This window comes from Hemibagrus wyckioides, linkage group LG15 (assembly GCF_019097595.1).
Source record: "Hemibagrus wyckioides isolate EC202008001 linkage group LG15, SWU_Hwy_1.0, whole genome shotgun sequence".
Classification (NCBI taxonomy): Eukaryota; Metazoa; Chordata; class Actinopteri; order Siluriformes; family Bagridae; genus Hemibagrus; species Hemibagrus wyckioides.
The window spans coordinates 5158795-5266088 of record NC_080724.1 but is presented as its reverse complement, the minus strand read 5'-3'; the positions used below and the strand labels follow the sequence as shown (position 1 = coordinate 5266088).

Below are 107294 nucleotides of genomic sequence, written 5' to 3'. Positions count from 1 at the left end.
GTACAGTCAGATCAAAAATCTAGACACTGACAAATAGCTGTCTACCACAGTATATTTTATTTTCAGTGAAAGTAAACAATGAATATGAGCTTAAGCTGCAGAATATAGCAGCTAGTGGTGACCTGTGGTGTCCATATAAACCAGGGGTGTAAAACTCAAATTCTGTATTGCAAGAAAAACATAAAATAAATCTTAACATAAAGTAGATTTTAGCCAAGAATAAACAGGGCAAAAGTCATATATCCAGAAGCCAAACAGATTGAAGAGGTATTTGCATTTTTTTAGGTTTAGTGCCACCTATGGGCCAATTATTATGAAATTTGAAGGGTGGTCCCAGAGTATTCTACTGAAAATGTTTTGTAAAATTTGGAAATTCAAACAGTTTTGTTAATTAAAACCTCCACTAGCAGATTAGCATATAGGTGCAATATACCAAGTTTCAGTACAATCGGACAAAAAGACCTGAGGATTCAGTAGCAAAAAGGAATAATTGGCAAAAAGAATTTTGTTTGTAGGATTTAGTTTTCATGAGATATGGACCAGAACACTTGCATTCTAGTGCAAATACTGGGCCGATCATGCTTGCCTAAATAGTAAGAATATTATCTTTTGAACAAGATATGTGTCTCAACTTACACTCTGGTCTGCAGAATTCTAAGGGAAAACAACAACAACAATAATAATAATAAAAACAATGAACACAGTCGCAAGCAGTCATGACACCCCCAGTTGCCAGTCCTTGCCAATGTCAATGCCATATAACGAGATATGCACATATGAAGTTTCGTGAAATACCTGAATGTTTTAAAAACCCAGGTATAGATTATCACACTGGTGCAGCAAACTAAAATTCTGAACAATCAGACTTTGGTTTCATAAATAGCCATTTGAGTTTAACTCCATTTTCAGTGTTTGTACTCTAAACTTTGCATCAACTCAGGTTCCTTTGCTATACTCAGATTCCTTCGCTATACTTTGCTATATGCATTTCAGGTGTATAATTCAGTGCAGGCATTGATGAAGTACTTCTGTTTAAATAAAGCAGCTCCACTCCATTTGGGTTGATTGCAATTGGGTGGTGGCTATATTGTTTACATGTTAACAAGTTTCAACATGTTTAGACAAGTTCCACACTTTCTTGAATATTTTGGCACCAAATATGTGAAAAATAACCCATAGGACTAGCTTTTTATATATATATATATATATATATATATATATATATATATATATATATATATATATATATATATATATACAGCTGTGCAATGGCTTTTTCATCAGTGGCGGTGGTAGTTAGTGGTTATCAAGTGGTTAAGGCTGTGGGTTGTTGATCAGAGTTCAAGCCCCAGTGCCAAGCTGCCACTGCTAGGCCCTTGAACAAGGCCCCCAACCTCCCCCTGCTCCAGGGGCACTGCAACATGGCTGGCCCTGTAATCTGACCCCAACCCCCAAGAATGGGATATGTGAAGGAAAAACTCCCTACACATAAACAGAGGTAAATAACCCACTCCCAAAGAAAATGGCAGCTACACCCCCTACAGCCAGTGAACAAGTAAACAGACTATACAGTGAACAACATATACAGTGAACACACACAGCTAACAAGACCAAAGAAAGCCAAGCTCAGAGTCAGGGGAAGTCTGAAAACCAGGAACTCAACACAATAATCACTAATACAACCACTCTACTAACCCTCCAAACACACCACTACCACTACAAACACCCTTCCCCTTGCTTCCCTTCTTCTTCATTAAATAGAAGCACCAGTGATGATGTCATCGAGGTGGAGGCAGAATAATTTTGGGCAAGGGCAGGCCAGGCCAGAATCTCGGAATTGGACCTGCACACAAAGATTGTACAAAGAACACATAGAAAACTCACACACACACACACACACACATAAAAATAAGTTTAAAAACAGACAATTTGATAATTGTCACTGTATGTATCTACTAACCCTTTGGAGGACTACAATATTACAATATTATCAGATCATCAGAATTAGCTACAATAGCTACAATTTCACCTAAAGATGAATAACAGCCTCCACTTTATCTTCAAAATACCAGAAAAGCGTGTAGAAAAGTAGATAGAGCTTAGACCTACATAGGAATAACATTCTTGAAATGTCAGGATTTAGACCTCATTATAGCACAAAGAGAGCACAGGTTAAAGTAGTAAATAATCTACTGGCCTCTGATCAAGGTTGTTTCTCCTTGCTTCTGTTGCTTGACCTTAGTGCAGCTTTTGAGTTCACTGACCACATATTCTCCTTAATAGACTGGGACATGTGTACATCTGGCTCAGGTCTAATTTGACTGATGTTTATCAGTTTGTAGATTTAATTTTTGTGTGGTCTTCTGTATACTCCCTTTGCCCCGAAGGTTAAAAATGGCCCGCCTTCACTTAACCTCTAAAGTAAAGCAGCTTTATTTAATTTAATATTTAATTTAAATTCTCAAATCTATTTTGCATGAAGAAACAACCTCATTATTCACCTCAAACTCTGTGAATGTCTAGGTTTTCTCTCCTCAGTGTGTAGTATTTTATCAATATTTAATCAGTGCCCACCATTAGTTTTTACTAAAGTACATGTTTACTTTTTCTACTGCTAAAGGTACCTGCATGGGTGTAAAAGGCTTTTAGCAAGACAGTATTCATAAAGGGAAAGCAGCAGAAAGGATTTCTGAATGTATTTTATTGAAGGGAAACAAGCAGGCAAACAGTAACTATAATAACAACAGCCTGACTATAAATACAAAATCTACAACACATCTGACCTAATTAGATGTGAGACAGTAGCACAGTGTGTGAGCATGGACTTTGCAGATATATTTTTAACACATCGAGCACATAGTGTTTGTTTATAGTCCTTTGGGGGGGGGCAATATTGGTATCTCCTCTTCTTGCCTACCCCAACTGCAGCATCACCTAAAACAGAAGAAGATTCAGAGTCCAACACATTTCACACTGTGTGAAGGGGACACTCTATTCTTTGAATTTTGGGGGTTACAAGTAACTTTCCCAGTTGCTCTAGGAACACCGTCCTCTTGTTCCGCTTGTCAGGCATCCAGGCAGGGTTGACCTGGCTCCAAATCATAAAGGCATTGTATGAGGATACATCAATGATGTTATAGATGATGACCAAGGGCCAGTGCGCAGTCATCATCCTGCAGCTGTAAGTTTCAATCACTTTGCCCCTGTTGTCCACGTCTCCTTTGTTGTGGTTTTAGTCCATAATGATAGCTGGCTTCTTGTCCTCATGATCACTGATCTCTGATGTTTTGTGCAGTGTGCTCAGGATGACCACGTTCTTGTTCTTCTTTGGAAGGTAAGAAACTAGAGTGGTTGTGGTGGTGAAGGCAAACTTTGAGGAGAAGGCTTCTGTTGCAAGTAGTGGAGGGTGCAGCTCAGGTTCTTTCTCACTGTGTCAACCATGATGATCTCTTCAGCAGCTGTTGGCCAAGTTCTGAAGATGTGAAAAAATTGTCACACATGACATTGTGACCTCTCAGTCCGTCTGTCACATCAAGTACAACCAGCATCCCCTGATTCTTCTCTGGGCCTCCACTGGTCAGCTTCCCTGTGTACACTTGCATCTTCCAAGCTGGGTTGTGCATCACAGGCCACCCATCTCTTGATGCCATACTTTGCTGTGTCCACAGTTTTCCACTGGTCTCCATATTTCTAGAAACCATATAGATTGGTCATTTCCAGGATGATGTTTTTGATGGTGTAATGAACATGTATCCTGGGCTTGGGAAACAACATCTTGTTGACCCTTCTTCATGACATTTCATGCTGCCGTCCTGCCCTGGTTGCCATATAAAATTTCTTGGCTGTTCTTTGATAAAAAGTTTCTTTGTCAGTTTGGGGGATTTCTTCTTCATATGAAGATGAGGAATCAGTCTCTGGATTGTACTCTTCCCCATCTTCTTCTTCAGATACCTCCTCCTCTTCTAAATCAGTGTTCAGATCTGCAACTTGCTGGGCACTGAAACAAGCATGTTTCAAGTTGCAGATACGAACAAGCAAAAAGACAACTAGGGTACTCCAATCTACAGCACCTACATATAAGCATTCCCTATTAGTAAAGAATGCTTTCAAGATATGTTTATTTTATTTTTATTTTGTCTGAGCTTGAGCCATGTTATTTTATGAAAAGTCATCAAATTTCAAGTTGAAAAAAACATCATTTAGGGTTTTTTCTGCTGTTAAAATGGTCACGGGTCATTTTTAACCCTTAAGCCAAAGAATTAAATATTGACTTCCTATGCATACCAAGGTGATGTTTGATTTTTTTGCAAGGTTTTTCTGTTTTAAGCTCTCTCTGTTTTTCAGTTCAGTTCAGTTTTATTTGTATTGTGATTTTAACAATGGACATTGTCTTAAAGCAGCTTTACAGACAAAAAATTAGAATAAAAATTACAAAGTTTAAAATTATATTCATATTTATCCCTAATGAGCATGTATGTGGCAACAGTGGCAAGGAAAAACTCCCTGAGATGATATGAGAAACAAATCTTGAGATCCAGAACTGGACTCAACAGTAAACTTATCTTCACTTGTGACACTGGAGAGAGTGATTATAAATAAATGTCCTTTATACAACTGTATATAGTCAAATGGTTATAAAGTTATAAATCAGCATAATTTCTGATTATAAATTCATTATAGATTTAACACTAACCTGACAAAGCCATCAAAGGTTCAATAATGGAGACCTGAGCACAAAACCGACTGCCATAACAAATAACACCAGTTGAAGGCCAGCACCATAATCTCCAGCCCCATGTATCCCTAGGCTGTTCATCCAAAGTCATCCCCAGCAGCAGTGAGAACCACCAAGTGACAAGACTCCAACTAAAAGTAGGGCATCAGGATGGATCAGGCAATTCTGGAGTGAAGAAGCAGTCACACTGGGAACTCGGAATACTGGGAGCTCGGGAGTAGCAAGTGTGCAGCTCGACAGAGAGAGAGAGATAAAAGTATTCTTGTGATCATATAATGGTTAAAGACAATATACATTGCGTGTAAAGTCCAGACAGGGACTCCTGCAAGATTAACTAACACAGCATAATTTAAAGGGAAAGCCAGAAGGTGACTCAAACATGAAGGCATAAAGCATCCAGCTGCTCTACTGTCAGCAAACCTGAGGGACATGTGAGAGTGGAGGGGCGACCGCATCTAAACCTCTCAGTTCACCAAACACTCTTTTTCAATGTCTAGGCTGATAAATTTGCCTATCAGAGCTTTTTGTGAAATATTTTTTCAGGTAAAAGAGCAGGGCTGGAGGGTCCATGGGCAACTGGTGAACTGGGATTAATTAATTAATTTTGCTTGAAATGTATGCATATTTATTCAAGTCCATTGGGGCATGGCAGGATGATAAGGTTGGTGAGTACTTCAAGGCCTTCAGCACATGGCATGAAGTCCCATTAAGTTATGTGAACATCTTTTTAACTCAAATTGTCAGGACAAGATTTGGATACTGAACTAAAGTTTCCAAATAATCCACTGTCTGACTGCTTGTTAGTTGAAATACAGGTTTGCTTCAAGCTAAGCCTTTAAGTTAAGTCTAACATTTTTTAAGATTGCAAGTGAACTTTTATTTAAATTTAACCATCTAGAAATATTTATACATCAATACTGCTTAATGTAATGTACATATGTAGCTGAGCCAATGATTTCACTCTGGTTAGTTCTAATTAAATGTAATCACAAAGACACAATTATTTTTACTGTCCTGCTCTCTTCTCCATGCCTCTAGACTTCTTCTCTAGATCTTGAAAATAAATTCTATATCTAATGTTGCTGTAAGTTTTTCTTCAGTCTTATAGATTTATAAATTTAGAATAAATTTTACTTGTGATTAGATTTTAATATTTTGTCTCTACATTGATGGGTCTCTACATTCAGAGAGGTAACTCCACACCCTTGTTTAGATTTCCAAGGTGAGAATCCAACTCAGTCTCAGCTCAATAAAAAGGTAAAAGATTTATTATCCAAAAAGACAACCAAAAAAAAGTCCAAAAATTCAGATAAGGAAAAATACTAAAGGGAAAAAAAATCTAAAACCACATGGAAAGAATATTAAAAAAAATATATAAATCACAACAAGGGCATAAAATCCAAATAAAGAACAAAGAAGTAACATTGATGAACATAGACACACAACTGGGAACACAGTCAAAAACCAAGCAAAGCACAGAGACAACAGGATAACTTAACTATGCCCAATAATGGACAACAGGTGAGCTCTAATCAGAATGTGCCTAACAATTCCGTGACTTTACGTGATTAACCAAAGAATTGGGAAAACAAGGAAAGAATCTATCATGAGGACCTCTACTGGCCAAAAACAAGGTAAGCTACTGACAGATTTTGCTTGCCTCAATATGTTTGACATCAGACTGGTATCAAACTTTCAAATACTCCTACACTGGCCAGATTTCTACTTACATTCTACACATATTATAATTACATATTTGCATTCTCTACCCTATAACCACCACAACACCACACCACACCACAAATAGTTGATACATTGAAATTGTGGTTTCCTGTATCCTTTGGTAACTAACTTAAAGAATGTCTTGAGATTTATGTTGAGTTTATTAGTGGATAATAAGTTGAAAGTACTAATAGTACTAAATATATTTATATATTTATCTTACATATGCACACTGTACATACTGTATTCATTTGCTACACCATTTCAAAGTTGACCTTTTTATCTACATATATGCATATACTGCACCTTCTATATATTATAGAGTCTACACATATATATTTATTCATATTGTTCTATTTTTCACATATACTATATATATACTATATTGTACTGTATTATATTAGTGTATTATATTTTTGTTTTTATATTAGTTTTTTTATATTTAGTTTTTATTATTATTATTTTATTTTATTTTTCATTATTTATAATATTTACTGCTATATTGATACTATATATATACATACATAGACATATATTTCCATATGCATATCTGACACTTGACTTTCAAGTTATTTTTGTTTGATTTCTACCATTTAATTTTTCCTACTTTTCCCTATATATTCTTAACTATATCCCCTATTTTTCATGTCCACACTTTAAATTTTTCTTTTTTACTATTTCTTTTTTATGTAAGACAGTCGTAAAAAGCATTTCACTACATGTTGTACTGTGTATGATTTTGTATGTGACCAATAAAATTTGAATTTTAATTTGATATCACATTGCTTTGCCTACTGTTCTGAAAATTTTATTTTAGGTTCTATGTTAACATAAATTAACATGCATGAGCATGAACATGAGAGTATATGAGGCAATGCTCTCACCCACGCTGTCTCTTTTTCCCCTGTTAAATACACAAGGACAGTAAGATAACATTTACACTTGTACTATTTGCTCATGAAAATTATAAACATATAATGACACCTCCAGTTCAAGACTATGTAACATGAGACTGTGTGTGATTGCAGCATAATATAATGATGGATATTGGAGTGTATGTAGCATCAGATTAAGGTTGTTGATGATCTTTCGGCTGCTCCCTACATGTGTGAGGGGTCGCCACAGCAGACCAACTGGTCCGCACAACAACTTGGCACAGGTTTTACGCTGGATGCACTTCCTGACACAACCCTCCCATTTTATCCAGGCTTGGGACTAGCACTGCATCCAGTGGCTGGGGTTTGGGCATTGGCTGGGAATAAAACCCAGGCCTTCTGAATGGTAGGTGAGAAACCTACAACTGAGCCACCAGTGCCCAATGTGGCTTTAGATTAATGATTGATGTTTAAAAAAGCCTAAAGAGGTTCTTAGACTGTATAGAGTTATGATTAACATCTTCATCTATCTGGTATCCCAAATCCACCATCTGACAGGTGCTGTAACTAAATTCTTTAATATTATTAGCACTCCCATCAGTTTGTCATGCTGCTGTGATTTATGTCTAGTTTATGAAAAGGTATTGGAGGATTAGAATATAAAATTACATTTTTTTAGTACACTTCTTTCTTGCGACCAAGGAAGGAAATAGGGAAAGCCAAAGGTTAAACAAACATTTTACTTTTATGATTTAAACACCTGACTCCAGTTTATAATAACTGTTAATTATCTAATGTCCATAACATTTTTAGTCATCGCTGGAAGCGAATATCTCAGCTTTCCAATTGTATTTAATCTAAAACTGCTTCATGCTAAGCTTTCATTATGAAATGATATTCCCTCGAAACTTGTATATTATATATTAAACAATTATTTTGTTAGTGCAGTTTTTTTTATCAAGCCTAGGCCTTTCCTATTTACTTGTCAGTATATAGGAAACTTATTTAGTTTTATTAGTTTTATTTTCTTAGCTTGTCAGAGGCCACTTTCAAACACTTTCAAAACTTTAGCAAGCATGTTATTTCTAAAAAAAAACGTATAAATCATATACGATTACCCTTTTTGTGTAATGTATGTTTAACATAAGGAGAACTGGGCATTTGTAGATAAATTAATGATTGGGTTTTTGTGTACAAAACACAAATGGATGATATACAGAGAATAGAAAAGAAAAGAACTTACAGTGGACAGTGGACAGAGCTGCAGACATGGGAGGCGTGATGGTAAAAGCATCTCTCTGATGGTAAAGTCCCTTATGTGTTGTACATTTGTTGTAAAGCCTCCCATGCAGACCAAGGGGTCCCCGTATCTATATATGTGGGTGTAATTCAACATATACTGTAAATGTTGTTTCATAAACTTGTATGATGCTTATGATGTCACATTACTAATTAGATTGATCCCAAATATACACTACGGCTCAAAAGTTTGGGATCACTTGCATATTTCAACATGATTTCAGCTACGGAGGAAGACTCCATCAGCCCATCCATCTTGTGGGAGATACTCCAGGAAGCATGGATTAGGACAAGAGTGGGTTTAAGAGTCAAAAAATGATCTATAAAGGTTCTTTATGTTTTTTTGTTTGTTTGTTTTTTAGATAATTATGTTTAGATAATGTTTAGTACCCGGTGGAGCTTAAGAGCTCTTACAAAACTTTGATTTCCATTTTTTTTAAGTGTACTGTGTTTTACTTCAGCCCCTGTCTCTACGTCCTTCAGTTTGGGCTATTGGGCTAGAATAAGGTTCAGTTTTTGGAGTCTTCACAAGCACAAAACTTATATAAAATGACTTTCTCAGTGGTTCTGTGAAAAATTAATGGAACTCATATAATTTTTTTTTAAATGGAAACCCTCTGCGTAGGGTTCCACATAATGTAGAACATTTACGGGCTCCTGGGACAAACTAATGAACAATTTAGTGTGCTATATGATCCTGTACACTGACTCCAGCTTCCCAGCAATGTATGTGATGAATCCCAGTACTTGGCGTGGAAACCTATTCTGAGCATATGATTCTCATACATCTGATACAGTTCATGAATGTTTTGACGATTAGCTGTGTATTACGCCATCTGAAATTAACAAGACTCCTCCAGGGCTGTGGGGTGTAGTTGAAGTTTGAAGCACTGGGAGGCGCTGGTTGGGCGTCTTCTCATTCGAGGAAATGCCCTGATGCTCTTTGCTCACTTTGGAGATTGACTGCAACCTCTGTATAGGAGGTGCCGCGCGAGCACTTAACGCCTGATGGATTTACATAACGTGTGATGACAGGAAGACCTCACAAATCTGAAACAGACTTTTTTTTGCACATTTATTGCAGAGGCATAAAGGTTTTTGTGGTAGCGGAATACTCGGAAGAAGAGGTGGTTAACATGAAGATCTCAGAGGTGCTGACGTCTCTGAAGCGCGCGGTGAGATTACACATTATAATCCAACTGTTTTACTAACGGCATGGCAGGTTATTAAATGTCAAACGCGTTCCCATTATAACTAATCCGTTACATCCTTATTAGAAAACAAGTGTTTTGAATTCTCGAAACTTCAGGTAAATAAAAAAGCTTTGAATGGGTTATATTAGGCGTTATAGGCAATTTTGTTATGCGTAAAATTATTTTGTGTAAAATTGCAGTCTGCACATTCTATGCCATGAGTGTGCTCTAGTGTCCTTTATGTTTTATGTATATCATATTGGTTTTATTTGTGTCAACATAATTGGTCCCAGTGGCGCAGTGGGAAGTGTTGCAGCCCAGTTTCAGGGTTTGATACCGAGCTCGGGTCTGGGTAGAGTTTTTGTGCGTGTTAGAGTGAGTTTCCTCCGGACTCTATGGTTTTCTCCCCCCTCCCAAAAACGTGCACGCTTGTGCACTACATGGTGAACAGCAAGGTCACTTTTGAATTTAGATTCTTTACATTCTTAGATTCTAGTAAGATTCTAGTCCACTAAAATAATGATCTTCCATTCACTGATATAAACGCATACTGATATGCAATGCTTTTTTATAAGGTTTGTACCATACTGTATATTACATCCAGAGAAAGCAAGTGATGTTATTTTACTGAACTTGAATTTGATGCGATTCACTGTACGTCCAAAAGTATGTTGATACCTGCCTGGGTCACACCCAGATGTGCTTTTTAGTCTGCGAACGGATTAAACAATTTCAGTGAAATACTTGTGTGTACACACTCATGAGAGTATGAGATTTGAGTTAGTTAATGATGAATACTGAATTACACACACACATACACACACATACACTTCAAACTGCTTGTAATAGGGATACATACTTGACTACACAGCTGGATATATATTTTTTTTTAACTTTAAGTCTTTCCACTTTAATCTGCCTTTCTTTATGCAGACATATACTATTATATTTTTTCCATATCTTTAAAATTGCCTTATTGCGTTCTTTTATTATTTAACATTAAATAATTGATTCCTCACTTGTGTTAACATGTCTCAAACTTTCATGAAACTCTCATTTAAGTAAACAGAACAATACGATTGCCTTGCTCAAATAGAATAGATGCTGCCTTTAAATTTGACCAAATTTTTTTGGGCCAAATTTTAATTGCTTTGAACATTGTAATATGTTTTAGAACTAATTGTCCAAACCTGACCAGGTGCATTTTGTGGATGATGTACATTTATTAGTTTCTGTGAACTACAGTGTGATGAGTGATCTGAGCCCAGCGAGCATTCAGCAGACCAGAACCAATGCCTGATTCAACCTCGCGAATGAATTAACACTATGCTGGGTAAAAAGGAGGGAGGCAGAGGCAGTAGTGGAGAGGTTTGCCAGATTGCATAACCAAACTGGTGCAATATGTGGGCCTGAGATTACAGTATTAAGATTATGAATATAAAACATGAAAAACACTAGGTATAAAATTTGTCAGATAAAATGAATTCTACGAAAGATGTAAGAAACGATTTCATTTTACAGACAAAAAGTTTCAGTTTTTTTTTGTCATGCTGCTTTTCAGGAGTGTGCGGTAAATACACACCTTAAATCATTCAGTGAATTTTGGTACATTATATATGAGTGGATGATCTGCAGCAGTGCTGTTCATCTGAATGAATGTAAGTGTTTATTTAAGTGTGACTGAAGGATGAGGTCTCTTATCCTTCCCTCTTTACCATCCCTCTTAGCCTTCTGTCTGTCCTTTCTCTCTCATCCCCCTCTCAGCACAACAGATGACAGAAAGTACATTGCTGTCACATTTAGGCAGACATGAGGCTTGTCTTGCTCTGTTTTCCTATCCCATCCCATCCCCACTCTCTCTCTCTCTCTCTCTCTCTCTCTCTCTCACTTTGTGTCTCTCTGATGATTACATGGTCAGGGTGAGGTAAGAGTTGAGTGCATCAAAGTCAAAACCATGAAGGAGTATCTCAGGCTCTATTGCATACACATTAGACTGACAGCTTCATCCATATCGCACAATACTGTGTCTGTCTCTCAGAGCGGAAGAGCTGTACTCTTCTTCCATATTGATCACCCTTACAGCATTAGTTAGCTTTAACATTGACCACTGGCATGTTTTATGTGACTTTGTTTTGAAACATGCTGGGAAAAACATTTTGTGACGGTAGCCATAACACTGACCTCACTGACCTGTAATATAAATGACATTAATTTATCTCGTTACAAAAGCACCTGTCAAGGGGTGGGATATGTTAGGCAACAAGTGCTGACCACTGCCTTGAAATTGCCTACAATGCGCACATGTGGATCATAACTAGAGCATGGAGCAATGGAAGAATCATGACATCATGACAGGTGTATGTGTCGCTTAAGGTGCCTTGCAAAAGTATTCATTCCCCTTGAACTTTTGAACAGGGTATGTCTCTACCAGCTTTGCACATCTATAGAGTGAAATTCTTGCCCATTCTTGTTTGCAAAATTGCTGAAGCTCAGTCAGATTGGATACGTCTGTGAAACAGCAATTTGCAATTCTTGCCACTAATTCTCACTTGGATTTAGGTCTGGACTTTGATGTAAACCATCCCATTGTAGCTCTGGCTGTATGTTTAGGGTTATTGTCCTGCTGAAAGGTGAACCTCCGCCCCAGTCTTATGTCTTTTGCAGACTCTAACAGCTTTTCTTCTAAGATTGCCCTGTGTTTGGCTCCATCCATCTATCTATCAACTCTGACCAGCTTCCCTGTCCCTGCTGAAGAAAAGAATCCCAACACGATGCTGCCACAACCGTGTGTTCAGAGTGATGTGGAGTGTTAGTTTTCCATCACACAAAGTGTTTTGGATTTAGGCCAAAAATCTGACAAGAGCACCTTCTTCCACGTTTGCTGTGTTCCCCACATGGCTTGTCGCAAACTGCGAACGGGACTTCGTATGGCTTTCTTTCAACAATGACTTTCTTCTTGCCACTCTTCCATAAAGGCCAGATTTGGGTACCACTAATAGTTGTCCTGTGGACAGATTCTCCCACCTGAGCTATGGATCTCTGCAGCTCCTCCAGAGTCACCATAGGCCATTCGGCTATTAATCTGATTAATGCTTTCCTTGCCCAGACTGTCAGTTTAGGTGGACAGCCATGTCTTGGTAGGTTTGCAGTTGTGCCATATGCTTTCCATTTTCGGATGATGGATTGAACAGTGCTCCATGAGATGTTCAAAGCTTGAGATATTTTTTTTATACCCTAACCCTTCTTTAAACTTATTCACAACTTTATCCTTGACTTCTCTGTTGTGTTCCTTGGGCTTCATGATGCTGTTTGTTCACTAATGTTCTCTAACAAACCTCTAAGGGCTTCACAGAACAGCTGTATTTGTACTGAGATTACACACAGACTCTAGTTTTACTAATTAGACTCTAATGAGATTAGGGCTGAATACAAATGCATGCCACACTTTTCAGATTTTTATTTGTAAAAAAAAAATGTAAAAAGCATTTTCCATTTTTGTTTCACTTCAGAATTATGTGCCACTTTGTGTTGGTCTATCTCATAAAATCCCAATAAAATACATTTAGGTTCATGGTTGTAACATGACAGTATGTGGAAAAGCTCAAGTACCTTTTGCAAGCCACTGTACCAGGGGAAGAGATGACACCAAGATGCATTTTTGGCCAATGACAGTTCAGAAATGTTTTGGAAGCACAAGGAAGACCTACCTAATATTTGACAGGTGGTTTAATGTTATAGCCGATTAGTGTATATTTTTACAAATAAAAGTAAACATCTACTTGCTTGATTTTCTTATCTGAGTTAGTTGAATTATTATTAAACATTTACTTGTACTGGTAAAAGATTTAATTAAGATTTTAATTAAGTTATTATGAGGTCACAATATTCAATTCAATTCAATTTATTTTGTATAGCGCCTTTTACAATGAACATTGTCTCAAAGCAGCTTTACAAAAGAAGAGAAACGGAGAAAGGGAAGGGGAAAAAATGAAAATAAAAAATAGTTAAAAAATAACTAAATACCTAGAAATAAGAATATATTATTAAATTAAATTATTAAACGATTTTATTTTATCCCTAATGAGCAAGCCTGTGGCGACGGTGGCAAGGAAAAACTCCCTGGGATGATATGAGGAAGAAACCTTGAGAGGAACCAGGCTCAGAAGGAAACCCATCCTCATTTGGGTGACACTAAACAGTAAATAACATAACTGTAGCAGATTAATGTCCTTTCTACAACAGCAATCAATGGCCCATGAGCAACTATTAGGTCAGTGTAATTTCTGAGGTTATTATAGACATTAGTTCTTTGCTGTCAGAAGCTGACAGATGAAATGGCAGATCTGTGATGGTGTGAAAGTCCCCAAGTGGCTCTGTCCATGGCTGTCTCCTGGTCCACACAGATCCATCCACAGCATCAGTGGGCACCACCAAGCGACGAGACTCCGACCAGGGGTAGGGCAGTGGTCACAATGAAAACTGGCAAACAGTAGGAGCTCAGGAGTGGGGTGTGTAGCTTGACAGAGAAAGACAGAGAGAGAAGGAGAAAGATATTAAGTATGATTCTGATCATGTGATGTATAAAGACAATGTAGATTATGTGTAAAGTGCAGGCATGACTAGCTATGACAGCATAACTAAAAGGGAGAGCCAGAAGGTGACAGACATGAAGGCTTTCTGGGACATAAAGCGTCCAACCACTTCACAGTCAGCAAACCTGAGCGACTTGCGAGGGTGGTAAGGCGACAGCATCCAAATATCCCAGTACATCAAACACTCTATGCCCATGGACCTTCCAGATATGCTCCTTTACCTAAGAAAACTATATATTAAAAGCTTGACTAAACAAATGTTTCTTCAGCCTAGACTTAAACATTGAGACTGTGTCTGAATCCCGAACACTTAATTGGAAGGCTGTTCCATAACTGTGGGGCTTTGAAAGAAAAAGCTCTGCCCCCTGCTGTAGCCTTTGCTACTTGAGGTACTACCAAATAACCTGCACCCTTTGATTGGAGTAGGCATGGTGGATCATAAAAGACTAAAAGATCGCTCAAGTACTGCGGCACGAGACCATTTAGTGCTTTATAGGTCAGTAACAGTATTTTATAATCAATGCGAAATTTGACTTGGAGCCAATGTAGTGTGGCTAAAATAGGAGTGATGTGTTCATATCTTCTGGTTCTAGTAAAGACTCTAGCTGCTGCGTTCTGGACTAACTGGAGCTTGTTCATGCTCCTACTGGAACATCCAGACAGTAAGGCATTACAATAATCCATACTAGAGGTAACAAAAGCATGAACTAGTTTCTCTGCATCATGAAGTGACAACATATTTCTTATCTTGGCAGTATTTCTGAGATGAAAGAAGGCTACCCTAGTGATATTATCTACATGAGCTTCAAACAAGTCAATAATCACACCAAGATCTTTTACTGCTGGACAAGATGAAACTGAAAGACCATCCACCGTTATTTTTTAATCAGAAAGCTTACTTCTAGCTGCATGTGGTCCTAGTACAAGCACTTGACTTGTCCGAGTTAAGCAGGAGGAAGTTAGTGGCCATCCATTGTCTAATGTCCTTTACACATTCTTCTATCTTAATAAGCTGGTGTCTCTTGTCTGACTTAGCTGAAACATATAGCTGTGTGTCGTCAACGTAACAGTGGAAGCTAATACAATGTTTACGAATAATTACACCAAGGGGTAGCATATATAGGGAGAAAAGCAGTGGGCCTAAGACAAAACCTTGTGGAACACCAAACATAACCTTGGTATGCATGGAGAAGTCACCATCTAGATCTACAAACAGATAACGGTCAGTCAAATAAGACCTGAGCCAGGAGAGGGCTGTTCCTTTAACACCAACAACATGTTCTAGCCTATGAAGTAGAATAGTGTGGTCAATGGTGTCAAAAGCTGCACTAAGATCCAGTAGCACCAGTAAGGGGACACAACCCTGATCAGAAGCCAATAACAGGTCATTTAGCACTTTAACCAGTGCTGTCTCTGTGCTATGATGCGGTCTAAATCCTGACTGATACTTTTCATAAATGTTATTTCTATGTAAGTATGAACATAACTGCTGTGCTACAGCCTTTTCTAGGATCTTGGAGATAAAGGGCAGGTTTGATATTGGTCTATAGTTAGACAGCTGACAGGGGTTGAGGTCCAGTTTTTTAATCAAGGGACATAGCCAGTGCTTAGGGAAGAATTTACGATTTTTAGAAGGGGTTCGGTAGCTACTGGTAATATCTGTGTAAGGACGCACTCGAGGCAGGTGTAGTAGAATCCATATGCAGATCTTTATTCACAAAAACGGCAGGCAAGAATCGGAATCGATATGGCTAAGCGAAAGGGTCAAAAACCGGAAAATCAATAACTAGCGAACATAAACCAAAACCGCAAAACCGAGACTCGTAGAAAAACAGTAACAGGCCAAGATCATACACGTAGCAGGCAATCAGGAACAATAAACAAGGCTTGGTACGTAATCCACTAGAGAGAACAATACTTCGCAGGGAACAATAGGCAGCGTGCTGCTTAAATAACCGAGTAAGACAGGAAGTGAGTTCGCAAATGTCAATATTCGGGTGATGGCTCCCTCTGGCGCTCCTTCTGCAAGCATCGTTACAGAACCCCCCCCCCTAGGAACACCTCCAGGTGTTCGTCGACGCGGGCGCCCCCGTGGACGAGGAGCAGGTCGATTCGGGAAGCTCAGATGGAATTCCTCAGTGAGCGAGGGGTCGAGAATGTCCTGTGCATTAACCCAACAACGTTCCTCTGGGCCATAACCCTCCCAATCCACCAGATACTGAAGGCGGCCACCTCGACGACGGGAATTCAGAATGGTGCGCACCTGGTAGGCAAGGGAGCCATCAATGTCCAGTGGTGGGGGTGGTTCAGTGATAACGGGGCCGGTGGTCTGAGGCTCGTGGAAGGGCTTGAGTAAAGACACATGGAAGGTAGGCGAGATACGATACGATGCTGGAAGCTCAAGGCAGAAAGAAACTGGATTAACTTGGTGTAGAATTTTAAATGGGCCAACAAACTTGGGGCTTAACTTATGACAAGGAAGTTTCAGTTTTATATTCCTAGTAGAAAGCCACACCTTTTGACCCACTTGGTAAGCTGGGTGGGGACGCCGACGCCGGTTAGCTTGGATCTCTTGTCGTCGGATCGCCCTCTGGAGACGAACATGGGCTCTTTCCCAGACCTCCTGACTACGTCTTGACCAGTCCTCAACTGTAGGCACATCCGAGGGTTCCCCGGACCAAGGAAAGAGCAGAGGTTGATAGCCCAATACACATTGGAAGGGAGTTAAGCGGGTCGAGGAGGGGCGCAACGAGTTTTGGGCATACTCAGCCCAGGGGAGAAACTCACTCCAACGGTGTTGCTCACGGCTGCAGTATGTTCTTAGGAACCTCCCAATTTCTTGATTAAGCCACTCCACTTGGCCATTTGACTGGGGGTGATACCCAGAGCTGAGGCTGACATTGATCCCGAGTTGTTTGCAAAACTCCGACCACACACGAGATGTGAACTGTGGGCCGCGATCAGAAACAATGTCCTCGGGTAAGCCATAGTGACGGAAGATGTTTTGGAAAAAGGCTGTGGCTGTTTCCATGGCAGTAGGCAGACCTTTCATGGGGATTAACTTGCAGGACTTGGAAAATCGGTCGATTACAACCATGACTATGGTGAAACCTTGAGAGACAGGGAGGTCTGTGAGAAAGTCTACTGAGATGTGAGACCAGGGTCGGCGTGGAACTGGCAGTGGTTGAAGTAGACCTTCTGGTAGCTGACGGCTCGTTTGGGATTGTGCGCAGACCGAGCAGGAACGGATAAACTCCTCGACATCATGGTTGAGCGATGGCCACCAGAATCTTTGTCGTACCAGCTGAATGGTTCTACGGGTGCCGGGGTGTCCTGAACTCAGGCTCTCATGGGTCCATCGTAATACTTGTTGGCGGAAACCTGTGGGTACATAAACTTTGGTCGGTGGACATGTTGGGGGAGGAGCCTCTGTCGATTGAGCCCGTTTGATTTCACTCATCAGGTCCCACTGCACAGGAGCTACTTGGACAGATGGCGGAAGGATAGGCTCTGGGCTGGATGGTTGCTCCAGGGTTTCATGGATTCGAGACAGGGCATCTGCTTTCCCATTCTTAGACCTGGGGCGGTAGGAGACTGAAAACTTGAATCGTGTAAAGAATAGAGCCCACCTAGCTTGCCGTGGGTTGAGACGCTTGGCTTCCCGAAGATAGGCCAGATTTCTGTGATCGGTAAGGACCAGGAACGGGTGGCGGGCCCCTTCGAGCCAGTGCCTCCATTCTTCCAGGGCAGCCTTTATCGATAGTAGTTCCTGGTTCCCTACGTCATAGTTAATTTCGGCCGGTGTGAGCTTTCGGGAGAAAAAAGCACAAGGATGCAGTTTTCTGGACTCAGGTTGACGTTGAGAAAGCACAGCCCCTATCCCACAGCTCGAAGCGTCCACCTCCACTACGAACGGCAGCTCAGGGTTAGGATCGGAGCGGAAGAAAAACTTTTCTTAAGTTTCTGAAAAGCAGCTCTGGCATGATCGGTCCACTTTAATTTCTTGGGCTTGTCTTTCAGCAGTGAAGTCATTGGGCTAGCAATGGTACTGTAGTTCCTGATGAATCTCCTGTAAAAGTTCGCAAATCCGAGGAAGCGTTGCAAACCCTTGATGGAGGTAGGTTCAGGCCAGGATGTAATGGCAGACACTTTTGATTGATCCATTTCCACTCCTTCATGCGAGATTACATATCCTAGAAATGTTACTGTGGAACGATGAAACTCACATTTCTCCAGTTTCACATAGAGATTGTGGTTGGTGAGGCGTTGGAGGACAGCACGAACATGAGAAACGTGTTGATCTAGGCTGGCGGAATATATGAGGATGTCATCTATGTAAGCAATGACGAATTTGTTTAGCATATCCCTGAACACTTCATTGATAAGTGACTGGAAGACGGCGGGGGCGTTCGTAAGTCCATATGGCATGACCAGATACTCGTAATGTCCATGTGTTGTGTGAAAAGCCGTCTTCCATTCGTCGCCTTCCTTTATCCGGATGAGATTGTAGGCGCTGCGCAGGTCAAGCATGGTGAAGATTTTGGCTCCTTGTAACTGTTTGAGGGCTGCGGGAACCAGGGGAAGAGGGTAAGGATACGGGACTGTGATTGCGTTCAGGCCTCGGAAGTCAATGCAGGGTCGAAGGCCGCCGTCCTTCTTTTCTACGAAGAAGAACCCTGCTGCCGCTGGTGAGGTAGACGGGTGGATGTATCCAGCTGCAAGGGCTGCCTCAATATATTCCTCCATAGCAAGCTTTTCAGGAAGTAACAGGGGGTAAATGCGATTCTTAGGTGGCATGGTGTTCGGAAGAAGGTCAATGGCACAGTCCCAGGGTTGATGTGTGGGTAATCTGGCGGCCTTTTCTTTACTGAAGACCTCTTAGAAATCTTGGTATTCTTTAGGGAGTGTGACTTGGAGCAATGATTCGGGGCTTTCGATAGACGTGGAAAGGCATGGACGGGTTATCCGGTTGCAAAAACAGTTCTCTAGGCAAAAGGTAGACCACCTTTTTAATTCCCCCTCCTTCCATGAAATGTCCGGGTCATGAAGCTGAAGCCAGGGAAGGCCTAGGACGACAGGGTTTGATGGTGAGGAAATAACGAAAAATCTCAGTCTTTCTCTGTGGAATAATCTACCTTTTGCCTAGAGAACTGTTTTTGCAACCGGATAACCCGTCCATGCCTTTCCACGTCTATCGAAAGCCCCGAATCATTGCTCCAAGTCACACTCCCTAAAGAATACCAAGATTTCCAAGAGGTCTGAACCTCCATGAGAGGTGTGTGGTGAGTAAGAAGGCCCTCCCCAATGGGCTGATCATTTATGGCAGTGACTTTTAACAGCGGAGTGCATGGGATAGTAGATAGGCCGAGCTCACGGACCAGGTTGCTGTCTATCAGGTTCACTGCTGATCCGGAGTCAACCAGCGCTGTGACGAAAAAACGAGGCAGGAAGAGAAACCTTAGAAACCAGCTTCACGACTCCTCTCTGGGATGTGGCAGGCTTCCCTGGGCATTGGAAGACTCTGTGACCTGGTTGTCCACAGTAGAAGCACAGCTGCAACTGCACACGGCGTTCGCGCTCCACCTCAGAAACACGAGACCTCCCCAGTTGCATAGGCTCGGTGACTTCCTCCTTCTGGCTGTGGTATTCCATAGTGCAACGTGGTGAGGAACGAGGTGTGGGGGTGCGAGTACGATGCTGGCGCCACAGGTTGTCAAGGCGAATAGCAGTGGATATGTACTGGGAGAGTGTAACATCAGTGTCTCTGCACGCCATTTCCGCCTTCAGCTCTCTAGTAAGTCCTTCCCGAAACACCACTATTAATGCCGCCTCATTCCAGCCTGACTGAGCAGCGAGCGTGCGGAACTTAATAGCAAAATCAGCAGCTGTATCAGTCCCTTGGCGTAATTCCAGTAATAGAACAGAAATGTCTTTTCCTCCTGCTGGATACTCAAACACTTCCCTGATCAGATTCGCGAAGTAATCAGCTGAGGTCTGGACCTGAGGATCCGAATCCCACACAGCCGAAGCCCAATCTAGCGCTTTGCCCGTCACCAGAGATAAAAGGAATGCGCATCTGACGCTATTGCTGCAGTATACCTCCGGCTGTTGAGCGAAAAAGTTGTCACACTGGCGCAGGAAACCCCGGCATCGATCCGCGGCACCATCAAACTTTTCTGGCAGCGCGAAGCGTGGAAATTCACTGCGTGGAGGCAGAACTGGAGCTGCGGCGGGAGATTGTTGTTGTCGTAGCAGCGCGTTGGTGGCTTTTAACGCCTCCACCTGGTCCTGGTAGAACCGGATCATATGTCTTTGGCGAACTAAGGTTGCACGAGGATCCGCTGGATTCTTTGATGGTGAAGTATTCTGTAAGGACGCACTCGAGGCAGGCGTAGTAGAATCCATATGCAGATCTTTATTCACAAAAACGGCAGGCAAGAATCGGAATCGATATGGCTAAGCGAAAGGGTCAAAAACCGGAAAATCAATAACTAGCGAACATAAACCAAAACTGCAAAACCGAGACTCGTAGAAAAACAGTAACAGGCAAAGATCATACACGTAGCAGGCAATCAGGAACAATAAACAAGGCTTGGTACGTAATCCACTAGAGAGAACAATACTTCGCAGGGAACAATAGGCAACGTGCTGCTTAAATAACCGAGTAAGACAGGAAATGAGTTCGCAAATGTCAATATTCGGGTGATGGCTCCCTCTGGCGCTCTGGTTCTGCAAGCATCGTTAGAATCTGTTTATCTGTTTAAGGAAAGATGTGGGTAAAGGATCTAGGATGCAGGTTGAAAGTTTTGAAGAAGAAATTAGTGAAATTAGATCAGGCTCTTGAAGTGGAGTGAAGCATTCAAAGCTCTGATCAGAAATAGTTATATTATCTAAAGGATTGTCTATCAAATAATTTGGTTTTAAATTAATAGTCTGCATTTTCTGCCTGATATTGTCAATTTTTTCGTTGAAAAAATTCATGAAGTCATTGCTGCTTCATATAGATGGTGTGTGCTTTTCTATAGTGGTTTTACTCCTAGTTAGTTTTGCTACAGTACTAAATAAAAAATTAGGATTGTTTTTGTTATCTTCAATTAGGGTAGAGAGATAAGCTGATCCAGCAGCACTAAGAGAATTTTTGTATCTCAGAAGGCTTTCCTTACACGCTAACTGAAATACTGGCAATTTTGTTTGACTCCATTTACGTTCTAGTTTCCTAGCTGATTGTTTTAAAGCTCGTGTGTGGTCATTGATTTTTGCTGAAAAGTCTGGGTAAATTCCAGAGACTGTTGTTTGTGTGTGTGTGAAATTCCCAGCAGAATCAGATCAGCAGAAATACTTAAACCAACTCATCTGGTACCAACAACTATCTGATCAAAGTCACAGAGATAACCATTTTTTGACTTGTATCTGCATGAGTTTTTGCATTGTGACACATGATTGGCTGAGTGTGTGTGTGTGTGTGTGTGTGTGTGTATCTGTGCGTTTGTGTGAGATAGACGCCTACGGAAAAACACTTCACACTTGATGCAGAAATATGAAGGAAAGAGAAGGTTTGTGGTAGGAAATCAGTCATCTTCCTGCACATAGACACACGACTATGCACGCACAGACACACACACACACACACACAGAACTCTTGCTGTGTGTCTCAACATCATTAGGTGTGCACTAGGGATGAGCTATTTTTAAGAGGCTATGAGTTTCAAGAGAAATTGCACCAGGTTTGTAATACTGTGTTATTTTACATCATGGTTGTATTCTTGTTATTCTCCAGCTACATGACAGAGACAGAGGTGGATGAACTGTTAAACTGTTAAAGGTACTGTACTTAAGTGCTTTCAAATCAATGAGTTTGATAGATATTAACCTGAATCTTTGCACTTCATGTTCCCATTGCCCCTTTTTGAATGAGCACCTGTTTGTAATGACATTGATCACTCATTAGTGTTACACAATTTTACAGTTTGTAAACAGCAGCAGTTGATCAGTCATGTGTAAATGATTATTATTATAACTAAAACGTTTTTTAAAAATGAGATTTTGAAGAGAGTTGCTGGAATAACACACCCAGATATCTTGGGTGTATCAGAGAAACTGGCACATTGCTATTTATATTTTACTCATGCAGTTATGATGTAAGCCAGGCAGGGGAGGCTAATGTCGTTTACAATCTAGAAGACGTTGTGACAACACTGGCACATCTTGCACAAGAGACATCTGTCTGGCTTTGGCCTTTCATGGAAGAAATTTGATATGAATCATGAAAGACATACTATTGTGTGGGTTTTCATGTTTCTTGTCAGGGTAGAGAAACAACTTGCACTGTTGCACTTGCAGTGAAAGATGGTGATTCACCCTAAATACATACACTGGAGGTGGATGTAGGCAGATCAGAAGAAGTGCCTCTGCACCACGCTTGCAGAATAACTGACATCCACATACATGCATGCAAACACTCTTTGTGGGTAGATCCAGTGACTTTTGTCTTAATGTAGCTAAATAAAGCCATATCTACACATACACTCTTAAATATCTTTAGAGGTTCTTTAAAGTGATAACGAGCCATAGAAGAAAGTTTTCAGAAGAGCTGTTTCTGTTTTATGTTTGGACCACTAACCCTAAGGATTTCATTGATTTTTAGTTTCAATTAAAAGCTGCATTTTCTGCAAAATTTGGAAATTTTGGAACATGAATATAACCTTTATATGTAACATGAACATTTCTAAAGTATAGTATATTGCCACAAAAGATTTTGCAGAGACTGATGCAGAAAATACAGGACAACAGTAAACAGGGACTATGATCAAATTAGGAAATCAAAACAGAGAACAAGGGCTTGGTATTATCAGACACATAGTGGAAACTGAACGAATATTTTGCACCACTGATGGAAGATTTCAAATTTGCCTTTTATTACTTATATTATGTATTATAAAATATCTTTACTGCCATAGTAGTGAAAAGTTCAAATAAATTCCACATCTGTATTTCAGGCTTTACCCGATTCAATGGTTTTGTGTACATAACTGCCTGTGCACTTGAACTTGTGTGGAGTTTACATGTCAATCAGCTGTGCCGTGGAAATGTATAGCTGTTTGGCAATCATCAACATGCACACACAGGCATGAAGAAAATCAGCGCTTTCAAAATTTTGTAAAATCTGGCAGAAATTATTTTGTTCACTTTGGTTTACATATAGGTTTATACATAATAATTTATAATAATTTATACATTAGATGGATAAAGCAGGCCCACTACTACTAAGTGTAGAAGATGAGACTTGTAATTGTTTATGTTGCACTGAAGAATTTACACTATGAAACTGAAAATCTCTGCCATTGGCTTTAATTTTTCTAAGGTACTATAGGGCAAGATGGAAGATGCTGGCAGTCACTTGGAGGATGCTGGCAGTCGCTTGTCTTCTCTCGGGAATTTTGAGTGCAGCATAGCAGGCATGAATTATTGATTTGCCAATGTTTGACCATAAATATAAACATTCCCTTAGAAATGTGAAAATTCTGCCTTTCAATGGACACAGAGAGCGTACCTTGGGTGTTTAATTATACACAGGAAATATATTGTGGTTGACTGAAGAGGTTGTTCAAAGTGCTTCCTGTTATTAAACCTTAAGTGATCCAGTGAGTAGCTTCTCAGTTCTTAAACAACTATGTCAGATCATGGTAATGTTACTCTGATTCAGAAGGGTCAAATTATTGTACCTGCTTCAAGCAAATAAAACAACTGAGGAGATTGCTGAAACTACTAAAATTGGGTTAAGAAATGAAATGGCCTTTATTTGTCACATATACATTACAGCACAGTGAAATTCTTTCTTCGCATATCCCATCCTTGGAGGTTGGGGTCAGAGCGCAGGGTCAGCCATGATACGGCGCCCCTGGAGCAGAGAGGGTTAAGGGCCTTGCTCAAGGGCCCAACAGTGGCAACTTGGCAGTGCTGGGGCTTGAACCCCTCATCTTCCGGTCAACGACCCAGAGCCTTAACCACTTGAGCCACCACTGCCACCATGTTAGAACGGTCTAACATGGTCTAACTTGGAAGGATAGTGGTGAATCATCATCTTCAAAGAAGAAATGTGGTTGGAAAAAATCTTGAATGATTATGATCAGAGATCACTTAAACATGATGTTATGATCTGGGGTTGCTTTAGTTGGTCAACATTATGTGCCCAAAAATGAGGTCAGCTAACTACCTGAATGAGGTTTTTCCATCAATTGATTTTTTTCTTCCCTAATGGCATGAACATATCCCAAGATGAAAATACTGGAATTCAACAGGCTCAAATTGTGAAAGACTGGTGTAGGGAGCATGAGGCATCAATTTCACACATGGATTGGCCACCAGACCTTAACCCCATTGGGATGTGCTGGTGAAGACTTTACACAGCAGTCTCCCATCATCAATACAACATTATGACAAGAAATTAATGCAACTGTGGACGGCAGTAAATGTTGTGACCTCACATAAGTTTATCGAAATTATGCTATGCCGAGTATGTGCCGTAATCAAAGCAAAAGGTGGTCAAACAAAATATTATAGTGTGTGACTTTTTTGTCCAGACACTGTTGGTTATTTATACATCCTCAAACACTTGCAGGATAATTTTTATATATTATAGCTTTAAATACATTCCTTTGTTTGTCTCATGTATCATGGATGTATCCATTTCTGAACTTTTCACCTTTCACCCCAGAGGTGACAAAATAATGTAGAATTACATTTTTCTACAGTTTAGTTGTTTAGCTTGTCTTTCTGGAGGAACATGTAAAAGTTGAGCCCAAAAACACAGCAACCGATTCTAAGGAGAAAAGAATTCCTGGTGACTCACAGCTACAGGCTCTGTGTTTCGAACCCGTGCTCCAGGTTACTGTCTGTGTGGAGTTATGCTTGCTTTCTCTGCCTGTGAATGGGTTTTCTCGGGGTACTACAGTCTCCTCTCACCTCACATAACCTGCTTGTAGTTGGATTGTCTACTCTATATTGCCCCAGAGATATCATCATGTTATCCAGAGTCACTTGCCAAAATAATATTATTGCTGTTTATAAAAAAGGAAAAAAAAGTTTCATTACATTGCATTGCATGTCATTATCGTGTGGTTGTGGGGTGGGAAGAGAGAGAAAAATTGCTGTCTTTATGCTGAACCTATAAACCTAATTTATAGCGACAGAGAGCTCGGTGGATAAAGATAATGCATGCTTATGTCGGTTCTGCTCAGCCCCCAAAGGTTCTTTTGTGTGTAATAACAGGAACAAAAAGAGTTTGTATTTATTTAGAGTTTATGAATATGACATAATTGTGACATATCAGTAAAATGATTTTAATACAACACGTCTCACGTCACAGATGACATTAAGATCGCTATGCTTGCACAATCCTGAAAACGATGCTCTGGTGTTTGTGGTAGTTCAGGGAAAATGTCTGCACTTTGCAGCTTTTATTGTTTCCTTTGTGCAAAGGCACATTTCCAGTACCATTTTTCGTGCATGTTATTTTAAATTGATATGAATTTGTTTTAACCGTAAATGATGTGTTTTGTTTCTATGCGAGCCATATGCATGTACCCTTAGTTTTCCTCACATTTGTTTTGCGGGTATGTTTAAAGTGTGTGTGTGTGTGTGTGTATGTCTAACATGCATGCATATGTGCTTTTCATAGTGGTACTACACATTTATAACTTATTTAAATGTGCCCCCATAAAGCTTCTCACCTGTTTTTAATGGCACTGGCATGACATTAAAGAGCAAACATTCTGAAATGTTAAATGTACTTGTCCTAGTTATTATAAAAAATATTACAGTCCTGAACTATTTGTCTGTATAAAAAGAAATGTCAGCTTAGAAATGAAAAATAGAAAACATTTTGTTAATATAAAATATTACTAATATTGACGTAATATTGAATTCAATAAACTAATATTGAATTAGTATAAAAAAAATGCTGCATTGTGATTCAAAAGGAGATGTGTGGACTTTTCTCTTTTACACCTGTCTCTGGAAGTTTAAAAAAAAACCCTGTTTAATGAATTTCGGCTCATCATGGAGTGAAGGAAAATCAGAAAACATCCTTTATCATTTTGTATTTTTAGTCTGCATGTGTGTGGTTTGGACCTGACCTATGTATGCACAGTGTTCACCACTGCTGCTATGGTTAGGGGTTGTTTTTAGAGACTGATGAGACTCTGATGAGTCTGATTAGAGACTGATGTTGCTATGATGAGGTCTCTCTGGATATTTTTAAAGCATACTCCCATGTGAGCAACTTCCACTAAAGACAAATTTCAGACACCTGTATATAACACCCATAAAAGGTCAATCGGGATCATCTTTCTCTGCTAATCTGCTCCGTTATTTTGGCAACTGTTCTTTATTTCCTGTCTTTCAGCTGCAGATATTGGTGTTTTTTAACTCGAGCCCACACCGGAAAAGGATGTCCATAATTTACAACAAAATAATACTAACACTGACTAATCCAGTTATTTTTACTGGAGCAATTTGCAAACCTAAATGCAATTTTGTTGCATAAAATGTGTTCTATTTTGAAAAGTTATAGGAAAATACCATCATGTAATAGGCAATAACAGAGATGCAACAAGATGGTAAAAAAGGGCCTCAACAATGAGATATGCCTGCGATCAGATCAATTTATTTCCTCAGTGGATTTCCATGTACCCTCCTCGATCACTTTGGTTGCTCTGAAGACCTGATGAAAGAATTCTTGTTGCAGAGCCAAGTTTATTTTGACAGCCTGCAACCCCAAGCCCAGCTTAGCTCAGTTCAGGTTCACCAGTCAAGCCCGCTTTTGGTTGCCATGGGAACCACGGGCCTAGAAAAAGTATATCACAAGAAATCACATGTTTCATGAGAGCAGTCTACAGGAAGATGGACTTTGATTTAGGTCATTTTATAGGGAGGACCTGCCTGTCAGCCAAACCCACTCAACCATTCATGATTTACTATGATAAGAGGAAGGCTGGAAATGAAGAGAATGTGAAGCCTCCAGCAGCATTCTAGCCTGAAGCTGACATTGTGACATTCACTTCAGAGCTCCCTCCAGAGGCAGATGGCGAGAATGTCCTAATCAAAGCTAATAATTCTGTGAGATTGATAAAACTTTATCAGGTGATGTGAATATACTTTTGACGCGGTAGCACAGAATGGTGCGTATATTATGACTAAGACACATTTTAAATGAGGCAATGAACAGAGACTGGAAATGTAACTGTATTTTCTATATGTAAGAACCCTGCATTAGGTCATGTCATGAAGCATGTATAACTCATCTGTCCTTTTGTGTGAAGTGACATAAAACATAATTAAGAGTGTAATAAATTTCAACACGATCATAACCCATATAGTTCAGGTAATATCAGTAAAATGTTCATATACAACCATTCAGGATCCAGCATGTACTGTTGAAATTGCATATGACCCACATACAGAAGTGGGCCAATATGATGTGCAGTATTGACTGCCTTGCAAATCTTACAAAGCCTTGTCCAAACCAGAAGAGAAATAAAGAGAACAAATCTAGGGCTATCAACACTTGAATTACGCAAACAGTAGTGTCGTTTTTTATACTCTACTTTTTTAGTGTTTTTTCACAGGTAACGCTCTTTTTTCCACCATTTCCTTTGCATTTCATAGCCACTGAATTTGTGCCCTTTTCTGTTTTCAGAACAGCATATACATTCACCACACACACACACACACACAAACAAAATGTTTGTGAGATATGTGAGCTGCTGGGAGAAAAAGTGAAGATGTAGTTAGTTTGTAACTTTTCTGTTGTCTTTAAATAGATTAAGCTAGCAGGAGTGCAACCACCGGCACTCCCTCGTTCTTAGTCATCATCTTTTTCATTATGTTCACTTCTGTTTAATTATTTTATTCTGTTCTTCAGTCACCCTGTTGTGTAGTATATTTTGGTCCCTGCATTTTGCCTAAAGTCTTTTGGATTGTTCCTAATATTGTGAACTGATTCTATTCACTATCCACTCTCCAAGTGTTTGTGACAATGATAGTACATTATATGTACTATATATACAGTCTAAAACTGTATATAGATAGTAATAATCTGAGAGCATTCCAACTTGTGTTAGTTTGGATGGCTAAAGTCCTTCACTGTCTACATGGTCTTGGTTCAGCATCGCTTGCTGTAAATAGACTACAGGTCAGGGAGCGTAGATCGGATGGTACATTGGTAACTCAGTGCACCACCCTCTGGAGTGCTCGTCTTATGTGCTTGGTACCGTTCCCAACTAGTGATGCTTTCTGTCAGAAGGGTCTCAATGGTGTGGGTGTTCTTTAGCAATGGCTGTAACTCCTAGATGATTAATGTAATATTTTTGCTAATCTCCTGAAACCAAAGCTGAAAATCTACACTTCAGTCACATATTAATTACTTCATTTCATATCTATTGTAGTGGTATACAAAAGCAAAATTACAAAAAATATATTACTGGCCAAATACCTATGGACCCTACTGTATATCATTCTTGGCAGCTCGAACCAATCTGGTCATTTTCTTTTGACCTCTCCTATCAACAGGGTGTTCCCACCAACAGAACTGTTGCTCACTTATTGCTTTTTTTTGCACCATTCTCCATCATGTAAACCCTATTTTGGACCACAGCACAAACAGCACAAGTGACCATAAAAAATGTTGTATGCTCTGTATGTATATATGCTGTATTCTTTTACCTGCTATCATTGTACATTGTGTGAAACATCAAACTTAAATATGCTAAACAACTACAGGTTAGCAGGATACAATGGCATTTGTGAAGAACAACACTATACATATATAGACTTTGGAGAAGTATCAAGTTGAAGTTTTCACTGGGTAGTAATTTACTCTTAGATTTACACCACAGGGTTACAGCCCCAATGATGCTGTATTGGGATGCCACCCTCAGCTTTCTGACACATTTGGATATGGAGAAATGATTTTACTGTATTCTACTGTGTATGTACAGTATATGACTATAAAAGTTCCATTTAAATTAATATAACTACTATTTGCTATACTTATTCATGGATTGTAGTTTTGAGAAACAATGCCTTTTATTTCAGCCTCATTTTTGTTTTCTCAGGTTCACAAGACTGTGTGGAGTGTGTAGAAGTTGTGTATGTTCCTCAAAGAATTGGTCCTCCATGGATTTTTTGGCCCTCCCTTATGGTAAAATGCTGGTTCTGGGGGCCATCTCTGCTGCCTCAGCCTTTGTTGTCACCATCCTCATTGTGCTGGTGTGTGTGGGATGTCACACGTAAGTAAAGACCATTTCAACATTAACAGAAAACACTGAATTATTCAAATTTTGGTAGCACACATAAAACTCAGGGGTATAAGCTATTACTGTACAATGAGAATAATGGCTAAGGTTACTTACATGATTGCAAGTGAAATGATAGTTCCAACATGTACACTATATGGCCAAAAGTACATTCCACTCTAAAAGCAATGGAACAGCAAGGTCTTTTTTATGCAATACGTTGATCAACCATAACATGATAGGTGTAGTGAATAACATTGATCATCTTGCTAAAATATCAATATGCAGTGATTGGTACCTACCAAAAGAAAGGTTTAAAAAAAATGACAACCAGGGACAGGGCTCATCGATGTATGCGGGAGCATATATATTAGAATGGGATTTTTTCCTTCCCCTTTACTTACTGACTCTCTACAGAAATACAATTAAATTAATGATTTAGATATCCAGAGAATTGTTTAAAATAAAAAATCTAAATAATCGATTTATAATTAAATAACTGAAGTCTTCAACTTTATTTTATTTAATAGTCTAAATAAGGTTTACGTTTTTTTAGTGTGAAGTGTCAGGATGAAGTTGATGGTGAAAGATATGGTAGTTAGCAAAGCTTTAAACCGTCCTAGGAGCCTAATTATGACAAACATGGTGACACAATAATGCCACGACTCAGACTCTACCAAGATCTTTCTAAAATGTATTGTTTCCTAAAATAGAAGATCCTGTACAGACATGAGCTCTTCTTTCCTAAATTCAATTTATTATACTCAGTATGGTCATTCCATAAAAAACATAACCAAGCAACCAAGAGGTAGTAAAGCAATCCTACTTTATACCAGCTTACATAGGTCTGCACAGAACTTTATACCAACATATACCAAGCATAACAAATAAGAGATGTGCAAAGCTGCCAGCAATTCTCTACTTCTCACTCACAAATGAACATTAAATGCACTAAACAAAAGACTTATCATAGAAGGTCAGCAGGTGGCACAAGACATTGTTTTCAGCAGAGTTATCAGTAATGTTGTCAATGTAATATCTCCCTCTCTTAGCACCTGGACAGTGCAATTGTAGATAATTAGTTTTCCTATAACTGTACACCTTATAGTCAAATACAATTGTGTAACCAGGATTTCTTACGCAACTTATGAATACGAGCATCATCATAATTTCTGAATTTATTATAGTGAAGTTCAATGATGGAGACTTGAGGGTAAATTAACCCTCCAGATCTGCTCCTTTACCTATGGAAAAAACTATTCACATAAGGCTTGCCTAAACAAATTCAGACATGTTTTCAGATTTAAACACTGACTGTGTCTGAGTCCTGAACACTAATTGGAAGGCTGCTCTATAACTGCAGGACTCTGGAGGAGAAATCTCTGCCCCCTTTGCTACTTGAGGTACCACTTAATAGCCTGAACCCTTGATCAAAGTAGACGTTTGGGAATTAAAAATTCCAAGGTAGTGTGGCACAAGACCATCCAGTGCTTTATAGGTCAGTAGTAATATTTTGTAATCAATGCAAAATTTGACGGAGAGCCAATTCAGTGTGGCTTGGATAAGGATCATGTGTTCATATCATTTATTTAGGATTCTTAGCTGCTGCATTTTGGACAAACTGGAGATTGTTTATGGCCAAAACAGAATCATGTGGAACATCAAACTAGCTTGGTATGCGTAGAAAAGTATGATCAGCAGTATGCTGTCAAAAACTGTGCTAAGGTCAGGCAACACCAGCAAGGAGACACAACTCTGATCAGAGGCCAGTAATAGGTCATTTGCCACTTTAACGCTAACTAGTCCTGTCTATGTGCTAAGATGACTAAGTTCTGACTGATACATTTCATGAATGTTATTTCAATATAAGTATGAACTGATGACTCTTATGACTCTTATGTGTTCATGTGATGACTAGATGACTGGGTCAGAGCACCTCTAAAACAAGTGGTCTGTGGTGTTTCCAGTATGAAATGATTAGTAACTACTAAAAGTGGTTAAAGAAAGGAAAACCAATGACTGGGTTCATGGGCACCCAACGTTTATTGATGCATTTATTAGTATGGGGAGGATGCAGTTTATCTCCACCCTAGACCTCACCAAGGCCTACTGGCAAGAGGCCCTGGCCCTGTATGCCAAACCTAATAATCCCTTAATTCAGCACTGCCACCAGTCAAAGTCAATACTATGTACTCCCCTTCAGGCTCCACAAAGTGCCCATGGCATTCCTGTGCCTGATGGACATTGTCCTTCACCCTCACCAATGACCAAAATGTAGTATGTGGGGTACCACTGGCTTGAGGTGGCTGAAACTACAGGAGGAGAAAATCGAAAAATGAAATAATACCCTATTCAAACAAAGAGGTATGTGCCTTCCTGGGGTTAGCGGGGTACTATCAGAGACTTGTGTGTAACGTCTCCTCTTTAGCCTCCCCCCACTCATATCTGACCAGGAAAGGCCAACCAGACTAGGTGTGTTGGTTTGGTGACAAGATTTCTCCATGTGTCAACCAGAGAGACAGTACTGGTAAAGCAAGTTCCAGGGCAGATCAGTACACAAATGTAGCACACAAGACTAGGACTGTGCCTAGCTCAACCCCCTGAAGTACAGGACAGGGACAAGGGAGTATAAAGGCAGTGGTCACAAACAAATCTGAAGGTTAAAGGGAAAATGTTTGTGGAGGTGCTGTAAAAGGGGAAACAAAACACTCTGTCTTTGTTTGCCATGTATGGCTGGGGCTTAGGCCTATTGTGAAGAGACTGTTTTGATGCTTTAGGTACATCAGTGGAAGGAGTCAATGCTAAGTGCATATGAGGAGGTCTTCCAAGACAGTTGGGCCAGGCCAACCAGTTTCCACTGATGTCTAGCAGCTGCCGAGTTCCAGTGTTCAGTCAGTTTTGCTTTCTGCCTGACACTTGATGAAGAGCTGGACAAACCTGTGGCTTAAACTATACTGCTTTCTAGCCTATAAGGCCACTGGAAAGGTTCTGGAAAGTCTACTGTACTTCCTTGACCAATCTGCTACATAGCAGTGGAAACCATGCACAAAAATCTTATGCTTGGGCAAAACAGTTGTTATAAACTGATTTAGTGTTAGTGATAAACTAGTGAAAAATTATTATAAGAAACCCCTAGCAATGGTCTATGTTTCCTTGTCCTTCTGTTCCACATTGAGTGTGATGGCCGGAAAAGGCCCTTCTTTTTTACTTCGAGAACAATGTTTTCCACTGAACGAATTTATGCCCAGATTGACAAGGAGGCATTGGTGATCGTCTTTACTATTAAAAATTGCAATGTCTCTTTGGTTGCAATTTTTGGATTTTCACTGATGATAAACCCTTGCTGGGCCTACTGCACTATTCTCAACTAATGTATTATGTCTGTCAAGTGCAGGTGCCTCCACAGAAACAGAATCCAGACCCAAATGCAGGGATAAAAGGTGGACAGGGGTTTTATCAACAAAATAGCAAAACAAAAAGACAGGAAAACACTAGACCTAAAACTAAGGCAAAAAAAAATACAGAAATGCCTCTGGTGTTCTGGCAGAGAACTGTCCAAGCCATTCATGACAATGTCAGCACATTATGCTGGATTGTGATTTTAAGATATACAACGATAACGTGTGTTACAGACCTGGAAAGCATATGTACAAATGCTGATGCTTAGAGCTGCTTGTTACTGCCTGTACAGTTGAACCACCACCCTGTGAAGGTCTGCTGCTAGAAATGCTGCCAGACACCCCTATGCATGCTGCAAGAAATGTCGTCCCACTGAAACACCTTGTCCTGTCACAACTTTATTTTTCTTCATTGACTAAATTGTATTTTTTTTATTACCAACAAAAAACCCTGTGCACTAAAGCTTTAAATTGTTGTATCTTTCTTTGTATCTGTATAAATGGCTGTTCTACAATCTTTTCTACAATAGGGAACAGGGTAAATTGAATATGTTGTCAATTTTGTGATTTAAAACAGAATTAGCAGACACAGATTCTAATCGTTCAGTAATGATGATAACAGTAAGCCTTCTATACACTTCAGAGCACAGATTACCAATGTAATAATACAAGCATCAACATGTAAGCATTGTCAGAGATACACAAAGATGAAGAACAATGGAATGAGAGTGGGATCGAACAGAGGGAAGTGTGAAGTAACTGAAAAACAATTAGGGGGTGTGAAAACTAGCATGAGAAAGGCAAAAGCTTTTAAAACAGAGAGATAAAAAGGGAGAAGAAAAGAGGGGCATGTTTCTCCCTACTTGAATTTCTCTAGCTTTGATGGGCATGTTTATCCCTACTCTGATTTCTATATCATTTGCTGTTGTAGGAAAAGGAAAAGGAAACACAGCCATGCCAGTGTTGGGAGTCAAAGGAGGGACATGGTGAGTTGTTGATTTAGGGTGATAACAGGCACACATTAAAGCATGACACACATGTACATTCACACAGTAAGTATGCCTTTTTTTTTTTGTTTTTTAGGGTGTTCTTCATCAGTCCAAGCTAAACTCCATGAGTAAATCAGACACACGTCTGCATGAGATGCATCGAATGCCTTACAGGGCAAATGGTGAGTGCAAAATATGTGCACATTTGTATGTGTCTATGTGCATCTGAAATAAGGCCGTCTTCTTCTTCTTCTTCTTCTTCTTCTTTTTTCAGCTTTTCCCAGTGAATCATCTCTCTCCACCTATCCCTATCTTCTGCATCCTCAACACTTGCACCCACTAGCTTTTACTAGATTTATTACATCCATATACCTCCTCTTTGGCCTTCCTCTTTGCCTCCTGCCTGGCAGCTCCATGTCCAACATTCTCCTACCAATATACTCACTCTCCCTCCTCTGAACATGTCCAAACCATCTTAATCTTAACTTTGTCCCCCAAACGTCCAACATGAGCTGTCCCTCTGATGTACTCATTCCTAATTCTGTTCAACCGCGTCCCTCCCAAAGAGAACCTCAACATCTTCATCTCTGCCACCTCCAGCTCTGACTCCTGTCTCTTCCTCAGTGACACTGCCTCTAAACAATACAGCATGGCCGGTCTCACCACTGTCTTGTACACCTTCCCCTTGATTCTCACCGATATTTTTCTGTCACACAGAACTCCCGACACCTTTCTCCACCCATTCCAACCTCCCTGCACTTGCTTCTTTACCTCTTTCCCACACTCTCCATTACTCTGGACTGTTGACCTCAAAGTACTTAAACTCCTGTACCTTCTTCACCTCTTCACCCTGTAATCTTACTGTTCCACTTCCCTCCCTTTCATTCACAATCTGAAATAGGGGTATATTGTGATAAAATTCTAAAAATGTGAAAAAGGTGTAGGGGGCTGCTGGGAATGGTTTTTTAATGTATTTAATTTTTTTTGTTTTACATGTTTTAATAATAACTGTTCATAATTTGACATTTAATAATTATTCTTAATTATTGTTTTCATTCACAAACAACGAATAGCAGTTTGAAGAACATCACTTTATTCTGCTCTTGAACTTATACAGTTACTCAGTTACTTGAGTTCATTACTGGCCTCAACCAGATGCCTTGTGAATCTTTCTGATAAGCTCTGTATCAAACATGCCTGAGTAGGCTAGGAAACTATCTTTAAAACAAGAGCCAGTCTCATTTATCAAAGCTGTTATTTACAGGCATTTACATATGAAAGGCTTGTCATGTTGGAAAAAACCTTTGTCTCCTACACAATACTCATGAGTGAGTGTAAATTTAGGAATAGAAAGACCAAAACAGACTGGCTTTCATATAATATGATATTAGTGCACTTTAAAGATGCAGATTATGTTTAAATAGCTTATTTATTTACACACAATATAATATATTTTTAGAGACCAGTTTTTTTCAGAGGATGAAAGCTGTCTTACATGTTGGTTCTATTTGCCACATTTCCAGTGGATATTTTTAGCTCAGTTTGGCTTACACAGTCATGTACACTAAGCTTTACTAATAGACTGATAAATGAGGCCCACTGTCTCTGACAATAATAGCCACCTGAAATATTTGATCAGATTTACTTCAGTTCTCTGGGTTTTTGCATTCCAGAAAGAGCAGAAAACTGATAAACACAGTCTGAGTCTACACTGAGACTGGAAATCAGTGCTGCTTTGTGACAGGCTGGGGTCTTTTAATTACCATTTAATTTTGATGACCATAGGATGTTTTGGGAAGATTTCCTTTTTTACTACATTGGAGAAGGACCAAAAGAATGAATAAAAGCAGACAGATATACTGTATAAACATTATGTTAATAATTATATAATCAGTGTTAATAATGAATGTTGATAATTATCATAATAAACAATACCAAATGATTTCAAATGTTTTTGGAGACCCAGTGATGCTGCTTTGTGTACAGTGTGCGAACTGCACCAGCTATGTAGTGGTGTCCTATTAGTAAATAAAAGCATATTTCTTTTGTGAATTTTGGGTCAGTTTATACAGAAATATGGTCAAACTGTGGTTTTATTTAGTAGTAATGCTGTATTTAGAGCACACATTTAGATGCACCTCCAATTTTGCAAATAAATGGGTCTTTTCTTTTTCCACCTCTGTCATTTTAATCCATTATAGTCCTGTTGCACAACTGTAATCTCTACCAGATGCTATATTAACCTTTTCCAGAAAAGCTTTCTTAAAACAAACAAAGAAAATCTAACTAAGATTAAGCAGTTGCTTAAAGAAACTTCAGGGTTTGTATTTAAACATCACACATGCTAAATAATTACATAATCAACAATGCACAGTAGGAGCAAAAAAAAATGCACTGTAAATGCATTGTATGCAAAATATCAGTTATGCCAAAATTAGAATGTTGCAGTCAAAGTATGTGCTCCTTTTTGGACAACACAGAATTTCTTTGGTTTCTTTTCAAATGCAAAAATCCAAAAATCTAGATGACCAAACAAGGCATGGTTTTACTTGACAGAAAAAACAATGTTCTACACACACTCTACACAGAGTGTATAGGAGAGACTAATGTTAGCTCTTCAATGTCTTCCCTCTCAGAAAGAAAAGCGTTGGATGGTCATGAAAATGCCATTACTGTAGTATGAAGAAGTGTATAATGAGCAAGAACATTTACTACTTTTTGTGAATTGTATTGTTGATAGGTGCTTCTAGGAATCGGCCAGCCAGCATGGATCTATTGTTGCTACACAGTCATCACTCAGCCTCTGACCACCACCCTCCAGTCTCTGGCTGCCAGCTAACCCGCATTCCCAATCGCCCTGAAAATGTGGAGTGTGACCATCTCTGCCCAGAGGATGAAGGATTATATGAAAGGGTTGGTGTTTGGCGAGCTCCTCCCCCAGCTCCACTCCTGAATTCAGTACAAAGCCAAACAATTACTGAAAACAGACAAGGAGCAGGAGAAGGAGGAGCGGAGAGTAGAGAACAAAATGAGGCAGGCCATGCAGAGGTGATGGCAGAGTATGCCTCTGTGAAGAAGGTGAGGAAGCTGGAGAGAGGGAGGAAGCAGGAAGGATCAGAGGAGGAAAATACTTCAGAGTCATCCAGTAGCACTGTTCACAGGACAACCATGGAGCCTTTCCACATACCCAACATGCCCAAGGTAAACACACAGATACAGAGTGCCAAGGGTCAATTAGTTACAAAATAATAGGATTATGTTTATAATAACTCAGATTATGATGCTTTTAGGTAGTCTTTGGTAGTAACTGATGCAGTCTCACTCAAATTGGCTTCTCAGGACGGTATGCATTTGTCATATTCGCTCACAAAACTAAGCATATCTCTTGGAAAAAAAAGATGAGTAACAGAATTTTTTAGCTTGATTCCAAATAAACCATTCCCACTTATTCCCATCAAGCTATTGCCAAACAGCTACTCATCCCGGTGATTCATCCCCAGGTCAGGATCTTGTGATTTCCCTGGACAACTCGCTAATCTCCATTGCTCTGAACCCATTGAGAATCAGCTGTCCTTTTCCTTGCATTTTGACACACTCATTTTGGTATCTCCTTTACAACATCAGAAGGATTCACCATTTAATCCACACAGACCACTCAGGTGCTTATGTGGATAGTCTCTTCAGTCTCTTATCTCTTATTTCAAGACTGGACTATTGCTATTCGCATGTGGTAGGTCCACCTCTGAGCCCAATATGTACTTTGATCCTGAATGCTGCTGCATCCTCAGTTTTCAACCTTCTGAAGCTCTCCCATACCATCCCATTGCTGCGCTTCCACCAATGGCTTCCGGTAGCTGCATACATCAGAGGTAATACACTAATGCTTGCCTACAAAGCCACAAATGGATCAGCACCCTCTTACCTCTAAGCTTCCATCACTCACTGCACTGCACCACGCTCCCTCAGATCCTCTAGCACTATTCAACCAGTCCCACCATCTCTCAGGATACAAGGTAGGTATGCATCAAGACTATTCTCTGTTCTGGCACCTGGGTGGTGGAATGAACTTCCCATTGATGTCAGAATGGTCATGTTACCGGCTGTCTGCAAATGACAGGTGAAGAGCTGTGTGCTATATTACCTCAAAATTGTCTGTGTGCTATATTACCTCATGGTATACTTAGTCTTAATCATTGATAGAGACTCCAAATCACTTTTGCATGTCCGGTAAGGGCATCTGGCAAATCTTGTAAACGTAAATGAAACTTTGATTCAGGAAACAACCTACTAGTGTAGGTTAATGCTAATGTAGTCTCACTCAAACTGGCCACTGGGGGGCACTATTCATATTTATAGACTTTGGGATTGAAACCTTGGGGTTTGCTATTTCGCAAGAATCAAAAGTACAACTGAGGCAAAATTGAGTGTGCTGCAAGAATGTGCTAATCTGCAACTGGAAGTTTAATCATCATTGAATTATGTTAAAAATAGCTAATTTCAGCCAATTAGCTGTGAACAGGGATGTTAAACAACTAGCATTGATATCATCGTGAAACTTTATAAGTATGTTAATGTATAGTTTCGTTATGATTCTGTGTGTGATCCAACCCAGCAGAACGCTGTTTGTGGCAAAATTTATGTTTTTTCTGGTTCTCTGTTGAAACTAATTATGTAACGAGATGAACAGGTAGGACTGTCTGCCCAAATATAAGCAAGAAAGATGGGCCCAAAAGGTCTGATAGTGGCACTATAACTCAAATGTGTATGTTTTATGTTTATCTCAAGAACTGTACGTCCGACATTCACAATTCTTTTTGCTTGTTTTCTTTAATTTAAGCTGAATTAAACTAGGTCCTGGACAATTATTTCTGTCTTTATGGACAACAATTCTCTCCACCTCATTAAAACCTCCACTCTCACTCCACTTCCTCTGTAGTTTTCTACACCCTATCCTCCCTTTCAGACCCTGACTCCTCCCTACCATTTGCCACAGACACTATCCTCTCCTCATTTTTGCTAAACACAGGAATATTTCTTGCCCTGTACCTTGGCTGTCGGATGTGTTACACATCAACTGGAGAGAATTAAGTACAGAGGAGAGAAAGTGGGACAAATCACAACTCAATACAGATCTTGCCTCTTACCACACTGCTCTGTTCATATTCTGTTCTTAAGTGACTCTTGCTAAGACAGCCTTTTACAAGGAAGAGTTGTAAGGTCCGAAACATTTTTTATTCACTACTTAATCTCTTGTTCCGTCCTGGTTAACTTGTTATTTTGAGACTGGACTACTGCAACTCGCTCTTGGCAGGTCTGCCACTGAGCCCCATTTTACTTCTGCAACCTTATCACACCCTGAACTGCACCATGTTCCCTCTGATATTCTAGCACTGCTCAACTGGTCCCACAATATCTCAAGGTACAAGAAAGAGATGGAAAGGTGCTGTACATTTACAATACTGGCAGCTGTGCTGTGAGATACTTAGAATATTTTCATAGAACAACTTCTGTAAACAACATTTACAGTATAGTGCTACAGATACCAAATATCCTGCAGTAAGTATCCTGTGGTGATATCACATTTTAAAGTATTAAACTTTAAATTATTGTTTACAGCAATTTCTTGTATTTTTATGAGAGAATACTGTAATTTACTGATTTTCATACTGTGCATATGGATTAATTACTGGTCATTAAATAATTACAATTTTAATTTTTTTTCCTCATTTATTCTGGTGGCAATGTTATGGTTTATGAGTTTTGTTTTGTTTTTTTGAAGCAAAGATTAGAATATTGCTTTTGTCAGTATTTGTTTTTTCATTTAAAAACTTTTAAAGTAAAATTAACAGTTCTTTCAAATATGAACAGATAGTACAACAACTGATCTAAGAACGGACAAGTTAGGATACAAAATAACCCAGAAACTGAAAGAGGTGGAAACAAATATAAGAAAGATATATGGTAACATTTGCGTTTTAATGTGAAATATTAAAGTTACTTGTGAAGAGTTGAGGACAGTGTCTACACAGGACTAAGCAAAAGTGTGAAAGGTTTACCATTCTGAGGTCAAACCATTTGTGGAAACGTATTCGAAAAGTTCCCAAAAATATTGGGTTACTCAGATGAACAATTATTTAATAGTCTTCTCACTTTTCAAAGTCCACTTATCCTCATCACACAAACACTGGATTATTCGGATGGAAAATCATTTCTCTGTCATCTTATACAGTGTTATCCATTTATCCTGCGTCACACGCAAACTAACGATTGGGGGAAAAAGCTTAATACCTTATTCCACTTATTATACTTATTTCTGGGTATTGCTTATTAAAGTCCCACAGACAAATCAAGTTTGGCTGCAGTACAGGCACAAATGTCTGTTCCCATCATCACATTAAACCCTGGAGAGCAGTTGAAAATTAATTTGCAAGACCTAGAAGCTTCTTGCACTAGCATTGCGCTTGTGCTGTATTACTGAGGCTGAAAAAAGGAAAACTTCCATATATATTTACAGCCATTCTGTAAAATATATGTTACTGTTTTATAGAAATACAAAAAATACTTTTCTAAAAAGCTGTGAAAGCTATACTTTTACGTTAATGGGTTACATTGTATGCGTCAAGACTTCTCTGTTCTGGTGTCTAGTTAGATAGAATGAACTTCCTGTAGATGTCCAAACATCTGAGTCACTGTCTGTCTTCATACAATGTCTAAAGATTTACCTCTTCCTGAGGTACTTCAAAAGCACTTAAAAAAAGTCTGTGACCTTGTGTGTGTGTGTGTGTGTGTGCTTACACTTCTGCATGTGTTCCTGCTGCTAAGTTGTGCACCACTACAGATGCTACCAAATGCAGCATCTCATAAGTGCATTTCATATGTGCAGATCTGTGTGCATGTGCAAATGCAACACACAATAGGCTATTTATGTAAGAGGGCTTTTGAGGGTTTGTTTTATGTAAAAGGTAGTAGAGAGGAAATGTAGTGGTTGTGCATTAGACAGGGAAATGACATACAGCAACCGTTCATGCTTGTAAACATTCCTCACTAGCTATGCAGTTCTCACCTTTACACTTAACACTTAATATTAAATGATTATAAAATATTCACTGCTAAAATTTCTCCTTTACAGACAAGTATTTTGTTCACACACTTCCTAATATATCCCACCTGTTAGTGGTTTTAATGTCATGGGTCGTGTGTGTGTATATATATATATATATATATATATATATATATATATACTGTATACACACATATCAGCTATAACATTAAAACCACTGACAGGTGATGCAAATTCTCATTAGGATATATTAGGCAGCGGTTGAACATCTGTTCTCAAAGTTGATGTGTTGGAAGCAAGAAAAATGGGCAATTATCAGGATCTGAGCATCTGACAAGAGCTAAATTGTGATGGCTAGACAACTGGGTCAGAGCAGCTCCAAGCTACTTTAGGAATGGTTTGTGGAACATGGAGTGTTTCAATTGGCCTCAAGTCTGCGGTGCATAAACAAGTTTGATCCACGGAAGCTACACCTCGCTGGACCTGCAGGATTTAAAGTAACTGTTGCTGAAATCCTGGTACCAGACACTAATCTTCAGACGTCTTGCCTCGACAGGGCATGGCTGTTTTGTTGGCACAACGGTACCTAGACTATTTTGGGCAGGTGTTTTTGAATGTTATGGCTTATGGCTAATATAAACACTCTGTGTGGCCTCTAGGGGGCAGTGTCCATGAGTAATGGAGAGGTGTACATATGGAAGCCTCCGGAAGAGAGCAACATTCTCTCGAGTGGGCCATCGCTGGAGAATGGCCACAACAATACCAGCACCACAGAGGTAAAAGCACAGTGCTTTTCTGACATCTGACATACAATAATACTAAGTTCGCATTATGGACCACTTATGCCCACTAACTCACTCACTCACTCACTACACATACACACACACACACACACATGTCCCAGCCCTTATGTGACTTGCACAAATTCACACATGGTTGTCTCTAATATTATCTAAAAATAATGTATGGTAGTATGGTTAATATGTGTGGTTGTATGGTTGACCCCCTTCAGAAGTCAGAGTGGATGTTTAGTGTCTGATTTTCAAAATATTGTTGTTGTTGATTTTGGATTTAATGTCAGTCTTGCACTGTCTGTTTTCTTTCAGTGGTTATTTACTTAAACAGGAAAGAAATGTAATGAAACATGGCAAAAATATATTTAGCATATTATTCAAATCCTCATAAATTTGCATGATTGTGAGGCTAAAAGGTTCAAAAAGTAGTATTTTTAGTGTTTAGCCATACAAAGAATAAAATATCACTATTAAACCTTTCTATAAATATACTCGAAAAAAAAAAGAATAGTGTTTGAATTAGTTGCATGGCTTAGAAATGTGTCCCTAGACAACTGTATCTTTCAAGTTTAATGACCAGTGTTAACCCTGCCTACTTAAAGATGATTGGTTGATGGTGGCTACATTTGGCAGTCTACTAATGTTAGCAGTCTACTAAATGTTAGCACAGTAGGATGTATAGTTCCTAAGAAAGTGTTATGAACTTAACCCTGCCCCTTTTTATGATAACAGCATATACATATCATATCTATATATACCTTTTAGGCTTTGTTCCAAACAATTGAGAGTTAAAGCAGCTAGAGTAAATTATGCTCCACCTTATAAGAATTGATGGTCATGTAATGGCCATATTCTTTATAAATTCTCTTTTATAGATTTTCAAATCAATTTATTTGTATAGTGCTTTTAATAATGGACATTATTATATTACACAAATGAGCACAAACTTGATCATTTGGGTGAAGCTAAATGTTCCAATACTGGATTTGTATGAATTAAGCAAAACAATGACGCTAAAAAAGCAATTTCGCTATTGCACCTTTCCAAGAGATTGAGTTGATTTTGTGTGTACAAATACAAATAGCGCTCCCTAGTGGTCAATTTCAGTGAGAGCATTAGCTACTATGTCCCTTCCTGAAACTATCATTCTGTCACGTTTCCTGATAACAGCTTAATGGGACCCTCGTCTAATGCGTGCTAAAATCTGATTGGGGAATGAAGGCAATGTTTTTTTTATTAATTATCGGTAACAAAAAATTAGATGCATCCTACCAAATTTCAGCTTGATCAGGTTTACCATTCGTGAGAAACGGCTACTTGGGCTTGAACTTTGCCTCCATTGTACAGTATGCCCATGCCACAACTTTTGTAGATGTCTTTTGAACCTTGTACTGAACAAGTATTTCCAGTTCAAATACATATTGAATGAATTACAACTTCTTGAGTACACCAGCCTGGCCTCTTAAGAATTAATTGATGTGTTGCAGCCATGTTGTTAACAAAAGACAATGACATGTTTTGATGTTATTGAGTTTCAGATGCTTCTAGGTCATTTGATATAAACATTTTAAAGGTTAGTTTTACAAAATCCTAGAACTAGTTCACAAAAGTATGTTTAACTTATTATCAAATTATGCAAATTACCATACATTTGATTTTTCAGCAGTATAATTAAGCTCTACAAATATATGACTATATCACTTTTGGTGTTCAACTTGCCATAAACTGTGCACTCTCCTCAAGCACATTATGGCACTTAGTGTCACAGTGATTAGGGATTACTAGTACTGAAATAGACCATTCAATTCATAACAATTAAACTAGATTCAATTAAAATATTAGCCACCCTTTTATCATGGTATGTGGCTGACATTATCACGTTATACCAGTTTGGATTGCTGGCATGCTTCAACCGTTAGCTGCTGTGGCAGTAACACTGTTGAGATTAAGTAAATCCCAGAAGTAGATTTAAATACCACAGACGAGAACCCTAGCTGGCCCTGAGGTCCTTCCTAACAATGTAGTGACAGTCAGGTACCTAAAATCACCAGGGTGGCAAAAGGTTAAAGGCTACCTTATGTGGAGCCTCTGTAAGTGGACTCAACTGAACAGCACAGTGCTATAGCAGATGCATCCAGGAGCTGGTATTGAGATGGTGCAGGAAATCCAGGGAAATTCAGCTGAAAATTTGCTGAGCCTATTGTACCTATTGTCTATGCTACCAAGCACTCAGCAATAGAAACTCAGTGGTCAACTTGAGGCCCCTGAAAGGGCCAAAGAGACCCTTTTTTTCAGTATTGCTCCCAGTAGTGGTTGGAGTACCCTGGGAATCTTTGTCTTAGTCACAGGTGAACTAAAAAGGTGTGGCACTCTGACCAGTCTATCTGCACCCCTGGATTTGGCCCCTGATATGGTGTGCAGACAGATAACTATGACGTAGCACTTCAGGAGTGCTAGAAACCTAGTACTAGGCCCAGTATGCTGGAGGCTCCTAGCAGTGTTGACAATAGAGCTAGGCACCGTATATCTACTATGCTCCCCAGGAGTCAGTCATGGGATTTCCCCCTTGTTTGAAGCCCTTAAATAACACAGATGGACCCAGACAGAATGTTTAAGGTATCATTTTAGTCAACATTTTTGGCTGTGGCTGGGAGAACTGCATACATTAACTCTAAGCTTATCCTGCAAGGGATGTTTAATTGTCATAGACAATAACTGAGAGGAGTTCTGCACTGCTAAGCACGTTCATGGCCGTCCAGCACCTGTCCAGTTTTTATAAAATCAACCCCCAGTGTGTTCAGCATATTTGTACAACCTTCCAGTCAGTGTAATACAGGTGAGGTGATTCTTTGTGATCTACTGGTTTAGGTTATCCATGTGTTAAAACACCACCTCTGCTGCTTATGAGTGCTAGAATAAAACATTGATGACTTGAGATCACCTCCAGCCTGTCACTCGAAACCACTGGAGCCAAATTCTGAGAGAAGGTTCCAAAAGGGAACAATAATCATTGATGATGCCATTTTATAAGGCCATAAGGTCACTGTGTGACTTTGTAAAGGTTTTGACAGGCACATGCACAAGAAGATATCCAGATGGTAAAACACCACCCCTGGCAGTTATCTGGAGTTTATAGAACAGGAATACATGTTTAAATGAAGTATATTCCTGACTATTTCATTGCTTTAACAATATTACACAAGCTGTAGAGGTCATTGAAATGAATTGAATTGAATCGAAATGAACTGAACTGAGAGAGAGTGCCAGAGAGTGTTGGAAAATGAACAACGTTCTCAAGACATTCTCAACAGCTGCATTTTTGTAAGCTTTGAAACTTCTATCTGCTGACTCCCCTTGTCCCGGCACAGCACAGCATACCTACTGGGTCAGCTTAATGCAGCACATGCACATAGGAGAGGGACACTTGCACTGAGGCGGTACAGGAGATCTGGGAAAAAAAACATTTTTACCAATGCTGAGTCAAGTCACTGTAAAAATGGTCTTGCCTAGAGGAGTCAAATAGCAATGTGGGAAAATGAACAATGCTATTAAGGATTTCTCAACAGCTATAGTTTTGTAAGTTTTGAAACTTCTCCACACAGCAGAGTGCATACCTCTCAACACAAAGCAAGGTGGAGCTTAATTAACACAGGAAAAATACAGTGAAACAAATACAGAAATACTCGCTGAAATCTGTGTTCAGAGATTATGCTTTGATTATGGAAGTCTTATTCAAAATCGTATTTACAGCATTATTTAAAGCCCACTACAGCTATAGCACAATCATATGACATAACTGTGTTTGCAAGTATTCTCTTCTCCTCTCTTTCTCTTCTCTTGCTGCCCTCCTTACACTGACAAACAAAATGCCACAAAGGTCACTCTCTGACTGAGCTGAATTCCTCACTACACATTTTCATTACACATTTACGTCTTTTAGCTAGAAGCAGGACACACCATTGTTGGATAAGATCCTTTACAGTATTAGCATCTGTATGTTTATGTGTTTGTGTGTGGTAAGGGAGAACAGGGGAGTTAAAGGGGCCTATTTAAGGACTATCACTGAGTGTCTTTCTACAGCTAACCCAGTTTGAGATGCATGTTCTCTCTGGTCAGCTCTTACTGTAAAAGTTTAACAGGATTATCTGGCAGTTAGGTAACACTGAAGCCAGCCACAGAAGATAAGATCGTTTACATTGGCACTGCCTCTGAGTGTCAAAGTGAGTCATAATTGTGCTGTATGCAAGCAAAATTATTTAGCATACATTCCCCTGCAAGCTCAAACCACACACATGCACACAAACCACAGTACTTGTTTAGACATGTCTAGATGGGATTGAGGGAATAGTCAAACCAAAAGGATTACATGCATACAGTAAATGAAAGTAAACAAATAAAAACCTATTAGCATAAGTAGCAGGCAGAATGTGTATTAGTACTCACAAACTAGGCAACCAACTTCATTAGTCAAATGACCTACATTCCCTCTGTGATAATTATATTTCTTATAATGGGATTTCCACTCCAGGTGTTTCTGAAATTACAGGCATCATTTTATGAATCAATGAGGTTGTTTGGTGCCTAGGAGGTTTTCCTCCTCCTTTTAGGTCTCATATGCTTTGCTTGTCAGGACAGTTTGTATTATCTTTGAATGCATGACTTCTGAGGTTTCTCTGTCCCCAGATCTTTGCGACATACTCTACCGTCTCTAAACCCCTGAAGAAGGAACATTTGGGGCCAACACAGCAGACCAGTCAGCAAATAGGCTCAGGGGACGGCTCTAAGGAACATGTTTCATGGCCATCAGAGGAGCACAGCTACGAGACAGTGGGTGAGAAGACTTGGTCTAAGGTGGACCCGGCCTATGCCACCATCAAGCCCAGGCAAAAGAGAGAAATACAGTGCAGTAGCACATTAAAGCCAAAGAAGAGGCATTCTGGGCCAGTGCAGGGACCAGGGAGGGCCATGACCTGTGAGAACTTTTATGAGACCATTGGGAATATGAAGGAGGGCACCAACACCACCAGCACCACCATTGTAACATTGGATGATGGCGTAAAGATGTACGTCACAGGGCTATAAAGATCTTGGCTGGGTACATGTGAATTCAAAAGTAATATAAAAAAAGAGACTGGACCGTAATGTGAAATGCCAGCAGATGTGCATTCTCAGGTTATGGTGTAAAACAGTGGAGATCAATATACACCAGTCTGTAATGTATTTGTTTATCAACAAAGACAAATGAATATATACTATAAACTTATTCAGACTAATGGAGTCAACATTTATAGCTCCAAAAGGCCTCTTCATCAAATCTGGTGTCTCTGCTGTGTTACAGTCTTTACTGAAAGTATTGGGCTAACACATGGCCCTGTCAAGACCTCACTAGACCTGTTTTTACCAATAATCCTATTTAGTCTTTTTCAGAAGGTTATTTTATTATAAAGAGTATTTATGTTATGTGTGGATTTTTAAATGGTATAGATAGCTATGCATGTTTCTGTTGGTGTTTTTGTTTTTATCTCAGCGTAGACTTAAAAGCCGTAAAGGCAACAATTCTTGACTATTTCATTGGTTTTTGTTTCTTTTTCAAATGACATGGCATGTATTATATTTGGCTGTCAGGAAAAACTAGAAGGGTTTCCCCCCAGAGAAAGTCTTCTTTTTATGTCCCAAATTGGACACTCAAGCATTTTTCAGCAAAGAGGCGAAGACTTTTATAGGAAAGAAGAGACAAAAAAAGCACTCTGTTAACAAAGCAAGGCAAAATGCACATAGTGTGTTATTTTTTAAAGGTATTGCTGACATTTAGGTTTATAGGGGCCTGCAGTACCAGCATGCAGGAGCACTGTAGTATGTAATGGCTATGTGTCTGGCAGGGTCTACATTCTGTCCACAGGTGCCAGTTCTGGACAATGGTCGCTGCTTTATTTGGCTGCTGACTGGTCTAAACAGCAGTGCTAAACACAGGATAAGGGAAACCTATCATCAGTCCCAGTCACTAACAAGAATCTTTTAAAAGGAAACCTCCTGCTGTAGTCTGTAGTCTTTCTGCATGTTTCAGGACGGTGAAAAAAGAAAACAAACCAAAAGTCCCACACAATACAAACAAACACTTCACATTATGCATGGCATGTATAAGGCTTATTACACATAAACATAATTATTAAATCTATTTACTTTAAAGATTAAGGGCAAATTCGGTGCTGTTGTGAATAAATATTAGCTCAGGGATTAAGGTCAGATTAGTTATAATACAGAAAATTGACAATGTTTTTTTTTCCAACCTGGGGAATTCAAATATGTTGGGTTATGTCAGTACAGTATCTTTTTTTTGTACATATATTATATATCAAGATTGAATATGAGATTTTTATTTATTTTCTTAAAAAATAAAATGTACCATTGTTTGTTTTCCACACTTATAATTGTTAAGAATGCTAGCACCACTGCCATGCATGTTTAGGTGTTCTTTAATTGGTCAATATTGTTTGCATTTTATAAATCATAATTCTACATTTTCTACTTGGTATTTCTTTTAAAGGAGAATTGTTTTATATAAAATAATGTGTTCCCAAAATCTGTGCTCAGATTTGAATCATACAGTAAATGTTATATATTGTAGATTGGGCCAAGCAGAGCGGAGCAGGCCGAGAGGAGGCATCACGCAACATTGCTTTATGTGATGAATTTCACAGTATATATCAGCGTGAGATTTTTTTTAACACAGTATGGATGTGCAGAACCAAAGAAACCCCAAACCATCCATCAGCATTACTAATGTGCATACTTGAGATGCAGCAGTTTTCAAGAAATGTCCTTTTTTACCTTGATTTCCTGCCACTCACAAAGCAGTCTGCTAAACACAGACCTTGCTTTATATTGTGCAGTACATCAGGCCTAGTAAAAGCACATATTTTGCAGGGGAAGAATGAGAAACAGAAACAAACTGCCTCCATAGTATGAAGATTTCATGACCCCCCCCCCCACACACACACACCCACACCCACCATGGTATTGTTATACTTTGTATAGACATTAAGTTATGAATTACAGTTTCTAAACTTTTTGTAAGCTTGGCTTCTTATGTATTTTTTCCAGGATCAGATTAATGCAACTGAATGTTATGAAAAAGAAAAAGAAAGATAATGTTTCTAGTTAATAACTGATTCGATTGTTACATTTTTATTTTTGTAATAAAGTTGCATATTAAAGCAATATGTTTGTTAATTGTTATGCATTTTACAAACACCTATTAATATAAGATTTTTTTTAGCGTGAACAGCATATGGAGAAAACGTTACACCAGTTGTAGGCTGTTAGCACAACCAACTGTGCGCGCGCGCGTGTGTGTGTGGTTGGGAGGGCTTTATCCGACCCCCAAATCGCTGTCATTTGTGGCTTAATCTGTTTTGCAATGAGGAACTACCCTTGCTGTTTAGAGCAACAAATAGATGAAGGTATGTTAGAATGTATAGAATATACATTTTGAACACACATTTGTTTAAGAAGCCTTGCAAGCGCATGCGTAATAGATCTAGACTACTTCTTGTGCATGAATTTATTTTATGGCATTGTGTATATGATGTGCTTAAGTACACTGGAATAAAACTGTTTGAAAAAAAAAAAAAAAAAAAATATATATATATATATATATATATATATATATATATATATATATATATATATATATATATATATGTATGTATGTATGTATAAGCTTCTGCACGAAGTACTAGAGAGTAGTATATCAATGCTTGTTCTTCTCTCTCTCTCTCTCTCTCAGCAGTCAGCACCGGCCGGCAAAATGAGACAGCCACACCCCCATCCCTGGCTGAAAAGGAGTAGACGTATGTTTTCCAAGTTGTCCAATCAACGACCGTTATTCAGTGGCCGCGTGCCAAAATAGAATATTTCTCTCCGTCGAAAGCCAATTGGAATCAATGGGAGGCGGGGCTATGCGAAATCTCACACGGCTGCACGCGCAGTGGAGAGTGGGCGTGGCGTTTATTCGGGTTGGGAGAAAAGCAAAACAATCCTTTCAACTCGAGTCCCTTTACCGGCTGCATTCGGTTTGTTTTAGACTTGGTAGTGCAGTTTTGTGTTCTCAGTCGAAATAACTGCAGTCTGTAGTCAGGACAGTGATCTTAAATGTATCTTTTCCTGTTAGATTGTAAAATCTGTCAACATCTTATGCTTCTTTAGATTCATTTGGCCTGTTTGAAAATGACTTCGAAGCGCCTCCTCGATAAGACTTTAGCCGGCGTGAGAGGGACCGGCGCCGGTAACATCGTGTACGGGGGAAACTACTGCACTAAAACCAACGAGCATATTTCAGCGAAGGCAGGCGGAGTTTTAACGAGAAAGAAAGCACCCGCAACGGTAAACGGGTTTGACACCCAAATAGTGGATACTTGCCCCTTGCAAGAGCTTAGCAAAGAAACCTGTCCTAATGGAAACCATCGAGAGAAACACAACACCAAAAAAAAGGTGAGCGATCTTATATAGCCGTATGCGATACTTCAAACATCCCCCGGCTGTAAATTTGCAGTTTTATGCATGTACTTGGTGTACAGAAAACTGCACATAAAGATCAACATTTCCACTTAAAACAACGCGGCCGTGTCACAAAGTGCTAAAAAGTCCACGTTTGTTTACCAAGAACACCATGTTGACAGTTATTTGCCTTACTAAAGCGCAGTTGCAAGTGATGTGCGTTTGTTTTAAGATGGCGACTTATTCTTGTTCAAAGTTTAAGGAGAGGAAAAGAGGGCCGGACAGCCTCTCCCCTCCCCCATGTCGAGCTCCATGCCGGTAGATGCTGCTTGCACACGTAGAACTGAGTGGCGAAAGTGTTTCAGAACAAATTCGAGGCGAAAAAAGTAGCGGGTGGAGCGTTTACCTGTGTGTTTAAACCAATTCAGACTATTAAATATACGTGTTGATTCAAGTTCGTTGGTTGCTTTGGTACAGTAGCTCCTGTAGGCGTCACGCCCCCTTATATCGTCCATGCAGTCCTGCCTTACCCACCCTAACCACCAGGGGCGGTGCGAGTCGCTTACATACTTCTTGTAAATATGCTCACGCATGCCTAGACCTACCAGAAAAGCCACGAAATGACGTACTACGCAGTATTTGCACTAAATAATGTTTACAACACACTCCCATCCATGGGGAACTCTGTTTCCTTGTGCACCGTGTTGCTGAAATGGGCTCCCAAATCCACTGCAGTCCTGCCCAGGGAATAATGGTTACTGAAAATGAATCCGTGACGTTGGACCACTTGTACACCATTTGTTCGTAACAGCTTGGCACTACAGTCAGAGCCTCTGACGTTTCCTCCAAAGCTACCCACAGCTATCTTATGTTCTCTTCTGCTGCTGAGGGTGCTTTTTGCTTGTTCTTTTCTTCTTATCTTCATGTTTTAGCATGTTTTGTGGAGAATTCTATGGGACTTCTTGGTGCCTGCTAGATTAGTTTCACTTCTCGGTAATGGGAGATTCACTTATGAGTAGTACTTGCTTCTCATTCTTCTCTCCTGCTTCCATTTCTACTGATCATTTACTCTAACAGTCACCCCTGGAGATTTTTAAAGCCTGATATTGACCATAAGATGAACTACCATGGTTAATTGCGGCCTCAATAGCAGCTTCTAAAATAACTGTGACAACCAGCCTCAAAGTGGCAGTGACCCAAGTTGGATTGAAATGTGATATGCAGCTTGCAGCAGTGAATATGCTCTTTTGGACAACATTGATTTTGATTCACTATGCCCCAGCACGAGAATTTGAAGGAGGTTTAGGTTGGATGACTCTGCTACACAGGCTCTAGTTTGGTGTCAAGATGCTTTAGGTAGTTTGACGGATAACAAGTAGGTCAGCCTGGGTTAGCCACATGCTTATTGTTGATGCTTGTGTTGCTGGTGGTCTCAGCAGATGAAGCGCTACATTTAGATGTGTGGGATCTTAGCACTAAATGTAGACACATTCATGATGTTCATTGAGAAGTCCTGATATTGCATTGTCTGTGGTATGCAGTAGACACTCAGATCTGCAGGTTTCGATCCCTCTGTGGGCGAGGTGATTGACACATTGCTTCAGGAAATAGGGCACCTAGGTTACTGCCCTTCTGCCAGCTTGGTTTCCTTGGTGCCAAAGATGCCCTGGAGATAGAAAGTGCATTTTTCAGATCACAAACCAGCATGCCTATACAAACTAGCCATGCAACATCTTAAGGTAATTGTAATCTGGTCTGATTACATAAAGGTAGACTCTACAGTTCAGAACAATAGAGTTTCTGCTACATTTTTTTCTGTTAAAATGGACGGCAGTTTCCATGCAGTTCTATGATCTGAGATGACTCAACTGGTTCTTAAAGGCCCTCCTCTACTGTATGCTGAAGTTCAGATAATGACATGGAGCATCCAGGACTGGTTTAGATTGAAGGATCTATTGAATCCATTGAATCCCTTCTCTCTAGAACATAGATACTTGATAAGTTTTGTGGTCCAAGGAAATAGATGAAATTTCAACTTTAGTCTAGTGTTATAGTTGCTCTTGAAATGTGTTTAGTTTCCCTCATTGAGGGAAAGTCCATGCTGCTGCAATAATGTTATTGGACTTCAGGACATTGTTTAAAGCCAAGTATATTGTCTTAAGTCTTCCTCTTTGTCATATTTCACTGCTTAAAACATGACACAGTGCTGGATTCCTTTACATCATGTCATCTGTACTGTAGAATTTTCACTGATGGCCGAGCAATACAAGCTGTCTGACAGATTACACATCTGGTAATTTAGCAAACAAGTTACTAAACATTGACTGTCTATGCACACACAAATATCAGGTGAAAATATCTCTCTGAGTAATTCCCCACATGGGGAAATAAGGCTTCAAAAATGGGCAGACTCTGGTATTCAGTCAACAAAAACTCCAAGGCATTTGGTTTGAGGCCTGTTATTTTAGCATTTACAGCAAGTTGTAAATTTGCAGTAACCCAAATAAATGAATTTAACTTTATGACGATGATACCATCCTATTACTTGTAGTTAAAATCCTTTGTGGATTTTATACACACACACAAACACCAATCAGGCATAACATTATGACCACCTGTCTAATATTGTGCTGGTTCCCCTTTTGCGGCCAAAACAGCCCTGACCCATCATGCACTGTGTATTCTGACACCTTTCTATCAGAACCAGCATTAACTTCTTCAGCAATTTGAGCAACAGTAGCTCGTCTGTTGGATCGGATCACACGGCCAGCCTTCGCTCCCCACGTGCATCAATGAGCCTTGGCCGCTCATGACTCTGTCGCCGGTTCGCCAGACAACTTTTGATAGATACTGACCACTGCAGCCCGGGAACACCCCACAAGAGCTGCCCGTTTTTCATTTTTCTAACACATCAACTTTGAGGACAAAATGGTCACTTGCTGCCTAATATATCCCACCCACTAACAGGTGCAATGATGAAGAGATAATCAGTGTTATTCACTTTACCTGTCAGTGCTTAGAATGTTATGTCTGTTTGGTATATATATTTACTTTATTTGAAGTTGGAACCTAGTGTTCTCAACATGATAAATCTTTCCCCAGGAATTATAATAAATGGAGGTAATTCAATAAACTTCCTGAAACTGCCAGTGGATGCAGCTTTTTTAACACAGCGTGTAAGGTTGGTGCAAAATCAGCATAACAGGCAATCAGGCTGCACACTGAGTTGTACACACAGTTGAGGGGATCACCCCAAAACAACAACAGGAGTAAGTTAAGGAACGATAGCGAGTAGAGAGTCCTGAGAATAATAGTGAAGATGAAAGTGAGATATCTTTACTTGATCTTGCAATGCCACTTCAGGTCTCCGGTAACATATCAATGCCCAAAATGCCCATTATACAACAGACTGTAAACACTACCTATTTGTTTCACCATTAGATAATAGCACCAAGTTGAGTATGTATAGAATGTAAAGTGAATTCAAGTGTTGTTAGACAAGGCAACCATTAAAGAGTTCCTACTAAACTTGACTAATCAACTAAACTAAAAGTTGATTTTTGTCATAATTGCTGCATGAGGGAGGGGCAAAAAGGAACAAACAGATGTAAGTACGTAAGCTCTATATATGGTTTCCACCTGTTCTTTATAATATGGGATAATCCTATACTGAAAAATATAAATCTGTTAACTTCGTAGTTTTGTAAACGGTTTTCTGGTTGCAGAGACTGTGCAGTTCTTAAAAATGGTGTCCAATATACCCGTGGCACACACGCGTCAAATTAGTTATAAATGTGAGCTGGCATATGGACCTGGAAAATGTATTGTATTGATAAAAAATAAAATAATAATTAACCTCTTAGTCCATTTAGGTTAGCACTATCAAGCTAGCTAACATTAGGCTAAATATTATATTAGGCTGTATAACTAGGTCAGTTCAGTGAAAATCAGCCTAACTATGATAATGCCCCTCATCTATTCTCTGAGATTTTAGAGTCAAGCTTAATGTTTTGAAATATAATTCCTTCTTAATTCATGAATATGATCACTTGCATTCTATAAATATGTCTGCAGTTAAAAGAGCCAAATAAACCTATCAGTGAGCCCTATATTATAATAAAGATGTATGATATATTTAACATCTTTCACTTAAAAAACGGATCATGGCCAATTGTCATGGTCTGTTCTTTAACACATACAGAGTCTTCTGTGTGTCTAAAAGTTGTTGAAAGTTTGTTCAGATTGAGGTCTGTGGTTATCCCTTATTTTTCCACTTGGCAGAAGATATCTTGCCAGTAAGTACAGTGGAGAATGAACAGCTCTTTTTATGTAAATTTATGGCATTCTTTCTCTCCTCTATCAATCACAATGACACTAGCCCCTAATGAGGTCCTGCGAGCTCATGCATGTCAAAGTTGGAGGATAGCACGTTCCTCTGAGTGTCTGCCTCTCCCTGGCATTGTTTGATCAGGAGTTTGAAAAGATGTGGTCAGCTAGCTTCACATGTCTTTAGAGGAAGCCCTTCCTGGTTGGTAGTTGTTGTGTGGAAAAGTAGAGCTAATTGGATGGTGGGAATTAGTAAAATTAGGGAGTATATCAGGGAAAATTGCCAAAAAGTTCTTTTTCTGTATATTCTGTCTCAAAGATTGAATCTCACTGTGCAACAGTAACTGAAAAATTCCTGAACCAACAATGCATTTGTTTAGCTTCATTACAGTAATTGACTTGGAAGTATTTAAACAGGGAAATCTTTAATCAGAGCCTGCTGTGTCTTTGCTGTAAGACATGAGTAGACATGTTTACAATAGCTGCGTCTTTCAGTGTTTTATTTTGACCAGGTGGCCCTTTAAATGTTTTAAATAATAATGAACATTTAATTGTTTAAAAAAAAATTCTTTCTGAACTTACGTTTACTCAGTCCACACTTTCAGAGAGAACAAAAACTCAACAAAGCTAAGACCTGCTCTGTCTATGCGAGTGTGAAAGCACAAAGAGACACAAATACGTAAACTTGCTGGTAAGAGGCAGTGGTGAGAATCATTATGCATTTCCTGCAGGTTCAGCCTGCTTCCTTTTTATCCACAGCCGACCCTGGACCACATCCCTACTGATATTTAGAGATCCCGACTAATCCTATCTAATATTGTATACGTCTCCATTGTGACACCAAAACAGCTCTGAAGAGGAAAGAAAAAAAAATCAGGAAGATACAGGTTCAGTTATCTATTTTTAGAATGTGGAAAAAATTGTATCTCTATGACTTATTGTCACAAATGGGGCAAAGTTGTTGGTACTAGATAAGCTGGTTTGAGTTTATGAAACTGTTAATCTCCTGGGGTTACACAGAATGATGCAAAAAACAAGACTGATTGAGGAACAGTTCTGTGGGTGGAAGTGCCTTATTCATGCGAGGTCAGAGGAAAATGGACGGAATGGTTCGATCTACCAGGAAGGACGCAGTAATTCAAATAAATACAACCATGGTGACTACCTACCTACCTACCTACCTGACTACCTACCTACTATCGCAGAAACACATCTCAGCATGCACAAGACAATGACCTTGAGGTGGATGGGCTACAGAAGAAGAGCACATCAGGGTCCACTTCTGTCAGTCAAGAACAGGAATCTGAAACTATCATGGCCACAGGCTCACCCAAACTGGACAGTAGAAAAAATTGCCTGATTTTTTTTTTTTCTAGTCTTCGAAAGTCTGGAACCTGAGGTGGTCTTCTGCTGTAGACCAGCCACGTCAATGTTTGTATTTTCTGACACACTTTTCTGCTCACCATGGTTGTAAAGAGTATTTGAGCTACAACAGACTTCTAGTCAGCTCAGATTTATCCAGTATTCTCCTCTGATATCCCCCGTCAACAAGGTGTTTCAGCTGCAGACCTTTTGCATGCAAGATGTTTTTGTATTTTGTCTACCACTCTGTGATTAGCAGTTAATGAAATACTCGAACCAGCCCATCTTGCACCAACAATGATGGCACAGTTACTGAAATCACAGCTTCTCCCTATTCTGTTTTATGTGAACATTAACTTAAGCTCTTGACCTCTACTTATATATTGGCTAATTAGATAAATGCATGAATATTTGAACAATTGTGCATGTGTTCCTAATAAAGTGGACATTGAGTGTATACATGACTGGGAATTGTCTTGTTTAGGCATACAAAAACAAATATGAGTGATAGAAATAAAGGTGACCATCTTACACCACTAGAAAATAGCATGATGATATCTTGATGGGTAATGTGTTCATTTGAATAATATGACAGGTTTATGACCGCTGTTGTGACTAATGCTTGGTCTTTTTATTTTCAGGCCATCTATGCAAGTGAGGAGGAGGAGCGGGAGGTGGGTCCAGGGGAGGTCCTGAAGTGCAACAATTGTACTCATCGCTTGAGCCTAACTGGACAGAGGCAAGAGGACCACATGCAAGTGGACTCCTTAAATTCGTTAAGGAGCATGTTGCCACTGCATGTTACAGATGTTTTAGCGGAGGAGATCTATGCATCCTCTCATATCCCCGTCCCTCGCAACAGGTGAGTTTTTATAAAAGGTGCAATTCCCAATACCAGTGTATAACTAACACAGTGGTTCAAGTCAATGATGCTTTGCACATTACAGCGTTTCCCACAGATTTCTATACGATCTCAGAGAAACAGGGCATTAGGATCAAAAGATGATTATGAGACATTTGCTAAGAATTTCAGCTAAAAGTTCTAAACACCCCTGTTAAAATGGCAGGTTTTTGTTTTGAGAAAAAAGAAACCAAGATAAATCATGTGAGAACCTTTTCCACTCTTTGTGTGAAATTACAATGTATACAAATTGAGGAAAAATAAAAATGGTTACAATAATCTGTTTTCATAACTCTGCACCCCCTTTTACAACTGGTGATGTGGCCAGAGTGATCCAATCACATTCTCAAAAGTAATTATTATTCACCTGTCTTCAATTAAATGTTTCTTATTAACCCCAGCTATGGTCCACTAAGAGCATACAAAGCATAATGGTATTTCACTCAATGTTCAGTGTAAATGAGGGGTGTAGAGAATTTCCAAAACATTATATGAACCATGGGTTCCAAATGGAGAATATATTTATTTTGTGTGCGTGTGTGTATACACCAATCATGCATAACATTATGACCTCCTCCTTGATATTGTGTTGGTCCACCTTTTGCGGGTCCATCAAGCACTAACTTCTTCAGCATTTTGAGCAACACTAGCTCATCTGTTGGATTGGACCATTCACCACTGTTCCTTCCTTGGACCACTTTTGATAGATACCGACCACTGCAGACAGGGAACACCCCACAAGAGCTGCAGTTTTGGAGATGCTCTGATCCAGTCGTCTAGCCATCACAATTTGGCCCTTCGTCAAACTCGCTCAAATCCTTACACTTGTCCATTTTCCTGCTTCTAACACATCAACAATGTACCCACCCACTAACAGGTGCCATGATGAGGAGATAATCAGTGTTCACTTCCTGTCAGTGCTCATAATGTTATGCCTGATCAGTGTACATACATACATTAGTTTAATTTTATTTAGCTCCATTAAATTTTATTAAAATATGGTTAAAAATTAAAATTCTAAACAATGCTTCATACAGTTGACTTGTTTAGCTTGTGTAGTATGAAATCATGCCAACATCTACAGTTTAGCTGTAGATGCCATTACTAAAAGTATAAAGATCTATAAATTCAACCTTTTTTTTTTTCCAAATTGCTCTATCAGTTTTGTTGCTGCAAGTTTTTTATGATTGATGCAGCATGAATCTGCCCTGTCTATGATCCACACTCCGGCTTTCTTTGATGAAAGTCCATGACTGTTGTCCTATTATCTGATTTGGAGCAAATACAAAGCCAAAGGCTTAAAGGCCATAAGTAAATAGCAATCCTGTGCAGCACATGAAGTGAGCACACCTGGAATCACTTTAGCATTAAGTTATTACACTATTAAAAATTTACTTAACTGAAAGTGTTGTGCTTAAATAGATGTTTTCTTGTTACACCATATGTACATGTATTGCACAGCCTTAGCCGAATTACTGCTACAGTTATCTATATCATGGTATTAGGTTATCCTTGAGTACTATAACATCATTTGTGCCAATATAGCTTTGTGTATGTCTAAAGCTTAGTTATGTACCACATAACCTTAAAAGAAACCCACAAACAGGTAGGTGGCATTGAACAGGGGAGCAAGGAAAGCTGTGGCAGATGTCACACAGCACAGCTTGGAGCTTGAATTTCAGCTTTTAGTGATGGCTCAAGCTGCAGAAGGTGTCTGTGTGTGTCTGTGTGTGTGTGAATTGAAGGAATATATTTTGGAAGAATTGTGTTCTGTGTATAATCTAAAGCATCATGGCCTAACTTTTCACTAAGACACATCTCTGCATAGTATGCCCAAAAAGTTTTTAGAATATAGCATATAAAACTGTCTCATGCTTCTAGACTTTCTAATTTGCATCAAAACTTAATCTCCAGTAAGGACCAAGGGGCATGTCTGTGTTCCATGTAGAACTCTGACATAAAAATGGGTATAAAAGTTCTTCATTTGGAGCAACCTACAGATGATTGCTGTTTTCTGTGGTATAATATCCAGTGAAGTTTACTTTGACTATGTTCTTCTAGACTTGGCAGCCTTTTACGCATTTTGCATAGGAGCTCTGCAAGTTAACATCAGAGTATGCAAATACAACACCAAGAAATGCCACAGAGCAGTATTTTCTTCCCAATAAAATGAGCTAGTTGACATGTGAATCTGAAATGATTTGCACAGATGTTTTGAACTCTCCACTATTAACTGATACTGTGTGGAAACTCCACCTCCTGCTCACCTCTCACATCAAATTCTCTTGACTAAACTGAACATTTTTTCACCTATATATATATATTTAACATTAGTTAACTGTGCTTCTTAGGCACGTTTTTTTTTTTTTTTTTTAAGATGAAGCATTTTCCAAAGCTTTTGGTTTGTTCAGGGATTTCACTCCCTGCACCTTTGATGTGAACTGAAATATGATGCAATGTCATATAGTTTATGGTCAGATATTTCAATGAACCGCCTTTTGCTTTTATTATGGCATGTGTTAGTCGTGGCATCATTTTGATAAGCTTATGTGATGCCACAGCATTTATTTCCATCCAGATTTGCATTAATATCTTAGCAAAATCTTGTATTGATGATGGGAAAGTCAGGTTTAAACCACTGGTTTAAGTCTTCTGCAGCATGTCCCATAAATTCTCAATGGGGTTAAGGCATGGTCTCTGTGTGTGTCTCTGTGCATGGTCTCTGTGTGTATATTCAGGTAGTCAACTGACCACATTTTTTTGGCACATAACATTGCTGAACCCTAGACCTTGACCAACTGAAGCAACCCCAGACCACGCTGGTGTAACATTCATATGGTAGGCACTATGCATGATGGGTGCATCACTTCATCCACCCTCTCTTATTTTTCCTGATGTGCCCATCAATCTGGAACAGGGTAAATCTGGACTCATCAGACTGCTTATCCTTTTTTCATTGCTCCAATCTTTTAAGAGTCCAATCTTTATGCTGCCTAGCAAATTTGATTGTTGCCTCTTTTTTTTTTTTTTTTTTTTTTTTAACTATTGCCCCCACTGTTTAGTGGTAAGGCCTCTGTTTAGTCCCAATCCCTTGAGGTTTCTTCACATTACCATGCTGAACTTATAGCAAGATATATTCCTAAATAATCATAATTTGTCAATAATATACTATTTAATAATTATTTAATATAAATTACTGTTTAAATCTATTTCAGTTGTTTAGCCTGTATTTATCTTTGCATGTTCTTAAGAAACAATTGCAATCTAAGGATTGCAAGAAGAAGGATACAAGAAGTAGAAGTAAATCTTTTGAATATGAATATATGTAGTTATATACAGGAATACTTAAATGCTAACTGGTTTAGCTGACTTCACCTATGCAGTTCATTCACTTAAAAATATTTTATTTATCTGTTTATATTAACGATTTGAGTCACACATTCCACAAGGTAAATTTTTTATGATTCGTTAAAAAAAATACTGCGCTCATACTATAACGCTATTATTTAATATTGCACTTGTAGTAAGTCCAATCAATATTTATTGATTTTTAGTGAGTTTTTTTTAATAGTAAGACTTCCTCAGTGAGACAGTCCACAGTACAGTATCCATATTGTCTCTGAAATCTAATACTGCTATATCTTACATATTGCTCTTTGTCAGTATCTTGGATGTTTTCCCTTAATTTGACATTTCCCTTAATTTCCCTTAATGAGACATTTTTTTCTACAACATGATGTTTTGATGTGTTTAACTAGATTTTTACCTTTTAACCTGAATTTCAAATAGTTGATTTGTGGACACCTGATCATAACACACATCACAGCAATAACTGTTTATATAAAACAGTTGTACAGGATGTGTGTGTGTGTTTGGTGTAGCATTACTTACAGTTTCCCTTCACTGGAACTAAGTGGCCTAGCCCAAACATGTTTTAGTTTGACAGTGCGCCTGTGCAAGTTAGGTCCATGAACACATGATTTGCCAAGGTGGTGCCAGGTTGGGGTTGAAGAACTCAAGTGCCCTGCAGAGAGACCTGATCTCATCACCACTAAATAATTTTGGGATGAATTTTAGCAATGACTGCACCCTGGGAACCCAACATCAATGTCTGATTAATGCTCTTGTGACTAAATAGGCAAATTGGCCACACAGCCGTGCTCTAAAATCAAGTGGAAATTCTTCCCTAAAGAGTGGAGGTTATAACGGCAAAAATATCCGGAATGAGACATTTTAGCATCACATATGGGTGCTTTAGGTCATATAGTGTATAATTACCTAGTTGATGTTTGTGAATGACAGTTGTTGTTGCTATAACGGCCTCCCTTTTCTGGGTATCCACTAGATTTTGCAATATTGCTGAAAGGGCACAGAGGCCTGGCAAGTAGCCAGCATTCCAGTTTATCCCAAAAGTATTTAAAAAGGTCAGGGCTCTGACTGTGCAGCCTTGGCAAACACTGTCTTTATGGACCTTACTTTGTGCACAGGGGCTTTTGTCATGCCGGGACAGATTTTTGCTTGGCTCGTTCAAGTGAAAGGAAATTGTAATGTGCCTCCAATTTTTTGTGGCAATAAGCCCATGTATGGCTGTCATAGTTGGATATCCACAAACTTTTGGCCATACAGTGTAGATGATATTTCGGGTAAAACTTCTATAACACGAAATTATAAAAATGCTCTTAAATATATACATGAATGCAAGTGCTCTCTCCACTAAGATTTAAAACTTACTTACTACTAATATAGTAACACGTTAATTCATATATTAATTCGTTATGTTATCCTAGGCACTAAACTTTTCTTGCCCTAATGTAGGAATCTGGTATAAGCAACAAATTCTGTATTTTAACCCATTATTGTATATGTAGAACATAGCATGTACCATAACTGCTGTATCTGAATGTGAAGTAAAAATTTTTTACAACTTTAAATCAGTAGGACCCTCTCTGGCCATCCCTCACATTTTTGTTGGCTTATTTGGGCCACTATAATTAAAAATGCATGTATCTCCTCAACTGTTTGTGACAGGGAAAAAAAGGCCCTGTTTTTTTAATAGGACCAGGGCAGTCTGTAAACTTTTGTGTCACATCAGTGAAGTGGTTCCTTTTTGTTAAATGCTGAAGATGTACAGTATTGTCATAAACTGGTTTCAGGGCTTAGATCCTTTTTGCACTGGTCTGCATTTGTTTAGTTCTATGTTAATTTATCCCTGAACACTCTCCCTCTGTGGCAACAGACCATAGACGCATTTGGAGCAGGTTTGGGTGGTTTTTCTGCTTTTACCCTCCAGTGCTCACCATATTTGCAGATGTCACACTTTTCTATTAACTATTTGTTAAAGTCGTGACTCCTGTTTTATATTATGTTACACACATTATCGTTGCATACAGTTTGTGTTAGACTTTGCTAATTTTCAGTTAATACATTCTAGTACCAACAATTTTCAGAAAATCTTTTTACTAGAATATTATAATTCTTTTGTGCTACAGAATGAATCAAACTTAATATTTTGTTTTTCTAAAACTTCAAATGACTAGTTATTATCATTAAATATTTTAGGCTTAAGTACTCTGTGCTTTGACTGCACTGAATCTGCTCTGTATATTCAGCTAGAAGTTATTAGAACATACTAATGATTACGATTTTTTATGGTGTTATAATAAGTAGATGAAGTGAATATGTTATGCAGGTCTTGATCAGTTGTGGGGGCTATGTTGGAACCATTTCACCTACTTAAATGTGTGTTAAATTTAAGTTAATTTAAAGTTAAATGTATGTTAGCCAGATATTAGGTCTCATCAAACTTAAATGGTGAAACTAGGTGCAGTAACAGTAATTGTAAGTTGGGGGTATATTATATATATTTTCCTTTCACCCCATGTGCTAGCATTTTCCTATGATTTATTAGTCACAACTTCATGTTACTCTGATATATAGGAGTACTTGGCACTTGTTAGTTTCGCCATTTTGATTACCTGTGTGTATTTTATGTACTCCTGGAGGCTTGATGGAGAAGTTCACTTCCAGAACAAAAATCTACAAATAATTTGCTCACCCCCTTCTCATCCAAGATGTTCATGTCTTTCTTTCTTCAGTCGTAAAGAAATAGTTTTTTGAGGAAAACATTTCAGGATTTCTGTCCATATAGTGGACTCCAATGGTGCCCGCGAGTGTGCACTTCCAAAATGCAGCTCCAAAGAGCTCTAAAGGACCCTAGCCAAGGAAAAAGGCTCGGATCTAGCCGCATTTATTTGAAGCTGCATTTAAACTGCATTTTGGAAGTTCAAACTCGCGGGCACCGTTGAAGTGCCCATAGAATAGAAAAATCCTGAAATGTTTTCCTCAAAAAACATCATTTCTTTACGACTAAAGAAAGAAAGAAAGACATGAACATCTTGGATGACAAGCGGGTGTGTCAATTATTTGTTGATTTTTGTTTTGGAAGTGAACTTCTCCTTTAACAGGGATATCTGATAGATGGCGTATAAGAGACAAAACATCCCTGACTTGCAGGTGTCAAATTACATATTTATCGCTGTGCAACAGCTTGAAGATGTTAAACATACGTGCAAAACCTGTAAGCTCCTTTAAAACCCGCTGTGGAAATGTTGTCATTAGCTGCATCTCGGATTGAAAACTGTGACCGTACATTTGTGTATTTAATAATCTACAAGGTCCACACTAAATTGACCACACTTTATTGACCATTAATCATAATGGGGAACTCAGTTAGAATGGTCTTAACCTATCTGCTGTCAGTGAAATATCTGCCACCACCAACAAGCAGGCAATGTCTCTGCCTGCCTATGAGGTATGTTGACTGTAAATTCAGGCAACATTCAGGTGTTGTAGCCTTCATAGTGTGTATGCATGCTTATGTGGGGTCACTGTTTCTATCATTGTTAGTAGCCTATGTTGTAAGGATCATGTTTCCTATCACAGCACCATGAGCTTGATTTCACACACAGGCTGATGTAAATGTACAGTAAATGAAAGGAATGTCAATATTTGTATAAATGAACAAATGAAACTGTAAGCTTGTCTTCGTGTAGTACTAGCATAAACGGAGCAAAATTCTGTAAGCAGACAAATTCTTTAAAGTGCCCCTCATTTTAAGTATCCTTTTACCTTTGTAAATGTTTTGGCAAGTGTAAACACTAGACCTGTGCTTAACAGGACTGATCAACGATCCAATTGTATGATGTGAAAGTGACAAAGCTTGTATGAAAAACTTTCTTGTAAAGATGAGTCATTTTGGCTGTATTCACTTTTGTAAGCATTGTGGATAATAGCTGCTGCTACTAGATCAGCAGCTACTGGCTTGCAACAGTGTAAGCACATGGAGTGATTCATATCACATGACTCTTTGACTCTTTTATGATGAAAAATAAATATTAGGGTTGGGTGATATGGACAAAAAGCCTGTTTTTCTTTTAAAGGCATTTCTGTTTTGCTTATTTAAAATACTTCTAAGGCATATGTCCACTTCAGATTCATACACATAATGTCTTAAATTAGCTGGAAAAAAAACCTGCTGGGGGGAGAGTATGTGGAAACAAATATTAAAACAATATTATAATCGGAGGACAGATTAACCCAGTTGGCTACAAAAATTAACCTGAGAATGATGGACATTTCAACATGAAAATGTCCCAAATATGCAGCAAAATACCTCAGGAAGCTATTGCACTTACACTACCAGTCAAAAGTTTGGACACACCTTCTAATTCCATGGTCTTTCCTGATGTTTATTTCTTTCTACATTGTAAAACAATGCTGAAGGCGGCCGAAATACACTATAATGTCCTTTGAACAGTTGATATTGATATATGTCTGCTACTTATGCTCTGTAAAGCCTTCATAACGGCTCTAATCTGAGGTGCTGTTAATTGGTGATTTCTGAGACTGGCAACTCTAAATGAACTTCTCCTCTGCAGCAGAGGTAAGTTTTGGTCTTGCTTTCCTGGCATGGTCTTCATGTGAGCCAGTTTCATCATGGTGCTTGATGGGTTTTGCAAATGCACTTGACAATACTGTTCTTGCAAGAACTATTCCAGAACACCTGACCTTCGTGTCTTAAAGTAACAACTGACTGTTTTTTGTTGTCGTCACATATGGATTACTTAAGTCCATGTGTGTTATTTCATAGTTTTGAAATCTCCAGTATTGTTCTAGAATGTAGAAAATAAGTCACTAAACAAAAACATTGAATTAGAAGGTGTGTCCAAACTTTTGACTGGTAGTATAGTAGAAAAAAATCCTAAACTGAATCCCATTAAAGATTTTTGGAAAAATTCTAGTGTTGGTCATTTGTGGTGTATGATTACTTTATTTTAATCAATTTTAAGCATATACTTGTTGATGCTTATGAATACATACTTTCTGTTCATTAAAGTCATTAAGTCATATTTGTGATGAATGTAAATTTGAAGGGTTTTTTTTGTTTGTTTCATGGGGCACTTTATTAGGAACTACTTCCTTTGCTCTCAAAACATACTCAATTTTTCATGCCATGGATTCCACGAGATGTGGGAAACCTTCCTTAGAGATACTGGTCCATATTGACATGATGGCATCATGTGATTCTGCAGGTTTGTCATGTGTAAAAAGTACATAATTATAATATAATTAAATAGTGATTTGCTACCAGAGTGGCAGTGATGCTCTTTCAGTTTGTAACTGTTTTATAAATAGTGGCTAATACTGACAATAGATTGTTCAACTTGGCCCAATCTAATGGTACTGAGAATTGCAAGAGCACTTATGTGAACTATTTGGTGCTCTTCGACATTGGTGCATACGGTTACCATATTAACCATGGGTGAAAACAGCTTTAGTTACCAACCAGACAGCTCTAACACTTGTACAAATCGTGCATGTCCAGCTGTTTTCACCTTTTTTGAAATTATTACCAATAACCCTCAATTTGCTGACTGACAGCTGAATCAACATTCAAAACATTCTAAGGCAAATGCAGAGCGTGACTAGACCTCACTAAATCCTCTGTCAGCTGAGGCATTTGTGTATGTCGTTTATCTGTGCACAGGCAAACCTGCCCATCTTTTAATTTAAACCCGGAGTCATTCAGCCTGCTCTTTACATTACTGTCTTTTTGGTCCTACACTAGCACTAAAGCAAATTATATGATCAGCAATATTGCAGGCTTATCCTGCCCCCCCACATATTTCTGTTTTATTATATTGAACAAGATATTGAGCAGATAGTGAAGAAGAAGAATGAAGGTTTTTGCAATGAGAGATAAGGGCAGGGGTAGACAGTGTGAGAGAAAAGAAGAGAGAAAACACCATGTCTGTTTCAGTTTGGCTGTGTGCCTCCAACTTTAGATAGTATCTAGTTGCCACATATATGGTTAGATTAGATCTGCATCATGGTGTAAGGATTCACTGATCTGAATCGATACACTAGACTTAGATTGTAGACATGGAATTAATTCTAATTAACATTTTAACAGAATTTTCAAAATGTTCGAATCCAGACTGTACATGTATTTGCACATATGCATGTTTAATCTTTCTAAAAATAAACAGAAAAAAAAATGCACACTTAAAACATTTATACCTACACCAAGGAATTGGTACAGGTTTGAAGTTGGTACCAGACGAAGTGGGAAAAATTTATGCTACCTTCATACTTTTTTAGCAACAAGCTAGGCATCTAACTCAGATAGAAACTGTATACTAATGTAATGTATACTTTCTTTCACAAACAGTGAACTGTAGTCAGTGTTTTAGATTTAACACATGTATACTGTATTTCTGTACAGTATGTTGATTATCCAAAGCTAATACGTGTGAATATATCCCATCACTCATTATAGGTAAGACTTTTTACATCATTTATTTCTGATGCTGTGTGTAACCTGGCTGATTTGATGACAGTTTGTCAGATTTGAGAAGAATACACCATCATATTGTGGCATTTCATGTCACAAAAGTTATGGTCCCCAATTGCTCTGTTGACAAAGAAGGGCTCACTAAGTTGTGCAAAAAATAGTATCTATAGCAAATAGAGATTTTTTTATATATCTTTTTTCTCTCTCTTTTTTTTATATTACCATTATTATTTGCATTATTGCTATTAGGTGATGTAGATTCAGTCCATTAAATAAAAACCTTAAATAAGTTCAATTTTGTCTGAATGTGAATTCATATTCACAATTGTGAGATGCGTGGTGTAGAAATTTCCACTTTATAAAATTTCCACTTTTATTCATCCACAATTAGATTACAATAGTATTTTTCCATTCCATACAGAGCCTGTAGCAGGAATATTGTGGCCATGAGGAAGGAATACAGTCAAGATAGGGCACTAGTCTGTCACAAGGCACTAAGCACACAGACTAGGACTAGGATCAATTCAAAATAGTCAGCCCACCTACATGCATGTTTTTTTGGGTGGAAACCACAGAGAAAACCAATGTGGACACAGGGCATACATGCATAACTTAGCAAGGACTGTAACCCAAAACAGGGACCCAGGAGACATTTGGTTGAGGAGGACATGGCATGTGGTATGATTTAAATAAATCTAAATGCCAGAACTGAACAATACTGATTTTACAGCATTGTTTTTCTCTGTAACAATATAACTCCGAAAGCTATTGCACGTAGTAGAAAATTTCCTAAACTGAATCCCATTGAAGATTTATGGAGGATTTTGAAATTGCGAGTCAGAGAGGCTCTTATAACCTTGGGGAATTGAAGATGATTTGTCAAGAGGAATGGGCCAAAATGCTGTAAAAGTGTCCAAACTGTAATTGGCAACAATAGCTTATGAATATAGAAGTGTAAATTTGAAGTAGATATATGCTCATGGTGCACTTTATTAGGAACACTATACTGATAATGAGTAACTCTTTAAATATTGTTTTGAATTATTGGCAGCATTACATGTGTTTTCTATAAGTCAGATTATTGATCACATATATGGATGTGTACTGTATTGTTGTTGAAGTGATAATGCACACCCTGGGAACTGGGAATTGCTTCTTGGCCCACAACCACCACCACCAATACCACCACAACACACAGCAGATATATTGTGTTTTTTGTTTGTTTGATTGATTGATTGATTGATTGTTTTGTTTTGTTCTTTCAATTCCTACCTACCAGTTAAGTCTTCCCTATCATGTGACACCAGGGAGGGCAAAGACTAAAAAGGCAGTTTTGAGCTCTTGGTCTCCCAGTCATTAATTGCTGTAACATCACCAGGATTTGAACTTGTGATCTCTGGGCAGTAGGGCAAACACTTTTCTGTTGCACCACTCAGTTTTCAGAAAAAGCATTAAATGTAATCATTTTTTAGAAAGACCTTGAGATAATTATAATGTTGCACACTCTCTAGGTCAACAATCTAGTAAAAAAAAAAATTAAAGTGAGATTTTACACATCTGGAATTAAAGAAATAAAGTAAAAGTGTGAAAAGTAATTATTGATTTATTTGTTTATTTATTTTCTTATGTCCACAGAGACACATGATGTATTGTGCTGGTTCCAGTGTACTGTGGACCAAATTTTTTATTTCCTCTTTCCTAATACAACAAAAAAGTTGTATTCTCAAAAGAGAATGATCTAAGATGTATATGTATGTCCAGATGCATAAAGTTTTTCTAAGTCAGAGGCAGGCCACCCCAGAAACGGCTGCCTCGTTTGGTCAAAGCCTTGGTTTAAATATGGTATCAAGGTCAGTCCTTAATATAGAACACACACAGATGAGATAGCTATTTAGTTCCTACATAATTATAGTGACTCTGTTTAAGTTAAGATCATCCTTGTGTATAGAACCAACACTATAAATGAGATTGCTGGCTTGGTGTCTTATTGTAGCACTGTAGTATTACCTACATTACTGTAGTATTATTTTGTGGTTTCTTATGTACTATAAAGACTATAGGGCTGTTGGTGTTTGCTTGAATAAACATGTCCACCCTCTAAGGTATTATAACAGGTCTGTAGTTTTGCACCTAGCTGCAGGTTTAAGAATTGCAACTACCTGAAATTTCAGGATCTGCTTGTGAACAGATTAGTGCACATCTGGGTGGACCCCAACCAATTAGTGCATATGGTGGATTTGTAACAGTGATTCAGAAGTGAAGCCAAAATGTCTCTGAGGCTCTCTAGTGGCTGGCTGCAGTACAATTTTTGAGAGTGTTTGGTCATGTTATAAACGAACATGCACTCACATTCACACACGGATTGGAAGCTTTTACTGGGATTACAGCCATGAACAAAATGTTAAAAATTCATTTAACATTTTTTTATTAACTTGGTCGAGTTACAGTGCGATACCATTATTATAGCAAAGCTGGTGTTAGACTAACTGTTCCAACAGACCCTCAGTAAGGAGTTCTTTCGACATGGTGCACAAATTGATAAGCTAGCTTGTTAAAAAAAAAATGTGATTGCACAACCCAAGGAGGAAACTCCCATTTCAACTCAACTGCACAGTAGGAGTAAATAACAGCATGCTGTCCACTCCGATATACAGTCATTGTCCCAGCACACTAAATCTGTTCACACAGCAGAAACAGAGGTTTAACTGGACATCAAAATGACACATGCTTGATAATATGCTGGTTATTATATTGATAATAATAACCAGCATGTCATGTAGTATTGTTTTATGCTTAAAGACTAGACCTCACATTTTAACACTGTACGTGTATCTGAGTGCTAAATATGTAAAACTCACGGCCAAAGATTTTTGCTGATCTGACAATGAACGATGACCTCTATTGTAGCGTTTACCTCAATGACCCACATTGTTGCCACACATGATTTTCTTTGTCTCAAGTAGCCATATCCTGACGTTAAATTTGGATGTCCAGAGGAACTAGTATGTTTATGCACATGCACATTTTAGATTGTAGATGTGCTTTTGTGTTTGTGAGGGTGAGCTTGAGCTCATGCTTGAGCATTAACTCTTGTATGTGATTTGGTCTTCTGCACCTTTTTATTTTTAAATCCTTTGCAACTCTGTCTTATTGTAAATCGTCAGTGACTGCTTAGCTGTGTTTTTTTCCACTCCGTTTATCACTTTTTAAGCAAGTTACCACAGTGGACAGGAGCTGTGACACAAGCATACATAATATTTCGTGACCTTCCAACAAAAATGTTAAATAGCGTTAGTTTAGTGAAAGCATTTCCACCATCTGAACTTTTTAATAAGATCTTTTCTCATGTATTATTTTCACGTTTCTGCCATAAGCAAATTGTTTGTGTATTTATACACAACACTATGTAAATTTCACAGACAAAAGTTCTGCGTCTGCAAAGAGAAGTTGACAGGTGGTGGTGTTTTGGTCTGTGTGATCTTATGGACTTAGAAGAGAATGACTTACATAAGGGGCGCTTGTGTACGTGTCCATGTTGAGTACTATTAAAGGGCAGTCATTTATCAATCCTAATGCTGCACACTAGAGACTGCTCTGCTGTCGTAAACAGCGAGGATATCCAGCCCACTCGTGTATGTGTTTGTGTGCGCGTGTGCCTGTGTGTGTGTGCGCGCGTGCCTGTGTGTGGGGGCGTGCCTCTGTGTGTGTGTGTGTGTGTGTGTGTGTGTGTGTTTGCCTGCATTTGTATCTGGCCTGAACAAGCAGGATTACATAACATGTATGGCTGTGGTTGGGGGCGGGGTGGTGAGGGAAAGGAAGGTGGAGGAAGGGCATGCTATTATTAGGAGAAAAGCATGGAACTGCTGAGAGAAAGAGAAAAAAAAACAATGAATAAAAAAGCAGATATATAAGTCGATAAGCAGCTGCACAAGACATTTACACCATATATAAACCTGTATGATGATTGGTACACAAACAACAGCAAGAGAAGGCTTGGTGGAGAACTGAAAACACAAGTATGTAACTGTGTGAAGGAAGAGAAATATCTAACTGAAGCTGTTTCAGCTCAGACGCGAAGCTGTTTCAGCTCATGCTAGAGTACAGTAAAGTTTTTTTTCTGATGAAGTAAATGAAGGAATAGAGGGTGAAGGGAGATGTTGGGTGTGCATGACTATAGTCTATGTGCAAGAACAGAACTATCTAATTTCTAATTATTTGGGAACGAATACAACTGTATATATAATTCATTTATGCATACAATAGGGAGAGTATCATTGTTAGGAATAAATTCTTGCTCATGTAGTATAGCATCCTGTGCCAGGGGTTCCCAAACTTTTCGAGCCAATGAATGTTCTGCAGCCACAAGCCTTGACAACCCTACATGTTTTTTGTTTTTTTTTAATTAATACTATTAATATTATTATGCTAGTAGCATACAGTGACAAGAAATAGTATGTGTACCCTTTGGAATTACCTGCATTTATGTCTAAATTCTTAAAGATCTGGTTTGATATTCACCTGAGTTACAGTAATAAACACAATCTAACAAATAACACAAATTATTGTATTCTTCTTGTACATATTGAGTACATCATTTCAAACATTCATAATATAGGTTGGCTAATGGGTTCAGCGAAAAGCTGTGTTACATAAAGCTGAAAAGGGTTGCAACGTTATCTCAAAGAGCTTAGATATTCATCAGTCCACTCAGACAAATTTCCTATAAATGGAGATGTTTAAGTACTGTGGCTACTCTGCTTAGAAGCAGCTGTCCAGCCAAGATGACTCAAATGGCACACTGCATAATTGTCAATGAGGTAAAAAAAAGAGCCCAAGAGTGATGACTAAAGACTTAGGCCACAGGGTGTTTTGTGGCAGTTGAAGCTCAGTAGAAGGGACGCAGCAGAACAATGAACCTAAACGTTGAAATAAATCCACTACAGAATGGCTTCAAAAAAGAAAACCTTCTCAGTTCAGAACCAGGAGCTTAACCCCATAGAGATGCTGTGGAATGACCTCAGGAGAGCCAGACACACTAAGAATATGGCTGAGATGAAACAGTTCTGTAAGGAAGAGTGGTCCAAGATTCCTCCAGAACGTTGTGCAGGTCTAATCCACAGCTACAGGAAATACTTGGAGGATCTACTAGCTATCAAATTCAAGTATTCCTTTTTTCCACAGCAGTGTGAATGTTTAATGGGATGTGTCCATTAAAGACATGAAAACCTACTAATTCCAATAGAGTTCACATATACTATATACTATATTTTGACACCGTATGCATGTTCATCCTAAGTGACAAATGGAATATTTCTTGCACCAGTTTACCAGTATAGTACAAAGCATTTTTTTATAGTGGAGTAATCCATGCCAGGGTGGTATGATATGGCCTGAAACAGAGTGGAGAAGCCTGGTTAATACTTGATTTTATTTACTAATCTAGAAAATGGATAAGACTGGTTCAAAAAGCAGACCTTTCTGTGGGTTTGTATATGTATATATATATATATATATATATATATATATATATATATATGTGTGTGTATATATACGTATGTATGTATATATATAATATATTAGTTGTTGTTAATACACTAATGGTTCATTGTAGTACACAAGTATGTGATTTGGATGCTAATTTGTATAGTGGAGGTAGTTGTACAGGAGATTTGTCCATTTTTCTTTCTAAATTATGCTAGGATAGTAAAAAGTCTACAGTAGCATTTATTCATTTCAGTGTTGCACATTTGAATGTGAATCCCAGTAATGTTTCAAAATATTAGCCTACAAACTCCATCTTCTATATTTTTAACAAAATAGGACATTTCTCATGTGACCCATTTTGTGAATCAAGTGACCTCACATAGGGTTGGGACTGCTGGTTTGGGAGTACCTGTCGATTGCAGTTTCTTTTGCTGAATGGACCTAAATTGGGCCAGGTTTTTAGTTTTGAAACTGTTGCCTGACCTCACATTAAACCAACCGTATTGTACTGCATTGTACACAATAAGTCTACAGTTTTACGTGACGGTTTTAATGTATAAATCAGTATTATAAGTTATGGGTTATCAGTTAATTCAATATCTGTAAACTTTTATGGGTAGTGAAATTATTATTATTATTATTATTATTATTATTATTATTATTATTATTATTATTATCAGACAAAAGGTGCATCCCTACCCCATAAACTATCATGGGTAATCATTTTTTTTATGGTTCTGTACAGTAATGTGGAGTGAGCTGTAGTGTTTGTCTCTGCAGTGCTATCAGCCACAGCCTGTTTTATTTACTCAAGCTGCTATCAGCCTATGTGTGCTGCCAGCCCCCCACTACTTATGTTACTGAGCATTGTGTAAGCAGCATTTTGTGTATGTGTGTGTGTTTGTGTATGGGTGTGATTCTGCATAAATTGGCCAGTATAATGACAGTAAGTTTCCCAGAATACTGACAGTATTGCATTGCCAAATGTGAAACTTGTGGGGGGAAAAAACGATCTACTCACTTGTGTTCATTTATATATATCCATGCAGGAGTTTTATCACAAAGTATAAACCAGCTCTGAGAACGAACAGTGTAACTTGGTCTAAACGGATATTTTTAGAAACTCTTATTTGTTTGCTTGTTTATCTCTCTTTGTTGTGTGTTATAAGGTTTTTCATGAAATACACTTTCAAAAAGGAGTTGAGAGAGCACAAGCATATCTCTAGTCATTTGAAATTGATTTACACTTATGTATTTAAAGAAATATTACTCTGAAACATTTGAAAAAGCCCACAGAGAAAGGCTCACAGCATCTCATTACAATGCTTCACTGTACTCATACCAGGCACACCTCCCCATTAACCAATCCATGTTCAGCTGAAGGCTGGTTGGCGGGCACAATACCTAAGCATGAATGCTACACATACAGACAAGCCCATCTCTACAGGTCCCCTTGTGCCAATAAAACAGCTCTGTTCTGTCAAAACATGGACTCCACCAGACCCCTGAAGGTGCACCAAGACATTAGCAGCAGATCATTTACGTCTATTAAGTCATGAGGTGGGCTTCCATGGATCGGGGTTGTTCGTACATCACAACCCACTTTAAATGCTGACCTCTTCTTCCTGTTCCACAAATCAACCAGGAACAATTTTTGCAGTGTCTAGGGTGCAACATCCTGCTGAAAGAGGCACTTGACATGCAGCAATGTTTAGGTAGGTGGTACATGTAGAATAACATCCACATGAATGACAGGACCCAAGGTTTCCCAGCAGAACATTGCCCAAGGCATCACACTGTATCCGCAGGCTTGCCTTCATCCGATAGTGCATCATGGTGCCATCTCTTTCCTGGGTACTCAGCACACAATCCCAGCTGTCTACATGATGTAAAAGAAAATGTTATTAGATCATTTTTGTCCAGTGTACCATGAATCAGTTCTGATGCTCACATTCCCATGTAGGTGGGCAGGGGTCAGCATGGGCACGCTGACCATTCTGCTGCTTCACTACTCCATGTACAACAAGCTAGCATGCATTTAGTGTTTTGACACCTTTCCATCATAGCCAGTATTCATTTTAACAGCAATTTGTGCTACAGTAACTCTTCTGAAGGATCGGCCTTCACTCCGAATGCACATCAGTGTGCCTTGTGTGCCCATGACCCGGTTGCAGGTTCACTTGCTGTCCTTCTTTGTACTACTTTTGGTAGGTGCTAACCACTGCATACTAGAACATCCCACAAGACCTGCCCTTTTGGATATGCCCTTGCTCAGTCGTCGAGCCAACACAATTTGGTCCTTGTCAAAGTCACTCGAATCTTTACGCTTGCCCATTTTTACCACTTCCAACACATCAGCTATGAGAGCTGACTGCTCACTTGCAGCCTAATATATCCCACCCCTTGACTGTAATGAGATAATCAATGTGATTCACTTCAGCTGCCTGTGGATTTTATTTTATGTCTGATCTGTTTAAACCAGGTCTGAATCGAGCAGTACACTGTGTATAAAATATTTATCCCTTAATTTCTATAGTGCTGCATTTCAGGGCAACCAGACATGTAGTTCCACTCCAGCCATGCCATCTGTTTTCAGAATTTCTTCCTCCCCCTCCTTCTTGTCCTGTTTCTGTTTGCCTTGATTGAAATAGAGGTGATTTCTTCATATTTTATTTATACTTCTTGGTCTGTCAACTTTCTTACCCACCCTCTCTCTCTCTCTCTCTCTCTCTCTCTCTCTCTCTCTCTCTCGCTCTCTCTCTAGCTCTTTCTCTCACTGTCTGTTTGACCCAGTTTAAGGGAAAAAGCACAATATGGGCTTGGCTTGCACAGCAGCCTCAAACCAGTTTGCTCTGGTTATGTAGCCATGCAGTTGAGTGCTGGGAGGAGTTGGAACTTCTGCTACAGCCCTGCTACATAAGTGTGTGTGTGTGTGTGTGTGTGTGTGTGTTTAACTTTTGTATTAAATTTGCCATAATGTTTGGAATCCATGCTCATTTTATGGGGACATTTGGCCATTCTGAACAGTGGTCCAAAATATCGCAAAACTGTGTATTAGGTTGTTTTGCATGAGTTATGTATGCAACACCTTTTGTTTCCTTCCTCCACATTACATTTTTCATCCGAGCACAGGCTCGGGCAGCAAGGCAGAGAAGAAAAGCTTCAGAGATCGGCGCAGGGGTGGAGAGAGGAAAGCAGATGGGGGATTTCTGATTATGTAACACAGGCATAGCTCAGTGCTCTTTTATTAGATTAGTGCTGATCTGGATGAATTGTCTATGGTAGAAGGCAGGAAGTCTTGATGTGTGTTTGTGCAAGGATGCTTCATAGCAGTTCTATTTAATTCCTTTGAATTTCATTTTAATTTGGTTAATTTCAATTATATTTGTGATCAAAATCATATTAATTATATCTGTTGTTCTGGTGTATGTGAAGAACATCATGAATCTGTGAAACTCACACTCCTACTCAGTCACCATCCAACTCATTTGGTCAAACTTATGCTGAATACATTCAGGTTTCATTTCAAATTCCAGCTTTCATTTCCTTACAATATGGCACCTATTGTTAGAACCCACCTATTTTCAAGTGATCACAAGATTCAAGAAGCTTTATTGTCATTTCAACCACATATAGCTGACACAGTACATAGTGAAATGAAACAACGTTTCTCCAGGACCTGGTGCTACAGAAACATACAACATATAAACAACACAGAGCTAGGACAGAAGTTTGTCCAAGCCACATAAAGTGCAAAGTGTGCAGCTAGGTGCAAACAAAGCAACGGCAAGACAGTGCAAAAACAAAAGACAACACAAAAACACAGCACACTTAGCACCAGAAAAAGAACATGTGCAATGAAATGGAAATGAAATGAAATGATGTACATATGATACATATGTATACTTTGAGAACCTGATGACATGTATTGTGCAAAAATACAGTAGCAGCGGTTGAGGTAGTGCAAAATAGAAATAAACATAAATATAAATATAGCAGCAGATGTAATAAACACAAGGGTTGAGGTAGTGCAATAAGTATTGAACAATATAAGTTATGTGTGTGTATTGGAACATTTGACTGACAGGTGTTTCATGTTGCCCAGATGTGTCCTGTTAGATTGACTGTTTAAACAGTTAATAGCTATGAATGTCTACTCTTGGTCTAAGCCTAGGATAAAGCAACATGAAGACCAGAGAGCTGTCTATGGGATGATAAAGTGGGGATGGTGAAGGAGTGTCCAGGAATGAGGTGGAGACGGTGTGTGGGCATGTCTGGGGCAAGAGACAATATGAAAGGGCCCTGTAAAACCTGTAGTTAAACTGGACACACATTCGTCTAGTCCTTGTTCTTCATGGAACACAGTCACACAAACCCTGCTATTGATTTACTAACATGGATAAACACACACTAGGCAAATAAAGCTGATAATCTGGCTGTGTTGTGTGAACATACACCACTGACTCTGAATCTGGCTGCATGCTTATTGTGATGGAATTTTCCATTACACACAATCAGTTCTCTCTCTGCTACAGTGTGTTCAGAAGAAAGTCACATAAAAGAGAGACTTGCTGTGTGTTTGTGTGTAATGCAGAAAAGAGGACAGTGTACATGTAGAAGGAAGGAGGAAGTATATGCTAAAAATAATCACATAAAAAAATCCTCAATATAAACCAAACCAGTCCTGAAGCATGCAACAGAGAAATCGCATTATTGTTATGACAAGAATGTCACTTCACCAATCCCTCACTGTTAATGCAGTAGGTTGTCAATTTTAAACCTCTGCTGCCTGTGTGGTAATGCAAATCCTGGATAAATCAAGGAACAGGGTTCGAGATGGAGGTATCTTTAGGTCTACCTTTGGTCTGCATGTTTTAGTAGACTGTAAAAATATCTTTAATAATGAGCCTGTGTTCAGAAAGGATGCAGGAATAGTAGATTCTAAACTAGATTCTAACACTTAGTAGATGTGTTCTATATGCATATGCACATGTTAAGTTTTAGCACAGAATTGGAATCTCTTAATCTCATATTTGACCTCCACCCCCACCCCCTCTATGTCTGTCATTCATAGGAAGCCCTCAGGCCATGCTGATAAGGAGGTGATGGCAGCTACTGTCTTGACCACTCTGTCCACAAGCCCGCTGGTGCTCAACCCTTCCCCTGGTGCCTCAGGTAGGTTCTAAGCCTCTGCTTAACACCCTTAAAATATGCATGCAGTAATGTTGACACCTTGTCATATTAGCATGATGTAATACTTCCAGACAACAGGTGTGTTTACAACAGTGTTGCAGTGCAGTATACACCTACTTGAAAGACTTTCATGGTCCATTTGTTGCTCATATTATGTATCAAGTTATTTCTGTTTAATATTCTTAATGAGCTCTGATTTTACTTACACAGCACTAGATGTATTAGAATACAGGGCTTGTTTGCGAGTGAGAAAGTGGGACTCTAACTGTCTCAACATGCTTACTTAATTGTCTAAAAACTTGACAAGTGTTAACAACTGGCCTTGTTTCAGCTTTGTTTCAGCATTGTATTTGCCCTGTGTGAATTTCAAAAGTGATTGAAACAGCCCGTGGTATTTGAAAGTGATTTAGTTTACTAGTGTTCACACTATCCGTAATTCACTGAAGAATTGTAGCTTAGCCATCTGAAGTGAACCTGTAATATGTTGTGCACTCTGGGCTCTACTGAGGTCAGTTTGTTAGCTGTCTAAACTGTCGTTTATTGCCTGTGTGCTGCACGATTCCATTCAGCAATTCAGAAACATGCCATGTGCTAGCAGTGACATGACTATAAACTCACTTCTAATGAGCAAATATATCTCATTAGAGATTTATTATCTGTACAATTAAACTGGTAAGTGTGGCATGCTCGTGAAATTCAGGAGGATGCCAGACATTACAAGTATTGGTGATGATAGCCTAATTATTAAGGCACAATTTACTGTCAAAACAATATTGCTATATTAATAACATTAGTGAAATACATTTATGACACTGGATGAAAAAACAATACATTAACATTATTAATAGGGGAATATTACATATTATGAGTCTTGATCTATTGCTCTACTTCAGTAGTACCAGTATAATGTATTGATATTTCAGTGTGTTAATGTCTGTGTTGTGCCTTTAGTGTACCGCCTGCTAGACTCTAAATCTTTGTGCCCTAAAAGCAGTGGATACTGAATGCAAAGCTCTCTGGGCCCTGCTGGCAGGTGGAGTATCTGAAACATCCTGCCGGGGATGGAAGGAGAGTCTGTCAGCCAGCTACAGCAGCTCTACCAGTGGCAACTGGAGCTGGGATGCCAGTGACCAGTCAGTGCCCTCCACACCATCCCCACCCCTGTCCACTGATGTCAGCAAGAGCTTCCTGATCTACTCACAGGGGGAGGACAACATTGAGGAGGCAGAGAGCACCCACTTCCTGTTTGAGGACCCTATTCCCCGGAAACGGAAGGTAGGAGTGATAAGTGATTCTAATTGAGTCGTGGAAACAAGGTCCATTTGGCGGCAAACCCTTAACCTATTTCCTGGCTAAAGATATGTTGCTATTGAGTACAGTGGAGAAAGAAGGGCTCTTCCATATAGGTTTTTAGAAACTTGTGTATTTTCTTTGGATGATTATTATGTTCTGATAATAAATATTTAAATATTTTAACAGTAATTAAAAATTTTTTATTAGTATAAATTTTAATTTGTATAATTTTTTTATTGAAATGATATTCAAGATCAGTAAAAATAGTAAAATGTATTGTATAAGATTTTTGGCCAAATCACCCAGTTTTATCAACCAAGCACAGGAGACCATCTCAGCATGATCCATATACCATGTGATATACACCAATCAGCCATAACATTAAAACCTGAACATCAGTGATTATCTTGTTACTTTGGTGCCTGTAAAGGTGGGATATATTAGGCAGCAAAGTTACAGTCAGTTCTCGGAGCAGGAAAAATGGGCAAGCATGATCGGAGTGACTTTGAAAGTCATCCAAAGCAGCTGGTTTTGTTAGGTATTTGGAGTAAGCAGTGTTAGTACCTATCAAAAGTCCAGACAAATAGTGATCCAATGACAGGGTCTGAGGCCAATGATGCCCTTGGGGATTGACATAGCATTTAACGCTGAAAATATTGTGCTGGCTATGATAGAAAGGTGTCAGAACACATAATGCTTTGCAGCTTGCTGTGTATGGTGCTGTGTAGCCAGAGATTGATCAGAGTAGCTATACTGACCACTCTGCCAAAAGCACCCACAATGGGCATGTGAGCATCAGAACTGGTGCATATAGTTGCCTACCTGGGGAAGAAGTGGCAACAGGATGCATGATAAAAAGAGGCCAAGCTTTTTCTAGTGCATGACTATAGTGTATAGTGAAGGGAAAAAGGCCTCCCTTCTAGCTAGCAAGTCATTCATATGAAAATGTGTTGTGGAAAATCATATTCTACTGTATATCTCAGTTATAGACCTTGTTTATGATAGTTCAGAGTTAGTTTAGAAAGAGTTAATTGATCAGTCTAGAGAAACCAGTTTCTATTGTGTTTTTTGTTTCTGCTCTTGAAAGATAACATACACACCAACACACTGCAACTAGTGCTGGCAGTGCAGGCTGGGACTTGTTTCTGTGCCCTGTGAGAAAGCAGAGAAATTTACTCATTCTGTCTTTCCTCTTTCTGGTCAGCTGGAAAAAATAATAAGTTAATAATGATGATTCTTATAATCATTTTTGTCATATTTTTTGTGTTGAGCCTAAAGTAGCCAAGAATCAGAATGTGAACATGCTGTTTATATAAAAGTTGTGGTCCAAAAGAAAATGTGTTTTGCAAACAGGAATAATCAAACTTTCTCATAATGATTAACAATGACTAAACTAGATCTCTCTCTCTCTCTCTCTCTCACACACACACACACACACACACACACCATTTTAGTCTCTTTTAGTGTATTTAATGGTCTAATAACAAAAATTTTAGCAGGACAAATCTGTTTATTCATTCCGCAACAATTTATCAATTCCATTTGTTTGAATGTTTGAAATTCTACTTTGGTCACAGTAATCTTAAATTTATCCTAATGTTTGACATATCTAAATATTAACAGGTTCAGTGGATTAGAGGAATTCAGTTTCTGATCATTCAGTCTTAAGTACTTTTCTGTTTCTCCTGGTCCAGAACTCCATGAAGGTGATGTTCAAATGTTTGTGGAAGAATTGCGAAAAGGTCCTCAGTACTTCCTCAGGGATCCAGCGACACATCCGCACCATACACCTGGGGTATGTATCCATTAGTGAGGTGATGCACAAAATGAAGTATTGAGTGGGAATAGGGGAGAGGTTCCTTGACTATTTCTCCTATACAAACCACGTAATGACCATATTATCAGTTACTAATAAAAATCTAAAGAAAACAGCTTTTTCTTTCACTTTGTACAGTATGATTATTGTATTATATACACAGATGAGCCAAAACATTATGCCCACTTACATGTGATGCCAGTAATGTTGAATAGCTTTAAACAGTGGTGCACATCAAGGTCTGGGATATATTAGACTATAAGAAAAATCTGTTCACGTGTTGATGTAATGGATGCGGGAGAAATGGGAAGGAGTTATGACCTGAGCATCTTAGTCAGAGCTTATATAGTCACATATACATTACAGCACAGTGAAATTCTTTCTTCACATATCCCATGCTTGGAGGTTGGGGTCAGAGCGCAGGGTCAGCCACGATACAGCGCCCCTGGAGCAGAGAGGGTTAAGGGCCTTGCTCAAGGGCCCAACAGTGGCAACTTGGCGGTGCTGGGGCTTGAACCCCCAATCTTCCGCTCAACGACCCAGAGCTTTAACCACTTGAGTCACGACTGCCCCTTTTGGTTATCTGTGTAGTGTACCTTCTGAAAATGGTCCATAGATGCACAAAGCACGAATGGACCACAGAGTTTTGGGAGCCTAAGGCTAATCTATCCATGAGGGGGACTAAGGGCTGTCCTGTCTGGTCAGAACAAACAGAATGTCTCAGATAATTTAAATGATAAAGAGAGATGTGGAAAAACGCATCCTGCAGCTGTGTAGCCGCAGACCGGTCAGAGTGCCCATGATAATCCCTTTCCACTGTCAAAAGCACCTACAGTGGGGAAGAGTGAGCGTCAGACCTGGACCTTGAATGTGTCCTGTTTTCTTTTATATCACGTGGATAGACAGACACGTGTGCTGTTTGCCTGGGTGAAGTGATTGCACCAAGATGCACTATGGGAAGAAGAAAAGCAGAAAGAGGAAGAATAATGCTTTGCACAATGCACAGTGGTATTCTCCAATGACAGTGGTTGCTTTCAGCAGGATAATGAACCTGCCAAACTCCACACATTGTTCAGGAATGATTTGATCAGTTCAGGCAGAGTGTTGTAAATTGATCATCTACAGGATATGCTGGAAAGAGAAGTCCCATCTGCAGCAGCTTCACCTTGCAACATGACTTCTGCTACCATCTTGGTAGCAGATATCACATGGCACCTTCAGAGATCATACATTGGCTGTTTTGGCAGCATGCAGAGGAACAACTACATATTAGGCAGGTGGTCAGAGTGTTTTGGCTCATCATATACAATATTTTTTTTTCTCGAAGTAAACCTTTTAATAACGTTGGTCCATAGAGCCACTGAGTGTTTAGTGCTAAAAACATCCAGTGTAACATAAACACCTGTTTATGTAGGGGGACCTGAGAACCCCTGAATTTTTTAACTTTATCTAATCCATAAAATTATGACCATGATTCAACTTCAAATTATTGAGTAGCCCATGTAATTGGCTTCATTTACTTAGAGGAAGTAGATTTAGAAGAGTCTAGTTTGTCACTTTGTGATGAAGCTTAAGTGTGCTATCTGCTTACACGTCTTCATTAAGGGAAGCCGAGGCTAGATAAGCTTAAGAAAACATTCTTTGTGGACTAGGCAGCATGTTTTTATAGCCCCCAGTTGCTACCCAAGTTCTCCTCTGTAGTTATCATGTGCACATTTTACAGCGTGGTCTCCACTGCCCCCTTCTGGCTAGTTAAATATTAAGATAAATATTAGTTGTGATTTGGAAAGTTCCTGCATTAACAGGAAGGCAAATAATGATATAGCCTTTTTCTGATTTGATCACGCTGTACACTACTTTACATTGTAGCAGAGTGTCATTTCTTCAGTCTTGTCACATGAAAAGATATAATAAAATATTTACAAAAATGTGAGGGGTGTACTCACTTTTGTGAGATACTGTACTTCAGCTTGACTTAGCAGAAGATAATGTTTTAGTTATAAGGACGTCTTTTCTTTAAATGTTACCTACTTTGAACATGCGCTGTGGTTGTGATGCCTTGCAAGTTTGCAAGGTGTAATAATGTCATTTCTCACCATGGCACATTCAATGTGTAAACTGGGGGGAAAAAACATGGGCACCTTCACGAAACAGTTTTATTTCCTCTCTCTCTCTGTCAAATCATGTAAAGCTACTTTAACCAGACTTTTACTGTTGACAAGCACAGATTTGTTGTTGAGGGGATATTTTCTGTGGGGTTTTTTTTTCTGGTTGTAAGCAGGGAATTTCTCCAATGCAGCATTAGCTTTACTAACTGCTTCTGAGTTAGTTGATAAGCTTAGCTATCTTAGCTAGGTAGGTAAACCTGTTTAGCATTTGAGCAAGCAGCAACTTGTAATGGCTCTGTCTACAACCTGTAAAAAACATAAAAGACACAGAAGACAGCCCTTTAACTTTACTTTACTTTACAAATTTGGGGTTGTCTCGTAACTAACAGTTCATTCTTTCATGCTTATTTTTTGTGAAGGTGGGACAAGGCATCACATATGTAACATTAGCAGTATGCTACATTTAGGTTGTTGGCTAGATATGTTATTTATACTGTTACTGAGTCATAAATATGAAATAAACAAAGCTGGATATTGTAGCTTACCATTTAAGCTGGTTTAATTTAGGTTTTGTACTTCAAAGCAAATTTGAAATGTGTGTGTCTGTGTGTGTGTGTGTGTGTCTGTGTGTGTGTGTGTGTGTGTGTGTGTGTGTGTGTGCTGGTAAATGTCTGGGTGTAGGCGGAATGGAGATTCAGAAAACAGTGATGGTGAGGAGGACTTCTACTACTCAGAGATTGAGGTGAACATGGACACTCTAACTGAAGGGCTGTCAAACCTCACACCGACCTCACCCACCACCATTTGCCCCCCTCCTGTCTTTCCACTTGGCAGTGACATGGCACAATCCAAATCTGCCACTGTAATCAACAGTCCGCTCAGCCAGTCCGCTCCCTCCACACTGTGCCACATCCGTACTGACCATGCCTACCAGGTAGCTCCTTTCTCCTTTACACTTACATGAAATCTGCTTATAGCTCAACATTAAAAGCATGAACATTTTGGTCTTCATCAGTCCATACACTTGTATAATATGTTTAGCAGTACAACAAAAAAAGAACTCTTCCATTGTGACGTTGTGTTCTAGGCCACTGCTCCTGTCAGCATTCCTACCGTGTCATCTGAGCCTTTGAACAGCCACAGTGCAATCAGTGTTTCCTGGCAGTCACCTTCCATTATCTTTAAAAGCCAACCAGTAAGAAAGCTTGTGTGGTTTTTTCCCTTTCTTTCATTATCTGCTTATAAATCTGTAATGTACAGATAATGTTTCCAAATTTCTGGTTCCTCCCCCTTTATGGACAGTTGATATTTGTCAGAAGAATAACAAGCAACATACAGTATAGGCCAAGAAACTGTTGCTAAACCCCAACTCATGAAGGTATAACACATCATAGAAGATGAAAACTCTAGGAAAAGAGCAGATCTGTTACTCCAAATAGTGATCACCACCCCTAAAACGGTGTCTCGTCAAATGTGATTGAATCACCTAATTCGTACTGTATAGATTACTTTCTATATGTAAAAATATCCAGATTTAGGGGTTCAAATAAGGTTTTATTGGAAAATAAATTACAGAATTTTATTAAAGCTGAATAATGTATTTTCTGTACATATTGCTGGACTATACCTAGTGAGCTTCATAGTTGGGTCATATTTAAGCTCTGCTTCTTGCAGGGTGCTCATGTTGGCATTTTGAGCAGTGGGGAGAAGAGACAGCCTGTTACACACACCATCAGCAAGACACATACCACCACCATATCTACACCAAAACCCAGCACTGGAACCAGGTACAATGTGTTTATATTTAGCCATCTTGTAGACATTTAAAATGTGAGTATTCATTAATTAATTCTTACTCTAATTCGTTACCCAGAAAACCCCGGGGCGAAGCAAAGAAGTGTCGCAAAGTGTATGGAATGGAGAAGAAAGATCTGTGGTGCACAGCATGCCGCTGGAAGAAAGCTTGTCAACGCTTTACTGACTGATTTTGCCCTTTCTCTTACAAACATAACAGCTCTACTCACATCAGTGTCTGAAACACTGTTTCATTTTGACCCCCTCCTTATGCATCATAAAGGATTCCATTCCCTGAGGACTCTCACAGTAGGGTAAGGGGCTTTTTTAGCAAGTGAGCTGTTTTGTGTTCTCCACACCACAGTGAACAGTGGAACACATTTCACTCTCGAGAAACATTACAAAAAAAGGAAAAAATTTGAAAAAAAAAATAACACAATATGCATTAGCTTTTGCAGCACTACTCTGAAGCAAGATTGTTTTTTTGTTTTTTTTTCTTTTCTTTTTTCTTTTCAGGCAAATAATTTGAAAAATACAAGGAAAAATAAAAGTATAGACACATAATGGATATACACACTCCTGTTAAAGTGGCAGTGTTTTTGTAATGTAAAAAATGAAATAACTTTTGTGAAATTATAGCCTATAGAATTTGTGAAAAACAATCAGAAACTGTCTTAGGGAAGATGAAAAGTTACAATTACAATTGCCTACTTGCAAACTAATTAGTACCCTAAACTGATGCTTTGTTGAAGCACATTTTGATTTTATTATACCACTCACTCCGAGCCTCTCAGTGTGGCACTAGTTGACTTGCCAATATTTTCCTGAGCCTTCTTGCAAAAACATTCTATATCCATCAAATTGTTAGTGCATGTCCTGTGTGCAGCCCTCTTCAGTTCACCCAACAATTTTATGATAGATGGGAATGGGAAATTTACGACCATATTTCATTTTACCGTATCATTTTGGGTAATTTAGTTGAGCTTGGATGTTGGATTTTGTGAGAAAGGGGTTCTGTCTGTCTACTCTACCCTGTAGCCCATACATGAATATGATCTCTAGGACATATCTAGAGTAATCAGTAATCAAACATTCGTGCTGCTCCTTTAATGTTGCCATAGGTCCCTTAGCAGTCTCCATTGGTACCTTTTTGTCTTGTACTTTTTAAAAAAAATGTCCTACTCTTAATGATGTCGATGCGGTCATCCATTTTCTTTATTTGTTGATGATGGCCTTTAATTCAATTCAATTCAATTCAATTTATTTGTATAGCGCCTTTTACGATGGTCATTGTCTCAAAGCAGCTTTACAAAAGAAGAGAAACAGAGAAAGGAGAAAAAAAGTTATTAAATTAAATTCTTAAGTTATATTATCCCTATTCTGTCCCTAATGAGCAAGGCTGCGGTGATGATGGCAAGGAAAATCTCCCTGTGGTGATGTGAGAAAGAAATCTTGCTACATGTAGTGTTTTGTAAATCCTTTTATCCCTCTCCCAATTGACCAACAAGTAGGATTCCATGTATGCATTCTAAGCAGAAGAATGCAAAAAGATTGGAAGAAAATACTATATAAACAGCTGATTGTTATTTGTGGTTAATAATTTAATTTAATTAATAATTTCTGATATATGACAACTGTATGATTACTTCTGAACATGAGATTGAATGTGATTCTGCATACAGCCACACACCCAATTATAAATGGGTGTGCACAATTATGCAACTAGGCTATTGTTTTTAACATTTTTATTTTTTACTAAGATGTTTCTGAATTTTTTCTTTTTTCACTTTTTTATATGTTGTAATTTCACATTAAGGATGGAAAAGGTTTATCCTTTTTTTAGATCACAAAAACCTGCTTTTTAAAGGGTGTGTAGACTTTATATCCATTGCATATCCAGTTCATTTTATAGTCAGCTGTTTCAACAGGGCTACACTTCATGTGTCAACCTCTGAAAGTGCTTTGAATCTAATTTCTTTAACCAAAGGTGAGTCAAGAATATATCCAGAATTCTGCTTTCTCTGGAGTTTAGGCTTTATTTAAATTTCAGTTTGGATTTTTTTTTTTTGCCTTACCCAAACAGATAAAAACCATCTGCTGAATATAATTGAGCTAACTGAAAATAACTGATATCATGGCTATCGTGATGAGGGAGCAAATGATGCTCGCAAGTTACATGTAGCTTTAACCATGAAAAGAAAGGTTATTTCAGGATTTGACCATTATTATAGTCAAATCAGCATACCTGTTAGCCTTTTTACAATATCTCCAGACACCTTTTAAATGTATGTGGTTCAGACTTCTCTCATGTTTGTTGAAAAAGTAAATCAGCTTTCATAAAAATATGGCTCATTTTCTGAAAACAAAAAAGTGCAAATAGATCTCAATTATTTTTGATAAACTGGTATTTTTGTAGTGAACAACAATGTTAATTCCCAGGTGAGCATGTTGACAGATACAGCTCACTGTAGAACGTGATTTATAGATAATGTACATATAAGTATAACTGTACTCCACTGTGATCTTATGAATTGGTTATAAGCAGGCCATATTCTACTCGCTGACCAAACAGGACTTTTAATAGTGAGTGGCCACTATTTAGTCCAAAACTAAACATGAGACCACAGTCTCAGCCTAAAATCTTTAGATTTTTACATATAAATACGGCCACAGATTTAAATGGTGATGGAGCTTTTCCAGGCAAATACTGTTAGAGTACCTCTTTGAATGTAGACATTGCCATATATTCCACTGTGCTTGCTCTTCTCACACACTTTCTTTCTTTTTGCTGCCAGTCAGACCAGCATGGCTGCAAATGATGACTGTTCACTTGTGACACACACACAGGCAGGGGTGCCATTTCCCCCAGCTCTAAAAATATCTCAGTGATTTCACTAAACAGAGCTCCTGTTGATATCCTGAAGTAAACTCTTTTAATGATCCAAACATTAATATTGCAGTTATTTGCTTCTTTACATGTCAACATGTCCAATCTAAGCACACAACAGCCTGATCTTTGTTTGCGGTGGAAAAGAATGGTTCCCTCTGGTGGTTGTAACTTTCACTAAGTGCCAATGAGAAGAACAAAGAGGTTTTTTTTTTACTAAAAGAGAAAAAAAAAACTAAAAGATTTGCACTAACTTGTACTGCACACAAACATTATTTTTATGTGGCATTTTTTATATGGATAAATTGATGCTTTTAAAAAAAGAAAACTTTTTTTGATTATACAGTCACTGGTCTTACTTTTGAAGTATAGGTTCAGGGATGGAAGCTACACACAGGCTCCACAACAATAAGCTTAACCGTAAAACTTTCTTGGCAGTACCAACATCATGGTATTATTGTTATTGGATTGACCTGCATTTCCTGTTGTCCAGAGCACCTGTATGTGGAGTGTCACTGCTTGTATTCCTCTTTTCTGTTGATCAGACACAGTCAGCTTTCATCAAAACATCTCTTCCTGAGAATCCTTCTTCAGTTTTGACACAGAGATGAGGAAAGGTTTTAGACTTGCAAAGTCAATGACCAGAACCCAATGAGAGAGATAGAGAGATAGATAAAGATAGATAGATAGATATGGTGATTGAATGCAGCTGTTGAGGAAGGGCTCGATCAGAAAAAGGGGCAATGAAGCATAATGCAGTGACACTTCAAATGCAGGTAAGCGTTGTTCAGTTTCAGGGTTGTTCATAACCTGATAATGCAGTTGTCCAAATTGTTCTTCTTCTTTTTTTTCTTCATTTGCCATGACTATTTTTATAATACAAAGTAGAAACTTAAAATGGTAAGAAAATGTTTTGTTAACTGAAGATTTAGTGAAGATACATTGTAATTCAACATTGTGTTGGGGTACAAATGGAAAAGCAAGAATGAATGTAAAATATTCAAAAGGAAGCACCTATAAACACGCATCACTGTTCATAAGGCTGCATTCTGTTATCTCAGCGACGTTCACAGTCGGAGACCATATCTATATGTTTTCAATGTAAAAGACCTAAAGCTTTCATGACATGACATGACTTATAGCGCTGTTTGGTAGCAAGAGAACTAGAACTGTTTTGTTGTAAATAGAATGCAGTTTAAATCTCACAGAATGCAGCTTTAACTTTCATTTACCATTTCTACAGCCTTGCATTATGCACATCTTTTATCACTTATTTTTTAGCATAACAATAGTCAGAACCTATCAGTGTTTTGCTTCAGATTTATTTTTCTGTTTTCAGCTCAAATGCTTTAAATCTGTTCTTACACATTTTCTCTCTCCAAATAGTTTTTTTTTTGTTTCTTTTCTGTGAGCTTAAGTCAAAGTGTATATTTGTGTATTATTGCCAGGCAGGAGATACTTAAACTAGTGAATTTCTTTTTCTGCATTTTAAGTTGTCCTGTCCTGCACATTCCGACAGACTGCTTATTTGTGTGTTTGTCTGTCTCCTCGGTCATATTGTCACTGTTTGTCTGTCTGTCAGGCCTTACCCAGGAAATTAAGCTAAACACCCAATAAATGTGCAGTTTCTCTTTGCATTTAAAAACTTTTTTTTTTTTTTTTTAGATATTACAGAGCAAATAGAATGTAAAGAAATGTAACAGAGCAAACATCTTTCTATGCTAAACAAAAACACAAATGTGGAATCATTTTAATGAGCACAGTCTTTGTGTCATTTGCTTATGATCTTTTTATTTTTATTTTTTTTCTTTCTTTCTTTCTTTCTTTCGTTCTTTTTTTTTTTGTCATGACCCTGTTGGCCTTTTTTTCCTCTCTCTTCAAAGTTTTCACTGGTCTGTTTGGGTTGATATTTTCTGCATGTCTTCTGTACGGTCTCACTTTATTGGAAACATTTTTGTGTTGTGTCTAAAGTTCACTGTTGTGAGCAAAGCGTGAAAGACATGATTGTGTGGATGGATATGTAGCTTATGTTTGACAAGCTCCATGAGGAAAATATGATTTATATGGATGTAATGTGATTAAATCTAGATTTCAGGAGGACCAGCTCGTGTCTTTTTATTACATTATACTATCATTTTTTTTTCTTTTCTTTTTTTTTTTTACATGATTGGCATTGTTGGGAATTAGAATAAAAGAATCATTATTTGGGTAGAATACAAAATGCTGCACCAAATATGACACGTGCATTTACATCTTTAAATCTAATAAATCGGTAAAGGATTGTCAAGCACTACGGCTTGACAGCGAGGAATGCGTAAAACAATTTGTTTAATCCTTAAAGCCGTGAGCTTTACCAACTGATCATGACGCCTCAGCAATGTTCCATCTGTTTGAAAACATCACAATGATTGACCAAAGCCTTGGCCACATTCTGGTCTCCTTCCAATCCCGCATGAGGGAAGAAAAGGTCATGTAAATTGGCATATATCAGAAAGTACAGAAATATAGTACAAATGTGTGAGCTGATACTCTACTATATATATAAGATGTACAAGCTGGTGAATGCTGCATAAATCTCCATCAGTTTCAGGTGACGGTTGCTGTGTCAATAGGTTGTGCACTGTTAGAACTCCCACTGGACCTTCTGGAAGTGTTCATTTGCTTTATGTATGGAGCTACTGCTCCAGGGAGCCTTGGTACCCTGAGTGTGTACTGGCAATGTGTGTTTGGGCCTGCTTTGCAGAATGGCTAAATTCTACTTAACTAATCAAGCAAATAACTAAATTCTATTCAATTTTATTTGTATAGCAATTTTAGCAATTGTCTAACAGCAGTTTTTCAGCTGTAAAAATTTACAATAGAAATGACAGTTTAAAATTAATTTTTATGTTCATCCCTAATGAGCAAGCCTGAAGAAACTGTGCCAAGAAAAACTCCCTGATATGATATGAGGAAGAATCCTTGAGAGAAACCAGGCTCAAAAGGGAACCCTTCCTCATTTGGGTGACACTGTAGAGTGAGATTATAAATCAGAATCAGAAAAAGTTTTATTGCCAGGTACAGCAAAGGGTCAGCAAAGAGCACTTTACAGTACTAGGAATTTGTCTTGGTGTCTGGTGCAAACATATACACAGATATGAAATGTGTACACAATCATGTCCTTTCTCCAACTGTATATAGTCAAGTAAAGTTAACCAAAAGCTTTGGAACAATTTAGAAATCAGAGTAATTTCTAAGTTGCTTCAACGATGAGTTATGTGCACATAACTGACCGTTGCAACAGCAAAAGTAGTTCTATCCATAGTAGTGTCATACAGTATGTCCTCAGGCTGTCCATGCAGAGCCATCCCCAGCATCAGTGAACACCACCAGGTGATGAGATTCCAACTAGAAGTAGGGCATCAGGATGGATCAGACCACTGAGAGCTTGGGAGTGGATTGTATAGCTCAAAAGAGAGAGCGAGAGAGAAAAGTTAGGTATGCTTGTGTTCATGTGATGGTTAAAGACAATGTACATTGTGTGGAAAGTGCAGTCAGGGACTCCAGCAAGACTAGCTGTGACAACTAAAGGCAGAGCCAGAAGGTGGGCTGGCTAGCACAGCTGATAGGTTGCAGCAACAGCATTTAGCATTGACCAGTCAGCCTGCAGCTGGAGATTTCCTTGCTAGACAAGTACATATATTTGTACTCCTGCTCTATCTATTTATTGATCTATAAATCTATTTGCCTGTGGATGATGCAAGCTCCATAAAGACATGGTGTGGCAATTTAGCAAAACATCTGGAATGAGATGTTCAAACACACATGGGTGCAGTTGTCAGGTCATATACTTTTGGCCATATAGTTTACATGACATCCTTACAGTGCATACGCTGCAAAACAGATGTCAAAACTAAATGGTGTATTATTTTGAAGCATGTGTCCACTATAAAAGTAAACAACTTCGATCTATTGTCGAAAGCAAAAGCTTATCTCTGAAAGCAAGCATATATTTTTAGTCAGATTTATTAAATAAGATAAGTGTTCAAAAATATTTTCTCTTTAAAGGAAATAATACAAACAGTTCTACCCAACCAGTCACTACTAGTTCTGGTCCAGATCCACATTTACTCACATCATCTGTCTGTCATCTACTGTCTTCTCATTACATGAGAGTTTCTTTGAATACACAACATGCAAACGTTGTATGTTAAAAAGGTTTCAGCAGGTTCAGGGATTGTCAACTTTCACTCTTTCACTCACTTTTCTCTGGAGGTGATGGGAAGGAGAGAGCAAAGCATGTGAGTTTGCTTGCTGACTGAATAATTTACCTCCCTGAATGCACACACCCCTAACACACTCCTTGTTTCTCCTGGAGGGTGAGGAGGTCTTGCTCCCACATTAATTGGCCGCCGGTTTTGGCATGCTTCAGCTGCCCTGCCCTGCAACCAGGTGCTCCTTGGCTTTCCACAATAAAGGGGGTGCTGAAGGCGCTGTCCAGGTGCTAGTTATGTGAGAAGTGTTGAAATGATGAATGCTTTCTAACAAATTTTTTGGGAGAATGTTTTATGTAATGTAAAAAACATATTTAACATTATAGCAAAGTGCTATAATTCTGTTTGGTCATAAGATCATTAGTTATGAGTAATTTTCTAAAACAGCTCTGACAGTAGCTCTGATCCAGCTGTAATTCAGCTGGATGATGTAATACATTATTTCTATAAACTCATTCCCATTTACCTGTATGACAGACAATCTCCATAATCTAAGGCTAATAATAAACAATAAAAATGTATTATTTAACAAAGAAAAAAGTGATTTTTGTCTTATAAACTTCCAGAGAGAGAGAGAGAGATTTAACACTAACATTAGTTATAACAAGAACTTGTTTTGGAAAAATGTTTCATTCATTATTATCATTTTTATTCTTGAATCTGTGTCCTTGATTGATTATCAGCTCATCTGGAGGAGGAGGAGGAGGAGGAGGAGGAGAGAAATTACTCCTGAACCAGTTTTTGAGAGCAGTTCACTTTCACAGTTCACTTGATGTGAGCCCAAGACCACAATTGAAACATTACACATTACAACAAAAACAACACCTAGCCACACCTTAGCAACCACCTAGAATATCACAGCAGTGTTTAAGCATTTTGACAAACTGCATCACTGAAATGAAATCATGGATGCAAGCCAAATTCCTCGAATAAATTCCTAGCCCAAACCACTTAGAACTGATCATTTCTCTGTGTCTCTCTGTGAGTCATTCATCACATCATTCAAATCACCACAGCTGCATTTTCCTACTTAAAAACATTAGCTTGTCTCTGTCTATCACTTTTCTTGACTGCTACATAAACATTGATCCATGCTTACAGCACATCAACTACTGCAAGAGTGTTCTCTATAACACTTCACCCAAAATCATACAGTAAATAAACTCCAGTACATCCAGAACTCAAGCTACAAGTCTGCTCACTCATTCTCTGCTCTCCTGACCATATCACTCTTGTCCCTTAATGGCTTCCAGTCTCACAATGGTTTAAAGAATTAAAGTCCTACTTACAAAGCTCTTCGAAACCAGGTACCTATTTAAGTTTACAGATTTGCACCAATATCACACTCCTTCTTGCAGTCTCCGTTCCTCTAATGCCAAATTCCAGTCTATACCGCTCAGAACTAAGCACCAGACCTGGGGTGATGGAGCATTCTCATTATTTGCCCCCTCCCTCTGGAATTCTTCTCCCAAACACATCTGAGGTTACACTGATCTGGTCAAGTCATTACTCAAAACCTGCTTTTAATGTTTGAGTAATGTTGTGTGCTGCTGTTTTATTGAGTTGTTGTCCTATGACAGCATGAGTATCTTTCAGTATCTTGCAAGTGCTCTGAAAAAATTATTATTAGGGGCCATTATTATTATTATTATTATTATTATTATTATTATTATTATTATTATTGTTATTATTTCTCCTCTGGGAGTCTATGGCAGCTCATAGAACCCCTTGGTGGATTTTTATGACATTTGCCCCATTAATAATAAATAAAATACACATTAATTAATAAATTCCAAAGTAATCTGGCATGAAATTTGGGATCGAGTCATCCATCTTTCTTTGGCCTGTTGGTGTACCACTCATTGGTGTTAAATTCTGCTGTATTGGATTTTTTACCATTTTGAATTATAGAAAAACATACTTTTAGAAACTTGATCCTGAGACAGTTAATCCTATCACCACCAAATTTAGTTTGCATCTACAGAGGGTTCTGACCACAAGCTATTTAAATCATTTTGCTGTGGCAAATGATGTGGTTGCTGTCGTGCAAAGAAAAGAAAATATATTTTCGTCCTATACCATTGATTCTATCACCACCAAATTTGGTGCACATCATCTACAGAGGGTCAAAGAATTTTGCTAGAGCAAATGATACAGCCACTGTTGTCCAATGAATTTTCATGCTAAATGTCAGGGTTGTGGACTTTATTTCTGGCCACTAGATGCCCCCACTGCCTTTTTGTTGGTTCTCAGTGTCTGCCATTTTGTTTAATAGGTGTCACCTGTGCCTTGTTTATGTTTGTGTATTATAGTCTCCCACTCCCCAAGCTCTTTGCTCAATGTTTCTCTTGTCTTGATCAAGTCTAGGTCACCTTTCTGCTCTGTTTTATGGATTTAGCCTTAAAAAACTTTGTGCATCTACTATAATGCTTTGTTTTGATTTCTGGATAAGTGCTCTTTTGAATACCTTGAGGATTTACTTTGTGGACCAATTAGAATTACTTTCTAGATTTGTCTTATGGATTATTTGACTTGCATTATCATCTAATTAAAGATAAGTGAACATTTCTTCAGAACTGAGACCTGCTTATCTGCATTTGGGTTCAGCCACTTTTTTTCACTAGTCCTGCCCTCATTCCTGACACTGAAGACACCAAAACAAGAGGTGACTCATATCTTGGGATTTTTTTTTTCTAGAGTGATACCAAAAATGTTACACTTTGATGGTGTTAGCAGTCTTGGGTGTGCACCAAGTTTCATGTGGTCACTTGGAGGTGATATACCTTTTAAAAAACATTCACTTTCCCATCACTCTGGCACCAAAGCAGATACTTCAACTAAATTATCTCATCAAAGATAAGGATAATCTCTGGAAATTTATGAAATCTTAAATGAATCATTTTGTTTTATTAATAAAGATAAATAATTGTCTTTATTGGTAGCTCTCAGAGACCAGTAGCAAAAGGAATTGTAAAATCTACATTATAAAAAGTATAAGAAATATATACAATTAAAAAAAAATTAAGAAGATAGATAAATACTGAGTGAATTCATTGTCCTGTATCTTTTGCCCAATGGGAGGGGCACAAACAGTCCGTGTCCCAGGTGGGTTGGGTCCTTGATGATGTTGCTAGCTCTCTTGTGTAGACGGCTAGCATAGTTCTGACAAGACCTGTTAATATCTTAAATAGTGTCTACTCGCATTCTTTTCCTGTTCTGTTACATCTCATCTTTAGCCTCCCACTATTCCTTTGATTTTCTGGCACTAACCGAAACCTGGATATCCTCACAGAACACTGCTACACTGGCTGCTCTGTCGTCTTCTTATTCTTTCTCTCATTTACTATGAGAATCAGGCAGGTGTGGTGACACAGGTCTGCTGTTGTCACGGAGATGGTGTTCCACACCTCTCCCCTTGTCTCATCTAACCATCTCTTCTTTTGAATTCCATGCAGTTTCAGTTACCTCTCCAATCAACCTCTTCATCGTTGTCATTTACCACCCTACTGGTCCCCTAGGAGTCTTCCTGGAAGAAATGGACACATTCCTCTGTGTCTTCCCTTCTGACAGCACCCCTCTGGCAGTCCTTGGAGATTTCAACCTCCCATCTGACAAGCTTCAGTCTCCTGGCCTTCTGACTCTTCTGAATTCATTCTCTTTGTCATTCAACAGCTGCCCTCTGACACACAAGGGAGGAAACATCCTGGACTTGGTCTTCACCTGCCCTTCCCCAGCTACAGACAGGACTGCTACCCCACTTCACATCTCCGTTCATCACTTGGTATCCTTCACTATCATTCTTCCTGTCCTACCTACAAATGAAACTTCCAGCATCCCCCTCTCATCCCCTGAAACCTTCACTATCTCTCCTTCCTCTGTAGCTTCCTGCACTTCTATCTCTTCCTGACTATGACTCCTTTTCCTCCCTACCCCTAGACTCAGCTACAGACACTATTCTCTCCTCTCTTTCATCAACCATGGACCTTCTCTGCCCTTTATCCACTAAACGCAGGAAGACATCTTGTCTTGCTCCTTGGCTGTCAGATGTGCTTCACAACAATCGAAGAGAACTATGAACTGCAGAGAGGAAGTGGAAGAGATCTCGACTGGACACAGATCTCACCTCTTATTGTACGCTTCTGTCCAGGTTCTCTTCGGACGTGACTTCTGCCAAGACTTCCTTCTACAAGGAAACGCTTGAAGCTTCTGCACAAGATCCCCGAAAGCTCCACATCTTTTCTGTACTACTCAACCCTCTGACTCCACCTGCTCCATCCTCAATGACCGCTGAAGATTTGGCCACTTTTTACACAGAGAAAATTGAGATCTGCCAGACCTTCACGTCTGCCCCAACTTCATCTACATTACACAGTCAGGACTCAACTACTACTTCACTGAATCATCTCTCAACCATAGCAGCAGAAGAGGTTTTGCAAATCATCCACTCCTGCAATCCTTCCACCTGCCCACTGGATCCAATCCCTTCCACTATGCTCCAGACCATCTCACCTGACCTCCTGCCCATCACCACAGTCATCAATAGATCCATAACATTTGGTTAGGTACCAACTGCCTTTAAGACAGCAAGGGTTATCCCTATACTGAAGAAACCTGCTTTGGATCCTTCTGACAACAGTAATTACAACGTGGTATCACTTTTCTCTCCTTTCTTTCAAAAATTCTCGAACGAATTGTTTATAATCAGTTGTCAGACTATCTCTTGCAGAATAACCTCAATGATCCCAACCAGTCTAGCTTCAAAGCAGCACATTCCACAGAAACTGCCCTTTTGGTAGTCACTGAGAAACTAGATGCTGCTAGACCAGCCAAGTTGTCATCGGTCCTCATCCTCCTCGACCTTTCTGCAGCATTTGACACAGTTAACCACAAGACTCTCTTGTCCACCCTCAGGAGTCTTGGAATTTGTGGAACAGCATGTGAATGGTTTGCTTCCTACCTGGATGGTCGCTCATATCAGGTAACATGGAAGGGATTGACATCTGCTCCACGCAGACTATCTACTGGTGTCCCAAAAGGCTCAGTAAGTGGTCCTCTCTTTTTCTTCCTCTTCCACCACTCTCTTGGCAAAGTTATATCCTCACATGACTCTTCATACCACTGCTATGCTGATGACACCCAACTTATCTTCTCCTTCCCTCCCTCAGATACCATGGCTTCTGCTTGGATCTCAGTGTGTCTGGAGGACATTTCATCCTGGATGACGGCTCATCAGCTGAAACTTAATCCCAGCAAAACTGAACTGCTGGTCATCCCATGTTCAAGATGGTGCTGGTGAAGTCGGCTGCAGTCACGACTGCCCCACCACTTTTTCTTTGTTTTTGTTTAACTTTCAATTAAAAAAAAACGTCCATTTCCTCATCATGGAGTGCATTTATTACAATAGAGATACTCTTATTTCTATTTGTGTATAATGTACTCACAATTCAACGTTTTTAACCCCAGATCCAAGCTGGCCGAGTGAGATCCTGAGGGAGAACAGAGGACGTGACCATATTAATTATGTTTGACTTTTTTACTTACATACTTGTATATACTATATATTATAGATGTTTATACACATTTATATATTTTTATAAATATTTATAAATATTATCATTATATATTATAGATATTATACTATAATAAAAATATTATATTATTTATATATAATGTATTGTATTTTTTTATTGTTTATTACATACACACTTATTTTATATATATTGGTGTTTTTCATAATTTATCATGTCTTTAATTTCTGTTAGTTTTTATTCTTCCTATTTTTCCATATATATTTTTATTACCTATATCCCTATACTTTCTTGTCCACACACTTTAGTTTATATTCTTCTTCAAATGTAGGACAGTCATAATAAGCATTTCACTATATGTTGTACTGTGTATGATTTTGTATGTGACAAATAAAATTTGAATGTGATTCATCCCCAGCGCAGGATCTTGCATTATCTCTGGACAACCCAATGATCTCCCCTTCAGCCACTGCTCGCAACCTTGGGGTAACCATGGACAATCAACTGTCCTTTTCCTCTGTTTCTTCTGTACAACATTAGAAGGATTCGACTATTCCTATCCCCACAGGCTACTCAAGTGCTTGTTCAGTCTCTGGTTATTTCAAGACTGGACTACTGCAACTCCTTACTGGCAGGTCTTCCTCTGATTGCAATTTGTCCACTGCAAATGATCCAAAATGCAGCTGCATGGCTTGTTTTCAACCTGCCTAAGTTCTCCCTCACCACTCCTCTAATGCGTTCACTGGCTTCCGGTAGCTGCATGCATCAGATTCAAAACAATGATGCTTGCCTACAAAGCCAAGAATGGACCAGCACCCTCTTACCTCTAAGATCTTATTACTCCTTACACTGCACCTCGCTCCCTCAGGTCCACTAGCACTGCTTGACTGGTCCCACAATCTCAGTGTAAAAGGTAGGTATACATCTATACCAGGGGTGTCCAATCTTATCCAGAAAGGGCCGGTGTGGGTGCAGGTTTTCATTCCAACCAAGCAGAAGCTACACCTGATTCCAACTGGCTGTTCTTTAAATTAGAAATTATTTCTAGACTCTTTATTTCTCTGTGTGCTAGAGACAGATCAACATCATTATGGAGTTGCATGCCACAATAAAAGCTGCAGAAGGATTTCGGGTTAAATGCATTGCAAAGTGATGCTATAAATGTAATTAAAACAAAGTTATTCCACAATTTGCTGCATATAGTTTAAAACCAATAAATACAGATCTCCTCCAAAGTCTCACGATGGGGAGTTTGGGTCAGTGTGTGTCCTAAACTGTACCTGTGGTCACAGCATCCACTCAGTCTCTGGGACCACAACCTCAGCACTCTGCTCCTCTAGGAAGAAAGCAATGTCCTCCACACCTGCACAAAACAACTGGGGCATTAAAGAACCATTTTAGACATATTACAACTGATTTCTTGGACAATTAAGGCATCTAACTAACGTATACATTGATATCTATGTAGCTTTTTGTAATTGCCCATCTTCTCACTTGCTTAAGACAGGTTCAAACACTAAAGCCTAGTTCACACTACAGGATTTTAAGCCCGATTTGAGCTCGCCGACAGATCGGGCTGTGATCATGGGAAAATCAACTGGTGATCAGCGCTCGGCAATCTTTGTGTGAACTACTCAACGACGCATCAAAGAGGCTCGCTGACGCGTCGCTGACATCTCGCAGACAAAATCCAGATATCTGGCATGTTAAATATCTGGGACGGTCGGCCGACTCGACATCACGTGGTGTCAATTGTAGCTATGACCTCCAGCCAGTGAGAGAGCAAGTCAACAGGTTGAGGTCACCAGAAGAAAAGCAGCAGCAGCAACATGGCTTCAAAAATAGTGTGGACACAACATTTATTTTAATAAATTAATATTTATCTAGAGCGAGACTCCTGCCGACGTCCATTTTCAAAACAAACCTCTACCGAAAGTCTCGCATCATTTTCGGATCCACCTGTCTCGTGTGTTTTCATGACAAAACGTGGTTTGGGGACGGCGTTGAGTGACAAGAGTTGTTGTCAGATCGTGTGGTGTGCGACCCCCTCTTGTGGATCATTTACGAAGCATCGCGTAGTGTGAACACAAGGACAAAAAGACATACAGTGAAGTCATGTAGTCTGAACAGCAAAGCGATCTACCAACAGTTAAAGTCTTGTAGTGTGACCAGGCCTGTGACCAACCGGCAGAGTCGCGTGTCAGTGTTAACACTTTACTGATTGGCTAGAGAAGGGCAGTAGGTTGAGAAGTAGTGGACCAATGGAGACTTTTATCCCACCCCCTAATCTGCATAAAACTCTACGCGTGATTTTTGGAATAACAACTAGCTTTCTGGAAAGAACAAACTAGCATCCTTGTGATTCATGTGTTTTATTTTTTTTAGGAGCACGATATTTCTTTTACGAGTACGATAATTGGCACGACAATCACGACAGTCTATTTCTCCTCCCTCGTACTAAATCATCAAGTACTCTTAAGTAATTTTAAAAGTTGAGCACTCACGAAGCGCACACACATGAGCAGACAAAAATAAACAGGTTTGCAGTGCACGTGACCTCCGGAGCAGGAGGTTAAATCAGTGTTCGTAGAATACAACAATACACATGACAATATCTATATTCTCACTATGTCAATAAAGATATTTAAGTCATGATTCTGTTACCTCCCTAACGTTTTGTGTATTTTTACAGGGCCCGGCCCCCTTTTCATCCAATCAGAATCTCCCACATCACAATGTCCCGCCCCATTTCATACAATCATATTCGTTTACGTCACAATATCCCGCCCCTTTCATCCAAACAGATTCGTCTGTCACAAGGTCCTGTGCCCCCTTTTCATCCAATTAGATTTGTCAACGTCAATCAGATCATAGTCATAATCACATCATAATTAAACATAACCTTCATCCAATGAGGATGGTTGATGAACACAAACGCATAAGCATGTACTTGACCATTTGTATATGGTTAATGTTTCTACTGAAAAACACATGTTTATCTCTTGAAGGTTACGTAAACCAACAGCCCCCCAATCACCCATACACCCACCTACACCCAATCCCCTGCACGTAACGCACACACACACCTCCACCCCCACAGCTGACACGCCCCAATTTTTCCCTTGAAATACTTTCTCTGCATGTAGAATATCGTAGAGTCTTTGAGCGCAACTATGGCCACTTGTCCTGATGCACTGAAAAAACTTGAAATCTACTTTGGTTAAATTTGCAAACATTTCAGATCATGAAAATATTCAATACTGGTCGTTATCAAAGGGCCGTACAGCCGGCTTTTATTTCAATGTAGAATCGGTAGACGTGACTCTCTTCAAACTATCTGGACCTGGGCATATCCACTGGAGCTGCACTACTGAGACTGTAACTTTTAGTCAGTGTGACTGGAAAAAGTTTCATAAATGGTGTAAAGATTTGACTACATCATTCGAATGGATTTCTTTTCACCGGAGGCCTACAAACGGAAATGGAAAAACTTTGCATCTCCGCATCAGACATACCGCATCAGAGCAACAAATTTCTCCAAGAACCAGGTTTTACTGCACATTTCTACCACTACTACCTATGACTGCGCATCTGAAAACAAAGAGAACTGTGAAGTGAGGTACGAATGTACCACTTGATACGATCTAAAACAGTACTTTAATCAAATCGATGAATTATTCCAAAAAGTGGAGAAAATCAAAGAAATGGAAGAAATAAGAGTAAAAATAGAGGAACTTTTCTGACTCGCTAATCTTTCAAGACTGAGCAGAAACCACGCCTTCTACTGACTCTACCCTAACACTGTGTATACCGACTAAATTTTGAGTTAAAACCTTCTGAACATCTGAGAACGAAATGTCTCAAATTTAGCCCATTCTTTTACAGCTCGACCGCTTCCGCGGGTGAAGATGCGACCTGTTCTGTTTGTAAAGACGATGAAAACATTGATGTATCCCTAGGAAAAAGAAATCTAACCTACGAGCGACAAAACTGACAGGTGCATAACCGTTACCATGCTAGCCATCATCCACGCTGTGGTGGGAAAACTGCTGGACAGAATCATCAATGAAGATCTCAAATACAACTGCAATGGCTGTGCTATTGATCACCCGAGTCAGCTCCAACACTCGTGCCTATTCGACCCCGAACAATACTATCTACATATAAATTCATACAGATTGAGGAAAAAGCTATTTAAACCATGGCTGAAATAAGCTGTCACTAGAGGACTGAAAATGTGCAGTATCAAGCATCCTCCATCCTTAGAAAAAATTCAAGGTATTGCTGAAGCCACCATATGTGATGGGAAAGACGAGTCTTTCATCAAAACAGTTCTGAGTGAGGCTAAAGAGAAAATGAAGGAAGTCTGCAGCGACCAGGTGTATGAAGACATGGACTACTGGACTGTTCAGTCGTCTCTGGAACCCCCTGACCCACCACATACACTATATTGCCAAAAGTATTCGCTCACCTGCCTTGACTCGCATATGAACTTAAGTGACATCCCATTCCTAATCCATAGGGTTCAATATGACGTCGGTCCACCCTTTGCAGCTATAACAGCTTCAACTCTTCTGGGAAGGCTGTCCACAAGGTTTAGGAGTGTGTTTATGGGAATTTTTGACCATTCTTCCAGAAGCGCATTTGTGAGGTCACACACTGATGTTGGACGAGAAGGCCTGGCTCTCAGTCTCCGCTCTAATTCATCCCAAAGGTGTTCTATCGGATTGAGGTCAGGACTCTGTGCAGGCCAGTCAAGTTCATCCACACCAGACTCTGTCATCCATGTCTTTATGGACCTTGCTTTGTGCACTGGTGCACAGTCATGTTGGAAGAGGAAGGGGCCAGCTCCAAACTGTTCCCACAAAGTTGGGAGCATGGAATTGTCCAAAATGTCTTGGTATGCTGAAGCATTCAGAGTTCCTTTCACTGGAACTAAGGGGCCAAGCCCAGCTCCTGAAAAACAACCCCACACCATAATCCCCCCTCCACCAAACTTTACACTTGGCACAATGCAGTCAGACAAGTACCGTTCTCCTGGCAACCGCCAAACCCAGACTCGTCCATCAGATTGCCAGATGGAGAAGCTCGATTCGTCACTCCAGAGAACGCGTCTCCACTGCTCTAGAGTCCAGTGGCGGCGTGCTTTACAGTTTGGAGGTCTGTAGCGATTGACTCTGCAGAAAGTTGGCGACCTCTTCGCACTATGCGCCTCAGCATCCGCTGACCCCGCTCCGACAGTTTACGTGGCCTACCACTTCGTGGCTGAGTTGCTGTCGTTCCCAAACACTTCCACGTTCTTATAATACAGCTGACAGTTGACTGTGGAATATTTAGGAGCGAGGAAATTTCAGGACTAGATTTGTTGCACAGGTGGCATCCTATCACAGTTCCACGCTGGAATTCACTGAGCTCCTGAGAGCGACCCATTCTTTCACAAATGTTTGTAAAAACAGTCTGCATGCCTAGGTGCTTGATTTTATACACCTGTGGCCATGGAAGTGATTGGAACACATGATTCTGATTATTTGGATGGGTGAGTGAATACTTTTGGCAATATAGTGTACATGGGAAACTTCAAAGCGTGCAACATCGGTTCTGACCCAGAGAAAGCTCTAAAGACTGAGATCGTCAACAACCCTTATATTTCCACTAATACCTATCCTGTTGATAAATGTTGTTTTTCAACTAGAAAAGCTTATGAACATAGTGCGAGATTTTGCTAAAACTGGAAATCATTGTGTAATGTATACACAGAATGTCCTTTCCACATTTTTGTGCTTCAAGGTTTATCCACTATGTTTGTTGAACCTGTATTATCCTTTGTATCTGATGTGTGTGTTAAAATTGCTTAGAAAAGAGAATGTTGATATTGCTGTATTCTTTGATTACCTGATTGAATATTTAATGCAGAAAAATTGTAAAACAAGTATGGCCCCTTGTGCATAATATGGGCACCTCTGATGTAAACTTAATCACATGACAGGTGTTTTAAAATAAAATCCTTAATCTATATCTGTGTTTGATCATTATTGTTCAGATACTTCAAAATGAGTGCACGACTGATGAACATGTTGTACACCATCTGAGCCTGGGTCGTATGGTGGTGGTGAGAGTTTGCAAAGAGCCATCGTTGAGAAAACGGGTAAAAGTGTTAATGATGTTGAGATAAAAAAAAAAACTGGTTAGCCGAGCAGGATGCATATATTCTTCATAAACCGGTGTCTACAAAGTTTAAAAGAAACGTTTTTTCTGAAACACATTGATGAATCAATGGCAAGCTGATTTAGTTGATGTGAGCAACCTGTCAGGGTAATGACAATGTGAAATTTGTGATAACATGTATAGATATTTTATCCAAATACGCTTGGGTGTGTGTTACCAAACAAGACCGGCAATGAAGTAACTAAAGCTTTTGATTCCATTCTAAAGGAAGGTCGAATCCCCAAAAAACTACAAACTGATCAAGGGAAGAAGTTTTTTAACAAAAATTTGTTAACATTGTTCACTTTGCCATGGGTATGGGGCAAAAAGCAGCGGTGTGTGAAAGATTCAACAGAATGCTAAAGACCAAGATGTGGAGATATTTTACAGCTTTTAACACGAGGAAATACACAGAGGTCGTAAAAGTGTTGGTTCATGGTTACAACCACAATTACCATTCCAGCATCAAAATGAAGCCAGCCGAGGTCAACAAAGCCAATTCTTTCAAGATATTTAAAACTCTTTACTGACTATGCTCACTGAAAATAAAGAAAGTAAAATTCAAATATAAAATGGGTGATGTTAGAATTTCAGTTTGGACAGTTTGAAAAAGGATACGAACAAAATTTTACGGATGAATATTTTACAATTTCTGAACAGATACCGATAGATACCCTGGTATATAAATTACAAGACTATGACGGAGAAAAAATTGAGGGAACATTTTATCAGCCTGAGTTACAAAAGCTTTTTATTGGTAAAGACAAGATGTTCAAAATTGAGAAAAAGGTCGGTCTGGTGAAATGGGTGTGGTGGCCCTATAAATTTAATTCCTGGGTTCCGGCCGAAGCCGTAGTTAACATCACGCGTTAGAATTTAAAAGAGCACATCGCGAACATAACTTCTAACTATAATCATTAAACCATGGAGAAGTGTGGATTCTTTGTGACTCTTCCAAGCAATGCATCGATGGACATTTATCCTAATAACAAGATCTCTCACTATGCTACTAAATTTGCAAAACTAATCGATTTGAAAGGAGACAGTATGTCCATACGATATCACAACAGGACACAGCTTGTTACATCACTCTGAAGGAGGGAAATAAAATACAAAACATGAATTTTAATATAAATCAAGGCTATTATAAAAGTATCGAAGAACTGGTTGAGGAAATCAACAAATATTTTAAATTAGCCAGACTCAACATGGCGTTATCCTATAACCCTGTGAAAAATAAAATCAGAATGGAAACCTCAAAATCACACACCTTCAAAACCGGTGGAAATTTAGCACTTATGCTCGGTATTAATCCTGAGAGACCGTTAAGAACATGTGAACTGGAAGCACCCAACCCCGCTGATATTCATGCGGGATTTTACACTATGTATGTATATACAGATATTATAGAGTATCAACGAGTCGGTGACAGCTTTGCTCCGTTACTGAGATGCGTACAAATAACGGGTGAAAACAACAAAATAGTTAGTATAACGTACGATAAGCAACACTACACACGCGTAACTAAGAACCACATTACCGATATCGTAATCGAAGTCAAATCAGATTAGAACAAGCATATACCATGTAGTTGCGGGAAGTTTATAGTTAAATTACACTTCAGGCCCGCTAAACACTCGTTCCGCCTGTAAAAATATTAGATAGGGGGTATGTTGATCCACAGACCTATGTGAATTAGGCAGTCAATCAGGCAGGAAATGGACTCCCTGGTTTTCACGGCGCCCCTGTCATGTATGGGGTGGGTCTAGGAGGTCTGTTCAAGGGTCTGTTTAGAGTGGCGGTTCCGTTCCTCAAGAGGGGGTTAGCTATTGCAAAACCTCATTTAAAAACAGCGGCCAAGGGTATTGTAAGCGATGTAGTGAGTAACATTATGAACAAGACGCAAACTCAGAATCAGGACGGGGCAGGTCTCACCTTGATTTCAAGTAAAAAATCTAAAAGACCCCCGGGGCAACGACATACAATTCCAAATAAAAGTCGCAGGGTAACTAAAATCAAAACCAGTGTGAAAAAAACCAAGCAGAGAGGCAACAAGTATCCTCCCATCTCGCACATGAGAAAGCAGCTGAACATTTTCTAACACCATGGCTTACTTACACAGTCTATCCTCAGAGTGTACAAAGTCTGAATTGGACATCTTCATGTTACCTTATACCCAGATGAGTATTGAAAAGCACACTTACGTCGAAATACCTCCGCTTTCTGCTCTGACGGACAACGGTCCCCTAGAGTTCTTTGTGGCTGGAAACGGTGAGGATTACCTGGACTTGAACAACACTTTTTTACACCTCGCCTGTAAAATCACTAATGCGGATGGGGCCAAACATAGCTAACAATGCCATGGTGGGGGTTGTTAACTACCCTATTCCTTCACTTTTTTCACAAGTGGATGTCATGCTAGGGGATCGTCTTATTTCTCAAACGAGCAGCACATATCCGTACCGTGCTACCTTTGAATGTCTCCTCAACTATGGTAAAGAAACCCTGGAAACACAATTTTGCACCCGATTATTCTACAAAGACAAGGCAAGACATATGGATGCCACTGATCCCGGTGGTCGAAATGAGGGTCTTAAGCGAAGGGCCTGATTCAGTGCTGAAAGCAACACATTTGACCTGATTGGTCACATTCACTCAGATATATTTTTTCAAGATAAACTGTTACAGAATGGTATAGATTTAATAATTAAAATGGTTTGTAGAAAAGATGAATTTTCCTTGATGAAGGAAGGCAATGCCAATTTCACTCTAAAAAGATAGACGGTAGCATGTGGATCAGGATGGGTAGCTGGATTTCATCAGGAGGATTGTCCGATTCCCTGTTCACTTGGTTTCTATTTACATGGGAGAGCTGTAAGTTCAAAAGCTCAGTCATCACCTCATATTCATCACCTCATATCCATGATGTATGGTAAGTATCTGTGGTAAGTATGTGTGGTAAGTATTTCACCCCTAGATTTCAGCATTAGTCTTTTTTAATAATTATGTAAGTATTTCAGCCTTTTAAACACGTGGGGTGGTGAGAATCCGCTTGATACCTTCTCGTCTGTTCTGTTAAAACAGAAATAAATAAATAAAAATAAAAAATAAATAAAAAAACATTTTGGAGCTAACTATGTAACCTGTTCCCAAAATTTTCAGTAGACCCAAGAGCCCAGTGTTCATGCTCAGGCCTCTTCTGTAGTTTTTTTAAGAACAGCTCTTACGAGCGCATAACCCATAGTTCATAGCTACATCATTCGGTCACTTTATGAATCTCGGTGTGATCGCACAGGCATCCAGAGGATTCTTACCACCATCTCTAGCATAATTTCTAAATGAAAATCATTTTAATGATATGATTGTGGTATGATTAAAGTAGTTATGGCATCTAGTTAAAAATGTGAGTGTTGTTTCTTTTGTATTTTGCATTTGCATTTAGTTTGTGTTAAATGTATAGAATTTTCATAATATTAATGTTGTTTATTTATGTCGTGTGCATTAACCTAATTTATATTAATAAATAAATATAATTTGTATTGCTGTAGAATCATGCATTGTTGTAAATATGTAAATATTACATTTTAAATATTACAATAAGTTTTAGATTTTAATATTAAGTTATACAAATGTAGTGTTGTGTTATAAAATGTTAAAATATTGTATAAAATATTAATATCTGTAATAAGTGTACAGTTTGTCATTGTTTGTAAATAGTTAATACATTATTTTTTGGTTCAATACACGTGTCTCAAGAGTCTTTTTTATAACACATCATAAACATTTCTCTTTTGTTTCTTATATAATTACACAGTAAAAAGAGTACAGTATTGCTGTATTACATAT

At 38.9% G+C, this 107294-nt stretch overlaps 2 protein-coding genes across 6 annotated transcripts; both read left to right on the top strand.

The window, feature by feature from the left end:
• The first annotated feature begins 9576 nt into the window (after positions 1 to 9576).
• LOC131366425 (uncharacterized) lies at positions 9577 to 48348 on the top strand. Of its 3 annotated transcripts, none has more exons than XM_058410914.1 (7): positions 9577 to 9806; positions 29530 to 29703; positions 34039 to 34093; positions 34191 to 34278; positions 36837 to 37297; positions 41816 to 41932; positions 46634 to 48348. In XM_058410914.1, the coding sequence occupies exons 2-7, from the start codon at positions 29591 to 29593 to the stop codon at positions 47030 to 47032; spliced, it is 1233 nt and encodes a 410-aa protein (XP_058266897.1). In that variant the 5' UTR covers positions 9577 to 9806; positions 29530 to 29590; the 3' UTR covers positions 47033 to 48348. The 3 variants fall into 3 exon arrangements, with proteins under 3 accessions (XP_058266897.1, XP_058266896.1, XP_058266898.1); XM_058410913.1 differs by lacking the exon at positions 9577 to 9806 and adding an exon at positions 21998 to 22140; XM_058410915.1 differs by lacking the exon at positions 9577 to 9806 and adding an exon at positions 22115 to 22238.
• Positions 48349 to 49944: 1596 nt separating this feature from the next.
• Positions 49945 to 89556, top strand: slc2a4rg (SLC2A4 regulator). 3 transcript variants are annotated; one of them, XM_058410369.1, is made up of 9 exons: positions 49945 to 50440; positions 56776 to 56996; positions 77447 to 77547; positions 78560 to 78840; positions 80553 to 80653; positions 83464 to 83716; positions 83870 to 83977; positions 84457 to 84569; positions 84656 to 89556. In XM_058410369.1, exons 1-9 carry the CDS (start codon positions 50177 to 50179, stop codon positions 84765 to 84767), a joined length of 1554 nt encoding a protein of 517 aa, XP_058266352.1. In that variant the 5' UTR covers positions 49945 to 50176; the 3' UTR covers positions 84768 to 89556. The 3 variants fall into 3 exon arrangements, with proteins under 3 accessions (XP_058266352.1, XP_058266351.1, XP_058266353.1); XM_058410368.1 differs by having other exon boundaries at positions 78557 to 78840; XM_058410370.1 differs by having other exon boundaries at positions 49946 to 50440; positions 78599 to 78840.
• The last annotated feature ends 17738 nt before the right edge of the window (positions 89557 to 107294 follow it).

Excerpts from the sequence above, each read along its gene's own strand:
- LOC131366425 (XM_058410913.1), top strand. The coding sequence starts at position 22,115 with ATGAGTTTCAAGAGAAATTGCACCAG. Across the intron at positions 37,298-41,815 it reads ACATACCCAACATGCCCAAG|GGGGCAGTGTCCATGAGTAA; the intron begins GTAAACACACAG and ends TGTGGCCTCTAG. Across the intron at positions 41,933-46,633 it reads ACAATACCAGCACCACAGAG|ATCTTTGCGACATACTCTAC; the intron begins GTAAAAGCACAG and ends CTCTGTCCCCAG.
- slc2a4rg (XM_058410368.1), top strand. The coding sequence starts at position 50,177 with ATGACTTCGAAGCGCCTCCTCGATAAGACTTTAGCCGGCGTGAGAGGG. Across the intron at positions 83,978-84,456 it reads TTATCTTTAAAAGCCAACCA|GGTGCTCATGTTGGCATTTT; the intron begins GTAAGAAAGCTT and ends TGCTTCTTGCAG. Across the intron at positions 84,570-84,655 it reads AAACCCAGCACTGGAACCAG|AAAACCCCGGGGCGAAGCAA; the intron begins GTACAATGTGTT and ends TTCGTTACCCAG.